Source organism: Phyllobates terribilis, unplaced genomic scaffold, assembly GCF_046119375.1.
Source record: "Phyllobates terribilis strain yellow unplaced genomic scaffold, ASM4611937v1 Scaffold_5__5_contigs__length_657084704, whole genome shotgun sequence".
Taxonomy (NCBI): domain Eukaryota; kingdom Metazoa; phylum Chordata; class Amphibia; order Anura; family Dendrobatidae; genus Phyllobates; species Phyllobates terribilis.
In genome coordinates, this window is record NW_027362765.1 from 78082358 (window position 1) to 78209453 (window position 127096).

General features: G+C 44.8%; 1 protein-coding gene across 1 annotated transcript; it reads left to right on the forward strand.

Moving 5' to 3' along the window:
- The first annotated feature begins 11809 nt into the window (after positions 1 to 11809).
- Positions 11810 to 74254, forward strand: LOC141271471 (uncharacterized). Its single transcript, XM_073681540.1, has 16 exons — positions 11810 to 11888; positions 25310 to 25459; positions 25588 to 25767; positions 25850 to 25973; positions 26057 to 26200; positions 29415 to 30515; positions 30664 to 30794; positions 61564 to 61737; positions 61822 to 61945; positions 62029 to 62126; positions 63661 to 63810; positions 63940 to 64119; positions 64202 to 64325; positions 64399 to 64496; positions 68877 to 68967; positions 72038 to 74254. Exons 2-16 carry the CDS (start codon positions 25382 to 25384, stop codon positions 73375 to 73377), a joined length of 4137 nt encoding a protein of 1378 aa, XP_073537641.1. The 5' UTR covers positions 11810 to 11888; positions 25310 to 25381; the 3' UTR covers positions 73378 to 74254.
- The last annotated feature ends 52842 nt before the right edge of the window (positions 74255 to 127096 follow it).

Sequence of the window (127096 nt, forward strand, 5' to 3'; positions counted from 1 at the left end):
TGAGAAAACAAGATTATGTGGCAATACTGACGCAACATCTCAAGACATCAGCCAGGAAAGTAAAGCTTGGGCTGAAATGGGTCTTCCAAATGAACAATTACCCAAAGCATACTGCCAAAATGGTAACAAAGTGGCTTAAGGATAAAAAAAAGTCAATGTTTTGGAGTGGCCATCACAAAGCCCTGATCTCAATCTTATTGAAATTTATGGGCAAAGCTGAAAAGGCAGGTGCGAGCAAGGCGACCTACAAACCTGGATCAGTTACACGAGTTTTGTCAGGAGGAATGGGCCCAAACTCCGACCAACTATTGTGAGAAGCTTGTGGAAGGATATACCAAACGTGTGACCCAAGTCATTCAGTTTAAGGGCAATGGTACCAAATACTAATGAAATATATGTAAACTTTTGACTTTGCAGTAAGTAATAAAAATGCCTTAAAACATTCTGTTTCTCTCATTATTCTGGCATTTGGGAAATATTAAAAATGATGGTAATCCTAAGTGAGCTAAAACGGGAAAGATTTATTCTGATTTCATGTCAGATATTGAGAAACATGCATATGTGTCTTTTTATATTGTGTATGTAAACTTCTGGTTTCAACTGTATATGCAATAGCAATCTGCTGATTGTTGCTTGTTTTTTTTCCCTGCATTTTCTCCTTTTTTAAGATTTTTTGGTGCATATTTAAAGAAGCGTTTTTAATGCACTTGTAAGGTTAAGCCTGTGTAAGGGTTTGTTTCTTTCATTGTGAACTATAGTTTTATTGATACCACTTTCTGGTAAATAAGATGTGTTTTAGTCACCACATCTCTTGCTGTTACTCGAACGGATTCCTTAATTTTATTTTTTTAAGTGATTTGACCTAAACGAACACGGCAATACCAAACATATCTTTTTATTCAATTTTATTTCTTAATTTTTAGACGGGGAATGGAGGAAGGATGAATCCAACTTATTTTTGTAATAAATAATTATTTTTTTTTTGAGAACTTGAACCTGTGATCGTTTAAAGCGCAGGATTGTGCTCAATAAACCACATACACTGTCAGGTTGGCACCGTTACATTGATTAAAATTATACCTTGATTGATTAAATCAGTCCTGTGATTCTTGTGTAATCTTTACTTTCAGTTTGGAGATAATGATATGCCCTTGCTTCGGGGCGGCGAACTGTGCCTTCACTGACCGGCCTCCTATTTTACCTAGCCCCACACTCCTAGATGCATAATGTAAAATAGGAGGCAGGTCACTGAAGGATCAGTGACCTGCCATAAAAGCATACAGATGAATATATAAACAGAGCACCAGATAGAGCGCCCACACAGCCCGCCCTGAAGCATGAGCATATCATTATCTCCAAACTGAAAGTAAATATTGCACAAGACCCAAAGGATGGAATTCATCAACCTAGGTATCATTTTAATCAGTGTATTGTCGTCCACCTGACAGTATATGTAGTTTACTGAGCACAATCCTGCTGACAGGTGCGCTTTAAGTTTAGATTGATGGATTTTTATGCCTTTAAATACACTGTCGTTCCAAACTTAATAGTTCATAATTATATTATGGGCTCTTCTGGTTAGTTGTATATGCTAAAGATAATATGATCTTAAATAAGGGTCAGTAGCATGGACCAAAGGCATGGACACACTGGAGCTAGATTTGCCGAAAAGCACATGAAACCATGAGGACCAGGATAGATGCATATGTAAGGTTATAGGTGGATTGGTGGTGCAGGAAGTACTAGATGGAGTACAGCCAAATGTGCGGACAGCACAGGAACTGCAGGGTTGTGTAGGAAATTAGATACTCTGTTGCCAGAGTGCTGTATCACATACTGTCACGTACACACTTTTCAGTACGTGACGTGGGGTGAGCCACAATCCAGCATTCAACCTCTGTTCTAGGCTATAAAGTGAACATAAATCACACCCCGACACAGTCCACACATCCATCCATGCAAACACACGGGGTGAAGAATCCCCAAAATATGTTACTGTCTGACAATCAAAAGCTCATACAATCTCTTAAAGGCTATGGTTCTTTAGAGCATACAAGGGCCAAACTTATTAAAGATTTTAAGCTTTAATATAAAATATGCTTAATATAAAAGTGCTTACAATAAAAAAATAAAATGACACACAAATGTGCTAAACAGTTATAAAACAAAAAAGGGAGAAATAACAGAAATACCTAAACATTTCCATCTACAGTTATCTTTTGTTTCCTTGAGGGAAGGAGAAATAAATTATGGATCTCATCCGCATATACAGCCTTCACATGTGAACAAATTCTCTTTGTGCCACCCAGCTTTTTGTAGCTCTGACCATATCCAGGGTGACCCGGATTGGCCCATTTAAAAGTTGCTGTTTGTGAATGGACGATGGTCTAAGTTGTGGCATTTCAAATATCCCGTGTCCCCCCTCCTCTCTAAACAATTAATAGAAAATATTAAAATGGTCTACATGGAAAAAGTTCCTTTCTACCAAGAGCAGAATTTATTTTTTCTCTTTTGTTTTTATGATTCGCTTTGATTCTTAGCCAGCCAAATAGTGAATTCTATAATTCTTATTTTAATAGTATAGACATCTCTATTAGTGATAATAACTTTCTCAGAAGACTACTTTTTCCTTCCCTTTCTTTCTTCCCCTAAAATTCCCATACCCTTTTCGCCTTTCGCAACTTCCCCTCGTTAAACCATCCCCCCTTACCTATTTACTTCCTTTCCCTCCTTCCAGTATTTTTTTCTCTCCTCTTTAAGATTTCACTTTCTTCTCCTTAATGTTTACTTTTGCTTCAAAGGATGTTTATTACATTAAAATTACTTATGTTTATTTTCAATTGTTAATAGTTAAGTTAATATTTTTAGATTATTAGGCTTGTATAGATTTTATTCCTGTATATAATGACTTATATAACCTATTTTCACCCTCCCTGTTTATTGAAAAATTCCCCCAAATAAAAATTTATTGAAAAGAAAATATTCTTCCTAGTTACAAACTATCTGCTAGCTCTTTGAAGCTAAGAGTAGGAGTCGAGCTACCAGGATCATATTGATATGTAAAAACAGGGCAGTACAAATACAGAAGAAGGTGGGTATTCCTGGATTGAGGTATAATACAATATACTGCTTAATTAAAATTAAAGTCCCGGTATATATTACAGGTAGAGGTTAGCTGATACAGCAGAGATATAACATATGTATCTCATAAATGGGAAAAATTCTTTAATATATATGTAATAGTGGGGAAGGACGTAGCCTTCCTTTGGCACTGAAGTAGTTAAAGAAAGTGTTTCCGTAGTTAAACCTCTCTAACTGTTGGTACACCCAGCTAAGGGGTTAGCTTCAGTGGTCCAGTCAGTAGAGTAGAGGGGGAACTTAGTGCCCTGATCAAGCCTTGAGTGTTGTAGAGCTTGTTCCTGGCATAATTCCTTGTGGGCTGCAGTACCTGTAATCAGCCACAAGATGCCACTGTCCTGGGTGCAGATGTCAGGTTGAGTCTGCTAGCAGTGTTACAGACAGTGATGGGGTTAATGCTGTGTGATGACAGTCCACAGAGGGTGGGCACATTAGGAAAATCTCTGTTTAGTTTTGAGAATCAGGAAATGATGAGTAGTAAGAGATAGGACAGTGAACTGTACGGGCAGCCTGACTATATGGTGGCTGCTAGGGTAGACGGGAGCTCCATACCCTCAGACAGTGGGATCACCAGTGTAAAAGTCTCCCTACGCAAGAGTCCTGTTAGCCGGCCGGAGAAACTCAACAGAGGTATTGAGGACCCGGGGCACTTCTAGTCTGCAGGAAGCAGAGGAAGATAAATAGGACTCCAGACTAAGACCTGGGGGAGATATCGGATCCGGAACACTGTTGGTATTACAGAAGAGTCTCTTGGGCTAGAGATTAGAGTTACAGAGATGCTTCACTTAAAGAGGGAACCAGGGCTAAAGATGTTGCCAGCGCCTGTGAGGGAGATAATAACCTATCGGGCCTTATCCATTATATCTGCCTGTAAATACTGTACATATTCCTCTTCCCCAAGTAAACTCCAAGTTATGGTTGAGAACCTCGTGTCCTCTGAATTTATTGCTGCCCTGGTCCCAGAAGAGAAATGCCTGGAGACAGCCGCGATCAGATGGTTGGAAGTAAGTGGAGAGCACCACATACACAGCCACACATCAGAGGGAGGACACGTATTGTCTGTAGGGTGCCAGAGCGAGCAGGGGCTACAGCTCGCCCACGACTACCTCGCTGGGGCACCTTACATATATATACAAAGGAATTAGATCAAAAGCCTGAAAAAATATTAGATATGTACAGTATAAATGATGACAGTATGAAGGACTGGTAGTAGAAGCTGGTTTCTGAATAGCACTCGGAAACAGCTGGTAAGATAATCAAGCACCAAAGTTAAGTGGGAAGTGTGGCTAGACTTTGGAATGTATGTGTTAGAAGCCTGCGCTACTATCTAAACACTCAGGTGATAAACAGCCACCTGAGCTGGTCTTAATGGGAAGTTATCAGAAAATGCCCTTTTGTTTAAATCAGACTTTTGTATTAACTGTATTTTTTTATTTTTGCAATTTGTTTTACATATCACTGTATTAAAAATAAAAAATATAGAACTCATACAATTTTCACACTGCCCACTGGGGCTTTTTAAGACTCTAACGTTCTGTTGTTTCAGGAAACAACTCATGTACATTGGGTCTGGGTCTAACCATTGTGGCTGTCTCTTGTATTGAGATATGTAATGAGTCTGTCCAATGGTCATTGTGGAGGAGGAGAATGGTCAGTTTTGACATCAGGAAATCCTTGATAATATTCATGAAAGGACAGTAAGTATTAAAAAAGTGTAAAGAAAAAAGTGTAATAAACGCAGTGACCAGAATGAAAATTTAAAGATTACTATTTTTTGTAATAACAATTGTGATATGAAATTAAAAAAAACACTGCCAAATCAAATTTAAACAATAGGTCACTTTATGATGATAACTTCCCTTTAAAAGGCCTTGGATGATGACATCAGCGGAGCATCTCCCCACCCTCTTAAGGGCTCTTCTTAGGGTAGTCCATCAAAGAAGAAAGAGGATGCTTGGCATGAAACCTCTTAATTAAACTTGGAGCATTTAATGTCCTTTTTAGAAACCCAGCTTTTTTCTCTTTATCCCATTTTAACCTATCAATTAGAAAAGATTCTCATGAACCTTATTACAGTCCATAATTTAGTTGCTCTCATACTCCATGTCAGGATAAGTAGAGAAAGCAGGAACTGACTTAGTAGTAGAGGAGGACTGATGGAGGACTTAGAGGACCTGGTAAAGAGATATGAAAATCATTGGGAATCTTCAAATTGGAAGGCAGTTTCAAATGGAAAATGACCCTATTGATTTGTTCAATAATGAGAATGGATCAGTGAACTAAGGAGCCAGCTTCTTTCATCAAGTCTTTAGTCGGATGTTCTTGGGGGGAAAGCCAAACCATATCACCAGGAGAAATGTTTGAAACAGGTCGACTGTGTTTATCATCACTATTATTCGCTATAGCTGTGGCTGCAGCCAAACTGGTTTGCTCTTATGTCCATATGGCATGAATGTTCTGAGAGACACTTATTACAGCAGGAAATGGACTCTTGGATAATATTGGCACAGGAAGACGAGGATAACTACCATAGACTGTGACAAATGGAGATTTACCAGAAGACTCGGAAATGAAATTGTTATGGGCAAATTCAGCCAAGGAATAAAATCCAGCTGATTATTTTAATGAGAACTAGAGAAAATTGGAATTGCCAAATAGACTGATTAATCGACTCAGTTTTCCCATTACATTGAGGGTGAAAGGCTAAAGAGAAGTCTAAGGAGATTATTGCAGAGCGTCCATCCTCCAGAACCTGGAAAAAAATTGCACACCACAGTCAGACATTATACAAGCTGCAAGACCACAGAACCAGAACATTTCTTACAAGAAAAGTTGGGCTACCTGTGCAATAGGAGGAAGTCTAGGTAATGGAACAGAATAACACATTTTGGAAAAATTGTTTACCAGGACCCAGATGGTGGTGAACCCTGTGCCTCAAGAAAATCTGTAACAAAGTCCATGGGAATTTCAGCCCATTGTTCTTGTGTAATGGGTAGAGCATGTAAAGAACCAAGATGGGCTTGGCAAAAATATTTAAACTACTGTATGTCCACTGATGACAGGATGCCACAGACTTTTTAACATCTTATTTTCATTTAGGCCACCAATTGAAAGGGGAAAGGAATTCTGAAGTTTGTTTTAGTACTGGTTGTCCACAGAAAAGAGAAGATTTGGGCCCAAGTTACAACCTTCCTGCGATGTGAGATGAGAGACTGTTCTGTGGTGCCCCTGTAGGTTCAGTCGCCACAGAGGTACTGCATCTCACCCAGAGGTGTGGTATCTCACTCTCAGGTAAGGATGGAGTACTGCCCGGGGCCCAAACACCAGCATCCAACACTACACCACTCCAGACCAGCAGGAGGGGCAAGATGCACTGCTCCGCTGCTGAGCTCTGCCCCTGGCTGGCGTGGGGGGAACCAAGAGAGGGGGAACCATGTAGTGGGTGTGGGTGGAGGAAGCAGATCAGGGGAGCACTTGAGAAGGAGGATATAAAAAGGGGAAGCCATCTTGGGTGTGTGTTCAGTCAGAGGAGGACAGTGAAAGGAGCAGGAGTTCCGTAGGAGCTTTGCTCGGGAGGAGCGGGCCTGAGTGAGAGAGGCCCAGGAAGAGAGACTGAAGGGAAGAGAGGAGCAGGGAGAAAGGCTCCAGAAGGAAAGAGTGGATCCTAGGGGTACGGGAAGTGCTGGAGGCCACCCGTACGCCCAAATCTACCAGGAGTGGAAGGATCAGGCGGCAAAGGGGACCGGCCCCTAACTAGTGAGAATTGCAATATTCAGCTAGAAACCGGAGGCTTCTACATTTCCAGGGTGTAGTTGCAACAGCCGCAATTACTTGCCAAAAAGGTAGCCACACAGGATCCAGGGAAATCCAGGTTGCCCACGAAGATCTGAGGTTACTGGCTTGGGACACTGTTTGCGAGGCGCAGGGCAGGAGGGTGAGAGCCAGCGCAGGAAGACGACCAGGAGGGGCACACAGAAAGGGGTCCCGCTAAGTGCTCTTGAATTACCTGAGGGTTTGCTGAACCCTCCCTGAGTAAACACCGGACGACGTGGGTGGTTATGAACTGCAGTTGTAACCAGGAGCAACGTGATAATCGCGAGTAAACCCTGAAGATTGCACTGCACTGTCTCTGTGAATTATTGCTGCGCTATCATCCCCTGCACCACACTGCACAACAACAGTTACTTCATCATTAACCATCACTGCACCGCCCTGGAGCTTAGCTCTACCTGTGGAGAGCTGAACCAACTCTGCTGCATTACCAACAGCTCCAGAGGACCTGCTCCGCAGCGGCGGCTCCATATAGCCGCATACCACAGGTGGCGTCATGAACATTAAACATAAAAACTATAATCCTTTTCTTTAAAACCACTTTTATTGACCGCCCTGGGTCATGGACCGGGTCAACGCCACTGTGACATCTACCCTAGCAACGACCGGCCCAGCTACCAAGTACCCCATGACCCAGGGGGCTCGTCAGTTCTATAGATAAAAAAATTCATTCAAGGAGAGACAGAAACAAGAATTTATTGAGGTTCAATTAAATGGGAGGGTGCATCTTCAGAGGCATCACATGGATCAAATGACTTGGAAGGGCATTAGCCCAGCAGCTTTTCCCGGATGATGAGGATGAAGTCAAACTACAAAAAGAAGAGTGACTATCAATGTTAACATAGTTTTTGCTTACAGGCTGACTGAAAATGCCTCATATTTTTTCCAGATGAACTACCACTTGGGAAAATTTTTAAATCCAACAGATTGTAGCCAATCCAGAACAGCAGAAACTTTCTATTTGTCCACGCACAGACCTCTAAATGAGATAATGTATCTGAGAAAAAGTAATTCATGACACTCAAAGAGACATTTTTCTAGCTTGGCATCAAGATTATTTTGTTGCAGTCTCTTAAATGTAGTGGACAAAAAGTCGGTGTGAATCCAAGTCCTTGAAAATTAGGATGTCATCTAGACTAAAACATACTTGTAGAACATCACAAAATATTTAATTAACAAAATGAAATGAATGAAACGTAGCTAGTGCATTGCATGATCTTGAAGAATGAGAAGATATTCATAGTGATCTTCATGTCTTACATTACTCACCCTATTGTTGCTAATTAAGTTATAGACTTCACAGAGGTCTAATTTGGTAAAGATGGAAACATCTTTAATCTGATCACAAAGTATAAAGATGAAGGTCTATCAAAGTGATATTATTTAAACCACAATAATCAATGCATAGTCTCAGAGACCTAACTTTCTCCTTTATGAAGAAGCAACCTTCACTGGCGGGAGTAGACCTCCAGATACATCCCCTCTCCAAATTTGCTTTAATGTAAGTGGACATTTCTTCAGCGTCAGAGAGAGATAAGCGATAAATTCTATTTTGAACTCTATTTAAAATGTAAGTCCAATCGAGTAGCAAGAGAAATCAAATAATCAAGGGAAGACAGCAAATCTCTATCAGAAAGTTCATCCTTAACCTGGCTAGACAGATCAATGTAGAAGAGCATCATTATTCCAGGCCAGTTCTGATGACAAGGCTCAGAATTAGTTGACATAACGTCCCGTAGAGATGGACCATTGTTTAAGCCAGCGTGTTGAGCCAGTGGCTGTGTGGATACAACCTGGTTCAAATAAAAAATATCCCTTTAGGGGTAGTAGCAATGGGTTTAGTGTTTGGAATTTGAAGAAGCAATGGCTGTGCTTAGTTTAGCCTAAAAAAAAAATCTCTTACTTTGAGGGGCAGTTTCAGGTTTGAAACTTATATGTACCTGTGACTCCTTCATCAGTACTCCGGTGTCTTCAAGGGACCAGGCTCTATTCACTTTTCCTGCATTATACTAACCTCGCTGCAGCCAGGGTCTCTCTAGTGTCTCTGTAGGGATATGCACTAGTAATTCCCTATTCTATAGATCACATTGATCATATTCATATTTACACTTACAGGTGTCCAGGGTTTTCCCATATAAACCAAACGTTCTCCCTGTATGCAAGCGCGGCAGTATACTCTATTTATCATTGTTACTATTTTCAGGCAGTGGGATCACACGGAGCCTGCTTTACTACCAGTGACTCGCACAGGGGAATGGGGATGACTCGGTACCCGGGCCTTTAGCCTGGCCTTTAGGGATGTCGCGGTGGTCGACTCCCGGGCCCGTACCCTGGGGTCTCTCCTTAAAAAGGGCGGATAATTTGTTAAGTTTATAAAAGTTTGTGACGCCACCTGTGGCTTCTGGTGAGGATCACCAGTGCTGCGCAGTCCACTGAGGCCGATGATAAGGCAGCTCGATGGTATAGCTCCCCACAGGTGGAGCTAGGCCTCAGGGCAGTGTATGACGGGGAATGCAGGGCAGGCGAGTCCGAGCCGGTTCAGAGCAAGAACAGGGACATACACGATAGTCACTTCAGTACCTTTTACTGATGGAAATTCAGGCATGTCCCGGAGCACTGTAGGGTGAAGGGTGCATGTCAGGATCCTCCCCAATGAGCGGGTTTTGGGCCTCCTGTTCCTTGCCTCTGCGTAGTAAGTTTCTGACCTGCCTAGAGCTAGGCCTAAATTTGTCTCTGTCCTGCGCTAGCTGACCTTGTGGTAGGGCCTTTCCTTGGAGTACACGCTCTTCAGCTTGCAGGGCCTATGTGTCTCATGGCTCTGTTACGTATCAGCACTTTAGCGATCCTGGGACTTGTAGTTCCCCAGGAATTCCGGTTATATCTTACTGGGTCATAGAGATCCCGGTAAACTTCGGACCCGGTGTCCGGTAAATTCTTCGGGGTGAGCAAGTTAAGCTCCTCTGCCCCCTATGTACTAACTCTCCACTCACCTTCGGCCTACTTGGGCCCTCACTAGGCTACTCACACTAACGGCAGCTTGCTGCGCTTCACCGATCTTATGGCGCCGGCATACCTAAAGCTCACTTCTCTGAGCTATACGGAGTCTGGATCTGGATAAGCTCCACTGCAGGATAGCAATTGCAGGAGCTCAAACAGGCTTTTGTCCTCTGAGCTAACTCTTCGCAGGCTGTACTGGACTCACTGCTAAACCAGACTGAACTAGACTCTGTCTCCAACTCTGACTCCAGTCTAGACTAACTCCCGAATAGACTAACTGCTGCCTGGCTCCACCTTCCCTATTTATCCCTAATGGGCTCCCTCTGGTGGTCTGAGGTGGAAGGTGGAGATGTGTGAATGGTTATGGGGGCCTCTTGTGGAGGAATCCATCAATACACCCTTCTAGTATCTGTGATACCAAGCGCAGCTGGGCGTCACACCAGCAGCTGCATACATTTTATACAAGTACAGCGCGAGTGGGTGGATATTTATACATGAAGTTTCAGGTTTGTTGTTATATTCATTGGTTCCTTTCCAGCATCAGCGGGCCAGCATGGAATATGATGGACCGAAAGGTGATGTTTGGCTGTACAGTGAAAGTGGCCAGAGCACAATATAGAACATTATGGACAGCAACCGAAGTCATATGATCATCTTTGTTAAGCAATGTGTAAAATAATGCTGCCCATCTTAGATGATTTGCCTGCAATAAATCGCAACGTATTTGAATTGCACTTGAGCACCACAACCACACCATGGAGCAATGGAAGAAAGCGACCTTGTCTGATATTTTACATCATGTGGATTTCCAGGTAATGACACCAGAAGGCAGTATAAGAAGAAGACAAACCGGCTGCAGTGATGAAGCAATGTTCTGCTGGGACACCTAGCATCCAGAAGCTATGACACAACCTACCTAAAAATTGTACAGATCAAGTACCCCTCTTCATGACAGTGGGGGTCGCTAAAGGCCATGACCTCAGCCACACTGCAACAATTATTCAATAACTATCAAAATATTCATATAGCACGTAATATATTTCCAGGTTGGGGACATAACACTAGTTTTGTGTTCCCCCTATAAGTGAAGAAAGATGAATACGCGTGGATGTACTCCTATAGAGTACTTGAACCCAAAGACACCATTAGTGGAGTAGCCACAAACCACCAAAAAACCTTAAAATAAATTTTTAGTGAAACATAATTAAAAGAAAAGGTACAGGCATAATATCATGGTTTAATAAAGAGAAAAAAGTGATGGAGGAATATCGATATCCCATAACACTGATAGATAAAGCATGATTACATCGAATTCATGTTGTAATAGTGTGGTGAGCAAGTGCAGAGAGTTCACTAGGTCATGTGACATATATTGTTATTGAACATGAATGCCCATGTACACACACACATAACAGAGGAAGATGTATACATTAATGCCAGGTGCACTGCTTTCCCATGGTTTATCAGGGTTGATGGACTCTCCTCGCCGCCCTGACTGTAGATAAGGTCATATGAGCTTTTCTGTCTTGAGCAATGTGTAAATCCGTGTGCAGTCAACATCCGCAGGCACAGACAATGGAGAAGATGGAGAAATTAAGCTCTCCATCTTCACACCTGTGGTCTGATTCTCTGATATGACATAATCGGATCACAGTAAGATGACACTCGGCTCAGACTCTGACAGGGTTTGATCTGAGTGATATTACCATCATCTGCCCGATTCTCTCACTTGAGAGGATTGACGCTTGTGAGAGCGAGCCCATAAACGTAATTTCATCCAGCATCATGACAACCTGCACAACACAGTCCTGCATACACTGAGGCCCCTGATCATGTGACCCCTGACTCCTCCCCTCCTGTGACATCATCACAGGTCCTGTAAGCACAGAACAGCCATCTAGTGTGCGGCTCTGAAGGTGGAGGTATGTGGAGCTTCCCCATTACTGGGCGCAGGGAACATTAACCTCTTTAATACTGTCTAGTGTCACATTCCAAGACCCATTACATTTTTATTATTCGCCAGTGCCATTCTAGGGTACTTATTACTTACCGAATAAAGGGAACTTATCTGGACCCCCAGACTGTTAACTTTATCCGTCAGAACCCTATTCAAATATCATTAATCAAGTGCTGGCTGTTCCTTAAACATCTGTTTACATCAGGGATGTCAAACCCAAAACACACAGAGGGCAAAAATGAAAAACTTGGACTAAGCTGCGGACCAACCAGTATACAGTATAATGGGCCCCAAATAGTCCTCCATACAGAATAATGGGTTCTACATAGTCCTCCATACAGAATAATGGGTCCTACATATTCCTCCATACAGTATAATTAACCCCACATAGTCCTCCATACAGTATAATGGGCCCCACAAAGTTCTCCATACAGAATAATGGCCCCACATAGGGGTGGTGGTTCTGGTGCCAGTATTCTGTATGGAGCGTTCTATGGGGGCCAGTATTCTGTATGGAGCGTTATATGGCGGCCAGTACACTGTGTGGAGCGATTTGCCGGTTTCTGAGCTATTGTGGAATTTACAATAGATATCACTCATGTAATGTAAGAAGTGAAATCTTTGCATTGTACTATATATATATTTCTCTTCGGTATCTGTGACCATAGCTTGCCCCCCCCCCCCAGTTTTAATCCTGGGTACGCCCATGACTCTGACCATGAGCTAGATGAGGGTGAAAGTGTTAGCCTATTATTACCTGAGGAGAAGAAAAATATTATTTCTTATCAGAGAATACAGATACGCTTCTGCAAGCAGTAAGAAGCACTATAAAAATTGAGGAGACCCATGAATCCCTGTCAATCCAAGATGAGATGTTTGGGGGCTTGAGAACCTGGAGGAATAGGGTTTTTTCAGTTAATAAATACATCAGAGCACTGGTTCTGAAGGAATTTCAAAGCTCTCCGTAGCATTGGCGTCTCTGCCCCCTGCCAGGCAGAGACGCCGTCCCCCTTACCGCCGCGCTCCTGGTCCGGCATCTTCCGGCCTCCCTGCTGCTGCTGCTGGTGCACGCAGCTTCCTGGGCACTGTGCTTAGGGCGCGCGCGCTCCCTCTTAAAGGGGCCGCACGCTCTGTCCTAAAAAGTCCCCGGCCAATGGCTGGAGGACTTTCTCTATTTAAAGCCCTCCTCCAATATGGAGGTGCCCATGCAAGGTTGTTGCTCTGTGATTCTTACTGTTGCTTCAGCCCTAAGGTCCCTCTGCAAGTCAGTCCTGTGCGCCAGTCTGTTCTTCAGTCCAGCCCGCCAGTCTGACTACTATCCAGCCTGACAGTCTGTCTACAGTTCAGTCCGCCAGTCTGTCTATGGGCTCAGCCTGCCTGCTTACCTGGAAGCACCGGCCTGTTACCTGCCGTGCCCGCCAGCCTACTTACCTGGAAGCACCTGCCTGTTACCCGTTGTGCTCGTCAGCCTGCCTACCCGGAGCACCCGTCTGGCTATCAGCTGAATCAGCCTGCTTGTCTACCCGGACCACCCGTCAGCCTGCCTGCCGTGCTCATCCGCTGTACTGGTCAGTTCCTGACATCTGACCCGTGGGAGTCACCCGCTCTCATACAAGGTCAGTCCCAGAGTGGCACCTGGTCCCCCTGCTCGGTCCCTCCCTGGTTCACGGAGTCAATAGAGCCGCCATGCGACCTTGGTCAGACCGAGTAGGTACTTAGTCATGCCCCTCTGGTCCCTCCTTGCACCACAGCACAGAGATTCCACCACCCGGATCCGTAACAGTTTGCACTGGCCATGGAACCCGGTGGCCCCCAGGCTCATTCGCTCTCTTACCTGTACAAGGAGGTTTCTCGTCAGAGATCTCAACAGGAAACTATCCTGACCTAACTGCGGTCTGTCAACTCCCGCCTGGACACGCTGCCCACCTCATCTGTGTCCGTCTCGAGCCGAGCGGCACCCGCTCCGGCGGCGCCTCAGCCTACTAGTGCCATGGCATCCAGCTCTGGTCCCCGGCTCTCTGCGCCCTCACGCTTTGGTGGTGACCTTGTCTTATATCGGGGTTTTCTAAATCAGTGCACGCTGCACTTTGAACTCCTGGCACATCAGTTTCCCTCCGACCGGGCCAAGGTGGCGTTCATCATGTCCCACCTCATGCCGGGGAGGCACTGGCATGGCTAAACCCTCTGTGGGAGAGAGGGAATCCCCTGGTGTCCGATCTTCCGGCTTTCCTCACTGCCTTCCGGAAGGTCTTTGATGAGCCCGGACGAAAGACTTCTACTGCCTCCTCACTGCTCCGTCTCTGCCAAGGGAGTCTCACCGTGGGCCAGTATGTCATACAGTTCCGTACCCTCGCATCTGAGCTTGCCTGGAACAACGAGGCCCTGGTGTCCACCTTCTGGGAGGGTCTTTCCGGACGGATTAAGGATGAGCTAGCCGGTCGTGACATCCCTTCCACCCTGGACGACCTGGTGTCACTAGCTACCCGGATTGACATCTGTTTTTTGGAGCGAGCTAAGGAGACTACCCTGGAGAGAAGATTTCCGCGTCTCGCTCCTGTATTCCAAAAGCCTGCCTCCCAACCAGCAATTCCCCGGGCACGCTCGCCTGAGCCCATGCAAATTGACCAAACCAAGGTGGTCAAGTCTCGCCAGGAGACGCGCCGAGCCGAAGGGACTTGCTTCTACTGTGGCAGTAAAGAGCATCTGATCCGTTCCTGCCCAGTGAAGCCGGGAAACTCCAGTGTCTAGGACCGCTCGGAGAGGTCGTCCTAGGCAAGAGTAACTCCTCTCCATCCTTGACTCTATCTGTTTCTATTTCCAGTGGTGAGACCCGCTTCTTTGAGCCTGCCCACCTGGATTCCGGAGCCGCAGGGAATCTCATTTCTCAGGCACTTATGGAGCGGTATCAGATTCCTACCATACGTCTGGCTGAACCATTGGCAGTCGCTTCCGTGTATGGGAGACTTCTTCCGGAGACCATCTTGCTCGTCACAGAGCCTTTAACCCTTCAGGTGGGAATGCTGCACTCGGAGAGGATGTGGCACCCTGCTACCCACAGGTACCACAGGACCCAAAAGGGTGCATGGACGGACTTCTCCACAAGAGGCCCTTACTACACACAGACACCTCCACCCTTCCACCTCATACCACCAGAGGGAGCCCTGTTAGGGATATATATACTGGGGGTGGAGTTAGGTAGGGAGAGTGTGCTGGCACTTGAGATCAGTGAAGAGGCAGCACCTGTTGAGCTTCTGTGCTGAGGGCAAGCCAAGGCCTAAAGCACGTGCTGAAGCCTGAGGACCTAGAGCATGGCCGGAGGCAAGGAGATGAGAGAGGAGTTAAGGGGGCAGAGGAGCATCTTAGGCTCACCCCAGAACACAAGCCGCCTGTGGGGAGCAGAGATATCTCAGCTGCCATCCCATCACCCCCGGAGGGCTGCAGCAGCGCAGGTACCCATTACCGGAAACCACAGGTGGCGTCACGAGACAAAACTGTTATTCATCCCTTCAAATAACAAACCCCTTTTAAAGAGTGACCCCAGGGTACGAGCCCGGGAGCCGACTGCCGTGACATCCCACAGAAGGACAAGGCCTGGGTACCAAGTTTCCCCCATATCCCCCTGGGTGAGTCAAGGAACTCCTTTCATGTGCTGTCCGGTCTCTCTCCCTACCTCTTGCTTGGTCTACCCTGGTTACAAAGACATGAACCCGTCCTTAATTGGCGATCTGGTGAGGTGCTCCGTTGGGGGCAGGATTGCCATGAGTCCTGCCTGGTTCCGGTTCGTCCAGCTCGAACCCCGTTTACTCCGGCTAATCTACCTGGTCTGCCGACACCTTACTGGTCCTATACTGACGTCTTCGACAAGAAGGAAGCCGAGACACTACCACCTCATAGGCCGTATGATTGCCCAATCGACCTGGCACCCGGTGCTTCACCTCCCCGCGAGCGTATCTACCCCTTGTCGCTGGCTGAGACCTGGGCCATGTCTGAGTACATAGAAGAGAATATTGCTAGGGGATTTATCCAGAAATCTACCTCCCCGGCTGGAGCAGGATTCTTCTTCGTTAAGAAGAAAGACGGCTCACTACGTCCATGTATCGACTACAGGGGTCTTAACCAGATCACCATCAAGAATAAGTATCCCCTGCCTCTCATCTCGGAGCTGTTGGACCGCCTTAAAGGCGCGAAGATCTTCACCAAGCTCGATCTTCGTGGGGCGTACAATTTGGTCCGGATCCGCCAGGGAGACGAGTGGAAGACGGCATTCAACACCTGAGACGGCCACTATGACTATCGCGTGACGCCCTTTTGTCTCTGTAATGCCCCAGCCGTCTTCCAGGAGCTGGTTAACGACATCTTCCGTGATCTCCTGTAGTCTTGCGTGGTGGTGTACCTGGACGATATCTTGGTCTTCTCTCCGGATCTGCCCACACACCGGAGGGATGTTCGTCAGGTTCTGCTAAGGCTCCGGCAGAATCGCCTCTACGCAAAATTTGAGAAATGTCTCTTCGAGCAGACTTCCCTTCCGTTCCTGGGATATATTATCTCTGAGATTAGTCTTCGGATAGACCCTGAGAAGGTTTCTGGCGTCTTAAAGTGGCTCTGACCGGCGGGGTTGAAGGCGATTCAGTGATTCCTGGGCTTCGCAAATTATAACCGCCTCTTCATCCCTCATTTCTCCTCCCGGACCGCTCGCATCTCAGCTCTCACCCGTAAGGGAGCAAATCCCAAGGAATGGACTTCCGAAGCGGAGGAGGCCTTCTTCTCCCTCAAACAAGCCTTCTCTTCCACCCCTGTGGTGCACCGTCCAGATTGCAACAAGCAGTTCTTCCTGGAGGTTGATGCTTCCTCCTCCGGAGCCGGAGCGGTGCTCACCCAGAAATCCCCGTCCGGGAGAATGGTAACCTGCGGCTTCTTCTCCAAGCTCTTCTCCTGGTCCGAGCGCAACTACTCCATAGGAGATCGTGAGCTGCTTGCCATCAAATTGGCGCTGGAGGAGTGGCACTTACCTGCTGGAAGGGGCTAAGCACCCAGTGGTCATCTACACTGACCACAAAAACCTGGCCTATTTACAAAACTCCCAAAGACTCAATCCGCGTCAGGCCCGGTGGTCTCTGTTCTTTGCCCGATTCTGCTTTACTCTACATTACCGGACAAGAACATTAAAGCCGATGCTCTATCCCGCTCATTCCTGTCTTCCAACCAAGAGGAGGAGCCTCTGCATATCATAGACCCCTCCAAAGTAATGACTATGGCTCCGTTTGACCTGTCTTGTCTTCCACCCGGTAAGACCTTTGTAGCAGTTCCGGATCGTAAGAAGGTTCTTCTCTGGGGCCATTCATCCAAACTAGCCGGCCATGCTGGCCAGAGGAAGACCTTCCTGCTCATCGCCTGATATTACTGGTGGCGTTCCCTACGCAAGGATGTTGCGGATTTCATCACGGCTTGTTCCTCTGTGCCCGTAACAAGGTTCACAGGCATCTTCCAGCCGGCTGTCTCCTTCCTCTTCCCGTACCTTCTGCTCCGTGGCAACACATTGCTATGGACTTTATTACGGATCTCCCTGGTTCTGCCGGTTGTACTATCATTTGGGCGGTCGCTGATCGCTTTTCTAAAATGGCCCACTTCATCCCTTTGCCTGGTCTCCCGTCTGCATCTGTGCTGGCTAAGAACTTCATCCATCACATCTTTCGTCTCCACGGCCTACCCCTCCACATTGTGTCTGATCGCGGGGTCCAGTTCACTTCGCGCTTCTGGAGAGCTACGTGTAAGCTGCTGGATGTCTCCTTGGATTTCTCCTCTGCTTATTATCCTCAGTCCAATGGTCAAGTGGAACGTATCAACCAAGTCCTTACCAGCTTTCTCCGGCACTTCGTCAACGCTCACCATAACGATTGGGTTGAGCTCTTACCATGGGCCGAGTTCTCCTATAACAACCATGAGAGAGAGTCTTTTTCCAAATCCCTATTCTTTGTGGTCTACGGTCTACACCCCCGGATTCCGTTTCCCGTCTCCACTTCAGTGGACAATCCTGCCGCGGAGTCTCTGGTCAGCGAATTTTCTACTATTTGGGAAGACACTAGATCCGCAGTTCTTCAGTCCTCCGAGCGGATGAAGAAACATGCTGATAAGAGACGTCTGGATCCGCCTCAATTCCGTCAGGGAGACAGGGTCTGGCTCTCCTCCAAACATGTTGGTCTCAAAATACTATCGTATAAGTTGGGTCCACGGTTCATCGGTCCGTTTGAGGCTCTCAACCAAATCAATCCCGTGGCTTACAAACTAAAACTCCCGGCCATCTTACGGATTTCCAACTCCTTCCACGTATCTCTCCTCAAACCAGTTGTTCTTAATTATTTTTCTGACAATCCAGGTACCACCGCAGCTGCGGTCTCCGCTGAGGACTTCTATGAGGTAGAGAACATTTTGGCTACCAAAAGGGTAAGAGGAAAAACTTTTTTTCTGGTGGATTGGAAGGGGTTTGGCCCAGAGGAGAGGTCTTGGAAACCCAGGGAGAACATCCAGGCCCCTCTTCTTCTTAAAGAATTTCTTGCATCGGCGTCTCTGCCCCCTGTCAGGCAGAGACGCCATCCCCCTTAACGCCGCGCTCCTGGTCCGGCGTCTTCCGGCCTCCATGCTGCTGCTGCTGGTGCACGCAGCTTCCCGGGCACTGTGCTTAGGGCCAATGGCCAGAGGACTTTCCCTATTTAAAGAACCTCCTCCAATATGGAGGTGCCCGTGCAAGGTTGTTGCTCTGTGATTCTTACTGTTGCTTCAGCCCTCAGGTCGCTCTGCAAGTCAGTCCAGCCCGCCAGTCTGACTACTATCCAGCCCGACAGTCTGTCTACAGTCCAGTCTGTCTATGGGCTCTGCCCGCCTGCTTACCTGGAAGCACCTGCCTGTTTCCTGCCGTGTCCGCCAGCCTGCTTACCTGGAAGCACCTGTCTGTTACCTGCCGTGTCCGCCAGCCTGCTTACCTGGAAGCACCTGCCTGTTACCCGTTGTGCTCGTCCGCCCTACCTACCCGGAGCACCCGTCTGGCTATCAGCCGAATCAGCCTGCTTGTCTACCCGGACCACACGTCAGCCTGCCTGCCATGCTCATCAACTGTACCGGTCAGTTCCTGCCATCTGACCCGTGGGAGTCACCTACTCACATACAAGGTCGGTCCCAGACTGGCACCTGGTCCCCCTGCTCGGTCCCTACCTGGTTCACGGAGTCGATTGAGCCGCCGTGCGACCTTGGTCAGGCCGAGTAGGTACTTAGTCACGCCCCTCTGGTCCTTCCTTGCACCGCAGCACAGAGGTTCCACCACCCGGATCCGTAACAGTCTCTTTCCCTTCAAACCCGATGATGTCAAGATATGGGAAGAGATTCTAAAAAATCATATTCCGGTGGCCAAAGTAGCAAAGAAAACCTTAAAAACATTTCAGTATTCCTCGAGCCTCAAAGATCCTATGGATATGAAATCGGAAGGTTTACTTAAAAGAGCCTGGGTGACCTCTTTCGCCATTATTAGAGTCAACATAACTGCCACCTCAGTAGCTAGACCAATGCAATTATGGATGGATGAATTATATAGCCACTCGAGGAAGAAAACTCAGAGAGGATTGGAGTATTGGAATCTCTGCCCTTACTGACAGGGTCCTTTTGGTTCGTTGCAAGGAATGATCCCCATTGTGATGCACCAAGATGCACTATATGGCTTAAAACATGGTTGGCAGATAACTTATTTAGTCTTCTCTTGGTTCTGAAACAATGATGTTTGTTACTATGCTAATTGCATATTGTGCTAAAGCCAGCTAGATGTTTATTTACAAGAGCCCCTGTTATACCAACTATGTAAATTGATTAAATGCTCAAACAATGAGGCCTGAGCCCTGTGGAATAATACCCTTCTTAACCCTTGACCTGTGGATGTGTACTTGAAAGGAATCAACGATCAGATAGACTCTTCAGGAAAGCATCTTATTAGCATGGCTCGATCCAGAGAGACACAGATTTGGATTCTACATGATTCAGGCCTAAGGATATATACGACTGGAAGGATACGGATCTGCTCCATTGACCATCAGAGAACACATGGATACATTGGGGGAGACCAGATTGGGACGATGAAGTCATCTGGGCCCATGGCTATGTTGTTTGGGGTTGCCAGGTGGGACCCTCCGGTCTCCTGGTCTTGTACCTTGATGGACAGTCGGCTTCCTAAGCTTGCCACTATCTCCTCTCTGTGGGGGCCCGACAGAAGCAGAGGACCACTGGTTGAGGTAGTTGGCCCTGGAAGTCCCAAAGTCACAGCTGTTCTTTTCCCTGGCGGGCCAGCGGAAGGGTGAGACAGTGTAATTTTGCACCATCTTGGGTATTTGCTGGGACTGCTCTATGTGTTTATTGTCCATTTGATGGTTCAATAAAGTATTGCCACACTGTTTACCATCACCCTGTGTTGTCTGAGTAGCGTTCTGCCCATGGAAGACCCCGGGTCTTCACTCGTGGCTTAAGAAAGATATTTTGATCACCCCGTATCTGGACGACTTTCTTCTTTTAGCAGACTCGTCACAACAACTGAGGGTCCATCTAGCTACAACCATCTCAGTGTTAGAAAGCCTGGGGTGGATTATAAATTGGGAAAATCAGTCCTCAGGCCAGTCAGAGAAAAATAAGACGTTCATCATTCCTCCCAGAACAGAAACAGGCGGAGATCAGAGCAACAATTTAGTCCTTTCAAAAGAAGGCATCAATATCTCTCAGAGAGGCAATGAAAGTCCTAGGTCTAATGACCTCTTGTATATCAAGCATTCAGTGGAGCCAATTCCATATAAAGGAAACCTATCAAAAGCCTCATTCAATACAAGCGGCACTTCCCTATAAACAACAACACCCTATAAATTTATGGAAGCAGAACCAATCAATCAATAATAAGGGGGATGCTAGTAGAAAAATTCAAAAACTCATCATATCTCACTCCACCACTAGAGGGAGCCCATAGTATATAAAAACATCAATAGAGTAGGTATAGTGTACAGTGCACAAAGTAACAAAATTCATTAATTCCATCACCCTGGAAGAAGCATTGTGCAAAACGCGCGTTGGGGCCAGTAATTTATCAACTCAGGTCATATCTGCTGTCCTCCTTACTCCACTATATGCACTTTATACTTCTCTATTCTAAGCATTAATGAATTTTGCTTCCATAAATTTATAGGGTGTTGTTTTTTTTTCCATATAAAGGACTTGCAACAAGCAAACTTATTTTCCTGGGATGGACAGCCATGCAGTCTGGACAAGAAAATAAGGTTATCGACAGAAGTAAAGGAATCTTTGAATTGGTTGACCTCTCCAATTAATCTTCAGAGGGAGAAATCATGGATTCCATCCCCATACTTGAAGGTCAATACCGATGTGATCCGCAGTGGTTGGGGAGCACACGTAGATATCCAATATCTTCAGGGCACTTGGCTAACATCAGTTCCACCCAGATCCTGGAGACCTGTGGGAGATGTTACAAAGGTATTGGCTCATTCTCAGAAACCAGGATGTCAGAATGTTTCTCAGACAACATCACTTCGGTTTCCTTTCTTCTTCATTAAGGGCGTCTGAACCATCCCCATCTTCAGTCCTTAGCCTCATGAATATTCCGCTGTGCAGAAAGGACAGTTCTCTAAATGTCAGCAGTACATATGAAGGGGTCACAGAATCAGGTTGCAGATTTCCTCAGCATAGACATCAGAATAGGCTCTGAACTTGGAGGCATTCCATCAGTTAACCCAGCACTGGGGTATCCCTCTGGTAGATCTGTTTGCCTCCTGGAAGAATACTAAGGCGGAGAAATTATTTTCCTTAAATCAAGGGGACAATCCCGCTGGAATAAATGCCTTGTCCCAGAACTGGGACATGGACCTGGCATATGCCTTTCCTCCATTTCCCTTAATCTCGAGAGTACTGAGGAAGATTCAGGAAGATCATGCCAGAGTAATTCTATTCTCTGGCCCAAGAGAAGTTGGTTCTCCCTTCTAATACAGATGGCTCTGGATAGTCCCGTCCTGGAGAGTCATCTGTCAGCCTGGATCCTGAAAGGCAGATCCTGAGATCCCAGGGTATTTCTGATTCAGTTACTGTATTGCTATAATCCAGAAAAGTAGAAAACCAGTGACTTATGTTATATATACAAAGATCTGGAAGACGTTCTGTTCACTGAAAGGGGGATCCATATCTGATTTCTCCCATCTAGACATCCCAAGGATCATAGACTTCCTCCTTAACAAAGGGCAAGACCCAGTACACTGAAGGTCCAGATATAAGTACCTTTTTCAACTTTCCTTTAACTAATCATCCTAGACTAGAAGATTCGTGAAAGATATCCACAGACTTAGGCCCACGATTAAAAGCTCCATCCCTCCATGGGATCTCAGCCTAGTCCTGAATGCCCTTTGTAAACCACCATATGAGCATCTGGAGGATGCAAATATAAGATCCCTATCTCTGAAGACTGCCTTCTTGGTAGCTATCACAATGGAATGGTGTAGGGGAAATTCAGGCTTGTCCGTCAGAGATCAATTTCTGAGGGTTCTAGAGGACTGTATCATACTCAGGTTGGATCCAGCTTTACTGCCTAAAGTACTGACGAACTTTTATATGAATCAGGAAATCATTTTACCCTCCTTCTACGAGAATCATAAAAATCATCATGAGCTTTCATTTCACTCCTTGAGTCTAAGACGAGTGGCTCTACAGTACATGAACGCCATGAAAGATTGGAGATTAGATGCAAGCCTCTTCATTCAATTTGGGGGAAAGAACAGAGGAAAGAAAGCTTCAAAATCTATATTGGCAGGGTGGATAGAATCTGCAATCAGCGTAGCCTACTCTTCAGAGGAAAAACTCCTCAAGAGGACATCGGGACCCATTCAACCAGTGTAATGTCTACTTCATGGGCTGAGCGGGCAGGGGCTTCAGTGGACCAAATCTGCAGAGCAGCAACATGATTAAGTCTAAACACCTTTTGCAGGCACTATAAGCTGGATGTTCTGTCAAACCAACAGACAGCCCTTGGGAGGAAAGTCCTCCAGGCAGTTATCCCACCCTGAATGGTTTATAGGCTATGCTTCCTGGTGGTGCTGTCAGGAGGAACATCCTGGAAAAGGGGAATTAGTCCTATTGGTGATTGTATTTCCAAGAGTCCATCATGATAGCACCCCTTATATTCCCTCACTTGAATTTCATGTCCGCTATGTGAGGTTTACGTATGTAGAATGGAGTTCAATAAATAATGTTGCACCCATCCTGGTGTAGTACTTGAAGAATCTTTGTTGGGAGGGGCTATTTAACCTCTTGTTTGTTCCTGTCCCTATCAAGGATAACAGGGGCTACATCCTAGTGGGGTTGTCATGATGGACTCCTGGAAATACAATTACCCCTGTCATTAACCATACTAATTTACCTCCTATGGTCATTATTGTATGCTCTATAATTTGTATTACTGTGTATGATTATGAATTCTGCATGTACTTTATTTTTGTTCTGTTTTTTTTGGATACATTTTGCTATCCCAGTCACTAAATGGCATTTTTTATGTTTTATAAATGCAGATAACCTTGATAAAGGCAAACTTTGCCGAAACGTTGGAACTATTATTATCTGTTATACCTTTTTGTGAATACATTTTCACTATTGACATCAAATCTTTTATGAATTATATATGAGTGCTGAAGGTTTTCCATCGAACAAACCCTGATCAAAACACTGACAAATCTCTGACTAATTTTTACTTTTGAGAAAAATCTGTGACATCTGAATGAACCATAACTAAAAATGTGATGACAAATAGCAGACTATTTAGGTATCTGTATCAGGCAAGATGTGAAGCAAAGCTACCAATATAGGGGAAGGAAAAACAGTTGTAAGGCTATGTGCCCACAATGCAGAAATGCTCCGGATTTTTCCTGAGCGTTTCTGCATCTCCCCTGGCAGAAAAAACGCATGCGGATTGTACACGCGGATTGTACATGCGTTTTTCCTGCCAGGGACATGCGGATGTGAAGCGTTCTTCACATACATTTCCGCATGCGGGTTGACAAGCGCTTTCCAAGCGATTTTAGCATCACTTGGAAAGTGCTTGACAACTTGGTCACACTATATAAATCCATGCAACCGGCATGGATTTATATAGTGTGACCGTAAAGAATGTTTAAAAATAAATCTATACTTACCTTCCGATGGCCCCCGGAGTCTTGCTTCGCTCCATCCTGGCTGCCGGCAGATCGCAGTACACTAAAGGACCTGCCGACGTCAGCATCGCGTGATCCGTCACATGACTATGACGTCGGCGCAGGTCCTTCAGTCCACCGCGATCTGCCGGCAAGTGAAGACGAGCGCAGCGGGGCCCATCAGAAGGTAAATATAACATTTATTTTTTATTTTATTCTTTTTTTTACAGTTACTAAGGTACCTGGGTCCGGAGGAGAGTCTCCTGTCCTCCACACCCGGGTACCATCCGCACATTGGAACGCATGGAATGAGCATCTACATATACAGTAATGCGGAATCCACGCGTTCCGATGCAAGTCAATGGCGGCGAAAACGCCGCGCTTCCGCAAAATAATTGGTAGTGCTGCATTTTTTTCCGCAATGATAATCCGCAACGGAAATTTCCGCAGCATGTGCACAGCACATGCGGATTATCATTGGTGAACATGGCAGGCCTTCTACCATGCATTTTTTAAGTGTTTCTGCAGCGTTTTTGCCGCGGCCGAAACGCTTAAAAAACGCATCGTGGCACACAGCCTTACACTAATATTGACCACTGATTGAGGCCTGGTGAATGGCTGTGATGCCCTGATGAGCTGCACATCTCTCATCTGTCTTCAGTGTTTTAGACAAAACCCTTTAAAGGGAACCTGATAGCTAATACATGCTGCCCAAGATACTGGCTGTATAATTTCAGCGAGGTATGTTTGACTCTGAAATGCTGCAGCGTTTCATAGAAAACCATACCTTAATAGGTAGCTAGGGACCAAGCCACACATGAGACTAGTCGGACAAGCATTTAAAACATCTTTGTGCGTTCCCAACGTTTTCATGTGTCTCTTAGGAGACTATTTCTCAATCGTTTCTCAAAGAACCCTCCGGCCCTGATGCTGTATTCAAGGTCAAAGAATTTTCAAGATCAAGAATAAAAAACTATTTTATCTTCAGCATTAGAAAAACTATTCTTCAGAGAAGATATCTTAGGAACATAGAGGAGATGTGTTTGTAAACTTTTCAAATCATGTTCTGGTCCTTGCAACGTCTACAAGTTATGTCTCATTGTGTACTTTCCTTATTCTTTCCAGTAATTATATTTTTTGCATGGGATTTTGTATGATTTTATATCTTCGTTCCATATAGGTTCCTACAATTTCGGATCCTCTCAGTGGAGATCTTCTGTGCAAGAAAGTTTTCCTGATTGACCCATCAAGGATGGATAGGGACAGGGACAAGATGGTGGAGAGGATATTACACCTCACCCTAGAGATCCTCTTCCGGCTTACTGGAGAGGTGAGAGATTCTGATGACGTCACATTACATCATTCTTATCTATGGGAATACACATGGACAGAACTGGAGAGGTGAGGACTCTGGAAATGTCTGTAGTGAGATTTATTCATGTTTCTCTCTATAACCAGGATTACACAGTAGTGAAGAAGACCTCTAGTGAGCACTGTCAGGACCCTGTGTCTGAGGGATGGGGAAGACCCCTGAGCGCAATCACGGGGCCTCCACCTCACTCCCTGATACATGAGGACATCAATGACCAGAAGATCCTAGAACTCACCTACAAGATGATTGAGCTGCTGACTGAAGAGGTGACACTGCTGGGAATGCTGGGACATTATACAGTAACGCTAGGAGGGGATCAGGGGATGACGGTATGATTGTATGTGTCAGGTTCCTATAAGGTGTCAGGATGTCACCGTCTATTTCTCCATGGAGGAGTGGGAATATTTAGAAGGACACAAAGATCTATACAAGGACGTCATGATGGAGGTTCCCCAGCCCATCACATCACCAGGTAATAGACAGGACTAAATACACACGGCCTATAATTATCTGTATGTAAAGAACGAATTCAGTCCCTGTATGCATTTTCTCCAGTTCTGTCCAGTAAGAGGACAACACCAGAGAGATGTCTCCATCCTCGTCTTCCACGGGATGATCTGACCCATAATAATACTACAGAGACATATGTGAGGGGTGATGAGCAGTGTAAAGAGGAGATTCCTACAGATAACTGCACAAGTGAGTACTAACCGCTAAATGCAGAAATGTCACAGATTCTACTCAGTCACAGGTTCACACAATTATGTGTTAAATTTTTTTTAGGGAATATTCACACATACTTCTTTATGTGCCTTTTACTGGCAGAAAAAAATGCCTTTCATGTTACTATTTTTTATTAATGCAGTCATTTAATCAGTAACGTTTCAAAAAACAAAATTAAAGTAGTGTTTTTTTAAAATATGGAAAAATAACTGCCCAAACTTCATACATTCTATTCTGGACTTACGGACGTGCAAATACTACAGGCAGTTGAAAGATGCACTGAATGACATTTTGGAGCTGCAACTTAGCTATGAGAAGGTCACATCAGGGTAGGCCACAACTTGACCCACTTGACAATAATTAGTTGGGATGTCACATGTGACATCATGATCTTCATGTTTCACAACACATCTTGCGGTGCTTCCCCAGCTTTCGAAATACAGATGTGAAGCTGTAGAAATAAAGGTAGAAGAAGAAAGTGCATAATTTTGAAGAATTTTATATAACGTAATCACCCAAATTACTGTAGAAACAGATAAATTGGCCATATCTGTTATAAAGTCTACAGTGAAATGTGTCCGATGAAATTAAGAAATGGGCAGATGTAGAAACAACTCAGCAGTAGAGATGAACAGATTGATTTGCAGGACTCAAGACCTAGCATCTATGTCAGTAGACACAGATGACGATGCGCCTGCCCACACAAGTCAAATATTATGCCAGGGACACCAGAATTAAGAGATTCGGGGGCCTCCTTTCTAGATGCTAGGCAACACTAACCTCTCATTTGTAACCAGCAAGTGTTTGGGGAGAACTCTTACACGCACACTTTATTTCTGATGATAACCTACAATAACTGAAGAAGTTGTCTTAGCTGGATATACTGGAGAGTAATGGAAATTGAGCAAATTTTCCGGAAAGCATTAAACCTGGACGTGAGTCCAAGAGATCCCTAGTGTTCACTCTTCATCATCACCAATACAGGAATTTGGACTTCACTTCAGGAAGTCCCCGGGTGACAAAGTCTAATGTAGCTGCTGACTCTCAGTTTACAGCTCAGGAGCAAGAAGTGATTATAGATGGTGCCAGGTTATACACAGAAATAGGGCAGGCAGACATCTCATCCAGGGGTAGCAGGTAAGGAGTAAGAAAAGTCAATATCTAACAGCACTTCAAGTCCCAGAAATACATCTTAAGGAGAAGTCAAACAGTCTAGAAGTCAAGTATATGCACAGATTAAGGCCGATTTCACACATCCAGATATTTCCCGTACCAGAAAAAACGGTACCGGAGATATCTGTGTCCCATGTGTTTGACTGTGTCGCACGTGTGGCAACTGTGTGCGACCCATGTGCCACATCAGGAGCACACGGACCAGCACCTGGGAATCAACGCTACAGTTAGCGCAGTTCCCAAGCGCCAGCACTGAGCACTGCCTTCATCATGGTTCCCTGCCGCTGCTGCGATCAGTACCAGCAGGGACAATGATGAGGGTAATAGTAGTCTGCTCCTGCAGTGTCCCCACCTGTAAAAATAAAAATAAAATAATAAAATCCATATACTCACCTCTCCTAGGTGTCCCCCGCTGTAATCCATGCAACCGCTGCTGTCGAGGAGCTGGGGAGAATGAGCGGCTCTGGAGCTGCAGGTCAGTAGCGGTGTCCTGTCACTCACTGAGCACAGCTCCGAAGCGGCTCATTCTCCCTGGCTCATCGGTAGCAGCGGTCAGAGGATTACAGCGGGGGACAATTAGGAGAGGCGAGTACATGGATTATATTATTTTATACTTATTTTTACAGGTGGGGACACAGCAGGAGCAGTCTGCTACTACCCTCATCATTGTCCCTGCTGGTGCTGATGGCAGCGCTGGAAGGGAATCATGATGAGGACAGTGTTCAGCACCCGGCGCTTGGGAACAGAGCTAACTGTAACGCTGATTCCCAGGCGCCGGTACGTGTCACAGCGATGACACACGGATGTTATCAGTGTGTGTTCAGCGTGAGGCCCTTTTGCAGACCTTGTATCCGCAAAAAAACGGACATGTCTCCCTGTGGAGCACACGGACACCTGGTTCGTGAAAATACATTGAGATGTGCACAGACCCATTCATTTGTCAGTGTCTCCGGTACGTGTGGAAACTGTCACCACACTTACCAGAGACACTGACGTGTGAAAGAGCCCTTGGAAAGAATCCAAAAGCTAGGTCTCAAAACAAGACTGACAGAACCGCTGTATATATCAGCACTCATTATTACAAAATAGACTCAGTTGTCTAAACTAATAGCTGGCAAAGAGAGATTCAGTACTTTGATTCCCCAAATGACCAGACCTTTCGATTTGCCGTTCAGATATTCAGATTGGCTGAGTGTTCACATACACAAACAGACTCGGCAGGGCATCCATGTGAATTGCGCATGTATCGTGCAGCATCACCACCAGCCTGACCATGGACTCTTATCACAGTTTGACATGACAGAATATAAAGTTATTGTATGTACAAATATGATGGTTTTTTTCTAGATGAGTAGTTATATATTTGCTACTGTATATACCAGTACTTATTGAAATCCTACTTCATATGATTATATTATTTGCTAATTTGGGAAACAAAGAAATTAATCTTAAATTTGGGTTGTAAAATCTATAAATAAGTTAGTATATTTAAAGGGGTTATCCAGGACAATTATTTTTTTGTGTTTCTAACTACCTGCCTGTTCTGCACGGCGCCGACTTCTGCCAGCTCTGAACGGTCATGGACCGCTCCTGATGGCGATTCCCCTTCTTCCGCTAATGTCATATTTACAGAGCATAATCTTATTTTCTGCTCTGCTGTGTTGACGGGGAGTCACTGCTAATATCATGCTGATTGACAGCCAGCTCCCCGCTAAGTAACTGCGGAGAGACGGTTGTCAATCAGCATGACTTCTGCAGTGATGCCCCATCAACAGAAGTCAACAGAGCAGACAGGAAGAGAATGTGCTGCTCTGTTGAAGAAAGGTGAAATGAAGCAGGGGAATCACCAGTTGAGTTGCCAGAGATCATCTCCCTGCAGAACAGGCAGGTAGTTGGCAATTAACTTCCTGTTAGTTCTTAGCTCCATACACTAAAATAATAAAAGTCCTGGAAAGCCCCTTTAATATTTCAGGGCAGTTTTAATGAAATATAATTAAATCGGTTTTATTCTTGACAGGTGACTATACCAGGAGCCCAGAGGAACATCTGACAGTTTCAGACTTTAAAACAGATGATTATGATCTCACACCAGGTACATGTGAAGAGTATGCCATTGTCCTAGATATACATCCCTCCTTTCACAGCAAAAATCTATCTAATCCGTTTCAACAGCTCCTATCTTCTGACTCATATGCATCGCAGACTGTTAAGTCAAATAAATGTAGCAGAAGTGATGTTGAACATCAGAGAAATCATATAGGAGAGAATACCTATTCCTGTTCAGAGTATGATAAATATTTTAAACAGAAACTGAATCTTGTTAAACATCAGAGAATTCACACTGGGGAGAAACCCTTTTCATGTTCAGAATGTGGGAAATGTTATAGCATTAAATCCAGACTTGTTAGACATCAGAGAACTCACACAGGGGAGAAGCCATTTTCATGCTCAGAATGCGGGAAATGTTTCAAACAGAAATCGGATCTTGTTAGACATCAAAAAATTCACACAGGAGGTAAGACATTTTCATGTTCAGAATGTGGGGAATGTTTCAATCATAGATCAAATCTTGTTAAACATCATAGAATTCACATAGGGGAGAAGCAATTTTCATGTTCAGAATGCGGGAAATGTTTTAAACAGAAATCAGCACTTGTTAGACATCATAGAATTCACACAGGGGAGAAGACATTTTCTTGCTTAGAATGTGGGGAATGTTTTAATCAGAAATCAAATCTTGTTAAACATCAGAGAATTCACACAGGGGAGAAGCCATTTTCATGTTTAGAATGTGAGAAATGTTTTACAGAGAAATCAGATCTTATTAGACATCAGAGAATTCACACAGGGGAGAAGGCATTTTCATGCTTAGAATGTGGGAAAAGTTTTAATCAGAAATCACATCTTGTTACACATCAAAGAATTCACACAGGGGAGAAGCCATTTTCATGTTCAGAATGTGGGAAATGCTTTAATCAGAAAACAAGTCTTATTACACATCTGAGAATTCACTCCGGAGAGAAGCCAGTTTTATGTTCAGAATATGAGAAATGTTTCACAGAGAACATGGAACTTGTTAAAAGTCATGGAAATCACACAGGAGAGAAGACATTTACATGTTTATAATGTGGGTAATATTTTACAGAGATATCAGATCTTATTAGACATCAGGGAATTCTCACAGGGGAAAAGGCATTTTCATGTTTAGAATGTGAGAAATGTTTTAATCAGAAATCTCCATGTTACACTTCATAAAATACACATAGGGGAGAAGCCATTTTCATGTTCAAAATGTGTGAAATATTTTAATCAAAAATCATATTCATTTTACAATGAAAGCATTTTTTGCTACACATTTTATGAAACTGTAGAAGCAAAAAAATGCAACAGATGCAAAGTAAAGTGTCACGTATACATGACAAAGGGAAAGTAATTTAGAGTGCTAAATGGTGATAAGGAAATGTATGTAATTACTAATATCTGTTATTAAAAAGCAAATGCAAAGTCAAATACTGTAACTCACCTATATAACAATCACTTGTAGAAAACATTTTACATTTATATATCCATCCACTATGACGCTGTTTAAATACGCATATCTTATGTAAATGCAAAATAAAAAAGTACAACTATTTCATATCACCAAGTCCAGAATGACCTGATCTATAAAACTGTCACACTATTTAACCCCTGCTGTGAACACCGTAAAAAAATTGCAAAAACTATATATTTTCATCATACCGCCAAACAAAAAGTAGAATACAATGCAATCAAAAAGTTGGATGTGAATAGAAATGGTATGCCTGAAACAATTCCTGAAGTGCTGTTTTTTGTCATTCTGTCGCCTCCAAAAATAGAATAGAAAGTGATTAAAAAATGTTATGTACCCCAAAATTATACCGCAAAAACAAGCCCCCCACATGACTCTGTCGGAAGGAAAAATTATAGCTCTCAAAAAATGGTGATGCATAAGCTTTTTGTTTAAAAAAAAAAAAAAAGCGTTGTTTAGTGTGTAAAAGTGCAAATCTAAAAACATAAAGGTGGGAAGGTGAACTTAAATGGTTGGTTACTCCATGGTGCACCGAGCGCCTCTACTTGGTTTGAACAGTCATTCAGTCACTTTTTGATTTATTATTACTTTTGTCAGATTCAAGTTATTTCTGTGACCATTGTGGGTTTTTCTTTCAGTAAACGAGGGGTACCAACAATTTTGACCACGTGTGTAGTTGCTAACTACCTGCCTGTTCTGCTCGGTGCCGATCTCTGCCAGCTTTGAGCAGTCAGAAACCACTCCTGCCGGTGATTGTCCTCCTTCCGATGATGTCACATTGACAAAGCTGCTTCTTCTTTTCCGCTCTGCTCTGTTGATGGGGTGTCACTGCTGATGCCATGATGATTGACAGCCAGCTCCCCGCTGCCTAATTGCAGAAAGCCGGCAGTCAATCAGCATGATGTCGGCAGTGATGCCCCATTTACATAGCACACCAGAAGATGAAGAGCTACTCTAATGATGTGAGGACAAATGAAGCCACAGAACCACCGGCAGAAGCAGCAGAGATAAGTGCTGTGCAGAACAGACAGGAAGCTACAAACTATCCGCCTGTAAAATCTTAGCCCCATATAAAAAAAAATAAGCAAAGTCCTGGCAAACCCCTTTAAATGCAACAGAATTTCTGCACAAAAATAATGCAGCAGAAAAGATCCAGCATTTACGCTACATGTGAACACAGCTTAATTGTCCAAGTAAAGTGGATGCAATTTTATGAAAACTCAGTCCACAGTTGTTAAAGATGCTGTTGAACTGTGGGATTTTGGTGCATTTTTCCATAAAGCATTCAAAAAAAGACGCCATTGCATTAAGTGCAGAATCAAAGCTTTTCTGTTGTATTGAAAAAGCATTAAAAATGGTGCTTCAAATCTGCACCAAAAACGCATCAAATAATGAGAAAATGCATTAATAAAATGCAGCAAAAGCGCAATAATCAAAAGAGATTGTTACTGCGTATTGTGGTGCGGACACCTGCAGAGATGGTGCAAATAAAGAGCAGCAGAAAAAAACACAGCTTTTACGCTAAATGTGAACACAGCCTCAGCGTAACATTCTTATTTTATTTTTTATGAGTTTAATTGAGAAAAAAAATTATCACGCCATTTTTTACACCATTTACCAATCACCATAAATAATGTGTTCGCTGTATTGTATGGGTTGTTACAAATACGGGGACACCAAATATGTCTGTTATTTGCTGATTTGTGATGTTTATTTTTAATTAAAAAAAGTGCACTAAACATGACATTTGTCATTATTTTCAGTAATTTTATAAGAAGCAAAAAAGATGATTTTTATTATCCTTCTAGAATAAAGTAACATAGAAATCAACTGCTACGCACAGATGTATCTCTGTGCCTGTACTATTTGCCAGTAATTTAGGAGAATACACTGCATATTCATCACATTGTGGTGTTGTAGGATGTGTGAAGATGGAGGACACTGTGTCCCTGTTAGAACCCTCCTGTTAGTTTTTTTCTATTTTGTGGTCACGTGACCTGCTGCCTATTTATTCCAGCTCCGCCCTTCTATCTTTGCTGGACTTCAGTGTTACTTTGACTCTTAATCTAGCCAGGTGCTTTGTACCTATCTCTACAGTTTGCTTGGTCCTTGGACCTCTAAGTATTTTTGTCTGTTTGTCTTTTTGCTCCGCTACAACTTCTGCTAGGAGGTGTCCAATTTTGTCCCAGTCCTTAGTACTTTTAGGGACCCCTCACTTATATCTATAGGTCTGCGTTCAGACTAGCTAAGGACGAAGACGGGTCTGTTCACAAGGAACAGGTTGCCCGCTGCATCGTAGGGAATCAGCTTAGTCCTATTGTAGGGATAGTTTTCCTATCTTTCCTTAGTTCTTGTAGCAGATCATAACAGTCCCTCACTGATTTCTCCGGTTGCCAGGCAACACAGGTGTCAGGCAAAATGTATTTTTGTCCTAGTTTTAAAAATGAGAGATGTCTTAAATCTCCACCCCCTGCTCATTTGGAAGAGGCTACATAGAACTCACTTTTGCTTTCCCCCTAACAAGGAATTTTTATTACCACCATAAAACGTCAGCAAGCATACTGGTATACCCTGGATTTTCCCTCCAATCCTATTGTCTAACTGTACAAACTTCTAATGTCGATTTTAATAATGCCCATGACTGTCACAAACATAGGGACCACATTTTTGGAATGCTCACCTTTTTCCAATTATAATAGTATATCTTGCATAACTGAGAAACCACCGGAAACCCGGGAAATGGATTCTGAGCATCATAGAGATATCATATTTGATATCCATCCTCATGAATATTGGTGACTGCAAACATGATGTCTCCATCTTGGATGTGGGACCCCCCCATACCAAGATATGAAATCTGAAGGATTTTTATGCCTTATGCAGCTGGGTGGGTTCACAAAACCGAGCCCCCGTGTGAGGTAAACAACATGGGTGTCTCTTAGTGTTTTGGCCCCTTACTAAAAACCAGAACGGCCATTTTACTTCATTCTTACCCCGGGATGTCAGACGCATGCACTCCTCGCTGCATGGAGGAATCACATCTAATTTCCGGGGAGCCGTCCCCCCCACAGAATCTGAGACCATCACCTCGTGGCGCAGGTTTTGCTATTATTTACCCCTTTTATTTTAATAACTGTTTTATGCATATATGTAAATTGTCTCTTCTATAATATCTTGTATATCTTTTGTAAACACTGCCACTTTCGGGAGTAAATCATTATTATTTACCAGCTTCGTTCTTCTTGTCCTATGTCGAGCAAACACGTTCCTCACCCGCTAATTCACGTTACCTAACGGGTACCCGATCCACCTGTTAAGCGATCGGTTGTGGCAGTATACCAGTATTTATGTGATATTGTGGTTGAGGGTGGCTGGACGGAGGTATATATACGTTCCTGGAAGGAACTGGTGGTATATATACAGTACGTCCTGTCACATCACGTGCCACAATAGTCGACATAAATGAGAGCAGCTGCGCCCATGCTTGTCCTCGGTCAATACCGTGTTTGACCAGCAGGATAAGGGGGCGCAAGAGGGCTGCAAGGTCTAACCAAGTGTGTTTTCCTGACAATTGGTGGCAAGAGGTGGGATCATAGGACATTAGTGATCTGGTTTGAGCAATCATTCCTCTCACTAAAAACTTGAACGGTTGTTACTTGCACCCTGCACAAAAGTTTTGAAGATCGAACTCAGTGTTTATTAGATCTGAGACAATACTGTATGTGTAGCAGTTACCCCTACCCTTCTTCGTTTTTTCTTTTCTATTTTGGTGATCATGGTCATAGTTGGGGAGCTCGGATACAGCCAGCAGAAAAAGGACACTCTTACTGAAATATGTATAACCAAAGGCATTGACCCCCTCGGCAAAAACAAAGACAAATGGCTGCTGCACTGGCACAACTGGAGGCCGAGCAAGCCCGTCTCCAGACCTCAGCAGGGCCAGGGGTCAGCCGAGATATGGACAGTACTACTGCAGGGGTCCCACCTGTAGACGCACGCCGTGTCAGCGACCAGGGCAGCGTCGACCCCTATCTGCAGATGGCTCTACAGCAACTTTCTGCAGAGGATCATGAAGGATGGCTGAAAGTCATTCAGCAGCACCAGGAGGCCGAGAGGGCCGAGAGAGACGAGCGAGAGGCCGAGCGAGAGAGCCCAGCGAGAGGCTGCCGAGTGGCGAGCGGAGGCCCAAGCTCAGAGGGCCCATGAACTGCAGATGGCCCAACTCGGGATCCCAGCATCCACCTCACGAAATGGTGAGACCAACAATGCGACCCTGTTTAAGCCCCGTCCAGAGCATTTTCCTGTGATGGAAAAGGACGGCGACCTCGACACCGTTCTGAGGGGTTTTGAAAAGACTTGCAGACAATACCAGCTGCCTGAGGGCCAGTGGGCCCGATACTTAACTGCAGGGCTGCGAGGCAAAGCTCTGGATGTGTTTGTGGCTCTTCCTCCGAGCCTCGATGGGAACTATGATGGCATTAAGCAGGCCCTAATCCAGAGGTTCCAACTGACTCCTGAGGTGTACCGTAAAAAGTTCCGGAACCTCCAACGTGGACCGCACGACGGTTACAGCGATGTGGTGCATGGGCTCAGAACCAACTTTGAGCAGTGGATCCAAGGACTGTCAGTGACCACCTTAGAGCAGCTAAAGGATCTGATGGTGAAAGACCAGTTCCTGCATCTGAGTCCGACTGAGGTACGGCAGTTCGTGATGGATCGGGAGCCACCAGATGCCAATAAAGCAGCGCAGATCGCAGACACCTACGAGGCCAACCGGAGACCGGAGGTGCGGAAGCCGGTCGTCGCCAGCTGGAAAGGGGGTAAGCCATCAACCACCATCCCTGCCCCTGCCAGCCGACCTTCCGGAGGTCTTTTCCCCGTTACCAATGCCCGGCCTGCATCTGATGCCCGCAGGTGTTATTTCTGCAACCAGACTGTTCATCTCAGCGCCACTTGCCCAGAGAAGCAGAGGAAGAACCCCCCATCCAAAGCCCCAGGGCCTAATGACTCAGTTCTTTTGGTGGGTGGGCCGGTTGGGAGGGCCTGTGAAAACTTGCAGTCTGTCATGGTAGGGAACACTGTCACTGTAGGCCTCAAGGACACTGGGGCCGAAAGAACCCTCATCCGACCCGAACTGGTGTCCACTGAAGAGCTTATTCCAGGAAAGACCCTGACTGTCACCGGGATTGGGGGCGTCCGATGCCCCTTGCCCATGGCCTGGGTTTTTATTGATTGGGGAGCAGGGAGTGGGGTGAAGGAAGTGCAAGTATCCGAAAACCTACCTGCAAATGTTTTGTTGGGAACTGATTTGGGGAGGATGTTTGCTTATTATGTCCCTGACACCTCTCCCCGATCTGATACGGTTGGTAAGGTTAATGCTGATAATGTGAATGTCAATGCTTTACCTGCTGATAATGATGATGATGATAATAATGATGATGATGATGATGTATTGGAAGGTACAGGAGAACTCAGCCATGTCACGCTGCGGGGTGATATTGCTGAGGATCCCTTAGCAGGAGCAAGTGTCAGTGCTAAGGGTAATGGGGAGAGGCATGGGGACCATGAAGCAGGTGGTGCTGTGCCAGCGACCAGTGTCACAACAGATGGTGACCTGGCTGATGGTAGCTGGCCCATACGTAGCACTGTGCCTGAGGTAATGGAGGAGGATGGGGAAGTAGTACTCATAGCCGCGCAGGCTGATGAGACGGTGTTATTCCCCGGGCAGACGGCCTATATAGCCGCTGTTACCCGCAGTCAGAGTGCCCAGAACGCAAGTAACGCCCTGCCTCCTGGACCCTCCTCGGACAGAGGAATAACAGAATCAGGTATGGACCCAGAGCCGGTCCCAGTGAGGACGTGGCCTTAACCTCACTTCTGGCTTCTTCCAGCCAGGAGTTTCAGGCAGCTCTGCACTCAGATGCTAGCCTGGAGATGTTAAGGAGCCTCGTTGAGAAGCCCACCTCCGAGTCGGGTAAGGAGAGGGTATTCTGGGACCAAGGGAGGTTGTACCGGGAGACAGTTCCCTGTACACCCCAACAGGAGTGGCTGAGGGAAAGACAGCGGGTCATCCCCTACCAATTCAGGGATGAGTTGTTGCGGATCGCCCATGAGATTCCACTCGCTGGACACTTGGGGGTCAGCAAAACCAAGGCCCGGCTGTCTCACCACTTTTATTGGCCCAAAATGGGGACGGATGTGGTGAACTACTGTCGCTCCTGTACCGCATGTCAAAGAGTGGGAAAGTCAGGGCCGGCTCACAAAGCCCCCCTGATCTCTTTGCCAGTGATAGAGGAGCCTTTCCAGAGGATTGCTGTGGACATTGTGGGACCACTGGCCATACCCAGCAGCTCTGAAAAATGTTTCATCCTTACCGTGGTAGACTATGCTACCCGGTATCCGGAGGCAGTAGCCCTGTCCTCAATTAGGGCGGATAAGGTGGCGGACGCCCTCTTGGCCGTCTTTTCGCGAGTAGGCTTTCCCAGGGAGATGCTTACCGACCAGGGGACCCAGTTCATGTCTCGCTTAATGGAGGCCCTATGTAAGAAAATGCAGGTGCAGCATCTGATATCGAGCGCGTATCATCCCCAGACCAATGGTTTGTGTGAGCGGTACCCTCAAACAGATGTTAAAAATGCTGGTTGAGACCCAGGGACGCGACTGGGAGCGTTACCTCCCACACCTGTTATTTGCTTACAGAGAGGCTCCACAGGCCTCGATGGGGTTCTCCCCATTTGAGCTCCTGTATGGCAGGCGTGTCCGAGGACCCTTTGGGTTGATAAGGGAATTCTGGGAGGAAGAGCCGAGCTCCCCAGGAGTGTCCATCGTGGAGTATGTCATGCGCTTCCGTGACAAGATGCAGACCTTGACGCAGTTGGTGCATGACAACATGGCGCAAGCCCAGGCTGACCAGAAGCATTGGTACGACCAGCGCGCCCGGGAGCGGACCTACCCGGTGGGTCAGAAGGTGTGGGTGCTGGTCCCCGTACCAAAGGACAAGCTTCAGGCGGCCTGGGAAGACCCGTACGTCATTCACCAACAGCTCAACCCGGTCACCTACGTGATCACTCTTGACCACGCGCGAGGTAGACGGAAGGCTTTTCACGTTAACATGATGAAGGCTCATCAAGAACGTGGAGCCTGCGTCCTACCGGTCTGCAGTCTGCCAGAGGAGGGGGAGGACGACCCCCTCTTGGACATGCTGGCCCAAGCGAAGGCCAGCGGGTCCCTAGAGGATGTAGAGATAAGCGCCTTCCTATCCGCAGACCAGAGGTCTCAGAGGCGAGCAGTGCTGAAACCCTTTCAAGCAGTATTCACCAACCTGCCTGGCAGGACTGAAGTGGCGGTCCATGAAGTGGACACCGGGAATCATGCCCCACTCCGGCAGACAGCCTATCGAATCTCCGACGAGGTGCAGCAAGTCATGAGCCAGGAGGTCGAGGAGATGCTGAAGTTGGGGGTGATTAAGCGGTCCAAGAGCGCGTGGGCCTCACCTGTAGTCCTGGTGCCAAAGAAGGACCGGACCACCCGGTTCTGTGTGGACTACAGGGGGCTCAATGCTATCACAGCCTCTGATGCACAACCAATGCCACGCATTCAGGAGCTGCTGGAGCGGTTAGCCAGCGAGAGCTATCTCTCCATTATGGATCTGAGTCGGGGATATTGGCAGATTCCCTTGAGCCCCGGGGCCCAGGAGAAGTCCGCCTTTATCACCCCCTTCGGATTGTATGAATCCACGGTCAAGCCTTTTGGCATGAAAAATGCCCCTGCCACTTTCCAGCGAATGGTCAACCACCTGCTCCAGGGACTGGAGAGGTACGCAGTGGCGTACCTGGATGACATTGCCGTCTTCAGTCCCACCTGGGAGGATCACCTCGAGCATCTGCAGCAGATGCTCAGTCGCATTCACCAGGCGGGCTTGACGATCAAGCCAGGAAAGTGCCAGATGGGCATGAACGAGGTCCACTACCTGGGGCACCGGGTAGTGGGGGTACTCTGAAGCCAGAGCCTGGGAAGGTGGACGCTATCGTGTCCTGGCCCACCCCCAGGACCAAGAAGCAGGTGCAGTCCTTCTTGGGCACCGCAGGGTACTATAGACGCTTTGTACAAGACTATAGTAGACTTGCGAAGCCCTTGACAGACCTCACCAGGAGGAGCCTACCCCATTCAGTCAAATGGACAGAGGAATGCGAGGTGGCCTTTCGGGCTTTGAAGACTGCCCTGAGCAGCTCTCCTGTGCTAAAGGCGGCCGACAGCACACGGCCACTCTTCGTACAGACCGACGCCAGTGAGTTTGGCCTCTGTGCTGTACTCAGCCAGTTCGACTCGGGGAACCAAGAACACCCCGTGTTGTACCTAAGCCGGAAACTGCTGCCGAGGGAAGTGGCCTATTCCACCAAAGAGAAGGAGTGCTTGGCCATTGTATGGGCCCTGCACTGCTTACAGCCTTTCTTGTACGAGCGCCCCTTCACTGTCGTGACTGACCTCAACCCCCTGAGTTGGCTGCACACCATGTCCGGTGCCAAAGGAAGGTTGTTACGCTGGAGCCTCACCCTCCAGCAGTACGACTTTACAGTTCAACACCGCAAAGGCAGCGAGCATGGCAATGCCGATGGGTTGTCCTGGCGAGGGGAACCTCCAGAGATACGCCTGGAGGAGTACCAGAAGGTCCTACCTCCATAGCGCAGTCTAAAAAGGGGGAGGTGTCAGGCAAAATGTATTTTTGTCCTAGTTTTAAAAATGAGAGATGTCTTAAATCTCCACCCCCTGCTCATTTGGAAGAGGCTACATAGAACTCACTTTTGCTTTCCCCCTAACAAGGAATTTTTATTACCACCATAAAACGTCAGCAAGCATACTGGTATACCCTGGATTTTCCCTCCAATCCTATTGTCTAACTGTACAAACTTCTAATGTCGATTTTAATAATGCCCATGACTGTCACAAACACAGGGACCACATTTTTGGAATGCTCACCTTTTTCCAATTATAATAGTATATCTTGCATAACTGAGAAACCACCGGAAACCCGGAAAATGGATTCTGAGCTTCTGAGCATCATAAAGATATCATATTTGATATCCATCCCCATGAATATTGGTGACGGCAAACATGATGTCTCCATCTTGGATGTGGGACCCCCCCATACCAAGATATGAAATCTGAAGGATTTTTATGTCTTATGCAGCTGGGTGGGTTCACAAAACCGAGCCCCCGTGTGAGGTAAACAACATGGGTGTCTCTTAGTGTTTTGGCCCCTTACTAAAAACCAGAATGGCCATTTTACTTCATTCTTACCCCGGAATGTCAGACGCATGCACTCCTCGCTGCATGGAGGAATCACATCTAATTTTCGGGGAGCCGTCCCTCCCACAGAATCTGAGACCATCACCTCGTGGCGCAGGTTTTGCTATTATTTACCCCTTTTATTTTAATAACTGTTTTATGCATATATGTAAATTGTCTCTTTTATAATATCTTGTATATCTTTTGTAAACACTGCCCACTTTCGGGAGTAAATCATTATTATTATTTACCAGCTTCGTTCTTCTTGTCCTATGTCGAGCAAACACGTTCCTCACCCGCTAATTCACGTTACCTAACAGGTACCCGATCCACCTGTTAAGCGATCGGTGGTGGCAGTATACCAGTATTTATGTGATATTGTGGTTGAGGGTAGCTGGACGGAGGTATATATACGTTCCTGGAAGGAACTGGTGGTATATATACGTCCTGTCACATCACGTGCCACAATAGTCAACATAAATGAGAGCAGCTGCGCCCGTGCTTATCCTCGATCAATAACGTGTTTGACCAGAGGGCTGCAAGGTCTGACCAAGTGTGTTTTCGTGACAGCAGGACGCTGCTGTGTCTAGCACTATGCAGTGGTAGGATTCTGTCCATTCTACTGTTCAAACTAGCAGGGAGTGGCTGTCTAGAGATGATTGGTATTCAACACCTGATCATTAGGCGAGCTAGATAATCTTGCTCCCTGTTCAGTCCTTTGCTGTTTATTGCAGTCCCTAAGTGCTTGAGTGGTTGTGTTGCTATCTTTTCACGGGTTTTCTCATTTTCTCTTCTGGTTTCACTTACTAGGGTTCTTGCAGAGGTGTAAGAGGGTGATCGGGACGGTCATACGCCTCTTCATTCTTTGTGCACATATTGTTGTACTCTGTGTTTATATAGGAGTATGTATATGAACTAATGTCTGATGTGTTAGTTACAGGGTCAGTATAGGTTAGGTATAGATAGAGTATTAGATTAGGAATTGGGTACAGTGCAGTGGTGGGCACAATAGTTTAGGATAGAAACAGTTAATGTGTTTAGCAATAGCTCCAGTGGTATAGGAGGAGCTGTGGAATTTAACAGGAGGTTTAGTGACTGCAGCAGGGTAGTAACGGGGAAGTCTCCCAGAAACCGAAGGAGGATTGGTGATTGGTCCAGTCAAAAGGGGGAGGAATTTGGGCCAGGGCAGAGCAACTGTTTTTCCTGTCAGTCAGTTAGTTAGAGGCTGAGGGAGAGATGTGAAGAGCAGTAGTTGGAGGTCCAGGCTGCACAGAAGCACGGTCTGTCCAGCAGCAAAGGAACGTTAGTCAGGAACTCTAAAACAGACTTTCCCTTAACGTTCGGGGCCTACGGTCCACAGGAGCCAGCAGAGTAGCTTGTCTCAAAATCTTCCCAGAAGGGGAAGTCGGATGGGGAATAGTACAGAGGAGACAGTACGAGACTCTTAAAACTGCGAGCGTCTCAGAGGCCAAAGAGGTCGACTATGGAAGGGATAGCTCAGGACAAACGGATGGTGAATATCAAAATGTGCTGTGCAATGGACTGTGAACCTGGAAAAGTATGTACCCAATACTGCATATTCCACCATGTTGAAGTTGGACCATTAAGTAAAGTTCTTTTTTAAAAAACAGAGTGGAAGTCTCTAAATGTGTGTGCGGCGGTTCCTGAAGTGAAAGAACCGAAGACAGCAGAGATCTGCGACCAAAACCTGAGTGTTACACACCACAATCACAGCACAGGAGAATTGGGACATTTGTCTTTGTCAGGGAGTAAGGGTGTAGGAACACAGCAGCCCCTCGCAACAACTACCTCCCTGTGCCACTCACATAAGTACTCACCTGGTTCTTGACTAGGCACCAGCCACGTCACCAGACTGCAGCTGTCTGGAGACAGTGGGCCTGGGAAGGGCTCTGCCAAAGTCTCCCTTCCATTTACTGGGAGCTGGGTGAAGAGTATTCCTGGCCCATCCAGAGCAGGATGGGCCAGACTGTATTTGTACAAAATACAACAGATTACTGCAAAACCAAATAAATGAGCCAGACTATAAGCTGGTATACAGTACAGACCAAAAGTTTGGACACACCTTCTCATTTAAAGATTTTTCTGTTTTTTTCATGATTATGAAAATTGTACATTCACACTGAAGGCATCAAAACTATGAATTAACACATGTGGGATTATATACTTAACAAAAAGTGTGAAACAACTGAAAATATGTTTTATATTCTAGGTTCTTCAAAGTAGCCACCTTTTGCTTTGATGACTGCTTTGCACACTCTTGGCATTCTCTTGATGAGCTTCAAGAGGTAGTCACCGGAAATGGTCTTCCAACAATCTTGAATGAGTTCCCAGAGATGCTTACCACTTGTTGGCCCTTTTGCCTTCACTCTGCGGTCCAGCTCACCCCAAACCATCTCGATTGGGTTCAGGTCTAGTGACTGTGGAGGCCAGGTCATCTGGTGTAGCACCCCATCACTCTCCTTCTTGGTCAAATAGCCCTTACACAGCCTGGAGGTGTGTTTGGGGTCATTGTCCTGTTGAAAAATAAATGATGGTCCAACTAAACGCAAACCGGATGGAATAGCATGCCGCTGCAAGATGCTGTGGTGGCCATGCTGGTTCAGTATGCCTTCAATTTTGAATAAATCCAAAACAGAGTCACCAGCAAAGCACCCCCACACCATCACACCTCCTCCTCCATGCTTCACGATGGGAACCAGGCATGTAGAGTCCATCCGTTCACCTTTTCTGCGTCGCAAAAAGACACGGTGGTTGGATCTCAAATTTGGACTCATCAGACCAAAGCACAGATTTCCACTGGTCTAATGTCCATTACTTGTGTTCTTTAGCCCAAACAAGTCTCTTCTGCTTGTTGCCTGTCCTTAGCAGTGGTTTCCTAGCAGCTATTTTACCATGAAGGCCTGCTGCACAAAGTCTCCTCTTAACAGTTGTTGTAGAGATGTGTCTGCTGCTAGAACTCTGTGTGGCATTGACCTGGTCTCTAATCTGAGCTGCTGTTAACCTGCGATTTCTGAGGCTGCTGACTCAGATAAACTTATCCTCAGAAGCAGAGGTGACTCTTGGTCTTCCTTTCCTGGGGCGGTGAGCCAGTTTCTTTGTAGCGCTTGATGGTTTTTGCAACTTCACTTGGGGACACTTTCAAAGTTTGCCCAATTTTTCACACTGACTGACCTTCATTTCTTAAAGTAATGATGGCCACTCGTTTTTCTTTACTTAGCTGCTTTTTTCTTGCCATAATACAAATCCTAACAGTCTATTCAGTAGGACTATCAGCTGTGTATCCACCTAACTTCTGCACAACTGATGGTCCCAACCCCATTTATAAGGCAAGAAATCCCACTTACTAAACCTGACAGGTCACACCTGTGAAGTGAAAACCATTTCCGGTGACTACCTCTTGAAGCTCATCAAGAGAATGCCAAGAGTGTGTCCAAACTTTTGGTCTGTACTGTATGTGCAAAGTGTAAGAGCACGTTCACAGTGTGAAGAGGTGTTATGATCTGCAACATGAACTAAGGAAAGATAGGGGCTGCCGGTTCCTAGTGAACAGACCCGCCTTAGTCCTCGGCTAGTCTGAACGAAGACCTATAGCATAACGGGAGGGGTCCCTAAAAGAACTAAGGACTGGGACAGAAAGGTAGTTGCAGAACGCAAAAAGACAAACTGACAAAAAAGTACTAGAGGTCCCAGAAGGATCAAGCGAACTGACAGAGAAAGGCACAGAAGCACCTGGCTAGAGAGACAGTCAAACACTAAAGTCCAGCACAGCCAGAAGGGCGGAGCTGGAAAATAAAGGCAGATGGTCACGTGACCGCAAAACACAAGATGGAAAAAACAAAACAGGAGGGTTCTAACAGTACACCCTCTTTTATGAGGATCCTCCGGATCCTCCAGGCTCAGGCCTATCCGGAAACCTCCTGTGGAAAGCTTTAACAAGCCTAGGAGCAGACACATCATCTGTCCTTACCCAGGAGTTGTCTTCGGGACCGAAACCCTTCTAGGAGACAAGATACTGTAATCTCCCTCTATGCCATCTAGAATTCAAGATACGAGAAATTTCATATTCGCCGTCTTGCACCACAGGAGGAACTGTGACAGTGGCGTCCCTATCAGATACATCAGCCTTTTCCAACAAGAAAACATGATTAATCTTCCAGGAAGTAGGGACATCCAACCTAACAGCAGACGGGTTAACAACCTGAAGCACTTTAAATGGACCCACAAACTTAGGACCCAGTTTTTTAGAGGGAATCCTCAACCGCAGGTTCTTCGATGACAACCAAACCATGTCACCCACAGTAAACAAAACCTCCTTACGTTTTCTGTCAAAATACTTCTTGGACTTCTTGTTAGCCTCTAGAAGGTTGCAACGTACATTAGTCAAAACTCTCTCCAAATCACCGGAAAAATTCTCCTCCTCCGGCACCACCGACCCCAATTTGGAGAACGAACCAAAAGACGGATGTCTCCCCGTACAACAAAAAAAAGGAGCACACCCAGCAGAGTAGGATGTATGATTGTTAAGAGCAAATTCTGTGAGAGGCAGAAACTCAGACCACACCTCTTGATTGTCCGTCACAAAACAACGCAAAAACTGTTCAACATCCTGGTTCTTTCTTTCAGTCTGTCCATTAGACTCAGGATGATAACCAGACGAAAATGACAAATGGATTCCCAAACTGTCACAAAAAGCACGCCAAAAGCTAGCCACAAACTGAGGTCCTCTATCAGAAACAATATCCGTAGGAACGCCATGGAGCTTGACAATCTCCTTAACAAACGCCTTAGCGAGTGTCTTGGCTCAGGGCAACTTAATGAATGGAACCAAATGACACATCTTACTAAAATGGTCCACCACCACCCAGATGACAGTAAAACCCTCGGACACAAGAAGATCAGTAATAAAATCCATTGTGAGATGTGTCCAAGGCGCACTAGGAAACTCCAGAGGGCAAATCAACCCCGCAGCAGGAGTATGTGAAGCCTTTGACCTAGAACACACAGTACACTGACGCACCAACTTAATGACTTCCTTCTGCCATCCAGGCCATCAAAAACTGCGACTGATGAATCTCTTAGTCTCCGAAATTCCTGGATGACCAGCCAACCGAGACTCATGACACTCCACGAACAAATCTCTCCTAAAGGCTCTAGGCACGAACAACCTCCCATGGGGAGTGTTAGATGGAGCATCATCTTGAGCTTTCAGAATCCCATTCTCCAAAACGGAGTCCAATGCCACCACCACAACTCCTTTCTGTAAAATGCTCTCCTCCTCCTCGGCACCGACTGTAGGAGAGAAGCTGCGAGATAAAGCATCGGCTTTAACATTCTTAGTACCAGGGATATAGGTAACAGAAAAATGAAACTGAGAAAAAAAAGTGCCCACCTAGCTTGACGGGCATTCATGCGCTTGGCAGCATCCAGATAGATCAAATTCTTATGATCTGTGAAAACCTGAATAGGAAATCTAGCGGCTTCCAAAAAATGACGCCAATGTTCAAACGAGAGTTTAATAGCCAGCAACTCCCGATTTCCAACATCATAATTCAGTTCGGTTTCTGAAAATTTTTTCGAAAAGAAGGCACAAGGATGTACTCCACCCTTGTTCTCCTGAGACAAAACTGCTCCGACCCCCACCGATGAAGCATCGACCTCGATCAAAAAAGGCTTGGTCTCATCAGGCTGCATAAGGATAGGGGCAGAACTGAACCTCTCTTTGAGATACTCAAATGCTTCAATGGCCTCAAAAGTCCACTGGGCCGTATTCGCACCTTTCCTGGTGAGATCGGTTAGAGGTTTAACAATTACAGAAAAATTCTTAATGAATTTCCTGTAATAATTGGAAAAACCCAAAAATCTCTGTATAGATTTCAAACCAATAGGCCTAGGCCATTCCTGCACAGCCTGTACCTTCACAGGGTCCATCTCAAAGCCCTCGCTGGAGACAATGTAGCCCAAAAAACTAATTTTCTGCACAGCGAACTCACATTTCTCCAGCTTAGCAAAGAGTGAATTATCACTCAATAACTGCAAAACTTCACGTACACTCTGCCAATGGGACTCTAGATCTGGTAAGTAAATCAAAATGTCATCCAAATACACAACCACATTCTTACCAATCAAAGGTCTCAGGATGTCATTAATAAGGTTCTGAAAAAATGCAGGTGCATTGGTAAGACCAAAAGGCATCACCAGATTCTCAAAATGACCTACCGGAGTGTTAAAAGCAGTTTTCCATTCATCACCCTCCTTCATTCGTAACAAATTGTATGCCCCCCGGAGATCAATTTTAGAGAACCACTTGGCCCCCACTAACTGGTTAAACAAGTCAGGAAGTAAAAGGCAATGGGTAGGAATTGCGTACGGTAATCTTATTAATTTCACGAAAATCCAGACATGGATGTAAACCCCCGTAATTTTTTTTAACAAAGAAAAATCCAACTGCCACAGGCGACTTAGAAGGTCTAATGTGACCAGCAGCCAGGCTAGTCTGTATGTATTCCTCCAAGGCCTTTCTTTCAGGGATAGTCAGATTAAACAAGCGACTCTTGGGAACAGTAGCTCCCGGAACAAACTCAATGGCGCAATCATAATCCCTATGAGGAGGTAAAACTTGCGACTCCTCCTCCGAAAAAACCCTCCAAAAATCTTGAATAGGTACAGGTAATTCCCCTTTTTCCACAGCCGCAATGTGACCATTACAACATTTATCATAGCACTTCGGACTCCAAGACTTAATCACATTAGTAGACCAGTCCAGTAAAGGATTGTGCAGTTTTAACCGAGGCAATCCTAGAACAACCGGAGAGGGTAAATTATCTAAAACAACCAAGTCCAAAATTTCTTGGTGAACTCCATTGATAGTGAGGTGAAATGCAGCAACCTTGTGAGTAATACATTTCAAGGGAGTGTCATCAATTGCAATCACAGAAATAGGTGATGACAAAGGTTGGATTTCAATTTAAGGTTTTCCAAAAACCCTTTATCAATCACATTAAGTGTTGAACCACAATCCACAAATACCTGAAATTCAATCAAATCTCCCTGCAAAGTAGTACTCCCAGAAAGAAATACTCCTGCAGAGAGTAAACAAGCTGTACGGGCGTAACTGACCTTTTTTTTTTCTTTACTTAAACGACACTCACAATACTTAATCAAATGGTCAGCTTTACCACAATAAAGACACAATCCCTCGGCGAACCTCCGGTCTCTTTCCCGAGAGCGGAGTGACATCGCCCCAACCTCCATCGCCGTCTGAGCAGATTTTCTGGGGACTAGAAACTGACATTACAGGAGTCTTTACCTCATTCAGCCTGCACCTCAGCCTCCGGTCCACACGAAGAGCTAATTGCATGGCATCCTGCAGAGTCTCAGGTGCAGGGAATGCAATTAGCAGATCCTTAACTTTTTCACTCAGACCAAGAAGAAATAAACATTTCAGTGCAGGATCATTCCATTTAACTTCTGATGCCCATCTCCTGAAGTGTGTGCAATAATTTTCAACATCACCTGACCCCTGATTCAAACGCCTGAGTTCTGCCTCAGCAGATGAGATTCGATCAGGATCGTCATATAACAGCCCCATAGAGAAAAAAATTCTTCAACAGACCTTAAACACGGATCATTAGGTTGGAGAGAAAAGGCCCACCCCTGTGGTTCATTGCGCAAAGGTGACATAATAAAACAAACGCGCTGTGATTCATTCCCAGAGGACCTTGACCTCAAATGAAAATATAACAAACAAGCATTTTTAAAGGAAAAAAAACTTGTTGTATCCAAAAAAAACATCAGGCAGTCCTATCTTGAGTTTGACAAAATGCGCTCCAAAACATCTACTCACGTGTTGCTGAAACTCGGCCACCTGCAGAGACAATCCCTGCAGGCGTTGAGCCAAATCCTGGACGGAAACCATACTGATCCCCGGATTTCTTTCCTTTTAGTTTTTTGGGCTGGACTTACCGTTATGATCTGCAACATGAACTAAGGAAAGATAGGGGAAAGCTGTCCCTACAGTAAGACTAAGCTGAATCCCTACGATGTAGTGGGCTGCCTGTTACTAGCAAACAGACCCGCCTTAGTCATCGGCTAGTCTGAACGAAGACCTATAGCATAACGGAAAGGGTCCCTAAAAGAACTAAGGACTGGGACAAAAATGGGACACCTCCTAAACAGAAAGGTAGTTGCAGAACACAAAAAGACAAACTGACAAAAAAGTACTAGAGGTCCCAGAAGGACCAAGCGAACTGACAGAGAAAGACACAGAAGCACCTGGCTAGACAGACAGTCAAACACTGAAGTCCAGCACAGCCAGAAGGGTGGAGCTGGAAAATAAAGGCAGATGGTCACGTGACCGCAAAACACTAGATGGAAAAAACAAACAGGAGGGTTCTAACAAGAGGACTGTGACTTCAAAAGAAATACATTTTCTCCTCAGCTGACTGAGCACAAATTATTTTTTCTCCAACCTCAGTCCTCCACTATGTGATTTATATTGTATCATTATTAGATGCATTAATTTGGTTAGTCAGTTTTGGTTTTAAATAGTTCTCATGATTCTCTAGTACTGACTATGATTAAGGGAGTTAAATACCAGAAACGCTTCAGTTTTCTATCATGTGAATGTAAACTTTTGTCTTTGTTTTATTGGAAATGGAATAAAAAAATATTTTCTCGCTCAAAGAATTTGGTTGTGCCATCTCTTTCAGTATACTGTATATACAAAGTACTTGATGGTCAGCAACTGAAAGCAGCACCCATTTATACTCTGACCTGCATTTTTCTATTAATCTGGCCAATAAGACTACAGACGTGGTAAGTTATTGCTTCTGAGTATGTGATGTATACAGCCGAGTCTCAGTGTATCCCATGTGATGTATACAGCCGAGTCTCAGTGTAGCCTATGTGATGTATACAGCAGAGTCTCAGTGTATCCTATCTACCTGAATATGAAAATAATATTTTATGAGAAAACTGAACTTGCTACTTTTCATTGAAATCCCACTTGACTTCAACACGCTTATTCCACTGTTCCTCCAGTGATACCATGCCCTCAGAATAGAAGTAGACTTCTTGCTGCTGCAAGAACCCTGGTACTAACGCTTTGTCTGAATTATCATCAGGAAATTGTTACCCACTCAGAAATTTCTTCAGGTTCCAAAATTGAAAGTAATCACTGGAAGCCAGTTCTGGACTGTAGGGTAGATGGCTAAGCTCCATGAATCCACTTTTCCTGATAGCAGCTGGTGATTTGCAAGACTTGTGAGGTGGCGCATGCAGTGAAGCAGCAACTCACCTGCCTACAACTTCCCACTGCATTTCTCTTTGATCGTATCATGTAATGCCTTCTGTATTGCTAAAACTGTTGTCATGATGTTTCCAGCTGACTGTTGGACACAAAATTTCTTTGGAGTTGGTAACCTCTTGTGCATTGCATGGACTCTTGTTTGGTCTCGGGATCATGGTAATGGATTGATGTTTCCTTAAAGGGAACCTGTCATATCATTTGTTCTATCTAAACTGCCCTCATTGCGTTGTTAGTGATGCAATGTGCATCACTAACACGCTTTTTTCATTAAAATCGGCGCTATAATCTTTTGTAAAAAGCACTTTAGATACTTATATCATACCTGCTCGTTTAGTCATAGGGGTGTGCTTCATGGCATTCAGTCCAGCTTGTCGTCATCCACGCCATTTGAATTCTGTTCCCGGGTTTGCGCTGATGTCACTAGAATCGGCATTTAAATCCCGCGCTTGGACATTGTCGATCTGTGAGCCGTGACAAGTGGTGTGAAGCTGTGAGTTCATTTTAATTATTTATAAATTCTCTTGGCTAAATTGCTGGCCACATGTTTTTTGCTAAGGCACTAACATTTGTGTCACCTTCCGTGAACTGACCTTTGACACCACCAAAACGTCATGAATGATACTGGAAACCAATTGAAATGCCTAATCCATGAGCTATAAAACTGATTTTGACTGGATGATCTTCCAAGTTCATTGCCTCCACTTTACGGCGCATTTCCTCTGAACATGCTTCGACAGGTCGCTCTAAACGGGGGTCATCTTTAATTGATTATCTACCTCATTTAAACTGCTTGGCCCAAAACTTTACTTGGTAGTAGGAATGTGCATCATCACTATGTAAAGCAATCATTCTTTCATGGATTTCTTTAGACTTCTTTTCTTACTTTGTAAGGATTTTAATCATGGAACGAAGCTCAAAATCCCTCACTTTCTTTGTAAAGACACACTGTACTGCACTTGCCATCCTGTCACTTCTAGTGCTTTCATCAGACTGAACTTCTACTGTCTCAACATGCACAGAAAAGCTCAGCTCCCTAACACTGACAGAACATGCTGGGGTAGATGACTTGAACACCCCTTGTGTATATAATGTGGAATATAAATATTTGATAAACTTCCGATTTTGCAAGTCTTCCCACCTACGGAGAATGGAGAGGTCTGTAATTTTTATCGTAAGTACGCTTCAATTGTTAGAGACAGAATCTAAAAAATCACACTGTATGATTTTTAAATAGTTAAATTGCATTTTTTTGCATGAAATAAGTATTAGATCACCTACCAACCAGCAAGAATTCTGGCTCTCACAGACCTGTTAGTTTTTCTTTAACCCCTTTCTGACATGCTCAGTAATAGTACATCGTACTGACCTGGGGCGATCGCCGCTGGGTGTCAGTTGATTCTCACAGTTGACACCTGGTGCTATGTGCCAGGAGCGGTGCCGCACCGCTCCCGGCACATTAATCCCCGAAATGCTGCAATCAAAGTCGATCGCAGCATTCTGGGAGCAAGGGGAGGTAAGCGCGACCTACTTACCTCCTCTTTGGCATCCCACGCTGTCTGTGCCGGGTCCCGGTAGTTGTCATGGTGACCCGATTTCGTCATAACGACATCCGGGTCACCAGGCATCAGGAAGTTACTTTGATCATGCACAGTGCACGATCAAAGTAACTTTTGCCTGTGCAGCACTGACACGCAGCATAGCATAGAGATGCTGCTGCATCTCTATGATATGCAAGTGATCAACCTGCAAAAAATGAAAGTCCCATAGTGGGGAAAGTGTAAAAAGAAAAAAAAATTGTAAAAAATATAAAAAAAAAATGAAAAAAATAATCTCCAAAAATATAAAAATATACTGTACCTATAAATAAATAAATATTATTCTGAAAAAAAAAACAACAATCCAATAAAAGTACACATATTTGGTATCGCCGTGTTCAGAACGACCTAATCTATAAAACTGTATCAGTAGTAGACCCCTTTAGTGAACACGGTAAAAAAAAAAAAAAAAACGAAGCAAAAAACGATGCTTTATCATACCGCCAAACATAAAATGAAATAAAACGCGATCAAAAAGACGAATGTAAATAAAAATGGTACCGCTGAAAACGTCATCTTGTCCCGCAAAAAACAAGCTGCCATACAGCTCCATCAGCTGAAAAATAACAAACTTATAGCTCTCAGAATAAAGCGATACAATTTTTTTTTTTCTATAAAATACCGTATTTTGTGGATTATAAGACGCACAGGTTTATAAAACGCACCCCAAAATTTGGGGAAGAGAATAGGAATAAAATGTTTTTTTTTTATAAACCAGTGCGTGTTATAATCAGCTTACCTGGGGGCCTGAGGCATTGGTGGAGCAGGGTCCCAGGTGGCAGGGTCGAGGCAGGAGTCGGGAGATCGCTGCTGCCGGACGCTTCTGCCTTCCGGCAGAGGCAGGAGTCGGAAGATGGCTGTGGTCCTCATGCTGCGCTCTTCATGCTGCGGGTCCCTGGCTTGCAGTACGGTAGGTGTCCGGTGGTGCGAGGGCTCCGCCGACATTTTGTAAAAGCCGGAGCCCCGCACCTTCCATTGTGATGCATGCGGCGGTCTCCGGGAAAATGGTTTTGTAAATTTTGTTGGAAAAATGAGAAATCGCTGGTCAACTTTTAACCCTTATAACTTCCTACCCCCAAAAAATGTGGTTCCAAAATTGTGCTGATGTAAAGTAGACATGTTTGAATTTTTTGCGAAATTTTCAAAATTTCCAATTTTTTCACAAATAAACGCAAGTCATATCGAAGAAATGTTACCACTATTATGAAGTACAATATGTCACGAAAAAACAGTCTTAGAATCAGTGGTATCCGTTGAAGCATTCCAGAGTTATTACACTAAAGTGACAGTGGTCAGAATTGTAAAAATTGGCCTGGTCATTAATGTGCAAACCACCTTTGGAGGTAAAGGGGTTAAGAAGCCCTCTTACTCTGCTCTCATTAGCTGTATTAATTGCACTTGTTTGAACTTGTTACCTGTATAAAAGACACCTGTCCACACACTCAATCAATCACACCCCAACTTCTCCACTATGGCAATGTATCAAATACTTATTTTCCCCACTGTATACAACAGTCTAAATAAATATTTTATGAATATACAGCAGAGTCTGTGTACCCTTTGTTATGTATACAACAGTCTCAGCGTAAGCTTTGTGATGTACACACAGCAAAGTCTGTGTATCCTATTGATGTATATACAGCATACAGTGCTGTGCAAATTAATTGGGACAAAGCAAAAAAACACATTTTTGAATATTTAATAATAAAATGTTATAATGCATGGTTACATACTAATTTTAGTAAGAAATATGTCCTCCTTTAGCAGATATGAGATTTTCAATGCGTTTTGGCATTGATTCTACCAAGTTTTTGCATAAATTCTTCATCATGGAACCACACTTGTATGGCACTGTTTATCATTCGTTCTTTGGTTGTACAGTCCATTTTGCCAAGACGTCTCTTCACAATGCTCCACAAATTTTCTATAGGATTTAAGTCTGGTGAATTTCCAGGCCAGTCCAGCACTTTTACTTTATTTTCTTCCAGGGATTTCTTCACACACTTGGAATTGTGGCATGGAGCCAAATCTTGTTGGAATGTCCCTTCAAATTTACACATAAATGGCACAATAAAACGTTTTAAAACGACTATGTATTTGGATGAATACATCATACCATCAACAGGAAATAAGCTCCCTGTACCATCAGCTGTAAAAAAGCCCCAAAACATCTGTTTTTGAGGGTGTTTTACAGTTTGTTGAATATGATCAGCTTTCAATGGTTCATTTTTGCTTCTTCTAACAACACTTGCTCTGTACCCTTGAACAAAAAGATGGGTTTCATCACTGAAAATTACCTTTTTCCACTGGCTAGTTGTCCAAGATTTATATTTTTTTGACCATGCGAGTCGTTTTGCCTTCATTGGAGATGTCAGAAGTTGTTTCTTTACTGGCTTTGTTTCCCTCCGACCAACTTCCAGAAGCCTGCGCTGTACAGTCGAATTGCTAATATCAATACCTGCAGCGAACATGTCTCTTTGGAGGTCTTTACTTGTTTTTCTTGCATTCATTTTACTATTTCTGATAAGTGTTTTATCAGTTCTTGGTGTCGTTTTCCTTTTTCTTCCACATTTCCCTTTTCGTTTTGGAGAAAACGATCCAGTTTCATTGTGTCTGCGAATTATTCTTGAAACGGTAGATTTTCCAATACCAACGGTGGAAGCGATTTTTCTTACAGTCAGACTTGTATGCTCATTTAGGCTATGTGCCCACGATGCAGAAATGAAGCAGAAAATTTCTGCAGCGTTTCTCCATCTCCCTTGCCAGAAAAAAAGCATGCAGATTGTGCATGCGTTTTTCCTGCAGAATACACGAGTATTCACATGCGTTTATGCATGCGTTTACGCATGCGGACTACAAGCACTTTCCAGGCGATAGCATCACTTGGAAAGTGCTTGTGACAACTAGGTCACACTATATAAATCCATGCAAACAGCATGGATTTATATAGTGTGACCGTAAAAAACAAAGCTATACTTACCGATCCCCCGCCGCGTGTGCTGCCGCGTGTGTTGTCGCGCTCCTTCCGGGTTGCCGGCATATCACGAGACAGCTTGCGGTCTCGCGATATGCCGGCAACCCGGAAGGAGCGCGACGTCATCTCAGGTCCTGGAAGATAAGCACTGCCGGCCGGTCTGCGAGAAGGTAAATATAAACTTTATTTATTATTTTATTCTTTTTTTCACAGGTACAATGGTACCCAGGTCTGGATGAGAGTCTTCTCTCCTCCAGAACTGGGTACCATCCGCACATTGAAACGCATATAATCCGCGTGTACAAATGTACAGACACGGATTATATGCGTGTCAATGCAAATCAATGGCGGCAATTCCGCTGCGCTTCCGCAAAATTTAATGAACATGCTGCGGATTTTTGAGCGCCGCAGAAACGCTGCGGAATAATCCGCAGCATGTGCATTGACATTGCGGAATGCCATTGAGGACCATGTGGTGCGGATTACGAAGCGTTTTTGATGCATTTCCGCTGCGGAATTTCCGCAGCGGAAACGCATGAAAAATGCATCGTGGGCACGCAGCCTAAGAGTAATAATTCTAGACCTCTTCCGTGGAGTAACATCCATTTTTACCGGCACGAATCATACTGAGAGAAAAAGTACACTAAACCACTCCTCACAGAAACAAGCTCTCAACTAAAGCTGAGGGGGCAGCTAGCTGTTATTTTCTGACTAAAACCAGTCAAACCACATTTTGTTACTCAAGGTTGTACACTCACACCTGTTCAAAACAGTTAAAACTGGTTTGAATCACTGAATGGTAACCAACTTACGATTTTACTTAAAAAATGCTTTGTTCCAATTAATTTGCACAGCACTGTATAATCTCGCCTATGAAATCACTGCTCTTTCTATAAAACAGAATGAATACTCCAGATTTGTTAAACAGTATAAAAAAAACTTTGAATTGAACTCAGCATCTTAAAGATTTGATAAACCACAGTTTATTTATGATTTATGTTTTAAGGGGGGGCAATCGCTTTTTCACACAGGGCCCTGTAGGTTTGGATTTCTTTTTCCCTTAATAATAAAGACCTTCATTTAAAAAATGCATTTTGTGTTTACTTGTGTTATCATTGTCAAATATTTAAATTTGTTTTGTGATCTGAAACATTTGTGTGACAAACATGCAAAAGAATAAGTGATCGGATGATTACAGGTTCAATTACCATGAGGGTGTAGGGGGCCAGCCCCCGCTAACAACTGAATTACACTGTGACTTTAAGAGACAATGCTCCACTCTGATTTGTGTGCACTAGGGCGAGTTCTTTCTCCCCTGCAGCTTGCTGTGTGCTGGTTTGAACAAGAAATAGGAAGTGTCGGTCAGGAAGTGAAGAGAGAGATTAGTGTCTGTCAGAGACAGACAGGACAATAAGTGTGTCCTAACAAGGGAGAACGAGTCTTGCTCGGATCCAGAAGAAGACGGATCCGTTACCCTGAAGGAAGGGCTCAACACAACAAACTCAGCTCCACTACATCAGGACCAAACAGCTGCTACCAGACTTTCTTTGCTACAGAACTGTGAGTGACACCAGTGTTCAACTGTGTTAGGGGGCTGTAGCAGCGTGACTCAATTATCGGAAGCCAGGTAGGAATTTTGAAGAGAGTAGTCTGTAGAAATTGTTTATACTGTTTGTATTGGACTTTGCATTGCCATAGCTGGCGCACAACTTGTGCGACATGCTCCAGCTATCTGTCGTTGTATCTATTGCTGTTATAATTAAAATAATCAATCTTATTTTCCGGCATATAATCCTCTGTCTTTCAATAAAGCCGGTGTTTTGATCTGCCTCCTCGTCTACTGTACAGTATTTGAGTCCTGCCTGACGGTGTCGTTCAGGCATATCAGAGAAGCTTCAAAGTTCAGGTCGCCCAGGCACTTCTCCATCAGCCGCTGGAACATACCCGGTGCATTGGATAGACCGAATAACATTATGTTAAATTCAAACAGTCCCATGGACGTCTTTGCCTAGTCTTTTCCTGCTACCGGTACCTGCCAGTACCCGCTAGCTAAATCCAGAGTGGAGAAGTATTTAGACTTCTCTAGAGCCTTCAAGGACTCTTCAATACTGGGCAAGGGGTATGAGGCTCGCATGGTGCACGCATTCAACCGCTGGTAGTCCAAGCAAAAACAAATGATTCCATCCTTCATCTTGACAAGCATCACTGGGGCTGTCAATGAACTCTGACTACTCCCAAATCCAACATCTGTTTCAGCAAGGTCTTCACCTCCTGGTACAGCTTGGGAGGTATCTGTCGATATCTTTCTCAGATCGGAGAAGTGGGTGACGGCGTCTGTGCAGCCGAACTCGTCGTTGTGGCAGGCAAACATGGCCTGATTCTCCCACAGCATCGCTTCAACTGCTTGTATATGATCCAGATCAAGAGCTTTCACATTCATTTCGGCCAAGATTGCTCACCCATTCCATTCCGGGGTTGGGGCCTCTTTCGTTTCGCCCGTGACTGCCAAGGTCCAGACAGCATCATCTATTGGGGCTAGGGTCACTTCATTCCAACTCAGAACTTCACTTCGATGTAGGTACACATAAGCCAGGTCCACTCCTGGGGTTAAGCAAACTTCTCTGTCCCACATTCACGGCTGATGGGTACTCGTCCATTACGGACCACGGCCAATGTACGGGCTACCAGGGCATTTTGGCCTACCTCTCCTAGGCCCACCGGTATGATGACCACTCCATATCATCAAGGTTGCAGAAGGTTCCCACAGGCAGTGGCAGGACAATCTCCCAACAAGGTGGGAGGTTGAGGGATACTCTTTCCAGCACTCGGATAACTGTCCTGTCTGTCTCTCACAGGCACGAGTGTCTTCACTTCCTGAACAGACACTTCCTGTTTCTTGTTCAAACCAACACACAGCAAGCTGCAGGGGAGAAAGGACTAGTCAAAGTGCACACAAATCAGAGTGGAGTATTGTCTATTAAAGTCACACTGTAATTCAGTTGTTAGCAAGGGATGACTCCCTACATGGGGACTAAAAAATAAAGTAAAAAAAAAAAAGATATAAAAGTTCAAATCACCCCTTCTGACCACATTGAAAATAAAAAAAACATGGCAGAATTGCATCTTTTCCCCAATTTCACCACACCTGGAATTTATTCCAGTTTTTCAGTACATGGAATGGCAAAATGAACAGCGTTATTGAAAAGTACAACTCTTCCTGTCAAAATCAAGCCCTGGTACAGCTATGTAGACAGAACTATAAAAAAGTTATGGTTCTTGGAAGAAGGGGAGAACCCTCCTGCCCACAAAAGTAAAAATTGTCCGTGGAGGAAAGGGTGCATACAGCTCTTTATTTGCACATCATATACGCACGGCTCTGCTCTGTATACATCATACACACATGCTGCTCCCCTCGGTACACATCGTACACACACACTGCTCCCCTCCGTACACATCCGCGGCTCTGCTCCATACACTTCATAGACACATGCGGCTCTGCTCCATACACACACGGCTCCGCTTCATACACTTCATAAACACACGCTGCTCCGCTCTGTACACACATGTGACTCCGCTCCATGCACTTCATAGACACATGCGGCTCCTCTCCATACACTTTGCACACACACACGTGGCTCCGCTCCATACACTTCATAGACACATGCTGCTCCGCTCCGTACACATACGTGACTCCGCTCCATACACTTCATAGACACACGCTGCTCCGCTCCGTACACACACGTGGCTCTGCTCCATACACTTAATAGACACACGCTGCTCTGCACACTGCATATACACACGTGGCTCCGCTCCATACACTTCAGACACACGCTGCTCCATTCCGTACACACACGTGGCTCCGCTTCAGACACATGCTTTTCCGCTCCGTACACTTCATAGACACGTGCGGCTCCGTTCCATACACTTTGTACACACACGTGGCTCCGCTCCATACACTTCACACACACGTGGCTCCACTCCGTACACACACACACTACTCCGCTCCATACACTTCATAGATACATGCGGCTCTGTACCATACACTTCGTACACACACGTGGCTCCGCTCCATACACTTCGTACACACACGTGGCTCTGCTCCATACACTTCGTACACACACGTGGCTCCGCTCCATACACTTCGTACGCACACGTGGCTCCGCTCCATACACTTCGTACACACACGTGACTCCGCTCCATACACTTCATAGACACATGCCTCGGTTTTATGCTTGCACCAGGGATCCAGTCTCTCTGTCCTTGTCCATATGTATGTCACTTGACAAATGGTAAGGTTTTTAATATTAGAGTTAGGACTGTCCCACAAGGGATGCCGTGACGTGGCGGGACAGCTTTTACATTATTTTGATCAAAATTATGTTAACTAAATACCCTTTATTATTTATTATTTTTGCACCGTGCGATCTATACATTTACTTTTAACCATTTGGGTATTTTTCTTGTCTTTGGTTTCTCTTTGTCTAATGGCCTTGTGTGAACATGCATTTACATTTTGCATGCACATCAATTTATGTTCCAGTTCACACCTTCAGGTTTTTTCTTTGCAGTTAGTATGCTTGAGTGCATATAAAAGGGTGTGGCCGTCCTTTGTCTGGGCTGGGACGCTGATCCTGCCTCGGTTTTATGCTTGCACCAGGGATCCAGTCTCTCTGTCCTTGTCCATATGTATGTCACTTGACAAATGGTAAGGTTTTTAATATTAGAGTTAGGACTGTCCCACAAGGGATGCCGTGACGTGGCGGGACAGCTTTTACATTATTTTTGATCAAAATTATGTTAACTAAATACTCTTTATTATTTATTATTATTTTTGCACTGTGCGATCTATACATTTACTTTTAACCATTTGGGTATTTTTCTTGTCTTTGGTTTCACTTCATAGACACATGCGGCTCCGTTCCATACACTTTGTACACACACGTGGCTCCGCTCCATACACTTCGCACACACGTGGCTCCGCTCCATACACTTCGTACACGCACGACTCCGCTCCATACACTTCATAGACACATGCGGCTCTGTACCATACACTTCGTACACACACGTGGCTCCGCTCCATACACTTCGTACACACACGCGGCTCCGCTCCATACACTTCGTACACACACGCGGCTCCGCTCCATACACTTCGTACACACACGCGGCTCCGCTCCATACACTTCGTACACACACGCGGCTCTGCTCCATACACTTCGTACACACACGCGGCTCCGCTCCATACACTTCGTACACACACGCGGCTCTGCTCCATACACTTTGTACACACACGTGTATGGTACAGAGCCGCATGTGTCTATGAATTGTATGGAGCGGAGTCGTGTGTGTACTAAGTGTATGGAGCGGAGCCACGTGTGTATGAAGTGTATGGAGCGGAGCCACGTGTGTGTACAAAGTGTATGGAACGGAGCCGCATGTGTCTATGAAGTGTATGGAGCGGAGTCACGTGTGTGTACGAAGTGTATGGAGCGGAGCCGCGTGTGTATGGAGCGGAGTCGTGTGTGTACGAAGTGTATGGAGCGGAGCCACGTGTGTACGAAGTGTATGGAGCGGAGCCACGTGTGTATGAAGTGTATGGAGTGGAGTCGTGTGTGTGTACGGAGTGTATGGAGCGGAGCCACGTGTGTGTACGAAGTGTATGGAGCGGAGCCACGTGTGTGTACGAAGTGTATGGAGCGGAGCCACGTGTGTGTACGAAGTGTATGGAGCGGAGCCACGTGTGTGTACGAAGTGTATGGAGCAGAGCCACGTGTGTGTACGAAGTGTATGGAGCAGAGCCACGTGTGTGTACGAAGTGTATGGAGCGGAGCCGCGTGTGTATGGAGCGGAGTCGTGTGTGTGTGTATGAAGCGGAGCCACGTGTGTATGAAGTGTATGGAGCGGAGCCACGTGTGTATGAAGTGTATGGAGCGGAGCCACGTGTGTATGAAGTGTATGGAGCGGAGTCGTGTGTGTGTACGGAGTGTTTGGAGCGGAGTCGTGTGTGTATGAAGTGTATGGAGCGGAGTCACGTGTGTGTACGAAGTGTATGGAGTGGAGCCACATGTGCGTACACACACGCGGCTCCGCTCCAAACACTTCGTACGCACACGACTCCGCTCCATACACACACGACTCCGCTACATACACTCCGTACACACACACGGCTCCGCTCCATACACTTCATACACACGTGGCTCCGCTCCATACACTTCGTACACACATGTGGCTCCGCTCCATACACACACACGGCTCCGCTCCATACACTTCGTACGCACACGACTCCGCTCCATACACACGCGGCTCCGCTCCATACACTTCATACACACACGGCTCCGCTCCATACACTCCGTACACACACACGACTCCGCTCCATACACTTCATACACACACGGCTCCGCTCCATACACTTCATACACACGTGGCTCCGCTCCATACACTTCGTACACACATGTGGCTCCGCTCCATACACTTCATAGACACATGCTGCTCCGATCCGTACACATTGTAAATCCTTCTTAATTCCACACCTAAACTTCACCTCATCCAGCACCATGACAACCAGCACAGCAGAGTCCTGCATCCACTGAGGCACCTGATCATGTGACCCCTGACTCCTCCCCTCCTGTGACATCACCACAGGTCCTGTGCGCACAGAACAGCCATATATCCAGTGTGCGGCTCTGCAGGTGGAGGTATGTGGAGATCCCCCATTACTATTAACCCCCTCAGTGCTGGTGACTGTAGGTGTGGTGTTTTGCTGCTTTCCAAGATGGAGTTTCCTGTCTTCTTCCTCTCTGAAGAGGATATTTGCATGTTTAAATTCCCGGAGGAGCAGCGCATGGCCTATTAGTCTCCTTATACCGATATGACACTCATCACAAGGAGAAACATTCTCCCTATGACCACCTGTTCAAGAGACATATTTAGATTTTAAAGATTTTCCTTTTAGATTTGTTTTGTGTTTCTGATGCTGGATTGGAAATAGTCTGTGATAAATCCCTGTTTGTGACTATAATGTGATTGTGTGTTATACCGGGGGCAGGACGGGGCCATGACTGGATGTAGTGATCATGTGAAGCCGGTAACAGCTCCGGAGATTTCTTACACGGGATCTTTATGATGTTACATCGTCATCTTCTCCCCATTCAGGTCCCTACAATATCGGATCCTCTCAGTGGAGATCTTCTATATAAGAGAATTTAACTGATTGATCTGTCAAGGATGGATAGGGACAGGGACAAGATGGCGGAGAGGATATTACACCTCACCCTAGAGATCCTCTTCCGGCTTACTGGAGAGGTGAGAGATTCTGATGACGTCACATTACATCATTCTTATCTATGGGAATAACAGATGGACAGAACTGGAGAGGTGAGGACTCTGGAAATGTCTGTAGTGAGATTTATTAATGTGTCTCTCCATATCCAGGATTACACAGTAATGAAGAAGACCTCTAGTGATCGCTGTCAGGACTCTGTGTCTGAGGGATGGGGAAGACCCCTGAGCCCAATCACAGGGCCTCCACCTCATCCCCTGATATATGAGGACATCAATGACCAGAAGATCCTAGAACTCACCTACAAGATGATTGAGCTGCTGACTGGAGAGGTGACACTGCTGGGAATGCTGGGGAAATTATGCAGTAACGCTATGAAGGGATTGGGGGAATAATGGTATCATTGTATTTGTCAGGTTCCTATAAGGTGTCAGGATGTCACCATCTATTTCTCCATGGAGGAGTGGGAGTATTTAGAAGGTCACAAAGATCTGTACAAGGACGTCATGATGGAGGCTCCCCAGCCCCTCACATCACCAGGTAATAGACAGGACTAAATACACACAGCCTATAATTATCTGTATGTAAAGAATGAATTCAGTCCCTGTATGTGTTTACCCCAGTTCTATCCAGTAAGAGGACAACACCAGAGAGATGTCCCCATCCTCTTCTTCCACAGGACTGTAAACCAGAAGATCCCAATGTTCCTCAGGATCATCAGGTAGGTGAAGAGAAGGTGTCATGAAATCTTCCATATGATATGATGTGAAAGTCTGGTGTTCAGTTTTGTTTAATCCACCTGTATTATACACTCAACAGCCTAATCTGTTTGAGACACCAGCCCCTTCACGATCAGTGAACTCATGTATGGAAATTAGACCAGTGAATAGTTTTCTTTTAATCCACATTAGAATGAGGAAATTGCTCCATCTAAGTATCTTTTCAATGATTTCACATGCAATGTTGTGGGGAATATACATTGTTGTCAAGGAAAAATTTAATATTATATATAATAATTTTTTTGCAAATTATAAAAAAATAAAAAATAACAGCACTATAACCTGAGCACAGATGTAGATCAATAACGTCTTTGATCAGCGCTCTGGGGTTGCAGGATGCACATAGGGATGTGGTGCAAATGTAAGAATTGAAAACAGAAGATAAATGTCCTTTAGCAAATGTTAATACTGATGCTGATCACTGGAGTGCAATACTGATCAGGTCACAGTGTCCTCAGGATAACATGCAGAAGTTATAAAAAATTAAAAAAATATAGCAGGAGAAAGTGCTTGGTGCCTAAATGTGAGCACATATGCTCAGCAGTTGCAGGATGCAATTGGGGGTTGATTTGGGATTAGGACATGAGGCTGCTGTGCAGATCAAGTCAGATACTATAATGGCTGATTAGAACCAATAGCTCATTTATCTGACTGAAATAAAGCATGCAGCGCGGGGATCATTATTTGCTATAAATCTCTATGGCCCTAATAGGTCAGTTCGTGTTGACTGATCTATCGGAGTCCTATAGAGGGGTTGCACTACCATCACTGCTATCTTTTTGGAGTGGATGATTGATGTCTTAGACAGGACAAGTTACCACGTTACAGAATCCCTTTATAGGAGTTTCAAGGTCGCAGTTTCTCTGAGACCTGTTGGACGAAGTGGCTAACACACAGTTGTAGCCTTTTTTAGCTCACAGCCTCTGACAGAATTTACAGGGGGCTACTTTTGCGTGCCAGGGGGGCAAAGAGGATGCGATTCGCCTGTCATAATTGACTGGCTAATCACAGGGATTTCCAATTAGTGGAGCAAAAAGTCCCCCGGACAATAAGTGGGGATGGTCTGCTGTCAGGGATAACAGCTATTTTTACTCTGTCACTGTACGATTAAACCTGGTTGCCTCTTCCTGCTGCAGTGTACATGTTCAGTGCTTTGCGAGAACTCCTTGCCCACAATACATGTATGTCTATTGCCTGGAAGGAGGTAATGTTACATCATTATCTGTGACTCACTTCTTGGGTTCTGCCATTCCGATCTCTGTGGATGTTCCCTGTACTTTATAACTTTATATCTTATTTTTCTGAAACATTTAAATTAGATTAAAACATTTTAACTTTTTAATATTGTTTCCGTCTTTTGTTTTTGGTGTTGGATTTGAGATATTATGTAATAAATATATTTATGTGGACTATAATCTGGATATTTTTTACATGGGATTCTTTATGATGTTACGTCGTCATCTTCTCTCTATTCAGGTCCCTATAATATCGGATCCTCTCAGTGGAGATCTTCTATATAAGAGAATTTTCCTGATTCACCCATCAAGGATGGATAGGGACAGAGACAAGATGGCGGAGAGGATATTACACCTCACCCTAGAGATCCTCTTCCGGCTTACTGGAGAGGTGAGAGATTCTGATGACGTCACATTACATCATTCTTATCTATGGGAATAACAGATGGACAGAACTGGAGAGGTGAGGACTCTGGAAATGTCTGTAGTGAGATTTATTAATGTGTCTCTCCATAACCAGGATTACACAGCACTGAAGAAGACCCCTAGTGAGCACTGTCAGGACCCTGTGTCTGAGGGATGGGGAAGACCCCTGAGCCCAATCACGGGGCCTCCACATCACCCCCTGATACATGAGGATATCAATGACCAGAAGATTCTAGAACGCACATATAAGATGATTGAGCTGCTGACTGGAGAGGTGACACTGGTGGGAATGCTGGGACATGATACAGTAACGCTATGAAGGGATCGAGGGATGACTGTATCATTGTATGTGTCAGGTTCCTATAAGGTGTCAGGATGTCACCGTCTATTTCTCCATGGAGGAGTGGGAGTATTTAGAAGGACACAAAGATCTGTACAAGGACTTAATGATGGAGGTTCCCCAGCCCCTCACATCACCAGGTAATAGACAGGACTAAATAGACACTATCTATATGTAAAGAATGAATTCAGTCCCTGTATGTGTTTACCCCAGTTCTATCCAGTAAGAAGACAACACCAGAGAGATGTCCCCTTCCTCTTCTTCCACAGGACTGTAAACAAGAAGATCCCGATGTTTCTCAGGATCATCAGGTAGATGGAGAGAAAGTGTCATGAAATCTCCGCTATGATGTGTAGAAGGCTGTGAAGGTCTTGTGTTCAGTCTTTTTATCCACCAGTATTATACTTAATAGTCAGTTTATTAGAGACACCGGCCCTTTCCCAGTGTAAACTTTTCGGTATGGAAAAGAGACCTGTGATCGCACAGTGCAGCATCAAATGAAGTGGTCACTTTTCAATTTGAATCCAGATTAGCATGCGTAAAGTGTGCAATCTGAACAATTTTAGAATATGGTCATCAATGCTGGGATGAAAACCAGTATTTAAAAAAAAAAAAAAAAACGGACCAAATTATTATTATTTATTATTATAGCGCCAGTTATTCCATGGCGCTTTACATGTGAAAAGGGGGTATGCATACAAAAACAATTACAATAATCTTTAAGAAAACGTAACGGCGACTGGTACAGGAGGAGCGAGGACCCTGCCCGCTAGGGCTCACAGTCTACAAGGGATGGGTGGGGATACAGTAGGTGAGGGTAAAGCTGGTCGTGCAGCGGTATGGCGGAGCGATGGTTACTGCAGGTTGTAGACTTGTCAGAAGAGGTGAGTCTTCACGTTCCTTTTTACGGTTTCCACGGTAGTTGAAAGTCTGATATGTTGGGGTAGAGAATTCCAGAGTAGGGGGGATGCACAGGAGAAATCTCGTATGCGATTGTGGGAAGAGAGGAGTAGAGCAGGAGATCTTGTGAGGATCGGAGGTTGCGTGCAGGTATGTACCGGGAGACTAGATCACAAATATATGGAGGAGACAGGTTGTGGATGGCTTTGTATGCCGTGTTTAGGGTTTGGAACTGGAGTCTCTGGGCAATGGGGAGCCAGTTAAGGGATTGACATAGAGGTGAGGCCGGGGAATAGTGGGGGACAAGTCAATTAGTCGGGCAGCAGAGTTTAGGATAGATTGGAGGGGTGCGAGAGTGTTGGATGGGAGGCCGCAGAGTAGGAGGTTGCAGTAGTCGAGGTGGGAGATGATGAGGGCGTTTACTAGTGTTTTTGCAGATTCGTGGTTGAGGAATGTGCAGATCCGGGAGATATTTTTGAGTTGGAGTCGGCAGGATGTGGGAAGGGCTTGGATATGTGGTTTGAAGGAGAGATCAAAGTCCAGGGTTACCCTAAGACAGCGAGTTTGTGGGACTGGGGAGAGTGAACAGCAATTGATGTTGATAGGTCAGATGGGGGGTTGAATGAGATGTTGGAAAGATGATGAATTCAGTTTTATCCATGTTAAGATTTAGAAATCTAGCAGAGAAGAAGGATGAAATAGAGGACAGACCTTGTGGGATTTTGGTTAGTAGGGAGGAGATATCAGGTCCAGAGAGGTAAATCTGTGTGTCATCAGCATGGAGGTGATACTGAAAGCCATGAGACTCTGAGCTGTCCCAGGCCAAAGGTGTAGATGGAGAAGAGCAGGGGTCCTAGAACTGAACCTTGGGGGACACCGACAGGGGGCGAGATGATGATGAGGAGGTGGTGTGTGACTGGGAGACACTGAATGTCCTGTCTGTTGGGTATGAAGAGATCCAAGATAGGGCCAAGTCTGTGATGCCGAGAGATGAGAGAGTCTGTAGTAAAAGGGAATGGTCCACTGTGTCGAAGGCAGATGACAGGTCTAGGAAGAGGAGGACAGAGTAGTGTCTCTTGGATTTGGCTTTTAGTAGGTCGTTGGTGACTTTAGTCAGGGCAGTTTCAGTAGAATGGTGCGGTCGGAAGCCTGATTGGAGGCGGTCAGAGAGAGCAGGAGGAGAGGTGGGAGGACAGTTTAAAGTGGACATGTTGTTCCAGTAGTTTTGAGGCATAGAGGAGAAGTGATAGCTAGTCAGAGAGGATGGGTCAAGGAAGGGCTTTTTGAGGATGGGTGTGATCGAGGCATGTTTGAAGCATGAGGGGAAGACACTAGTTGTTAGTGACAGGTTGAAAAGGTGGGTTAGGGTTGGGATGAAGATAGTGGTAAGGTTGGGGATGAGGTTTGATGGGATTGGGTCAAGTTCACAGGTGGTGAGGTGTGATTTGGAGAGTAAAGAGGAAAGTTGATCTTCCGTAATGGTGGAGAAGCTGGTTTTGGAGGAGGATTGAGTAGGTGTGAGGAGGGGCTGGAGGGACTTTGCAAAAGCTTTGTCTGATGGTGTCAATCTTTTGCTTGAAGAATGAGGCAAAGTCTTAGGCTGAGAGAAGAGGGAGGAGGCCCTAGGGGGTGGAGGAGAGAATTTAAGGTGTTGAATAGAAGTTTAAGGTTGTGAGACAGGGAGGATATGAGAGATGCGAAGTAGGTTTGTTTTGCTGCAGTGAGTGTGGACTTGAAGGTAGTGAGGGACTGTTTGAATGTGATGAAGTGCTCATTGGAGTGGGACCTTTTCAATCTACGCTCAGCAACCCTGGAGGCCCGTCGCAGTTATTTGGTTAGGCTGGTGTGCCAGGGTTGCCTGTTGATTGTGCGAGCTTTGGTATGTGTGAGGGGGGCAACTGAATTGACAACTGCAGTTGTTGTGGTGTTGTATAAAGCAGCAGCAACATCTGCATCATGTAAGGAACTAATGTCTGTAAGAGGGAGAAGGGATTCAGAGTGAGTGTAGGTCAAGGTGTTTGAGATTTCTGCGAGGGTGTGCAAGTGGGGATTGTGCACCTGGAGAGGAGAGAGTAGAGAATGTAAGTAGGTTGTGGTCAGAAAGAAGGAGGTTTGAGTTAGAGAGGTTGGATAGGGAACTGAGGCGGGTGAAGAGGAGGTCCAGAGTGTGGCCATCTTTGTGAGTGGCTGCAGAAGACCAATGAGTAAGGCCGAACGAGGAAGTGAGGGATAGAAGCTTAGAGGCAGCTGAGCGAGAATTGTCGATGGGGATGTTGAAGTTGCCCATGATGATAGTGGGGATGTCAGCGGAAAGGAAATTAAGTAGCCAGGTGGTGATATGGTCTTATAAGGTGGTGGCTGGTCCTGGGAGACGGTAAATGACAGCCATTTGGAGGTTGGAAGGGGAGTAGATGTGCACACAGTGCACCTCAAAAGAGGGGAAAGTAATGGAGGGTGGCAGTGGGATTTGGGTGAAGTACCAGTTATCTGACACGAGAAAACTTACTCCTCCACCATGCTTGCCAATGGGGCGGAGGGTGTGGGAAAGGTGGAGTCCACCATACGAAAGTGCAGCTGGAGAGGCCGTGTCAGAATGGGTGAGCCAGGTTTCGGTGATGCCGAGGAAGGAAAGTTTGTTAGTGATGAAAAGATTGTGGATGTAGGAAAGATTGTTGCAGACAGAGCGCGCGTTCCATAGAGCTCCTGTTCGTAGTACTGGGGAAGTAGGGGCTGGGCGGATGTGTATGAGGTTAGAAGGGTTGTGATAATTTGTGATAGATTGTGGATAGGAGATGGAAGTGACTGTGGAGATGTGGTGAGGAGGGCCAGCAGTTAGGAGGAGCAGAGAAAGTGTTAGTAGATGGGAGCAGGAGAGAGCATGAGGTGACTGATTGTGTTTGGAGACACAGGTTTGACAGTTGAGGAATAGTTCTGAGGAGAAGGTGAGATAGATGGGGAGGATGGAGGGGCCTTTTACTTGCAGCGGTGTCAAGACTATACTGAGAATGGTGTGATCGAGGCAAAACTTCCAATGAAAGGGGAAAACCTGAAAATATTACGGGTCTGGGAAAATGGCGATAGAAGGAGACAACTTTTTTTTTTCACCATGTAAACTATCCTTGTTTGGAACTGCCATAATTGTATTGACCAAGTCATTTTTACTATACAATGAAGACTGTAAAAACTAAACCCTAAAAATCATTGCGGAATTGTATTTTGTTCCACAGTTTCAGTGCACTTGGAGTTTTTTCACCGTTTCCTAGTACATTGAATTGTAAAATGAACGGTGTCAGTGAAAACTACAACTCCTCCCAGAAAAAACAAACAAAACCCTGATAGAGTTGTGTGGATGGGAAAATATAAATAACTTATGGGTCTTGGGAGAAGGGAAGGGAAAAAAGGAAAGTGCAGGAATGTAATAACACCACGTCGGGAAGGGGTTTAACCCCAAGTGAACTCGATGCTGTGATGAATTGCTGAGATGTTGAAAGCCAAAGGATGTCTTATGTGTCACAACATGGGTGTCTCTAATAAGTTGGCCATTTAGTGTATGTTTTATACTTGGAGATGTCAGATAAAGCTGATCACATGAGATGTTGTCTGGATCTTCTCACAATTTTATGTTTATGGAGACTGCTGGTTAAAATTAGGAGCCGACAGGTTGAATTTATACAGGAGACCTGCAGCTATGAGATAACTACTGTCATGTTCATTTATGAACTTTTTTGTTCTTAGAAATCATTTCACACAGCTTCTCCTTCTGATTGTAACTTATATAATCTTTGTTTCAGGGTAAACATCTGACCCTTATTAATACTACAGAGACATATGGGATGGGTGATGATTGGTGTAAAGTGGAGATAACTACAGATGACTATCCAGGTGAGTAGTAACCAATAAATGCAGAGAAGTCACAGATACTACTCGTTCATTGGCTTGTAGAATTACAGTATATGTTGAGATTTTTATATGGCCTTTACACCTGGAAGGTTTAGCATTTAGTCCAAAAAAATGATGTTTTAAATTTATTTTGTATGCAGGTTTCTCCTCTGCAGCTATAGCTCGCTTTAGAGAAGCTACATCTGTGGTCACAGTCCTTTCTAACACCAGCTACTGTGCTCAGTGGATGTCTCTAAATATACTTTTTACGCTTGTTCGTGCCAGGGATTGGAACTCAGGACCCCTGATATGAAAGGCAGAAATAGTACTAGTGAGCCACAGGCTGCCCTTTTATCTAGATGAAGATTTTCTCAGCCTAAAAACCTCAATGGCATTGTTCTTTACAAGCTGAATACATGGGTACATAACGATGTAGAGACGCCAGAAACAAGTCCGTGAATATTCAGACCATGCCATGTCGATTTTAAGCTTTTGTCTATTTCCTATAACTATTTTTTAATAAATCTATGGATGCAGTTTTCCTTCAAATCGCAAAAGTAACGGTGTCGTAGTCGTTAAGCTATAGTAGGTGATCTACAAAAGAACCAAGGACTGGCAACCATGGCTTGCAGAGGGCACTGCTGCAAATCCTTTCCAGATCCTCTTTCCCTCTGCTCCCTTATTCATATATTCTTGGAAACTAATGTTTCCGTTGTTTTCCATAACGTTTAAATGAGTATTAATGGCTTTATCCCATGAATAAAGTGCAATAGATCTTCGAATAAAAATAATTTACACAATTGGAACTGTTAAAATATAATGTTCCTGTGCTGAGATAATCTTATATATGTGCCCCTGCTGTGTACTGTGTAATGGCTGTGTCTGACCGTACAGGAACATGGTCTGATCATACCACAGTTCCTGGGCAGAGGAGGAAGAAAAAGAGTATACAGACATTTCAGCAGGGGAGTGCAGATGCTGCTTTCTGTGAGGTAAAACATTTTTAAAAACAGGCAGGGAAATGTTTTACCTAACGGAAAGCTGCAGCTCTGATCCCATGCCGTAATGTCTGTATACTCTCTTTTGTTTCCTCCCCTGCCCAGGAGATGTGGTATGGTCAGACACAGCCATTACATAGTACATTGCAGGGGCACATTTAGAAGTTAATCTCAGCACAGGAATATCTTTTTTAACACATCCAATTGTAGTACTCAATATTATTACAAAATCTATTGATTAAAATGTAGTTTGTTCTTGGTACAACCCCTTCAAGGACTTGTTCTTCTCTCTTGTAACCACTGCTTAGTTCCAATAATAAGATAGAAAAAAAATCCATGCCTTATTTGTAAGGCAAACTGCTCCTCCCATGTTCCCTATTCTGTGCAAGACTGCATGTATCTGTACGAGACAGGCACCACCTAATAGCGCTGACTTATAGTCACCTTTACTCAACATGTAACTGGAACCAATTTGGTGAGAGACCCAGTGAAACCTGAACCTTTTGGAGAAGACAAATTCAACACAAAAGTGAAAAATTGAAAGCTCACAACCTCATGGACTATCATCATAATCTATTAGTCCTTGATTCGGGCCTACTGTCTGTCAGTCATTTGAATTGCATTACAACTCGAATGGAAATTATATCAAATATACAGTGATGGAAATAATTATTTGATCCCTTGCTGTTTTTGTAAGTTTGCCCACTGACAAAGACCTAAACAGTCTATAATTTTAAGGGTAGGTTAATTTTAACATTGAGAGAGAGAATATCCAAAAAAAACAAGAGAATCACATTGTATAAATTTATTTGCATTTTGCAGTGAGAAATATGTATTTGATCCCCTACAAACCATTATGAGTTCTGGCTCCTACAGACCAGTTAGACGCTACTAATCAACTCGTTACCTGCATTAAAGACAGCAGTCTTACATAGTCACCTGTATAAAAGACTCCTGTCCACAGACTCAATTAATCAGTCAGACTCTAACCTCTACAACATGGGCAAGACCAAAGAGCTTTCTAAGGATGTCAGGGATAAGATCATAGACCTGCACAAAGCTGGAATGGGCTACAAAACCATAAGTAAGACCCTGGGTGAGATGGAGACAACTGTTGGTGCAATAGTAAGAAAATGGAAGAAATACAAAATGACTGTCAATCGACATCGATCTGGGGCACCATGCAAAATCTCACCTCATGGGGTATCCTTGATCATTAGAAAGGTGAGAGATCAGCCTAAAACTACATGGGGGGGGGGGACTTGTTAATGATCTCAAGGCAGCTGGGACCACAGTCACCAAGAAAACCACTGGTAACACATTACGCCTTAAAGGTTTAAAATCCTGCAGTGCCCGCAAGGTCCCCCTGCTCAAGAAGGCACATGTGCAGGCCCGTCTGAAGTTTGCCAGTGAACACCTGGATGATTCTGTGAATTATTGGGAGAAGGTGCTGTGGTCAAATGAGACAAAAATTTGAGCTCTTTGGCATTATGACCCAAAGAACACCGCCCCCACTGTCAAGCATAGAGGTGGAAACATTATGTTTTGGGGGTGTTTCTCTGCTATGGGCTACTTCACCGCATCAGTGGGAGAATGGATGGAGCCATGTACCGTAAAATCCTGAGTGACAACCTCCTTCCCTCCGCCAGGACATTAAAAATGGGTCGTGGCTGGGTCTTCCAGCAAGACAATGACCCAAAACATACAGCCAAGGCAACAAAGGAGTGGCTCAAAAAGAAGCACATTAAAGTCATGGAGTGGCCTAGCCAGTCTCCAGACCTTAATCCCATAGAACATACTATCCCATACTATGGGCCATACAGGTATGTATAAATTTACTTTTCTATAACCTATATGCCCATAGTAGATGTCTGATATCTCCCTGGGGGTGACAGATTCCCTTTAAAAATTAACCTGCCCTTAAAATTATAGACTGTTCATGTCTTTGTCAGTGGGCAAACTTACAAAAACAGCAAGGGATCAAATAATTATTTCCTTCACTGTATAATATAAATAATAACATAATTTCAAGGCAGTAATATTGAAAAATAATAAAATTGTTTTTATTTTGGCAGATTACTGTACCAAGAGCTCAGAGGAACATCTGATGTTTTCAGATTTTACTCCAGATGACCATGGTATCACACCAGATGCATATGAAGAGTATGCCATTATCCCAGATACATCTCAAGCTTTTCTCAGAAAAAATCTGTCACCTGATCCTTTTCAACAGGTCTTTTCTTCTGCTTCATCAGTGACCAATATGCAAAGCAAAAGTCACAGAAGAGCTGTAGAAAATCAAAAATCTCACAAAGGGAAGAAAACATTTTTATGTTCAGAATGTGGGAAGTTTTTTAAAAAGAAATCCGCTTTAGTTGAACATCAGAGAATTCACACAGGGGAGAAGCCATTTTCATGTTCAGAGTGTGGGAAATGTTTTAACCGGAAAACCAATCTTGTTACACATCAGAAAATTCACACCGAGGCAAAGCCATTTTCATGTTCAGAATGTGGAAAACAGTATAGCAAGAAATCTAAACTTGTTATACATCAGAGAATTCACACAGGAGATAAGCCATATTCATGTGAAGAATGTGGAAAATATTTTAATTGGAAAACAAATCTTGTTAAACATCAGAAAATTCACACTGGAGAAAAGCTTTTTTCATGTTCAGAATGTGGGAAATGTTTTAATTGGAAAACAAATCTTGTTACACATCAAAGAAGTCACACAGGGGATAAGCCATTTCCTTGTTCAGAATGTGGGAAATCTTTTACAGAAAAATCACATCTTGCTAGACATGAGAGAAGTCACACAGGTGAGAAACCATTTTCATGTTCAGAATGTGGGAAAAGTTTTAACCAGAAAACATATCTTGTTATACACAAGAGAACTCACATAGGAGATAAGCCATTTTCATGTTCAGAATGTGGGAAATGTTTTACAGAGAAATCATATCTTGTTACACATCAGAGAAGTCACACAGGTGAAAAGCTATTTTCATGTACAGAATGTGGGAAAAGTTTCAATCGGAAAACAAATCTTGTTATACATCACAGAATTCACACAGGGGAGAAGCCATATTCATGTTCTGAATGTGGGAAATTTTTTAAGCAGAAATCGGGCTTAGTAGCACATGAGAGAATTCACACAGGCGAGAGGCCATATTCTTGTGTGAAATGTGGGAAATATTTTACACAGAAATCAGTTTTAGTTGTGCATCAGAGAACTCATACAGGAGAGAAGCCATATTCATGCTCAGACTGTGGGAAATGTTTTAATGAGAAATCAGATCTTTTTAGACATATGAGAACTCACACTGGGGAAAAGCCATTTTCATGTTCAAATTGTGGGAGATGTTTTAATCGGAAAACAAATCTTGCTAAACATGAGAGAACTCACACAGGGAAGTAGCCATTTTCTTTTTAATGATTTTATGGACAACATGTACAAGAGAAAAATTGTTGTCTGGTCTTAGAAGAAAGGTCTACAGTCACTCTATGTTACTGCAGACTGCCGAATCATGACTGTGCCGTGTTCACAATGTCATGATTCAGTTGTATTCCCTGTGCTGGTGGTGGTCATGTGACTGCTTGTATATGATTTAGATATTTATAGTCACACGCCAACTAGACTTCTGCATGTCTCTCAATTCTCTTCTATTGAAAGAAGCCGGGTAAGACTAGTTGGCACGTGACAGCTAGTATGCAAATCAAAGACCTGTGGTTACGTGACCGCCCACCCGCACATGGAATACAAGGGATATTGACAGTGTATGCATCGCAAACCGTCCCGCTTCGGCAGTCCGCAGTCAAATAGAGTGACTAGACTTTTTATAACACCACACAACTCCTTTAAGTTATAGTTGAGCAAAGTCTTGTCTACATGAGCAAGCGAAAAAACATTTAGAACACTAAATAATTCATAGAAAATGTATACAATTACCAATGACCATTTTTTTATTGAGAAGCAATTAGTATCATAATAAGACACCTACAGCTGTATATATGAACCTTGTATATAAAATATTTAACTCCCTCAGCCAGCCTCTCTTGCTCCGTTACATGTGCACACATGGGAGAGACCTGTCAATCAACTAGAGCGGAGCGTGTAGAAACTGTCCAGGAAAGGTGCTGCACTTAAAGAAGTTGTCCACTACTTTTACATTGATACCCCCCCCCATAGGATAGGACATCAATGTCTGATCGGCCGTGGTCCCGCACCCGGCACCTTCGGCGATCAGCTGTTATAGGTGCCGCCTCCGGCCAGAAGTGCTTACTTGCGGAGCTTGGCCGTCTACCTGTAGTGGCCGTCTTGGGGTAGTACACATCCACCTTCCATTGAATGGAATAGGAGGCAGATGTGTAGTACCCCGCAGCAGCCACTACAGCTAGACGGCCAAGCTCCGCAAGTAAGCACTTCCGGCCTGCGGCCACCGGCACTGATAACAGCTGATCGGCAGGGTACCCCGAGTGATCAGACACTGATCCCCTACCTGTAGTTTGAGCAGCAGGAATCGAGTGACAGGTTCCTTTTAGGTATCAGTGTCCTTGGTATCTGTCCTTATCATGTGCCATATCGCCTCCCAAAGCTTGATGTCAGATCAAGTGGAAGTGCGCAGCGTTGGACAACCTCTTTCAAACTTTATAAATCATTATTAAACATCTATTTATAAAACTTACATTGCGTTTGGATCTATATTTTTTTTATTGTACGCTGGAGCATTTCAGAGAATGGTATACCAGGCTACGGTTTGGGCAGCATGAATGCCCACAACAGGTTCCCTTTAACATCTCATAACCTCATTAAGACCCTGAATGACCACAGAATAGAATAATTACAAGCTCCTTTGACACTTATGGCATTGCTGTTCTGTAGGAAGAAGCAAGTGTCACAAATGTAATGGTGATGGAAACACACAAACAAGTTCCTCGCCACTATAATTAAGTAAAAATGTATTGAAAAAAACTGTTAATTTATCCCACATGAAAACAATGTAAAAAAAAGTTTTTTTTTGTTTATTCCCCTTTTCCCAAAAATACTATTAAGTGATCAAAAAGTTGAATCATCACAAAAATGGTACTAATGAAAACTACCACTCGTCCCCCAAAAATAAGCCCTCACAAAATATGGAAACCTAAAACCAATGTAAAGTATTATATAAACTGATGCCAGACACCAGCAAATCATATGTATGTGTAAGGGTGTGACGGGCTGTAATATGCCTCTTCCTCTCTGAACAGTGTTTGTACAAAATGTGTGCTGATTTGTGACTGTTATAATATGTGGAACTGCATAGAGTTCTATGAGCACTAATGCGCGCAGTAATGTATTGTAATTAATGTATAATGTTATTCATATATAGTGTGTAGTGAAAGTCTAGGATTAAGTTGAGAGTACAAGGTGTAGCATAGGACAAAGGAATTAGGTTAGAAAGGGGAAAGTTCAGGAAGTAGACAGGTTTAGGATAGAAACAGTTAACATGTTCAGGAACAGCTCCAGTGTGGGAGGGTCAGGGCCAGTTAATGAGATGAACACTTCATGGTTAGGTTAGATAGAGTTGGAGATCATATTGGAAGATAAAGTATTAGCAGCTAAGGCCACAGGGCTGGAGGGCACGATAAGTACAGACTGTTTGGGCAGCATGAGGACATCGGCTACTGTTTTCTGTGGACATCCCTGCAATGTTCGGGGTCTATGGCCAGAACTAGACACTGGGAAGTGTGTCTTATTTCCTTCCCATAAAAGGATGCAGTATCCTAGGGGCCACGGGAGCCATTAAGCAAAGGGACAGCTCAGGCCGAACGAACAGAGAATATGGAAACGTACTGTGCTGTAGCATCAATTGAATATGGACTGCTAAGTAAAGTTGAACTGTTGCTTATAAAGCAAGTGTCCACTGCTTTTTGTGCCGATGTTCCTGGATACAGTGGAGGCCTGCGGCCGAAATGTGAGTGTTCTGCTCAACACACACAGCACATGGGAATCGGTACACAGTTTATTTGTAGGGTGCCAGGGTGTGGGAACACGGCAGTCCCTCGCCCAGGACTATCGCCTTGAGCCCCTTAAATATGCTCAGCCAAGTGCCCATGTATGTGTGAAAGCCGTGAGGTGTAGCTGTTGGCCTAACAAACACTTGGCCAACTACTAAAATTTACGGTATGTTTACCTGCCTGACTCCTCAATATGGGGTGTCAGCACTAATAGTTTATATAGCAGCAGTAAATTTAAATATGGCCCTGCTGTTGGGTAAAATTGTGGAGGTAATCATGGGTCTGGGCCTGCTGAGACAAGGTCTCCATGCTGAGGATTGTGTATCAGACCTAGAGCAACGTAATGCTCCACTGCCTAGGAAAGGTCCAAGTCCTTGAGTCCTAAAGTGGGCACGTGGCATAAGAAGCACGACAAAAATGGAAAATATGTTTAGACGAAATAACATTCAACTTATTGGACTGAGAGAGTGGAAGGCTCTAACCCCAGTGAGTTCAGTGAAAAGTGGGAGCTCTTTCCAGATGCCATCTTCTCTCAAGCCTATGCAGTTGAAAGGTCCTATAGACCTCCATGAGCCCTACATAGACCACTGATGGTTAAATTCCTCAATTGGAAAAATATTGATCGTATCCTTTAAGTGGCCAAGAAAGCTCCAATCTTTCAATAAGACAACACTACGGTGATGCTGTATTTCAGATTACTTTAGCAGATCTGCGGAAACGAAGAGTTCATTTGTCTCAGTGAAACCAATATCTCTGGAATCTGAAAGCATCATACTTCATGGCTTGCACTGTCAGGTTCAGCATTATGGATGGTTGAAAGACAATTTTCAGGTCTTAGGTGCTATATAGTCAGTCAGATAACATAGAAGTAACTCACTGAAAACAGCAATATATATAAATTAAATCTAAACTTGTCAATGATATTCATAAATAGTACTAATAGATGCTAAATCAAGGACTAGCTAAGGGACAGATCATCCTATATGACGAAGGGGAGAGACGATGGGAAATCGCCTAAATGATTGAGCCAAAACGTCCAATGTGTACAAAAATAGATAAACTTTATTATTAAAATAATAACAGGTTAATGTGGGATATAAACACCAACAATAATTGCCATGTGGAACGGACACACAGGGGGACTGAATATATATGTACAGTACAGACCAAAAGTTTGGACACACCTTCTCATTTATAGATTTTTCTGTATTTTCATGACTGAAAATTTTACATTCACACTGAAGGCATCAAAACTATGAATTAACACATGTGGAATTATATACTTAACAAAAAAGTGTGAAACAACTAAAAATCTGTCTTATATTCTAGGTTCTTCAAAGTAGCCACCTTTTGCTTTGATGACTGCTTTGCACACTCTTGGCATTCTCTTGATGAGCTTCAAGGGGTAGTCACCGGAAATGGTCTTCCAACAATCTTGAAGGAGTTCCCAGAGATGCTTGGCACTTGTTGGCCCTTTTGCCTTCACTCTGTGGTCCAGCTCACCCCAAACCATCTTGATTGGGTTCGGGTCTGGTGACTGTGGAGGCCAGGTCATCTAGCGTAGCACTCCATCACTCTCCCTCTTGGTCAAATAGCCCTTACACAGCCTGGAGGTGTGTTTGGGGTCATTGTCCTGTTGAAAAATAAATGATGGTCCAACTAAACGCAAACCGGATGGAATAGCATGCCGCTGCAAGATGCTGTGGTAGCCATGCTGGTTCAGTATGCCTTCAATTTTGAATAAATCCCCAACAGTGTCACCAGCAAAGCACCCCCACACCATCACACCTCCTCCTCCATGCTTCACGGTGGGAACCAGACATGTGGAGTCCATCCGTTCACCTTTTCTGCGTCGCACAAAGACACGGTGGTTGGAAACAAAGATCTCAAAATTGGGCTCATCAGACCAAAGCACAGATTTCCACTGGTCTAATGTCCATTCCTTGTGTTTTTTAACCCAAACTTGTCTCTTCTGCTTGTTGCCTGTCTTTAGCAGTGGTTTCCTAGCAGCTATTTTACCATGAAGGCCTGTTGCACAAAGTCTCCTCTTAACAGTTGTTGTAGAGATGTGTCTGCTGCTAGAACTCTGTGTGGCATTGACCTGGTCTCTAATCTGAGCTACTGTTAACCTGCGATTTCTGAGGCTGGTGACTCGGACAAACTTGTCTTCAGAAGCAGAGGTGACTCTTGGTCTTTCTTTCCTGGGGCGGTCCTTATGTGAGCCAGTTTCTTTGTAGCGCTTGATGGTTTTTGCAACTGCACTTGGGGACACTTTCAAAGTTTGCCCAATTTTTCGGACTGACTGACCTTCATTTCTTAAAGTAATGATGGCCACTCGTTTTTCTTTACTTAGCTGCTTTTTTCTTGCCATAATACAAATTCTAACAGTCTATTCAGTAGGACTATCAGCTGTGTATCCACCTGACTTCTGCACAACACAACTGATGGTCCCAACCCCATTTATAAGGCAAGAAATCCCACTTATTAAACCTGACATTGCACATCTGTGAAGTGAAAACCATTTCCGGTGACTACCTCTTGAAGCTCATAAAGAGAATGCCAAGAGTGTGCAAAGCAGTCATCAAAGCAAAAGGTGGCTACTTTGAAGAACCTAGAATATAAGACATATTTTCAGTTGTTTCACACTTTTTTGTTAAGTATATAATTCCACATGGGTTAATTCATAGTTTTGATGCCTTCAGTGTGAATGTACAATTTTCATAGTCATGAAAATACAGAAAAATCTTTAAATGAGAAGGCGTGTCCAAACTTTTGGTCTGTACTGTATATGGTTGCTATATGCAACTCCTAAATAACATGAAATAATGTCTATCTCAATATACCTATGTACACTTAATGAGGAACCTCAGGACTGGTATATCTCAAAATGTAAATGACACAATCTATATGTATATATACACCATCACAGCTGAGGCTTAGTACAGCACATGAAAAGACCTATGACTTTATTACCTGTGACAAGTGTCAGTACCCGGAGGATCACCACCCTGTGTGCACAACCCCGACGCGCGTTTCGGCGTGAGCCTTTGTCAAGTCAGATAACTAAATGTGACTCTTAGAGGTGTTATCCAGGGCTATTTTTTTTTTTATTAATATGGCCTAAAATCTAACAGGCAGGTAGTTGCTAACGCTCTGTCAACAGGGCTAACTGCCAACTTCACGCTGATTGACCGCTGTCTCCCCGCAGTTAAGCAGTGGGGCGCCGGCTGTCGATAAGCATGACATCAGCAGAAACGCCCTGTCGACAACAGGGCTGTGGAGTCAGAGTCGTGGAGTCAAGAGTCCGTGTCCATTTTGGTGGAGTCGGAGTCTGTATAAAATGGACCGACTCCTAAAATATATAATCAATTGGGTACAGTAGTACAATGCAGAATGTGCTGTACATTTTTTCATAAGAATTTGGGAAAGTTATGAAATGTCCTATAAATGTCTGATCTGTTCCTGATCTAAGGATCGAGGCTTTTAGTTTACATGAATCTGTGCTGCACTTTGTGTACATGCTCAGTAGTGAAGCAGTGCTGTGGAGTCGGGAGTCAGGGAAATTGAGTCAGAGGTTTGGCTTACCTACTCCACAGCCCTGGTCCACAGCAGAACACAAGCTGCTGCTCTGTTGACCTGATGTCAACAGAAGCTGATGAATTGCTGGCAGGAGCGGTTTGTGACTGCATTGTGCCAGCAGAGATTGGCACCATGCACAACAGACAGGTTAATTACTACTTGCCTGTTAGTTCTTAGGCACATGGTAAAAAAAAAAAAGTCTCAGATAATCCCTTTAAGTTTATACGTTTGGGAATGGTTAAGAATTTCTACGGTTGTATTTGGATAAGTCATGAATATAACACTCAACACTGAAATTGCAGCACCAATAAGGAAAAGTTGTGGAATTCTGGAAATCACAGGATGGATAAACATGTTACAGATATGCAAAGGATGAAAAAATGGAAACAAAATTTTCTAAACATCTTGATTTATTCAGTACTAAAGGGAAGGTGCTGCGATTTTTAATATTGTATTAATAATTATTGATTATATAATCAATTATTTTTAATATAAAATTAAATTCACTGCTTTAATAGTTATTGTTTTATTATTGTCTGCAGCCACTGGGGGCTGCCATTTGCATTTGCTGGTGTGTAATGGCATAAATGACTGTGGTCGCCGTCCATCACTTATATTGTGGTGCCTCCTGCTGTGACCTGGGCACCCCCTCTGGGCTGTCCAGGTCACAGCTGTGGGAGGAAATCGGCGCCATCTTTGTGTAGCCTGCAGTGTATGCTGCGGGCTGCACTTTTTCCCTGTCACCGCCCACACTGCTCAGTGGATGCGATGACAGGAGCAGCCAAGGAGAGGAGGTGTCGGGGAGTGGAGGTCCGGGGAGAGGTGATCGCGGCCTGTCATCAATAGTACAGTCATGGCCAAAAGTTTTGAGAATGACACCAAAATTATATTTTCACATGATCTGCTGGCCTCTGGTTTTTATTAGTGTTTGATGTTTATATCACATACAGAAATATAATTGCAATCATATTATGAGTACCAATAGGTTATATTGACAGTTAGAATGAGTTAATGCAGCAAGTCAATATTTGCAGTGTTGCCCCTTCTTCTTCAAGACCTCTGTAATTCTCCCTGGCATGCTCTCAATCAACTTTTGGACCAAATCCTGACTGATAGCAGTCCATTCTTGCATAATCAATGCTTGCATTTTGCCAGAATTTGTTGGTTTTTGTTTGTCCACCCGTCTCTTGATGATTGACCACAAGTTCTCAATGGGATTAAGATCTGGGGAGTTTCCAGGCCATGGACCCAAAATATCTATGTTTTGTTCCATGAGCCATTTAGTTATCACCTTTGCTTTATGGCAAGGTGCTCCATCATGCTGGAAAAGGCATTGTTGGGCGCAAAACTGCTCTTGGACGGTTGGGAGAAGTTGCTCTTGGAGGACATTCTGGTACCATTCTTTATTCATGGCTGTGTTTTTAGGCAAGACTGTGAGTGAGCCGATTCCCTTGGCTGAGAAGCAACCCCACACATGAATGGTTTCAGGATGCTTTACAGTTGGCATGAGACAAGACTTGTGGTAGCGCTCACCTCTTCTTCTCCGAGTAAGCTGTTTTCCAGATGTCCCAAACAATCGAAAAGGGGATTCATCAGAGAAAATGACTTTGCCCCAGTCCTCAGCAGTCCACTCCCTGTACCTTTTGCAGAATATCAGTCGGTCCCGGATGTTTTTTTCTGGAGAGAAGTGGCTTCTTTGCTGCCCTCCTTGAAACCAGCCCTTGCTCAAAGAGTCTCCGCCTCACAGTGCGTGCAGAAGCACTCACACCAGCCTGCTGCCATTCCTGAGCAAGCTCGGCACTGCTGGTAGTCCGATCCCGCAGCTGAAACAGTTTTAAGATACGGTCCTGGCGCTTGCTGGTCTTTCTTGGGCGCCCTGGAGCCTTTTTGACAACAATGGAAGCTCTCTCCTTGAAGTTCTTGATGATGCGATAGATTGTTGACTGAGGTGCAATCTTTGTAGCTGCGATACTCTTCCCTGTTAGGCAATTTTTGTGCAGTGCAATGATGGCTGCACGTGTTTCATTAGAGATAACCATGGTTAACTGAAGAGAAACAATGATACCAAGAACCAGCCTCCTTTTAAAGTGTCCAGTGATGTCATTCTTACTTAATCATGACTGATTGATCGCCAGCCCTGTCCTCCTCAACACCCACACCTGTGTTAATGGATCAATCACTAAAACGATGTTAGCTGCTCCTTTTAAGGCAGGACTGCAATGATGTTGAAATGTGTTTTGGGGGTTAAAGTTCATTTTCTGGGCAAATATTGACTTTGCAAGTACAGTAATTGCTGTTAAGCTGATCACTCTTTGACATTCAGGAGTATATGCAAATTGCCATTACAAAAAATGAAGCAGTAAACGTAGTAATTTTTCCAATTTGTCTCATTCTCAATACTTTTGGCCATGACTGTACAGTACAGGCTGCTGATCACCACTCACCACAGACGTGTTCAGGGGACAACAGGGAAATCATCATGCTGCTGTGCTCTGAACGCACTGACACAGCTCTGCTATATTAGTGTAAACTAATATAACAGAGCCGTGTACAGTATGGAGCACAATATGGGGAGCACTATGTGGGGCCATTATACTGTGGTGCACTATATGGGGCCATTATACTGTGGGGTACATTATACTGTGGTGCACTGTATGGGGACATTATACTGTGGGGCACTATATGGATCCATTATATTGTGGTGCACTATATGGATCCATTATATTGTGGGGCACTATATGGGACCATTATACTGTGGTGCACTATATGGGGCCATTATACTGTGGTGCACTATATGGGGCCATTATACTGTGGTGCACTATATGGGGCCATTATACTGTGGGGCAATATATGGGGTCATTATACTGTCGAGTACTATGTTGGGCTACTATACAGAGGGCAACTCTGATGAGCAGTGTTGTTACTGACGTCACCGCTCATCACAGCCACCGGGTCTCGGAGAGCAGCGGGACCCGGAGTGGCAGCTGTTACAGCCTGTGTAGCTTTGTTCTCTGAACGAGGCTCCAAAGCATTTGGACGTCGGAACATACATACTCGCATGGCTCTGTATGAGTCATACACAAGCGGCTCTGTACACATTCTACACGCACGGCTCTGCCCTGCACACATCATACACATGTGGCTCCGCGCACAATGTACATACATTGCTGCCGTTCATCCCCACAGGCCCCTGCCCCGGTGCTGCTTCTCATCCCCACAGACACGAGCAGCAGTAAGATGCGCGGGAAGGCACTTTCCGGCCACCGCCAGTCATTGATTTCCGGGCCCAGCAACATGAGCCGTTGGTTCAGCAGCTGGAAGGAAACCGCTCCCAGCATGACAGCATCAGAGGAACGTGTGCGGGGACATTACAGAGGCCGTCAATGCTGCTCAGTGGCCAGCAGCCTGATGGGAGTGAGTGGGCTGGCAGCTGAACACCAGGCACAAGTCCTCCCAGCCTGGTGTTCAGAGAGGAGAGGAGACTGCAGCCCGGGTTCCTGCAGTACAAGCAGCCAGCATCGCAGTGTGTCCTGTACATGTGCGCATACATGATGGCCTGTGCAATCCCCCCTGTGCTCCTGCTCTGTCTCCTGTCAGTTTGAACAGTGCTGCTCATCATTATTGACATCCCTTCATTTTTTTCAATGGAAATGTACCAAAGTTATATCCTCAGGATTTTTTAATTAGTGGTCCAAAGTAATACAACAATAATACATGGTTTGGAAACTTCTATGTTGCAATTTCAAAGAAAACACAGAATAATTAGCATGTGCAGCAATAAAGGCACCCCGAATTAATACTTGGTTGCACACCCTTTGGCATTGCTGACAGCCTCCAAACGATTCTTGTAGCCATCTATAAGCTTCTTGCGCTTCTCAGATGGAATTTTTGCCCATTCTTCCTTTGCAGTTTGTTCAAGCTCTTGAATCTTTACAGGGTTCTTTTTCCCAATGGCAGATTTCAGCTCACCCCAAAGGTCAGGACTCATTGCTGGCCATTTTAAAATAGTCCATTTTTTCTTTTTCAAACCGTCCTATGTACTTTTGGATGTGTGATTTTGGTCATTGTCTTGCTGGAGGATGTTTGATTCAAACCAAGTTTTCTTACACAGGGTAGGACATTTCGCTCAAAAATCTCTTGATAGTTCTCTGATTTTATGATTCCTGTGATACGGTCAAGCCTCCAGTACCAGAAGCAGCAAAGCAACCCCACTGCATTATGGCTCCTCCACCATGCTTAACTGTTTGTAAGGTGTTCTTTTCCTTATAAGCTTCATGGTGCAATCTGTTGTAAACAAACTGTTGCTTTGCATTTCCAAAACGCTCTATTTTTGTTTCATCTGTCCACAGAACATTTTCCCAGAAGGATTGTGGTTTGTCAAGGTATTCTTTGCAAAGATCAGTTGTTCCTTTTCTTCAGCAATGGTTACTTCCTTGGCCTTCGCCCATAATGCTCTGCTTGGTTTAATGTGCAGCGTATGTTACTTGTTGAAACCATGACCCCAGACTGTTCCAAGTTGGCTTTAAGGTCTTTGGATGTTTGATGTGTTTTTTTTTCCACCATTCGCATCAACGATTCAAAGACATCTCTTGTCAATTTTCCTCTTTCCCCCACGTCCAGGGAGGTTCTTGATGGTTCCATGCTTGGCAAACTTCTTAATAACATTGTGCACTTTTGAAACTGGTATACCAAGGTCTTTGGAGATGGCCTTATACCCTTTGTAAGTCTTCTGTTTACTAATAATAGCAGTTCTGATGTCCTCAGACAGCTACTTTTGTCTTCACTATTGTGACAAAGGAACATGCCCTACCATGTGGCTTTTTTAAAACACTGAAGTCACCATTCATTGGCTAATTCATGTCACATGGGCACCGACTATTAATCACAGGAGAATCTCTTTTGTGATTTGCCACAGGTGAGTCAAAATGTGTTTCCATACTAAATTAATGTAAAGAGTGCCCAATACCAGTGACACAGCAAGCTTTAGATTTTTCTATAATGAGGTTCTGCAGCAGTTGAGGTGTATTATGAGGTTCTGCAGCAGCGCTAAGGTGTGTAATGAGGTTATGCAGCAGCTGAGGTGTATATTATGAAGTTCCGCAGCAGCTGAGGTGTGTATGATGTGGTTCTGTAGCAGCTGAAGGTGTTCTGAGGTGTGTGTTAAGCTGTTTTGCAGCAGCTTAGGCTATTATGAGGTTTTGCAGCAGCTGAGGTGTATTATAAGGTTCCGCAGCAGCTGAGGTGTATGATGAGGTTTTGCAGCAGCTGAGGTGCGTATTATGATGTTCTGCAGCAGCTGAGGTGTATTATGAGGTTCCGCAGCAGCTGAGGTGTATGATGAGGTTCTGCAGCAGCTGAGGTGCGTATTATGATGTTCTACAGCAGCTGAGGTGTATTATGAGGTTCTGCAGCAGCTGAGGTGCGTATTATGAGGTTCTGCAGCAGCTGAGATGTATTATTATAGCGCCATTTATTCCATGGCACTTTACATGTGAAAAAGGGGTATACATACAAAAACAATTACAATAATCTTGAACAAACGTGACGGCGACTGGTACAGGAGGAGCGAGGACCCTGCCCGCGAGGGCTCACAATCTACAAAGGATGGGTGAGGATACAGTAGGTGAGGGTAGGGCTGGTCGTGGAGCGGTATGGTGGAGCGGTGGTTAATGTAGGTTGTAGGCTTGTCGGAAGAGGTGGGTCTTCAGGTTCCTTTTGAAGGTTTCCACGGTCGGCGAGAGTCTGATATGTTGGGGTAGAGAGTTCCAGAGTAGGGGGGATGCACGGGAGAAATCTTGTATGCTATTGTGGGAGATAAGAGGGGAGTAGAGAAGGAGATCTTGTGAGGATCGGAGGTTGTGTGCAGGTATGTACTGGGAGACTAGGTCAGAGACATATGGAGGAGACAGGCTGTGGATGGCTTTGTATGCCATGGTTAGGGTTTTGAACTGGAGTCTCTGGGTAATGGGGAGCCAGTGAAGAGATTGACAGAGAGGAGAGGCCGGGGAATAGCGGGGGGACAGGTGGATTAGTCGGGCAGCAGAGTTTAGGATAGATTGGATGGGTGCGACAGTGTTGGAAGGCAGGCCACAGAGCAGGATGTTGCAGTAGTCGAGGCATGAGATGATGAGGGCATGCACTAGTGTTTTTGCAGATTCATGGTTGAGGAATGTGCAGATCCAGGAGATATTTTTGAGTTGCAGTCGGCAGGAAGTGGAAAGGGTTTGGATATGTGGTTTGAAGGAGAGTTCCGAGTCCAGGGTTACCCCAAGGCAGCGGGCTTGGGGGACTGGGGAGAGTGGACAGCCATTGACGTTAATAGATAGGTCAGTTGGGGCAGTTGAATGAGATGGGGGAAAGATGATGAATTCTGTTTTGTCCACATTAAGTTTTGGAAATCTAGCAGAGAAGAGGATGACAGACATTGTGGGATTTTGGTTAGTAGGGAGGAGATATCGGGTCCAGAGTGGTAGATCTGTGTGTCGTCAGCATAGAGTATTCTGTGGTTCTGCAGCAGCTGAGGTGTATTATGTACAATATATGGTATATTTTTCTATGGATTTTGAAATCAATTACTTTTTTTTTTCTTCTTTTCATAACAAATCTGCACCAAAATCGACACGACTGGGATTTGTTTTACAGATTTCCCTGCAAATTATTATTAAATCGTCTGCAGAAATTCCAACTTGTGTGAACCCGCGCTTGTTAATAAAAAAGTTATTCCAGAATAGCATGGCTGTTCCCCTCCATAATCAGCACTCCCCTGTTCTCATGTTGTGTGTGTGGTACTGCACCTCACCCAGTCCAGGTATAACCTGTGGACACTTGTGCTGCTGGTTATGCAGGAAGCAGACATGTTTTTCTAATTTTGTAAAATCCCCTTTAACATTCGCATTACATCATCCTCATAGAATGTGACATAAATGGGGAGTAGATGCGGACCACCCAATTGGGAGTATTACACCCCAGTCTGAATGAGGGGAGTGCTGCAGTAAGACGTGCCAAATTCATCATAAAAATAAATTCAAGCAATACCATGAAAATCAGTGTTGGATTTGCTGTTTAATTGCACCCTATCCCCAAAAATATTAGAAAAGAAAATTAATAAATATATATATTCTGTAAAATAGTACAAATAGAAGCCTTAAAGGGCTGGTCACATATCACAGGTTCTGACCCCGCCGTTTCCTGATGACCTGTGGTGATGGAGGCAGGGAGAAGTAACCGCAGATTCTGTCCCTGCCGCCTCCATCACTGAAACGAGATGTCATCAAGGTGCGCTGATAGAAGCAGCAGGAGCGATAGCAGCGCCCCCCAGCGTCTGACAAAGAAATTATTAAAAAAAAAAACATTAATACAGTAAATTTTATTTTATTGTAAAAATAAATGTTTTTATAATTGTGATACAAAATACCTGTGTCTTTAAGGTGGGGTTAAGATCTAAAATGCATGTGGCATTTAGAAGGTTAAAGGGGTGTTCAGTGTAAAGTTATCGCCAGTCCCGTGGTTAGACGATAACTTACTGATTGGTGGGGTCCGACCTCTGAGACCCACACTGATTGTCCGATTAATCAGAATGGGGAATGCCCGGCCGCAGCTTCATTCATTTTCTACGAGTCTGCCTTAAAAATCCAAGCGCAGCGCTCAGCAGCCACATAGAGAATGGCGTTCTGCCGATCAGTTTGTGTGGCTCAGTCAGACCCTCACCCATCAATAAGTTATCCCTTATCCTGTGGTGATAGGCCCAGACAACCCCTTTAAGTGAATATCTTGACTTAAAGTGCTTGTTCGGCACTGCTCATAGTTGCATCAGGAGGTGACAGGAGTTGATGACGTCACATCTACACGTTCCTCGCAGGACACATGATTGGTGGTGTGGTAGATCAGCTCTCTTGGTTGCACATAGAGGTATACAGGAACACTGTCTCTTTAAATTCTTCCCAGATTTATTAGGCAGCATAAACCATGGGAAGTAAAACAAACACGGCCCTTTGGGCAAAAACAGGAAAACAAAACAAAATGGTGATACCAAACAAAACTCAAAAGACAAAAGTCCTTGTGGTAGCGGGGATCCACCAGCTCAGAGTCCAGCAAACACAGGGTTCAGATTAGTTCAACACAAACATGTCCTGTCTGGAGTTAGCCTCTCCACACTGAACACTGAATACCTCAGCAGACCGAGTATTTAAACCCCCCAGGCCACACCCCAGGGTGGATATATGGAGAACAACCTCCCGCCCTTCACTATGATTGTTCTCATAAAAACACTCCCATTTACAAATGGTGGTTTAACTCCCCCAGCACATACTGTAACATACTGGAGGAAACTTAACGGTTTTGATTTACTGAAGCTAATAGCCTCAGTGAAACATATCTCCCCTCCAGCACTTTACTAGTGACTTTGTCACAGCGGGTATCATTCATGCGTCTTAATAGACAGGCAATGGATTAGTGGATGCACTGCTAATATCATAATGTGACTGCAGAATTTTGGCCCCAAAGCCACAATTTTGTCTAAACCGACTATGCCCATGACTCTGCTCTGTACATGCTGCACACGAGCGGAGATTGGTGTGGAGAGCACATGAGCAACGCCAAGAAGAGGATTTCACTGGGGAACGTTACACCACTCCTACTCCTGGGATTATTGTGCGGGGGGCATAAGTTATAGTATTCGGACCCCTCTTGTCATCATCCCAGGTGCACTACCAGCCTAGGAGCTGGTTGTCACCGTGACAATGCCAAGCCACATGTTGCTCTTCCTTTTTGGTGTTGTAATTTCAATGAGGAATGTAGGTAACCTGTCCGACAGGCATTTGTGTGACCATATGGTTGGGGACCACACAGAATGGTATGGTCCTTTCTGCCTAATATAGGGGGCTGTGTGGGGGCTTATGCTGTATATAGGAGGCTTTGTGGGGCTCATGCTGTATGTAGGAGGCTATGTGGTGGCTCATACTGTTTATAGGAGCCTATGTGGAGGCTTCTGCTTTATATAGGGGGCTGTGCGGGGGCTCTTACAGTATATAGAGGGCTTGTATGGGCTCATACAGTAGGTAGATAAGGGGGCTGTGTGTGGGCTCAAACTGTATATAGGGGATTATGTGGGGGCTCATACTGTATATAGCGGGCTGTATGTGGGCTCTTACGGTATATAGTGGGGCTGTGTGCGGGCTCATACTGTATATAGTAGGCTATGTGGGGGTTCATGCTGTTTATAGAAGGCTATGTGGGGGCTCTTACTGTTTATACGGACTATGTGTGGGCTCTTACGGTATATAGGGGACTGTGTGTGGTGGGCTCATACAGTATGTAGGGGGCCTGTGTGTGGCCTCTTATGGTATATAGGGGGCTATGTGTAGGTTCATATGGCATATAGGGGGCTGTGTGCAGGCTCATACGGTATATAGGGGGATGTCAGCATACTTAATTCTGCTCAATATGAAGTGATACAATTACTATTAATATAAAATAATTATAATTAATATGGTAATATTAATATTGAGTAGAATTAGTTTTAGCCTCTTGGTTCGACTCTCCACAACAGTCACGGTCTCTCATGTGGCCCTTTGGGAAAATTAATTGCCCACCGCTAATGTGATGCACCAATTCTGGGGCGGCTGCAGTCTGGTATTTCTCCCTGGTTAATGGGCATATCCCAGCCTGATAATATCACCCTGCAGCTGTCTGCTTTACCTTGGCTGGTTGTCAAAAATAGGGGGGACCCCACGTAATTGTTTAAAATTATGTATTTAATCGGTTTTATAAGGCTAAACACCCTTTAGTGCCACATGAAAGGCACTAAAGGGTGCAAGTTTATTATATTTAGGGGGCCTGGGACATTAAATATCTACAGGACATCTATCTCATTGAATAACATTGGTCAAAGTGCAATGCGATGTTTTCTTACATTGGACTGGTCTGATTTATACGCTCGTGTGAGCGAGCTATCAGGCAGCTTGATGGAGGCTTTTGAGGTACAGGAGCCTAGAGTTAGACCTAATCAATCAGAATGATCAATATTAGTTTTCCTGATGCACAGCGAAAGTTCCCATGACAAGATGATGAAATTTTAACTGTAAATCTTTAGCAGTTCACAAAACGTCCATCAGATGGCAGCAGAGAATGATGTTGTATTCTTATGATGTAACTACAAGCTAGTAGCAATACAGTTCTATTGATGTTCAACTCCCACCAGGGCTGAGGCATAGTAGCCCCTTTGCAGTGTTTTGTAGTCTTTAGGATCAGATATTCAAACCTTATGCCTTTCAGACTCTGATGGTTCACGGAGACTGGGTTATCTCATTGAACTAAGACCACAGCTCGATTGGGGCTCCTGTCACAGGATCCTTTCCAGGTGAATGGAATCCATACCTCCCAACTTTTTCAAAAGAAAGAGGGACACATCATGCGGCACTCGTTGCGGCAAATTTTGGCCATGCCCCTTGCCACACCCCAGTCCACGTTACCATTACCCTTCTTCCCCGGAAGGAGGAGTTGTCAGAGGGGCGCTGGCAGTGAGGGAAATTCAGAAGATGCCTGAGACTGCAGGGCGCAGGCCCAAATTCAGGACTGTCTGCTGTATCCAGGATGGTTGGGACTAGAGATGAGTAGATGGATTCCCGGGTCTCTGGTCCAGCATCCAGATCAGTGCTACCTTGCGGCTGGACAGGAGGCCACAAATCTCTAACCATCCATCGTTTCCGGCGCGGCTTTTGATCACCTAGGGACGGTGGGACGTCATCTGTGCGTCCTGCTCATCTCTAGTTGGGACCTGTGGGATATTTTCTGTTCCCTCATTCACAGTCTGAGCTGCCAGAACTTTCTCATCTTCATGTGACACGGGCACCAATGGGTGGGACTAGAGACGCCCTTCCGCTGCGGACATGTTAAATGCCACTATCAGAGTTTGACAGCGGCATTTAACATGTTAACAGCCACGGGTGGATCGCGATTCCTCCCGCGGCTGTCAGGGGCACATGACAGCTGATCAGATCAGTTGTCATGTCCACAGAAAGGTACGGGCTCCGGCGCTGAGGAAGAGACCCAACAATTGCCGTACATTTACAGTGCATGTCGTGAAGAGGTTAATAAACTGAATTAAAATTCTGGGGGAAAAATATATATATATATATATATATATATATACAGTACAGACCAAAAGTTTGGACACACCTCATTTAAAGATTTTTCTGTATTTTCATGACTTTGAAAATTGTACATTCACACTGAAGGCATCAAAACTATGAATTAACACATGTGGAATTATATACTTAACAAAAAAGTGTGAAACAACTGAAAATATGTCTTATATTCTAGGTTCTTCAAAGTAGCCACCTTTTGCTTTGATGACTGCTTTGAACACTCTTGGCATTCTCTTGATGAGCTTCAAGAGGTAGTCACCGGAAATGGTCTTCCAACAATCTTGAAGGAGTTCCCAGAGATGCTTAGCACTTGTTGGCCCTTTTGCCTTCATTCTGCGGTCCAGCTCACCCCAAACCATCTCGATTGGGTTCAGGTCTGGTATCTGTGGAGCCCAGGTCATCTGGCGTAGCACCCCATCACTCTCCTTCTTGGTCAAATAGCTCTTACACAGTCTGGTGGTGTGTTTGGGGTCATTGTCCTGTTGAAAAATAAATGATGGTCCAACTAAATGCAAACCGGATGGAACAGCATGCCGCTGCAAGATGCTGTGGTAGCCATGCTGGTTCAGTATGCCTTCAATTTTGAATAAATCCCCAATAGTGTCACCAGCAAAGCACCCACACACCATCACACCTCCTCCTCCATGCTTCACGGTGGGAGGCATGTAGAGTCCATCCGTTCACCTTTTCTGCGTCGCACAAAGACACGGTGGTTGGAACCAAAGATCTCAAATTTGGACTCATCAGACCAAAGCACAGATTTCCACTGGTCTAATGTCCATTCCTTGTGTTCTTTAGCCCAAACAAGTCTCTTCTGCTTGTTGCCTGTCTTTAGCAGTGGTTTCCTAGCAGCTATTTTACCATGAAGGCCTGCTGCACAAAGTCTCCTCTTAACAGTTGTTGTAGAGTTGTGTCTGCGGTTAGAACTCTGTGTGCCATTGACCTAGTCTCTAATCTGAGCTGCTGTTAACCTGCGATTTCTGAGGCTGGTGACTCGGATAAACTTATCCTCAGAAGCAGAGGTGACTCTTGGTTTTCCTTTACTGGGGCGGTCCTCATGTGAGCCAGTTTCTTTGTAGCGCTAGATGGTTTTTGAAACTCCACTTGAGGACACTTTCAAAGTTTGCCCAATTTTTCGCACTGGCTGACCTTCATTTCTTAAAGTAATGATGGCCACTCGTTTTTCTTAGCTGCTTTTTTCTTGCCATAATATAAATTCTAACAGTCTATTCAGTAGGACTATCAGCTGTGTATCCACCTGACTTCTGCACAACACAACTGATGGTCCAAGCCCCATTTATAAGGCAAGAAATCCCACTTATTAAACCTGACAGGGCACACCTGTGAAGTGAAAACCATTTCCGGTGACTACCTCTTGAAGCTCATCAAGAGAATGCCAAGAGTGTGCAAAGCAGTCATCAAAGCAAAAGGTGGCTACTTTGAAGAACCTAGAATATAAGACATATTTTCAGTTGTTTCACACTTTTTTGTTAAGTATATAATTCCACATGTGTTAATTCATAGTTTTGATGCCTTCAGTGTGAATGTACAATTTTCAAAGTCATGAAAATACAGAAAAATCTTTAAATGAGAAGGTGTGTCCAAATTTTTGGTCTGTACTGTATGTACGCACATACATTTTTCACAGGATTTGTCACCAGAAAGGTCATGTGTGGTTTTGCACATTTTCCACCACACCCTGTACCTGAGTCTCCATAGTATCTGCAGTTACAGAGAGAGAAGTTAGGGTATGTGCCCACGATGCAGACTTGAAGCAGAAATTTCCTGAGCGTTTCTGTATCTCCTTGGCAGAAAAAACGCTTGCGAATTCTGCATGCGTTTTTTCAGCGTTTTTACATGCATTTATGCATGCGTTTTTTTCAAGCGTTTTTCCAAGCGATTTTGAGCATCACTTGGAAAAGTGCTTGACAAGTTGGTCACACAATATAAATCCATGTAACTGGCATGGATTTATATTGTGTGACCAACTTAGAGGAACTTGACCATCAGCTGACTAAATGACGTCACCGCAGGTCCTGCCAGTGCACCGCGGGACGCCGAGGAGAGAGGATGCGGCCTGGAGTAGACCGGGGGCCGCCGGAGAGGTTTGTATGAATACTTTGTTTTCTATTTTTTACTTTATAATTCTCTTTTTACTGGTACCCGGGTACCATCCGCGCATTGAACCGCATAAGATACACATGTATACATGCGGATATTATGCGGTTCAATGCAAGTCAATGGGCGTGATTTTTCCGCAAAATCGCGCCCAAATTGGTTGTGCTGCGGATTTTTCTGCAATGATGATTATCATTGGGGTACATCCCAGACCTCTTAACAAGCGATTTAATGCGTTTCCGCAGCGGAAATGCCGCCGCAGAAACGCATTAAATCTGCATCGTGGTCTCTCAGCTTTACTAGCAGAGCTGAACTGGGTGTGCTAGGACCCAGCAGCTCTGCTCTGCCATGCAGGGACCATGTCATCCCCTAATCTCTATCAGTGAGCAAATAAAAACTATCACCCCCAGCAGCAGCTCCTGTTTGCTGCTTCCCAAGTCCCCATGTATCTGCTTCTTTACTGCTGTGTCTGCTGCAGGTACACGGGGCCCCTGAGGAGCAGACACAGGGCTGTATCACCACTGCTGTCCTCTCAGGCATACGGGGCCCCTGAGGGCCAGACACAGGGCTGTATCACCACTCGTGTCCTCTCCTGCACTCAGGCACACGGGGCCCCTCAGGAGCAGACACAGGGCTGTATCACCACTGTTGTCCTCTCAGGCATACAGGGCCCCTGAGGAGCAGACACAGGGCTGTATCACCACTGGTGCCCTCTCCTGCACTCAGGCACATGGGGCCCCTGAGGAGCAGACACAGGGCTGTATCACCACTGGTGCCCTCTCCTGCACTCAGGCACATGGGGCCCCTGAGGAGCAGACACAGGGCTGTATCACCACTGGTGCCCTCTCCTGCACTCAGGCACACGGGGCCCCTGAGGAGCAGACACAGAGCTGTATCACCACTGCTGTCCTCTCAGGCACACGGGGCCCCTGAGGAGCAGACACAGGGCTGTATCACCACTGCTGTCCTCTCCTACACTCAGGCACACGGGGCCCCTGAGGAGCAGACACAGGGCTGTATAACCACTCGTGTCCTCTCCTGCACGGGGTTACCCCGCCCACAACCCAGCAGCCCCCACGGGGATCCCAGCGCTGAGTCATGCCTCACTTGTTGTGACGTCGACATTGGGGTTCACATGATGCATGTGAGCGGCCACCGATAGCGCCACTCACAGGCATTATCAACAGCAGAAGTTATTTACAAAAAGTCTTAGGGACCTGGGGGGCGATACATGTGGGGTAATCTAAAGTACCGCACAACCCCTTTAACCCCATGGCGTTTTTAGAAATCTGAAATGGTTTTCTCTGCTGCAGGTCTAGCAGATCTCTAAATGCTGAGCTATGCAAAAACCCACCCACACCATTGATTGGCAGCTTTTGTCTACACAGAAAGCTGCCAATCAGTCATGGGGCGGGGTTATGCTGAGCTCATGAATACTTTTGATTACCTGGCACAGGTTTACTAGTCCTCTAGTGATAATCTCCTGCTGATAAAACAGTGATTTTATGAAAACTACAGCAAGCTACCTAGTAAGTGACACATTATGATAACAAACACTGAACTTCCGGGTATACTTCGGTGCACAAGTAGGACCCCAATCCTTTAAACAGTGTAAGAAAGACTTGTCACTCGCTTCTTCACATAGACTGAATTATTTTATTGTTCATAGAAATTCCAGATTCAAGACGTTTCGGTCAGTAAGTCCTTCATCAGTCATCTGGGAGTTGTCTGAGCAGTGGATACTGCAGACACCTTTCCTTTGCTGCCTGCTGCAGTGTAATCAACTCCCAGATGACTGAAGGTCTTACTGACCCAAACGTCTTGAATCTGGAATTTCTATGAACAATAAAATATTTCAGTCTATGTGAAGAAGCGAGTGCCAAGTCTTTCTTACACTGTAGCAAGTGACACATGACTGGAGTCAGAGTTTCTGTCCCTATAAAAATTATGTAACCTGCACTCATCTCAAGGTTAAATAAAAATTGCCATTTATTCGATTTCTTAACTCCTTCACGACATTTATACACACGTGGTCAAAATTGTTGGTACCCCTCGTTTAATGAAAGAAAAACCCACAATGGTCACAGAAATAACTTGAATCTGACAAAAGTAATAATAAATTAAAAATCTATGAAAATGAGCAAATGAAAGTCAGTCATTGCTTTTCACCCCTGCTTCCACAGAATTTTTAAAAAAAATTAAACTCATGAAATAGGCCTGGACACAAATGATTGTACCCCTGAAAATAATGTGACAAAAGGGACAAGTTAAATCAAGTTGTGTCCACTAATTAGCATCACAGGTGTCTACAATCTTGTAATCAGTCAGTGGGCCTGTATATAGGGCTACAGATACTCACTGTGCTGTTTGGTGACACGGTGTGTACTCAACATGGACCAGAGAAAGCAAAGGAAAGAGTTGTCTCAGGAGATTAGAAAGAAAATGATAGACAAGCATGTTAAAGGTAAAGGTTATAAGACCATCTCCAAGCAGCTTGATGTTCCTGTGACTACAGTTGCACATATTATTCAGAAATTTAAGATCCATGGGACTGTAGCCAACCTCCCTGGACGTGGCCACAGGAGGAAAATTGATTACAAATCAAAGAGACAAATAATACGATGGTAACAAAATAGCCCAGGATAACTTCTAAGGTGATTAAAGGTGAACTTCAAGCTCAAGAAACATCAGTGTCAAATCGCTGATCCAGCGTTGTTTGATCCAAAGTGGACTTCATGGGAGATGACCAAGGAGAACATTGTTGAAAAAAAATCATAAAAAAGCCAGACTTTAATTTGCCAAACTACATGTTGACAAGCCACAAAGCTTCTGGGAAAATGTCCTATGGATAGATGAGACAAAAATGGAAGTTTTTGGCAAGGCACATCAGCTCTCTGCTCACAGATGGAAAATTGAAGCATATCAAAAAAAGAACACTGTCCCTACTGTGAAACATGGAGGAGGCTCTGTTATGTTGCTGCATCTGGCACAGGGTGTCTTAAATCTGTGCAGGGTAGAATGAAATCTCAAGACTATCAAGGGATTCTAGAGAGAAATGTGCAGCCAAGTGTCAGAAAGCTTAGTCTCAGTCACAGGTCATGGGTCTTGCAACAGGATAATGACCCAAAACACACAGCTAAAAACACCCAAGAATGGCTAAGAGGAAAACATTGGACTATTCTGAAGTGGCCTTCTATGAGCCCTGACCTAAATCTTATTGAGCATCTTTGGAATGAGCTGAAACATGCCGTCTGGAAAAGGCAACCTTCAAACATGAGACAACTGGAGCAGTTTGCTCATGAGGAGTGGGCCAAAATACCTGTCGAGAGGTGCAGAAGTCTCATTGACAGCTACAGGAATCTTTTGCAGTGATTGTCTCAAAAGGTTGTTCAACAAAATATTAAGTTAAGAGTACCATCATTTCTGTCCAGGACTATTTCATGAGTTACATTTTTTTTAAAAATTCTGTGGAAGCAGGGGTGAAAAGCAATGACTGACTTTCATTTGTTCATTTTCATAGATTTTTAATTTATTATTACTTTTATCAAATTCAAGTTATTTCTGTGACCATTGTGGGTTTTTCTTTCATTAAACGAGGGGTACCAACAATTTTGACCACGTGTTAGGTCATGTCCCTCACTTTGATGCGGGCTCACACGCTGAGTCTGCATCTTTCCAAGCATATGTTCACTGATTTAATCAGACATCATGCCTTCAACAGCTGCGGGAAAATCTCTCTTTTCCCCATACAAAATAAAACAGTAAAAAATACACATATTTGGTATCGCTGTGTTCAGAAATGTCCGATCTATCATTATATAAACTAAATTAATCCGATCAGTAAACGGCGTAACGAGAAACAAAATTGAAATGCCAGAATTACGTTTTTTTGGCCACCACAACATAACCTGCAATAAGAGGTGATCAAAACATCATACCTGCCCCAAAATTGTATCAATAAAAATGTCAGCTCAGGGCGCAAAAACTGAGCCCTCACTCGGCCCAATATCACGAAAAAGATGCTACTGGTATTGAAAAATGGCAAAAAAGGTAACATTTGTTTTTCATGCAAATTTCTATATTTTTTCACCACTTAAATAAAAAACAAACATATACATGTGTGGTATCTGCGTACTCATAGTGACCTGGAGAATCATATTGCCAGACCAGTTTTACCATTTAATGAACATGGTAAATAAAAAATCCAAATAACAATTGTGGTATTACACTTTTTCTGCAATTTCACCGACTTGGAATTTTTCCCCCGTTTCCCAAGTTGTAAAATGAATGGTGCCATTCAAAAGTACAACTCTTTCCTGCAAAAAATAAGCCCTCATATTGACAGAAAAATTAAAAAGTTATGGCTCTTGGAAAAAGGGGAGAGAAAAAAACGCAAAATGGTCATAGCAAGGAGGGGTTAAAAATCAACAGTGCAAAAATGTAAAAAAAAAAAGTATGGCAGTATGTCACACAAAATGGTGAATAAAAAATATTTCCCACATGTCTACTTTACATCAGCACAATTTTGGAACCAAATTATTTTTTTCCATAGGAAGTTCTAAGGGTTAAAAGTTGACCAGCGATTTCTCATTTTTCCACCAAAATTTACATTTTTTTAGGGACCACATCACATTTAAAGTCACTTTGAGGGGTCTATATGACAGAAAATACCCAAAATTGATACCATTCTATAAACTGCACCCCTCAAGGCGCTCAAAACCACATTCAAGAAGTTTATTAACTCTTCAGGTGCTTCACAGGAATTAACAGAATGTGAAAGGAAAAAGTGAACATTTAACTTTTTTTTCACTAAAATTTTACTATAGACCCAATTTTTGATTTATTTTCAAAAAGGTAACAGGAGAAATTGGACCCCAAAAGTTGTTGCGCAATTTTTCCTGAGTACGCTGATACCCCATATGTGGGAGAAAACCATTGTTTGAGCGTGCGGCAGGGAAGGGAAGGAGCGCCATTTGACTTTTTCAACGCAAAACTGAGAATTGAGAGCGGACGTCATGTCACGTTTGGAAAGCCCCTGATGTGCCTAAACAGTGGAAACCCCCCCACAAGTGACCCCATTTTGGAAACTAGTCCTCTCAAGGAACTTATCTAGATGTGTGATGAGCACTTTGAACCCCCAAGTGTTTCACAAAAGTTTATAACGTAGAGCCGTGAAAAAAAAAATCACCCTTTTTCCACAAAAAATATCTTTTAGCCACAATTTTTTTTTATTTTCACAAGGTTAACAGGAGAAAATGGACCCCAAAAGTTGTTGTGCAATTTCTCCTGAGTAAGCTGATACCCCATATGTGTGACATTTGTTTTTTTCTTACTTGAAAAAGACGCCAGTATGGCATTGAAACTCGTTGTTAATAAAAAGCCTTTTCTTCATCATCATCTCTGAGGAATTGATTTACTTTAGCAGTGTCCATCCAACTGGATCCAATATGTTGGAGATAGCCATTGTTTGGACTTACGGCAGAGTTTGGAAGGGAAGGAGTGATGTTTTGGAATGCAGACTTTTATGGAATCGTTTGTGGGCGTCATGTCACGTTTGCAGAGCCCCTGATGTGCCTAAACAGTGGAAATGCCAAACAAATGCCCCCTTTTTGCAACTGATCTACTGTTTTCTGGTATGTGAATTTTATAATGTAATGGCATACGTGAGTTGTGTAGTGTTCGTCAGGTTGTCATACGTCAGTTGTGTAGTTTTCGTCAGGTTGTCATATATGAGTTATGTAAGTCAGAAATGAATTTAGTAGTCCATGGATGTGTGGTACAGTCTGAAACATTCTTTCATACACCAGCCAGGTTTGTCAGGGCAGTTGTGTCGCATTGATAAGTGGTGTCCTTGCATATTCACCTTCTGTAACACACTTGGCACCTCTTTTGTGACCTACCTTTTTTGTGATTTGAGGGACTTCCCTCAGGAAATGTTGGCCTGGTACGAGACGAGCACCTTCAGTTCTAGAAGACCTGGGGCCCACTCATTCACGACTGCCAAATATCATGGCCTTGATCACTCAGTCCTGGAATTGAAGGTACGACGTAGTGGTCTGGCCTGCACATCATGATAGCAGGAAAGCATTGTGCATTGCCATCTGTACGATGTGCACGGCCTGCTTCTTGTACCACACCATGGCCTTTCTCAAGGGACTGTACGGCTGGAGGACTTGATGAGAGATATCAACTCCCCCCATGTTTTTGTTTTACCCCAGTACACAGTCTGGTTTGGTGACCTGTGTAGAGGTACCTCTTACAGTGCTGGGGGTGCTGCCATCACCATGTATGGTGGTCAAAAAAAGGACATCCCTGTTGTCCTTATACTTGACCACTAGCAGGTTGTCACTATATTGGGCTCTGCTCTCACCCCTTGTGACCATCTGCCCAATTAGCATCTTAGGGAGGCCTCTCTGATTTTTGCAGACCGTACCGCAGGCAGCGGTACCTCGTGCAGAGAGGGACGTGAACAGTGGGATGCTGGTATAAAAGTTATCCACGTAGAGGTGATAACCTTGATCCAGCAGTGGGTGCACCAAATCCCACACAATTTTCCCACTCACTCCCAGGACAGGGGGGCATTCAGGGGGTTCAATCCGTGAATCCTTCCCTTCATAAACCCTAAACTTGTGGGTGTACTCTGAGGTACTCTCACACAGTTTGTACAGCTTAATTCCGTACCTGGCCCTCTTACTTGGCAGGTACTGTTGGAATTTAAGTCTCCCCTTAAAATGGATTAGGGACTTATCCACGCAGATGTCCCTTTGGGGCCCGTACATCTCAGCAAACTTGTTGTTGAAGTGCTCAATAACCGTCGAACTTTGAAAAGACGATCAAAGTTGGCATCATCTCAGTGAGGACACCATGCATTATCATTATAATGCAAGAACATGTGGTTGGTCTCAAAACGTGTCCGGGTCATGACCATTCTTATACTGGAGTTTTATACAAAACGTCAACACTCCAATATTGCCGAAATTCTGGCTTTTTCAGTATCCCAATGTGAAGGACCAGACCCCAAAACTTCATATTTTCTACTGGGTCTACAGGAGTATAGTTAGAAAATGATGAGCGATTTTGTGTCAAAAATTGCTGATCGTACAAATTTGTTTGGCCCACTACGAGGCTGGTGGTGTCAAACTTGATTCCTGATTGCGCCACAAAATCAGGAATCAGTGGGTCATAATTTTTGGGGGGCGCTGTCCATACGGGGTCAATAACGGTGAGCGCTGGTTCAGCTTCTGTCCTGGGGCGTCTTCGTGGCATTTCAGCATCAACTGAGGAGGAAGATGAGGAGGAGGAAGAGAAGTCACACTAGGAAAAAATAAAGGAAGGTGGGATCTTCTCCATCACTGTCACTGTGGGAGGCAAGGAAAGCATATGCCTCTTCCACTGAATAGCGGGTTTGGGACGAGCAGGACATTTTTTTTTATTCAGTGTATGTGTGTGTGTGTGAGAGAGTGCTTGGTGTAAACTTTTTTTATTTTGAAAAGAAAAAGATAAAAAGAAAAAAGCAACAACCGGAGGTTGATCACTGATGTGCGTAAGTGATCAGCAATCGAGGGCTGTAGGACACACACATGGTGTGGTGCAAAGGGGTGGGTGGAGAAAAAAGTCAGTGAAAAAAAGTGGAAAACAGCAAGCACGAGTGCGGTACAGTGATTTGCATCACTGATCAACGCTCGGTGGCTGCTGAATGGGTGCACGAAGGGTGGTGCAAGGCGGGGTGGGGGGATGGGCAGGGACAAAATAAGTCCTGGAAAACAGCGAGCATGGATGTTGATCAGTGATCAGGACTCACGAAAGAAAAAAACAATGTCAAAAATCGAGCAGTCAAGTACTGATCAGTGCTCGGTGGCAGAAAGGTGGGAGGGGACGTGGGTAAAAAGAGGTGGGAAGGGAGGAGAGGGGGATTGGGGTGGATGATAATGTCTGTAAAGCACTGTGGAATTAATGGCACCATATAAGTGAGTAAAAATAAATAAAAAATAAAATGAGGAGAGATCAGGCAGGCAGGGATCAGGGATCAAAAAATCTTCTTACAGTTGTCTTCTGTCTTCTTCCTTCAGCAGCAGGCAGCAGGAGCAGCGATTGTGGTGTCACAGGCTTCTGTGTCACCACAAGGCCCAGCACGGTGTACAGACGGACAGAGTGACCGCCCTGTACAAATCCTCACCTACTATGAGAAAGTACAGGGCGGTCACCGCCAGGTCACAGCGCGCCTGTGCTCTGTGATTGGTGCGATCGATGTCATCGTCGTAGGCAAGTCATAGTTTGGTGATCCTTTCTTCCAGTGACATGTCTGGCTTTTGTGACACAGTGAGGGGTATAGCACTGAATGGGAGATACCGTATTTTGTGGACTATAAAATACACCGGACCATAAGACGCACCCCAGATTTTGGGGAGGAAAATATGAAAAAATGTTTTTTAAATAAAATGGTGGTGTGTCTTATAGTCTGATTTGATGGTAGCTTAATGGGGGAGTGGGTGGCGGCTGCGGTGGAGTGGGGTCACAGGAGGCAAGATTGCTGATGGAGGAGGCCACCGCTGGTGACGGCAGGAGTGGGGCGATCTCAATTTGCACATGCAGATCTCAATCTGTGCATGTGCCTCCTGCAGCGACCATTTTCCCAAAGCCCACTTCAGCGAAATGAATGGGAAGGGGAGTCTGCTCACCACCAACATTTTCTGAAAACTCAGGGCCCGCAGCCTCGCACCACTGGGAGACCCTCTCTTCTTTGCCCGGGGAAAGCAGCATCGTCCCACTCCTTCCGCCACCAGACTCCTGCAGCAGTGACCCTGCCTCCTGTGACCCTGCCTCCTGTGACCCTGCTCCACCACAGCCGTTAAGATACATTCGGATTATAAGACGCACCCATATTTTCCTACAAAATTTTTGTGGGAAAAGTGCGTCTTAGAATCCGAAAAATAGGGTATATTCCTTCCAGCAAGTGCCTCTCGCACTTCCAGCGCCACATTTTGAAGGCATCAATTCTTCTTCTGTCTTATTTCATTATCATCCAGGTTTCCCATCCATATGTTACCACAGAAAAGACCAAACTACGTATGAGCCGTGTCTTCATCGCCAGTGAAATGTTCCTCAATTATACAGTGGGGAAAATAAGTATTTGATACACTGCCGAATTTACAAGTTTTACTACCTACAAAGAGTGGAGAGGTCTGTAATTTTTATCGTACGTACACTTCAACTGTGAGAGACAGAATCTAAAAAAAAATCCAGAAAATCACATTTTTGGATGATTTTTACATAATTAATTTGCATTTTATTGCATGAAATAAGTATTTGATGCAATAGAAAAACAGAACTTAATATTTGGTACAGAAACCTTTGTTTGCAATTACAGAGGTCAGATGTTTCCTGTAGTTTTTGACCAACTTTGCACACACACACTGCAGTAGGGATTTTGGCCCACTCCTCTATACAGATCTTCTCCAGATCTTTCAGGTTTCATGACTGTCGCTGGGCAACAGCTGGGCAACATTGAGTTTCAGCTCCCTCCAAAGATGTTCTATTGGGTTCAGGTCTGGAGACTGGCTATTCCACTCCAGGACCTTGAAATGTTTATTACGGAGCCACTCTTTAGTTGCCCTGGCTGTGTGTTTCGAGTCATTGTCATGCTGAAAGACCCATCCATGACCCATCTTCAATGCTCTTACCAAGGAAAGGAGGTTGTTGGCCAAAATCTCGAGATACGTGACCCCATCCATCCTTCCTTCAATACAGTGCAGTCGCCCTGTCCCCTTTGCAGAAAAGCACCCCCAAAGTATGATGTTTTCCCCACCATGCTTCACGGTTGGGAGCAGTGTTCTTGGGGTTGTACTCATTTTTCTTCTTCCTCCAAACATGGTGTGTGGATTTGATACCAAAAAGTTCTATTTTGGTATCATCTGACCACATGACCTTCTCCCATGCCTCTTCTGGATCATCCAGATGGTCATTGATGAACTTCAAACGGGCCTGGACATGTGATGGCGTGAGTAGGGGAATCTGCCCTGCATGATTTTAATCCATGACGGCATAGTGTGTTACTAACAGTAATGTTTGTGACTGCGGTCCCAGCTCGCTTCAGATCATTGACCAGGTCCTCCTGAGTAGTTCTGGGCTGATTCCTGACCTATCTCAGAATCATTCCTACCTCACGATGATCTTGCAGCTGCAATCCTGTGCTGTAATGTCTGTATACTCTTTTGCTTCTTCCCGTACCCAGGAGCTGTGGTATGATCAGACACTGTTCCATACATGGTCAGGCACAGCCATTGATTAAAATGAACTTTTGTTTGTGGGAAAACCCCTTTAATCAGAACATTTCCACTCAACCAAACATTGGGTCTAATATTCTGGCAATGATAACCAAAGAAGAAACAGTGTCGCTTTTATTCTCAACTGAATATTGGCCGGCACTGTCCTAAAATACAATGCAGTCAGTGAAAAAGTAATCTCAATATGACTACAAGGAGCCCCAATTCATGACACAGTTATACAAGTCTACTCACCAACAACAGATGCTGAGGAGGAAGACGTTTGTAGCATCGGCGTCTCTGCCCCGTTCTAGGCAGAGACGCCGTCCCTCTCACCTCCCCGCTCCTGGCGCGGCGTCCTCCAGCGCTTCTCTCCCCGCTGCTTCCGGCACGCGCTCCTTCCCCGGCAGTGTGCTTAGGGCGCGCGCGCGCTCCCCCTCTCTTAAAGGGACCGCGCGCGCCGTCCTAAGGAGTCCCCGGCCAATTGCCGGAGGACCTCCCATATAAAAGGCACCTCCTCCAAAATGGAGGTGCCCGAGCAATGTTGTAGCACTGTTCACTACTCTGCTTCAGCCCTCAGGTCCCGTTGCCAGTTACCTGCCAGATACCTGCCAGATTCCTGCCAGTCTACTGTCTAATTCCTGCCTGATATCCTGCTACCTGCCTGCTAGCCTGAGGTCCGACGGTCTGCCTTCCAACTTCTGTCAGTCTGTCTAAGGACCAGCTTGCCCGCTCACCTGGGAGCGCACATCTTCTACCTGCCTGCTTGCCTGAGGTCCGACGGTCTGCCTTCCAACTCCTGTCAGTCTGTCTAAGGACCAGCTTGCCCGCTCACCTGGGAGCGCTCATCTGCTGCCTGTCTGCTAGCCTACCAGGAGGCTCTGCCGTCACGTGCTGTGACCACCCGCCTGTCCAGAGACTCCTGCCCGCTCACCTGGGAGCGCTCATCTGCTACCTGTCTGTTGGTCTTCCTGGAGGCTCCGCCGTCACATGCTGTGACCACCCGATTATCCAGAGACTCTCGCCTGCTCACGTGGGAGCTCACGTCTATCATCTGCCGCCACAGGTCGTACCAATCCTTTACCCAGAGACTGCCCCGGTCACTTGCCGTAACCTCCTGCCCGTTCATCCAACGACTGCCCCGGTCACTTGCCGTGACCTCCTGTCCGTTCATTCTGAGACTGTCCCAGTCACCTGCTGTGACTGCCTGCCCGTCTACCCTGGTTGCCACCCGCTCCCTTACAAGGACCGCCCCCTTGTATAGTAGCTCAGAGGTTCCGCCTCCCAGACCCGTTACAACGTTGAACTATTCTACGATCGAGTTCAAGAAAAAAAATCGACAAAATGCCAAAACAAGACTTACTCATTATTATGGGAGACTTGAATGTCAAAGTTTGCCATGGCAAATATGGAATCGTTGTTGAAAACTTGGTGAACGAAACAAGGCTGGAGGAAGATTCATTGACTTTTGTATGACAAATCCACTATCCATCATGAACACCTTATTCCAAAATCACAAACGTAGATTCTATACATGGACATCACTGAATGGGGCCTATAAAAAGCAGATTGGCTACATGCCGTATATCAGATCAGTTTTGGCTCATATTTACAGTGTCCATTTTAAGACATGATCAGATATCAAAATCAAACATCAGAATGATGTCAGTTTGAGGCTAAATACCCTGTCTGAGAACTGATTCTGACAAGTGATTCTGACGAGTGATTCTGACGAGTGATTCTGACGAGTGATTTTGACGAGTGATTTTGACGAGTGACTTTGACAACTATAATAATAATAATAATTAAAAAAAAGTAACTGTTCGCTGATGGGACTTGAACCCAAAATTCTGTGTCCCAAAGCCAATGCACTAACCACTAAGCTATAAACTCAGTTGTTAAAACCTGAGAGTTCTATTTGATTATATGATTTTAAGTGCAAACTTGTCTATAACTCATTGGGATTTATGCACAGACTGCAAGCAAGCCAAACTCAAATGATGTTTGATTTTGATGTGTGAGTCTGATGTGTGACTTTCTTCAAACATGAGAATCAGAATCACAATGACTTTTAGTCACCCTGAGTATTTTCATGGTTGATCTCATAAGACAAGAAAAACTATAAGTTAGTACCTTTTGACTAGGATAGCTTAATGGTAAGGCATCAGCTTCTGAAACTACAGTGTGAGAGTTCAAATCCTGATAGGATTAAGAATTTTTTTTTTTTTTTTTAATTATGCCTATTTAGCACACAAACTACAGTGGTGTTTTACTTTTAATATCTGACACTCTGCTTGTCATCCTGATGTGTTGAGTTTCAGACACGCTGTCTGTTTGTATGGTAAATTACATAGCCAAAGTAAATTGGGAGGCACTCATTTACTACATATCAATTTCCAAGTGACTTTATATTTGCATAATTTTTTAAAGGGGTCTAATGATAAAATGTTTATATTGTAAATTTTTATTTCCATCCACTCAAGTACTGGCTGCAAACTCACAATTTACTTTGGCTATGTAATTTACCATACTAATAGACAGCTTGTCTGAAACTCTTAACACGTCATGATGACAATCAGAGTGTCAGATATTAAAAGTAAAACACCCCTGCAGTTTGTGTGCTAAATAGGCATAATTAAAAAAATAAAATAAAACTCTTATTCCTATCAGGATTTGAACTCTCACACTGCAGTTTCAGAGGCTGATGCCGTACCGTTAAACTATCTAGTCAACCGATACTAGCTCATAGTTTTTCTTGTCTTATGAGATCAACCATGAAAATACTCAGGATGACTAAAAGTCATTGTGATTCTGATTCTCATGTTTGAAGAAAGTCACACATCTGACTCACACATCACAATCAAACATCATTTGAATCTGGCTTGCTTGCAGTCTGTGCATAAGTCCCAATGAGTTTTAGACAAGTTTGCACTGATAATCATATAACCAAACAGAACTCTAAGGCTATGTGCCCACGATGCAGAAATGAAGCAGAAAATTTCTGCAGCATTTCTGCATCTCCCTGGCAGAAAAAACGCATGCAGATTGTGCATGCGTTTTTCCTGCAGAATACATGCGGATTCACATGCGTTTCCGCATGCAGATTGACAAGCGCTTTCCAGGCGATAGCATCACTTGGAAAGTGCTTGACAACTAGGTCACACTGTATAAATCCTTGCAAACAGCATGGATTTATACAGTGTGAACCGTAAAAATTAAAACAAATAAAGCTATACTCACCCCCGAGGCCCCGGTATGTGCTGCAGCGCTCGTTCCTGTCTGGTTCCCGGCTGCCGGCATATCGCGAGACAGAACGGTGAAGGGCCTGCGGTCACATGACTGTGACGTCACCGCAGGTCGTCAAGCGATGCCGGCATTCAGAGAGAAGCCGCCGGACAGGTGAATATAACTTTATTTGTTATTTTATTCTTTTTTTACAGGTACAATGGTACCCAGGTCTGGATGAGAGTCTCCTCTCCTCCAGAACTGGGTACCATCCGCACATAGAGACGCATAGAAGCCGCTTGTACAAATGTACAGTCGCGGTTTCTATGCGTTTCAATGCAAGTCAATGGCGGGAGTTCCGCTGCGCTTCCGCAAAATTAAATGACATGCTGCGGATTTTTGTACGCAGCATAAACGCTGCGGAAAAATCCGCAGCATATGCATAGAACATGCGGAATCCCCTTGGGGACCATGGGGTGCGGATTACCTAGCGTTTAACAAGCGTTTACGCTGCGAAAATTCTGCAGCATAAACGCTTGAAAAACGCTACGTGGGCACCCAGCCTTAGGCTTTAACAACAGAGTTTATAGCTCAGTGGTTAGTACACTGGCTTTAGGACACATAATTTGGGGTTCAAGTCCCATCAGCGAACAGTTACTTTTTTTTAAATTATTATTACAGTTGTAAAAGTCACTTGTCAAAGTCACTCGTCAGGATCATTCGTCAGAATCACTCGTTAGAATCATTTGTCAAAATCACTTGTCAGACAGGGTATTTAGCCTCAAACTGACATCATTCTGATGTTTGATTTTGATATCTGATCATGTCCTAAAATGGACACTGTATATATTGGTGGTCATTAAGGGGTAAAGAACAACACCAAGTCTTCTAGGCCTGGAATGAACAATTGGCAACATATTTAAACATCTATGTTTTTCCATTCTTCTAGAACACCTCTTCTAGAGCCTGGATGCCAGATTTAGAATGATGACAACTTGTCTCTTCAGAATCCACCATAGATGTACATATGGGTGCAGATCAGGAGAAACTTGCCCACTGAATCACTTTCACCCCGATTATACTGATACTGACCTGCATAATCATGTTGACTAGTGTTGAGCCACCCCCGTAGTGTTCGAGTTCGGTTCGGTTCGTCGAACTGTTCGTCGAACACCTTCGAACACCGTTAAAACCAATGGCAGGCAAACAAAAACACATAGAAACACATAGAAAACACCTTCAAAGGTGTCCAAAAGCTGACAAACTGCTCAGAAGACACAACTAACACATGGAAAAGTGACAAGTACATATAGTCATGCGAAAAGAAAAGAGGTGGAGGAGTAAAAGGAGGGGGAGACACAGATATAGGCACGTCATGCCCTTCTAAAATCCAAAAAGTGAGAAGCCGACACGTTCAGTCCGCTCCTGCCCGTGCCACCTCCGTGTCGCCGGGTTTGTGCCAGAGCCGCGGTGAACCCTGACGGCCAGCCCCCCCTCTCCCAATACTGGTGCCTGTCCGCTGGTGGGTCGAGCGAGCCCCCCTGTGGTGGAGGCAGCTCTAAGCTTTTTAATTTAAATTGTCTCTCTAATTTGAATGAATACACTTTAAATCCATTTACAAGGATCTATTGGAGGGCAAGTCTCATGCCAGCAGCCGCGTAATTCCAGCTCCAGTAGCGTCCACTAAAGCTGCTGCAGTTAAAAAGCTTTTATAAGGATCGAGCTCGGCTGTCCACCGCAAGGCATCCTACTGCCAGTCCCAGCCCCTATGCCTTGGGGTGCCTCCTGATGCTCTTCACTGAGTATCCCGTGGTCCCGAAGCATTTCCTTTGAAAAAATTAAGTGTCCAAACTATAGGTGGTGTAGCTTGCTTAACAGTCGGGATAATCCGCTGACTAGCAGACACTGCTACTAGGCACAAAGTATTTCCTGGGCTAGATGCAGTTAAAAATTTGTAATTAGATACTCTCGTTGGATGCTGAGAAAGCATTCCATAGAGTCTCCTGGCACGCCATATATGATTCTCTTAAAAAGCTTGGGGTAGGGGTCTAGGGGACCCTTTTATAGCCAAAATCACGGCCCTGTATCACAATACGTCACCTAGGCTGAAGATAAATGGAACTGTAGCACCCTGAGGGCTCGGTTGCTACAGAGGTATTGCACCTCACCCAGAGGTGTGATATCTCACTCTCAGGTAAGGATGGAGTGTGGATCAGGACCCGACACCTGCATGCATTATACCACATTGCCGTGGGGCAGGGCGACCAATATGCCTCTGGCACGACAGTCCCTGTCCCTGGCTGGAGTGGGGGGAGGGAACACTGAGGAAGGGGAACCCTGTAGTGCAGGAGCAGGGAGGAAGCAGTTCCTGGGTGCATTGAGAAGGGAGTATAAAAGGTGGGCACCATCTTAGTTCAGTGCAGAGAAGTCTGAGCAGAAGTGGCAGGGAGCAGGGGCTCTGCATGAGCTCTGCTCTGGAGGCGGGCCTAGTAACAGAGGCCCAGGCCTGGAAGAGGGAGAAGGAAGGAAGAGGAGCGGAGAAGGCTCCAGGAACAAGGAATGAAGGGATCCCAGGGGTGCGGACGGGCGAGTCGCCACCGCACGCCCGAATCCACCTGCGTGGAGGGGTCAGGCCAAAGGGGGAGACCGGTCCCCGAAACTAGTGGAGGCAGGAAACGACCCTCAGCTAGAAACCGGAGGCTGTGACATTTTATGTGGCGCAGCCCCTCGCTACACCCGCTAGGAAGGCACCACATAGGGTCAGGGAAACTGGCGCCAAGTTTACCAAGAGGAGGCCCGAGGCAGCCGGACAGAAGGGTTGGTAAGAAAGGCCAGACAAAGGACACACAAAGGGGGTCCTGTGAAGCGCTCCAAAGTTATCTGGGAGTTGTCTGAGCCCCTCACCTGGTGAGCACAGTACGACGTGGGCAGCCGTTACCTGCAGACGTGGTCTGGATAATAAGAACTGTGAGTAAAGGCCCTGGACAGCATCACTGACTCCGTGTCGTTACTGCTGCTGCCCTGAACCATCACCCCCATCCTCCGCATACACTGCCCTGAGGCTATACTCCTCCCGTGGGGAGTTATGCTACACTCTGCTGCACCCACAACACCAGCCTCAGCGGTCTGCCCTGCAGCGGCGGTTCACTCTGACCGCAATCCACGGGTGGCGTAGTCGGACATTTAAACATCAAAACCACATAAATAGTTCCGCCACTGGTTTGACCACCCTGAGCCACGGAACCGGGTCGCCGCCACGAAGACTACAACCACCAGCATCCACCAAAAAGGGTCCGGCTCCGGGTGTCCCAAGGCCCAGGGGGTGCATCAGAACATTTTCATCACCTTTCACAATCACCAATGGGACAAGGCAGGGATGTCCTCTGTCCCCTCTCTTATACATCCTAGTGACGGAGCACCTGCTCTCATCAATTCGCCATAACCCCAATATTAGGTGGATTGAGGTGGGAGGCACCGAGTACAAGTGCTCTCTATTTGCTGATGATGTCCTAGTATATATCACTCAATCACATATATCCATCCATGCTGTTATGGCTGAAATAGATCACTTTGTTACATGGTCAAATTTTAAAATCAATGCAGCGAAGTCTGAGGCCCTCGATGTCTCCCTCCCCAAATCCATATAGGATTCCATCCAGTCCAACTTTCCCTTTGCCTGGCCCTCACAGGGTATCAAATACTTAGGAATTCCTATTCATAGAGACCTCTCCCATCTATGTTATCTTAATTTTGGGCCCTTTATTGAACAACTCCATACAGACCACGGTTGGCAAGTTAGAACTGTAAGATTCACTACGTGAACCACTGGTGTTTTGTGGAAAAGCACATGTACACTGTGTTCCAAATTATTATGCAAAAAGTGTTTAGGAGTGATAAGGGAAGAATTTGTTTGTTTGTCAGTTAAACTCATTGATGGTGATGTGTGTCAGGGCTCTTTATATCACTGTAAGCAATTGCAGACACCTGTGCTAATTAGTTTGGCAGGTGTGTCCAATGAAAGGCAAGACTACTTAAGAAGGCTGTCTCACATTATTAAGCAGCCTACATTTTCTGCCAAAATGGGAAAGAAAAAGGATGTGTCGGCTGCTGAGAAGCAACAAATTGTGGAGTGTTTAGGTCAAGGCATGACTACAATCAACATTGTGCGATGATCAGGATGAAGTGTCTTGGCAATCAAGAAGTATGTAGCTGATTCACAGTACACACGTGTGCGTGCTGATAAGGGCAAATTGAGGACTCTTTCCTACAGGCAATTACGTCAGGTTGAAAGAGCAGCGGCAAAAAAGCCTTGTCATAGCAGCAGACATGTTTTTGAAGCTGCTTGTGCCTCCAACGTCCCCCGAACAACAAGATGCAGGGTCCTTCAGAGGTTTGCAGCTGTGCATGCGCCATCCTGTCGACCTCCTCTATCCACTTCACACAAGCAGAAACGGCTCCAGTGGGCCAAACATTACATGAAGACTGATTTCAAAACTGTTTTGTTCACGGATGAGTGCCGTGCAGCGCTCGATGGTCCAGATGGATGGAGTGGAGGATGGCTGGTTGATGGACACCCCACGCAAACACGGCTACAGCGCCAACAAGGAGGAGGTGGAGTAAAGTTTTGGGCTGGAATCATGGGGAGAGAGATTGTCGGCCCCTTTAGGATCCCTGAAGGCGCTAAAGATGAACTCCATAATGTATGTGGATTTTCTCAAACAGCACTTCCTGCCATGGTTCAAGAAGAAGAACCGTGTATTTCACAGCAAGATCATTTTTCTGCATGATAATGCACCATCTCATGCTGCACATAAAACATCTGCATCTCTGGCTGATATGGGCATAAAAGGGGACAAACTTATGGTGTGACCCCCATGCTCCCCTGACCTCTACCCCATTCAGAACCTCTGGAGCATCATCAAAAGGAGTGTCTATGATGGCGGGAGGGAGTTCACATCTAAGCAACAGCTCTGGGAGGGTATTCTGTCCTCATGCAAAACAATTGAAGCAGAAACCATCCAAAACCTGACAAATTCAATGGATGAGAGAGTTCAGAAGCTCCTTTCGAACAAGGGGTCCTATGTGAAAATGTAACATCACCTAGAATAAAGTTTTGAGTTGAAAACTGTTTGATTTCAGTTTCTAATAACCTGCTAATGCTTATAATTTCAAAAATGACCATTTTTTTGGTCTTTATTAAAATGAAAAGGTTGATCGAAAAGTTTGGGGGATCTAAGAGTGTGGCAACCCAGTAGTCATGATTACTTCGAATTCTGACAACATGAGGGTCATGTTGCAGGTAGTGCAGCAAGAAGGCACTTATGTGTCTTGCGCATCTCGGAGCCCCAAAATTATTTTCCGGGCTAGATGCAGCTAAAAATTATTATTAATTTTAAATCTGGTGGGGAGCTTAGTATAGATGGCCTAATAGGATCAGTGCTGCACACTGCTACAAAGCCCAAATTATTTTCCAGTCAAGATACAGATAAACATGATTAGTAATTTTAAATCTGGTGGAGCTTATTATAGATGGCCTAATAGAATCAGTGCTGCACACTGCTACAAAGCCCAAATTATTTTCCAGCCAAGATACAGATAAACATGATTAGTAATTTGAAAGCTTAAAACGGTTGGTAGGGTGATTTTAACCAATCATCAAGCTTTTACTCTCCCCAGGATGACACAGGGGTAGAAAAGTCGTTTCGGATCCATGATTTGTTCATCTTTATGAACGTGAGTCTGTCTACATTATCAGTGGAGAGCCGCGTGCGCTTATCTGTCAGCACACCACCAGCAGCGCTGAACACACGTTCAGACAGAACGCTGGCTGCGGGGCATGACAAGATCTCCAAGGCGTAAGTGGCTAGCTCCGGCCATTTATCCAGATTGGAAGCCCAAAAAGAGCAAGGGTCCAGTGACACAGTCATGGCTTCAATGTTTACTTGGAGATACTCCTGTACCATCGTCTCTAGGCGTTGACTATGTGTCAGACTTCTTGTCTCCTGTGGCCTTGCAAAGGATGGGCTAAAAAAGTGGTGAAATGAATCCGCAAAATTGATGTTACCAGCAGATACTGTGGTTCTGTTACGGTTTGAGTGCTGAACACTTGACGGTCCCACGGTTGGCAAGTTGGAACTGTGAGATTCACTACGTGCACCACTGTTGTTTTGTGGAAAAGCACATGTAAGATTCTGCAACAGTCTCTGCTGATACTCCTGCATGCGTGCATCCCTTTCTATGGCAGGAATAATTTCTGCAAATTTACTTTTGTACCTGGGATCTAACAGTGTGGCAACCCAGTAGTCAGGATTATTTCTAATTCTCACAATTCGAGGGTCATGTTGCAGGTAGTGCAGCAAGAAGGCACTCATGTGTGTTGCGCATCCAGGAGCACCAAGTCCCTGTTGTTTTGGTGGCGAGGTAAGAATCATGCTTCCTTCCTCTGTCCTCTCCCCCCAACCTCGCACAACAGAAATGTGATCAAGGTCTCCCTCATCTGATGAGTCTTCCATCAGTTCGTCCTCCACTTCTTCCTGGGCTCCTGCACCTTCCTCACTAGTTTGGCTGCTACCATGCGCCCTGGTAAAACCATCTCCCCCACCCTCACATGCCTGCCGCCTTGGTGCTGCCGACCGTCTGGACCTTGCAGATGTTAGCCCTTCCGCATACAACTCCTCCTCCTCTACTTCCTCCACCTCCTCTTGTGCCACCACCTGACTCCGAATTCTGTTTAACATGTGCTCCAGCATGTAAATCACCGGAATAGTCATGCTGATAATGGCATCGTCAGCACTAAACATCTTCGTCGCCATTTCAAAACTGTGCAGAAGGGTGCATAGGTCCCTGATCTGAAACCACTCCTCCAGCGTGATTTGCCCCACCTCTGGATCTCGTTGGCCCAGGCTATACGTCAGAACGTATTGCACCAGGGCTTGTCGGTGCTGCCACAGTCGCTGCAACATGTGCAGAGTTGAATTCCACCGGGTAGGCACATCGCATTTTAGCCGGTGAAGTGGCAGGCCCAACGACTTCTGTAGAGATGTAAGTCGCTGAGCTGCGGGATGCGAACGGCGGAAGTGAGCACACAGCGACCGTGCCCTCTGCAGAAGGCCATCTAGTCTGGGATAGTGGGCTAAAAATTGCTGGACAACCAGGTTCAACACGTGAGCCATACAAGGCACATGTGTGACATTGCCCCGGCGAAGGGCCGCACCCAGGTTTGCAGCATTGTCGCACACGGCCTTCCCTGGTTTCAGGTCCAGTGGAGACAACCATTCATGAAATTGGTTCTCCAGAGCTGACCACAACTCCTCAGCTGTGTGACTCACATTTCCCAGACATTTCAAAGTAAAAACCGCCTGATGACGTTGAGCCCTACTGCCAGCATAGTAAGGAGGTGTGCAGGATCCCTTCTGCGCAGTTAGAAAGCTTGTGGCATGACCAGACAGGCTTTGGGTGCAGGTGGAAGACCGAGAGGAGGTTGAGGAGGCAGAAGCAGTGGAGGAACTTTGACATAAAGAGGATTGACGCACAACTCGTGGGGACGGCAAGACTTGGACAGCAGCCCCTTGTCCTGCTGTCACCATAGTTACCCAGTGCCCAGTCAGCGACATGTAACGCCCCTGTCCATGCCTACTCGTCCAAGTGTCTGTGGTGAAATGCACCCTGTCACACACAGAGTTTCTCAAAGAAGCGGTGATGTTGTGTGCGACATGCTGGTGGAGCGCAGGCACACCTTTCTTTGAGAAGTAGTGCCGACTGGGCATCTGGTACTGGGGCACTGCGACGGACATAAGGTCTCGAAAATCCTCTGTGTCCACCAGGCGGAAAGGCAGCATTTCTGTAGCCAAGAGCTTGCAGATGGTGAAATTCAACCTCTTAGCTTTCTCATGGCTAGGAGGAAATGGTCTTTTACTTGTCCACATCTGAGGGACCGAGGGCTGGCTATTGTGCTTAGACGGGGTTGATAAGGGTGTCCCCGGCAAACTGCCGGTCTGTGAGGAAGATGCAGGCGGACATGTTAGGTTGCCTTGATCCAAAGGTGGTGCTATCGATGTCGGACAGCGCTCAACACCAGCTGGTGTTACCACCTCCAAAGAAAATGATGACCTGCCAATCACGCTGGCTGTTGCGGGTAAAGAGGTGGCAGGTCTGCGCCCCAAAACAGGTGTGACTGCTGTCCCCCCAGTCACAGAGGATGAAGAGGCCGCGGATGCACAAGATATGGCAGACGGGGGTTGGCCCGGCCGGCTAGGCCGCATTGTAGCACACTGAGCTTCCCACTGCAACTTATGCTTCATGTCCATGTGCCGGTTCATGCATGAAGTACTCAAACTATGTATTTTTTGGCCTCTACTTAGCTTTTGCTGACAAATGTTACAGATAACACGAGTTGGGTCATCTTTATCGATCTGAAAAAATGCCCAGGCTATGCAAGGCTTAGCACCCATGCGACCTGAAGAGCCACCACGACTTGTGGTGAGAGGCAGAGTTGTGTTTGAGGATGCAGTTGTTGACGTGCTTCCAGTACTACGTCTCTGTCCAGGAAGGCGCAACCTGACCTCGTCGTCACTAGCATCTTCCTCCACCTCCTCTGCTGACCTCATCTCTTGGCTGACTGTGGGTTGACAGTAAGTGGGATCTCCAACCTCATCATCATCACCCTGTGCGTTATCACACCCGTCGTCCTCAGAGCCAACCTGTTCCTGCCCTGACAAAAAACTAAAGTTGTCGCTCCAATCAGGTATTTGAGTCTCATCATCGTCTTCCTCATTGTCTCCACCAACAGGAGTTACAGTTTGGGAATGAGGGTCTACATTATGGTCAGAACCTTCTGCGTCTGGTCCTGGATTCGACTCATAAAGATTCTGGGCATCAGTGCAGATCATTTCCTCGTCTGGATTCACAGAAGCGCTGGAGTCGACCTCTGATTCCCAGGCTATAGTATGAGTAAACAGCTCTGCAGACTCAACCATCTGTTCTACCTCATACTCAGACGGGCAGCTGGAGATTTGGGAGCTGTGAGGAAGCAAGTGCGATTGGGGTGACACCTTTGAGGACTGGAGTATTTGTGATGTTGAAGTTGATGTGGAGGAGAGCCCACTTAAAGGAGCACTTGATATCCGTTGAAGCACCTGCTGTTTTTGTGCCTCATCTGGAATTTGTAGCGATTGGCGTGGCCGTAAGAAAGGGATCTTATCACATTGTCCGCTAAAAGAAGTAGACATTTTAGTTTGGCTGGAAGATGGTCTTTCTTCTGCAGATGTTACTGTTGCTTTAACACCTACCCCACGGACACAACCTTTTTTCCCCTTCCCAACACGCCTATTCCCCTTTCCACCAGCAGCAGGCCTTTTTCCACTCATTTTGGTGGTTAACTAATTCACAACTCTGGAGTTGTTTGCACAAAAAAACAATGGATGGGAACCGAGCAGAGCTGAGTGGCCAAACTGTGGTATTAGGCCAAAACTATTGGCTGGGTTAGATGCAGAAAAAAATTATATTCAATTTGCAACCTGATGGAGGTCAGTATAGATGGACTAATAGAACAAGTCCCACACACAGCTAGAAGCCCAAATATTTTTTCAGAGGTAGATGCAGAAAAAAATTATATTCAGTTTGCAACCTGATGGAGGTCAGTATAGATGGACTAATAGAACAAGTCCTACACACAGCTAGAAGCCCAAATATTTTTTCAGAGGTAGATGCAGAAAAAAATTATATTCAGTTTGCAACCTGATGGAGGTCAGTATAGATGGACTAATAGAACAAGTCCCACACACAGCTAGAAGCCCAAATATTTTTTCAGAGGTAGATGCAGAAAAAAAATATATTCAGTTTGCAACCTGATGGAGGTCAGTATAGATGGACTAATAGAGAAAGTCCCACACACTGCTAGAAGGCCAAATATTTTTTCAGAGCTAGATGCAGACAAAAAATTATTTTGAATTTGCAACCCGATGGAGGTCAGTATAGGTGGACTAATAGAACAAGTCCCACACACTGCTAGAAGGCCAAATATTTTTTCAGAGCTAGATGCAGAAAAAAATTATATTCAGTTTGCAACCTGATGGAGGTCAGTATAGATGGACTAATAGAACAAGTCCTACACACAGCTAGAAGCCCAAATATTTTTTCAGAGGTAGATGCAGAAAAAAATTATATTCAGTTTGCAACCTGATGGAGGTCAGTATAGATGGACTAATAGAACAAGTCCCACACACAGCTAGAAGCCCAAATATTTTTTCAGAGGTAGATGCAGAAAAAAAATATATTCAGTTTGCAACCTGATGGAGGTCAGTATAGATGGACTAATAGAGAAAGTCCCACACACTGCTAGAAGGCCAAATATTTTTTCAGAGCTAGATGCAGACAAAAAATTATTTTGAATTTGCAACCCGATGGAGGTCAGTATAGGTGGACTAATAGAACAAGTCCCACACACTGCTAGAAGGCCAAATATTTTTTCAGAGCTAGATGCAGAAAAAAATTATATTCAGTTTGCAACCTGATGGAGGTCAGTATAGATGGACTAATAGAACAAGTCCTACACACAGCTAGAAGGCCAATTATTTTTTCAGAGCTAGATGCAGAAAAAAATTATATTCAGTTTGCAACTTGATGGAGGTCAGTATAGATGGACTAATAGAACAAGTCCCACACACAGCTAGAAGGCCAAATATTTTTTCAGAGGTAGATGCAGATAAAAATTATTTTTAATTTGCAGACTGATGGAGGTCAGTATAGATGGACTAATAGAGAAAGTCCCACACACTGCTAGAAGGCCAAATATTTTTTCAGAGCTAGATGCAGACAAAAAATTATTTTGAATTTGCAACCTGATGGAGGTCAGTATAGATGGACTAATAGAGAAAGTCCCACACACTGCTAGAAGGCCAAATATTTTTTCAGAGCTAGATGCAGACAAAAAATTATTTTTAATTTGCAACCTGATGGAGGTCAGTATAGATGGACTAATAGAGAAAGTCCCACACACTGCTAGAAGGCCAAATATTTTTTCAGAGCTAGATGCAGATAAAAATTATTTTTAATTTGCAAGCTGATGGAGGTCAGTATAGATGGACTAATAGAGAAAGTCCCACACACTGCTAGAAGGCCAAATATTTTTTCAGAGCTAGATGCAGAAAAAAATTATATTCAGTTTGCAACCTGATGGAGGTCAGTATAGATGGACTAATAGAACAAGTCCCACACACAGCTAGAAGGCCAAATATTTTTTCAGAGGTAGATGCAGATAAAAATTATTTTTAATTTGCAGCCTGATGGAGGTCAGTATAGATGGACTAAAAGAGAAAGTCCCACACACTGCTAGAAGGCCAAATATTTTTTCAGAGCTAGATGCAGACAAAAAATTATTTTGAATTTGCAACCTGATGGAGGTCAGTATAGATGGACTAATAGAGAAAGTCCCACACACTGCTAGAAGGCCAAATATTTTTTCAGAGCTAGATGCAGACAAAAAAATATTTTTAATTTGCAACCTGATGGAGGTCAGTATAGATGGACTAATAGAGAAAGTCCCACACACTGCTAGAAGGCCAAATATTTTTTCAGAGCTAGATGCAGATAAAAATTATTTTTAATTTGCAACCTGATGGAGGTCAGTATAGATGGACTAATAGAGAAAGTCCCACACACTGCTAGAAGGCCAAATATTTTTTCAGAGCTAGATGCAGAAAAAAATTATATTCAGTTTGCAACCTGATGGAGGTCAGTATAGATGAACTAATAGAACAAGTCCCACACACAGCTAGAAGCCCAAATATTTTTTCAGAGGTAGATGCAGATAAAAATTATTTTTAATTTGCAACCTGATGGAGGTCAGTATAGATGGACTAATAGAGAAAGTCCCACACACTGCTAGAAGGCCAAATATTTTTTCAGAGCTAGATGCAGACAAAAAATTATTTTGAATTTGCAGGGTGATGGAGGTCAGTATAGATGGACTAATAGAACAAGTCCCACACACTGCTAGAAGGCCAAATATTTTTTCAGAGCTAGATGCAGAAAAAAATTATATTCAGTTTGCAACCTGATGGAGGTCAGTATAGATGGACTAATAGAACAAGTCCCACACACTGCTAGAAGCCCAAATATTTTTTCAGAGCTAGATGCAGAAAAAAATTATATTCAATTTGCAACCTGATGGAGGTCAGTATTAGTGTTGAGCCACCCCCGTAGTGTTCGGGTTCGGTTCGGTTCGTCGAACACCGGGATGTTCGAGGAACTGTTCGTCGAACTGTTCGTCGAACACCTTAGAACACCGTCGAACACCGTTAAAACCAATGGCAGGCAAACAAAAACACATAGAAACACATAGAAAACACCTGCAAAGGTGTCCAAAAGCTGACAAACTGCTCAGAAGACACTCTCTTTAAAAAAGCCGGCCGGCAAATTCAGCAGCGGCATACACCGGTACCCGACAATTTAGACAAGAAGGAATAGAGCATCACACATAGATTAGATAGATAGAAACATGTCAGTCACACATATAAGAAGCACAGTGACAGTGTTGGTTACTGCACTTGTCATTTAGTGTAAAGGATTTATTAAAAAAAATATTAGTGTTTTCATGCACCGTCTCTTTAAAAAAGCCGGCCGGCAATTCAGCATCTGTACCCGACAATTTAGAACAGAAAGAATAGAGCTTCACACATAGATTAGATAGATAGAAACATGTCAGTCACATATATATGAAGTACAGTGACAGTGTTGCTTACTGTACTTGTCATTTAGTGTAAAGGATTTATTTAAAAAAATAATAGTGTTTTCATGCACTGTCTCTTTAAAAAAGCCGGCCGGCAATTCAGCAGCGGTACCCGACAATTTAGAACAGAAAGATAGAGCATCACACATAGATTAGATAGATAGAAACATGTCAGTCACATATATATGAAGTACAGTGATAGTGTTGGTTACTGTACTTGTCATTTAGTATTAAAATAAAGGATTTATTATTAAAAAAATTGGCGTGGGGTTCCCCTTAATTTTAGGCTCTAGCGGAGGTTAAGCAGACGGCTGGGGCAGATGTTTGAAGCCTGGGAAGGGGGTAATACCCACGGAGCTTCCCAGGCTACTAATATCAGCCCCCAGCTGAATACATAGCCTTTACTAGCTATTAAAATGGGGGACCCCCCAAAAAAAATGACGTGGGGTCCCCCCTAATTTAATAGCTAGCAAAGGCTAGGCAGACAGCTGGGGGCTGATATTAATAGCCCAGGAAGGGAGCCATGAATATTGGCCCCCTCCCAGGCTAGAAACACCAGCCGTCAGCCGCCCCAGAAATGGCGCATTCATAGGATGCGCCAATTCTGGCACTTAGCCTCGCTCTTCCACGCTGCCCTGGTGCGGTGGCAGGGGGTAATAGGGTTGGGGTTGATGTCAGCTTATAATGCCAGCTGACATCAAGCCCAGGTTAGTAATGGAGAGGCGTCTATAAGACACCCCCATTACTAACCCCATAGTCAAAGTTAAAAAAAACACAAACACCCAGAATAAAGTCCTTTAATTGAAATAAAGACACAATCCTTTATTGTTCTAAATTAAACGATACTTACCATCACGCCCATTCCAGCTGAAGCCAACGATCTCCTGCAATAAAAGAAAAATAATAAAGCAACCTCATCCTTACCTTTCCATGGTTCCCACGACAGCTTCAGCTCTGCTACATCGAGATGACAGGCTGGACCGCAGCAGAACGCTGCCATCCAGCCTGTCATCCCGCAGACACTGAGAAGCGCAGGCTTGCTTGCGCTGCTCAGCGTCTCTCTGTGACGACATCCAGATGAGCCGAGTTCATGTCCAATGAACTCGGCTCACCTCATGCACGTCACTGACAGCGTGGGAAAATTCTCACGCTGAAGCGCTGATTGCAGGAGAATTTTCCCACGCTGTCAGTGACGTGCAGGAGGTGAGCTGAGTTCATTGGACATGAGCTCACCTCATGCACATCACTGACAGCGTGGGAGAATTCTCCTGCACTCAGCACTTCAGCGTGAGAATTTTCCCACGCTGTCAGTGACGTGCATGAGGTGAGCCGAGTTCATTGGACATGACCTCGGCTCATCTGGATGCCGTCACAGCGAGACAGTGAGGAGCGCAAGCATGCCTGCGCTTCTCAGTGTCTGCGGGATGACAGACTGGATGGCAGCGTTCTGCTGCGGTCCAGCCTGTCATCTCGATGTAGCAGAGCTGAAGCTGTCGTGGGAACCATGGAAAGGTAAGGATGAGGTTGGTTTATTATTTTTCTTTTATTGCAGGAGATCGTTGGCTTCAGCTGGAATGGGTGTGATGGTAAGTATGGTTTAATTTAGAACAATAAAGAATTGTGTCTTTATTTCAATTAAAGGACTTTATTCTGGGTGTTGTGTTTTTTTTAAATACATTACTAGAAATTCATGGCGGTCATGTCTAATACTGGCGTGACCCCATGAATTTTGGGCTTGGGGCCAGCTGATAATACCAAGCTGGCCCTAACCCCTTTATTACCCAGTGAGCCACCGCACCAGGGCCCTGGATGAGTTGGGTACAGCGCCAGAAGATGACGCTTCTATGAACGCGCCATTTTCCGGGGTGGCTGCGGACTGCAATTTGTAGCGGGGGGGGGGGGCCCAGAAAGCTTGGGCCTCCCTGCGCTGCAGATTCCAGCCCCCAGCTGCCTAGTTGTACCTGGCTGGACACAAAAATAGGGCGAAGCCCCACGTACTTTTTTTTAAATTATTTCATGAAATTCATGAAATAATTAAGAAAAAAAGGGCTTCCCTATATTGTTGTGTCCGGCCAGGTACAAATAGGCAGCTGGTGGTTGGGGGCAGCCCGTTCCTGCCTGCTGTACCTGGCTGGACACAAATATAGTGCGAAGCCCCACTTCAATTTTTTTAAATTATTTCAGGAAATTCATGAAATAATTTAAAAAAAATTGACGTGGGGCTTCGCACTATATTTGTGTCCAGCCAGGTACAGCAGGCAGGAACGGGCTGCCCCCAACCACCAGCTGCCTATTTGTACCTGGCCGGACACAACAATATAGGGAAGCCCTTTTTTTCTTAATTATTTCATGAAATAATTTAAAGAAAATTGACGTGGGGCTTCGCCCTGTTTTTGTGTCCAGCCAGGTACAACTAGGCAGCTGGGGGCTGGAATCCGCAGCGCAGGGAGGCCCAAGCTTTCTGGGCCACCCCCGCTGCAAATTGCAGTCCGCAGCCACCCCGGAAAATGGCGCGTTCATAGAAGCGCCATCTTCTGGCGCTGTACCCAACTCATCCAGGGCCCTGATGCGGTGGCTCACTGGGTAATAAAGGGGTTAGGGCCAGCTTGGCATTATCAGCTGGCCCTAAGCCCGAAATTCATGGGGTCACGCCAATATTAGACATGACCACCATGAATTTCTAGTAAAGTATTTAAAAAAAACACAACACCCAGAATAAAGTCCTTTAATTGAAATAAAGACACAATTCTTTATTGTTCTAACTTAAACCATACTTACCATCACGCCCATTCCAGCTGAAGCCAACGATCTCCTGAAATAAAAGAAAAATAATAAAGCAACATCATCCTTACCTTTCCATGGTTCCCATGACAGCTTCAGCTCTGCTACATCGAGATGACAGGCTGGACCGCAGCAGAACGCTGCCATCCAGTCTGTCATCCCGCAGACACTGAGAAGCGCAGGCTTGCTTGCGCTCCACAGTGTCTCTCTGTGAGGGCATTCAGATGAGCCGAGTTAATGTCCAATGAACTCGGCTCACCTCATGCACGTCACTGACAGCGTGGGAAAATTCTCCTGCACTCAGCGCTTCAGCGTGGGAGAATTCTCACACTGAAGCGCTGAGTGCAGGAGAATTCTCCCACGCTGTCAGTGACGTGCAGGAGGTGAGCTGAGTTCATTGGACATGAGCTCACCTTATGCACGTCACTGACAGCGTGGGAAAATTCTCCTGCACTCAGCGCTTCAGCGTGGGAGAATTCTCACGCTGAAGCGCTGAGTGCAGGAGAATTCTCCCACGCTGTCAGTGACGTGCAGGAGGTGAGCTGAGTTCATTGGACATGAGCTCACCTTATGCACGTCACTGACAGCGTGGGAGAATTCTCCTGCACTCACCGCTTCAGCGTGAGAATTTTCCCACGCTGTCAGTGACGTGCATGAGGTGAGCCGAGTTCATTGGACATGAACTCGGCTCATCTGGATGTCGTCACAGAGAGACGCTGAGCAGCGCAAGCAAGCCTGCGCTTCTCAGTGTCTGCGGGATGAGAGGCTGGATGGCAGCGTTCTGCTGCGGTCCAGCCTGTCATCTCGATGTAGCAGAGCTGAAGCTGTCGTGGGAACCATGGAAAGGTAAGGATGAGGTTGCTTTATTATTTTTCTTTTATTGCAGGAGATCGTTGGCTTCAGCTGGAATGGGCGTGACGGTAAGTATGGTTTAATTTAGAACAATAAAGGATTGTGTCTTTATTTCAATTAAAGGACTTTATTCTGGGTGTTTGTGTTTTTTTTAACTTTGACTATGGGGTTAGTAATGGGGGTGTCTTATAGACGCCTCTCCATTACTAACCTGGGCTTGATGTCAGCTGGCATTATAAGCTGACATCAACCCCAACCCTATTACCCCCTGCCACCGCACCAGGGCAGCGTGGAAGAGCGAGGCTAAGTGCCAGAATTGGCGCATCCTATGAATGCGCCATTTCTGGGGCGGCTGACGGCTGGTGTTTCTAGCCTGGGAGGGGGCCAATATTCATGGCTCCCTTCCTGGGCTATTAATATCAGCCCCCAGCTGTCTGCCTAGCCTTTGCTAGCTATTAAATTAGGGGGGACCCACGTCATTTTTTTTGGGGGGTCCCCCATTTTAATAGCTAGTAAAGGCTATGTATTCAGCTGGGGGCTGATATTAGTAGCCTGGGAAGCTCCGTGGGTATTACCCCCTTCCCAGGCTTCAAACATCTGCCCCAGCTGTCTGCTTAACCTCCGCTAGAGCCTAAAATTAAGGGGAACCCCACGCCAATTTTTTTAATAATAAATCCTTTATTTTAATACTAAATGACAAGTACAGTAACCAACACTATCACTGTACTTCATATATATGTGACTGACATGTTTCTATCTATCTAATCTATGTGTGAAGCTCTATTCTGTCTGTTATAAATTGTCGGGTACCGCTGCTGAATTGCCGGCCGGCTTTTTTAAAGAGACGGTGCATGAAAACACTATTATTTTTTTTGATAAATCCTTTACGCTAAATGACAAGTACAGTAAGCAACACTGTCACTGTACTTCGTATATATGTGGCTGACATGTTTCTATCTATCTAATCTATGTGTGAAGCTCTATTCTGTCTGTTATAAATTGTCGGGTACCGCTGCTGAATTGCCGGCCGGCTTTTTTAAAGAGACGGTGCATGAAAACACTATTATTTTTTTTGATAAATCCTTTACGCTAAATGACAAGTACAGTAAGCAGCACTTTCACTGTACTTCGTATATATGTGGCTGACATGTTTATATCTATCTAATCTATGTGTGAAGCTCTATTCTTTCGGTTCTAAATTGTCGGGTACAGGTGTATGCCGCTGCTGAATTGCCGGCTTTTCATGTTTCACTGTTGGCACTGTTCCCATCGATTTGGGCAATCACTGTAATGCCACAACCACCATGGCTGTGGCATTACAGTGAGTGGCAGACAATCCCTGCATGATTGGTGCTCTAAATAGCGCCAGACATGCAGGACACGCTTTTGGTGCACGAACAGTTATCGAACATAACCTCGAACAGCCGAATTTTTTGCAAATCGTTCGGGTTCGTCGAACAACTCGAACACCGCCCAAAACAGCTCGAATTTGAGATTGGCGAACAGTTCTAGTCGAACACCGCTCATCTCTAGTCAGTATAGATGGACTAATAGAATGATGCTATGCCCAAAAGATTTTACTTCACTAGGTGCAGTAAAAAAATTGGTATTCTATACACAGGTGGTATATCTTGCAACACAGATAGGCTACTCCACTGACTAACACACTCTGCAATAGGCCAAAAAGGATTAGCTTTGCTAGATTCAGCCAAATGCTGTGAAAAAAACTTGCACAGCACTGGCACAGACCTGCCTGGCAAAAACTGATAGGAACTGATGTAACCTAGTCCTGAAAAGGACTGCAATTACAATTAGTCTTTACTCCCACAATCTATCTATTTAAGAGCACAGACCTGCCTGATAAAAGTCGTAGGAAATGCTGTAACCTAGTCCTTAAAAGGACTGCAATCACAACTATTCCCTACTCCCAAGCTATCTGAAGATTTGTGCGAAAATTGGCTTGAGATTAACAAGGTATAGCGCACACAGCAACAGCGGTGCCGTCTAACACGCAGCTGCAGCAGTGAGAAAATGGTGGCGACGGGGAAAATGGCTTGGTCTTATAGGGCAAGGACATGTGACATACACTGCCAATGACACATGCCCTTGCTTGTGTGAAAAAAAGCACTTCGCTCTGTGTGTGCGCTGCTGATAGGCTGACAGATTGCACCTCCCCACTGTAAATGCGGGAAAGAGAAAAAAAAATGGAGATCTTCATTATTCCTGCAGAGATCCATCCCCTGCCCCTCCCCCCACCCCGCTGTACACTCAAACTGCGTATTAACATTAATTTTCATCATTACTGAGAAAAAATCCAGTTATGATTTTGGTGCACGAACAGTTATCGAACATAACCTCGAACAGCCGAATTTTTCTCAAATCGTTCGTGTTCGCCGAACGGCTCGAACACCGCCCAAAACAGCTCGAATTTGAGATTGGCGAACAGTTCGAGTCGAACAACGCTCATCTCTAATGTTGACAGGTCATCTTTACCGCACAATGCACACTGTAAAAACAACACCGCCAAAAACAATGGCGGAATTGCATTTTTTTAACCATTTCATTGTTTTTGGATTTTTTTCCCGTTGTTTGATAAATTATATGGTAAAATGGTAATCATTCAAAACTACAACTCACCCTGCAATAAACAAGTCCTCATACAACTTTGAATGGAAAAATAAAAAAAAGTTATGGCTCTTGGAAGAAGAAGAGAAACCTAAAGTGAAAAAAATGAAACATGGCTGCGCTACCAGGGAGTTGTCAGATCTTCTGACATGTGACTGTAGATTTCGAAATCCAGTGTGCACGCTGTCAGGATTCACTTGTATTGCCGGTGAGGGCAGGCGGTTACGTGACCACAAGTATGCAATTTGCATACATGCAGTCCCATGCCGACTAGACAGTCTCACCAGCAATACCTAAGAATCCTGGCAGTGTGCACACGTAGATTGATTGTAAAGTTTTTTTGGAAGCCGGACAAGCCATTTGATAATGCCAACCCTGTGTTGGAGTGTGCAATCATAGATCACAATATACAAGTGCTTCTCACTAAATTAGAATATCATAAAAAAGTTAATTTATTTCAGTTCTTCAATGCAAAAAGTGAAACTCATACATTTTATAGAATCATTACAAACAGAGTGATCTATTTCAAGTGTTTATTTCTGTTAATGTTGATGATTATGGCTTTTAGCCAATGAAAACACAAAAGTCATTATCTCAGTAAATTGGAATACTTTATAACAACAGCTTGAAAAATGATTTTAAAATCTGAAATGTATGTTCAGTAAATGTACTCAATACTTGGTCGGGGCTTCTTTTGCATCAATTACTGCATCAATGCGGCGTGGCATGGAGGCGATCAGCCTGTGGCAATGCTGAGGTGTTATGGAAGCCCAGGTTGCTTTGATAGCAGCCTTCAGCTCGTCTGAATTGTTGGGTCTGGTGTCTCTCATCTTCCTCTTGACAATACCCCATAGATTCTCTATGGGGTTAAGGTCAGGCGAGTTTGCTGGCCAATCAAGCACAGTGATACTATTGTGGACCGGTGCCAAGTCCTGCTGGAGAATGAAATTTCCATCTCCAAAAGGCTTGTCGGCAGAGGGAAGCATGAAGTGCTCTAAAATTTCCTGGTATACGGCTGCGCTGTCTTTGGTCTTGATAAAACACAGTGGACCTACACCAGCAGATGACACGGCTCCCCAAACCATCACTGATTGTGGAAACTTCACACTAGACCTCAAGCAGCTTGGATTGTGTCCTATCCACTCTTCCTCCAGACTCTGGGACCTTGATTTCCAAATGAAATGCAAAATTTACTTTCATCTGAAAACACCTTGGACCACTGAGCAACAGTCCAGGTCTCTTTCTCTTTGGCCCAGGTAAGACGCTTCTGGCGTTGTCTATTGGTCATGAGTGGCTTGACACAAGGAATGCGACACTTGTAGCCCATGTCCTGGATACGTCTGTGTGTGGTGGCTGTTGAAGCAATGACTCCAGCAGCAGTCCACTCCTTGTGAATCTCCCCCAAATTTTTGAATGGCCTTTTCTTAACAATCCTTTCAAGGTTGCGGTTATCCTAGTTGCTTCTGCACCTTTTTCTACCACAATTTTTCATTCCACTCAACTTCCAATTTGTCAATGACTGCCTTCTGGACATCTGTCAAGTCAGCAGTCTTTCCTATGATTGTGGAGCCTACTGAAACAGACTAAGGGACCTTTTTAAACGCTTAGCAAGCCTTTGCAGGTGTTTTTTGTTAATTATTTTAATTTACTGAGATAATGACTTTGTGTTTTCATTGGCTGTAAGCCATAATCATCAACATTAACAGAAATAAATACTTGAAATAGATCACCCTGTTTGTAATGATTCTATGTAATATATGAGTTTCACTTTTTGTATTGAAGAACTGAAATAAATTAACTTTTTGATGATATTCTAATTTAGTGAGA

Coding starts and splice junctions, on each gene's coding strand:
- LOC141271471 (XM_073681540.1), top strand. CDS start 25,382: ATGGATAGGGACAGGGACAAGATGGTGGAGAGGATATTACACCTCACC. Junction 25,460..25,587: donor TCTTCCGGCTTACTGGAGAG/GTGAGAGATTCT, acceptor CTCTATAACCAG/GATTACACAGTAGTGAAGAA. Junction 64,326..64,398: donor CCAGCCCCTCACATCACCAG/GTAATAGACAGG, acceptor TGTTTACCCCAG/TTCTATCCAGTAAGAAGACA.